The 138358-nt window shown below is 51.9% G+C and overlaps 8 protein-coding genes across 14 annotated transcripts; 2 read left to right on the top strand and 6 right to left on the bottom strand.

Annotated features, from left to right (window-relative positions):
- Positions 1 to 33654: 33654 nt before the first annotated feature.
- CNGA2 (cyclic nucleotide gated channel subunit alpha 2) lies at positions 33655 to 47667 on the bottom strand. 2 transcript variants are annotated; one of them, XM_061598414.1, is made up of 7 exons: positions 47606 to 47667; positions 43013 to 43160; positions 42232 to 42330; positions 40791 to 40958; positions 39510 to 39617; positions 36246 to 36352; positions 33655 to 35224 (listed from the first exon to the last, which is right to left on the bottom strand). In XM_061598414.1, exons 2-7 carry the CDS (start codon positions 43126 to 43128, stop codon positions 33813 to 33815), a joined length of 2010 nt encoding a protein of 669 aa, XP_061454398.1. In that variant the 5' UTR covers positions 43129 to 43160; positions 47606 to 47667; the 3' UTR covers positions 33655 to 33812. The 2 variants fall into 2 exon arrangements, with proteins under 2 accessions (XP_061454398.1, XP_061454399.1); XM_061598415.1 differs by lacking the exon at positions 47606 to 47667 and adding an exon at positions 43932 to 43945.
- Positions 47668 to 57550: 9883 nt separating this feature from the next.
- Positions 57551 to 68959, bottom strand: LOC133371390 (fetal and adult testis-expressed transcript protein-like). Of its 2 annotated transcripts, XM_061598772.1 has the most exons (7): positions 68881 to 68959; positions 65177 to 65435; positions 63912 to 64084; positions 61906 to 61991; positions 59702 to 59860; positions 58516 to 58594; positions 57551 to 58252 (listed from the first exon to the last, which is right to left on the bottom strand). In XM_061598772.1, the coding sequence occupies exons 2-7, from the start codon at positions 65373 to 65375 to the stop codon at positions 58121 to 58123; spliced, it is 828 nt and encodes a 275-aa protein (XP_061454756.1). In that variant the 5' UTR covers positions 65376 to 65435; positions 68881 to 68959; the 3' UTR covers positions 57551 to 58120. The 2 variants fall into 2 exon arrangements, with proteins under 2 accessions (XP_061454756.1, XP_061454757.1); XM_061598773.1 differs by lacking the exon at positions 59702 to 59860.
- Positions 68960 to 72234: 3275 nt separating this feature from the next.
- On the bottom strand, positions 72235 to 78541 carry PRRG3 (proline rich and Gla domain 3). The gene is given in 4 exon segments (XM_061598774.1): positions 72235 to 74330; positions 76055 to 76195; positions 76705 to 76749; positions 78269 to 78541. Coding segments are annotated over 2 exon segments (666 nt in total). The 5' UTR covers positions 76178 to 76195; positions 76705 to 76749; positions 78269 to 78541; the 3' UTR covers positions 72235 to 73787.
- A 1108-nt stretch (positions 78542 to 79649) lies between these two features.
- RIPPLY1 (ripply transcriptional repressor 1) lies at positions 79650 to 93797 on the bottom strand. Of its 2 annotated transcripts, XM_061598771.1 has the most exons (5): positions 93595 to 93797; positions 83624 to 83790; positions 83115 to 83190; positions 81735 to 81781; positions 79650 to 81238 (listed from the first exon to the last, which is right to left on the bottom strand). In XM_061598771.1, the coding sequence occupies exons 2-5, from the start codon at positions 83707 to 83709 to the stop codon at positions 81001 to 81003; spliced, it is 447 nt and encodes a 148-aa protein (XP_061454755.1). In that variant the 5' UTR covers positions 83710 to 83790; positions 93595 to 93797; the 3' UTR covers positions 79650 to 81000. The 2 variants fall into 2 exon arrangements, with proteins under 2 accessions (XP_061454755.1, XP_061454754.1); XM_061598770.1 differs by lacking the exon at positions 93595 to 93797 and having other exon boundaries at positions 83624 to 84016.
- On the top strand, positions 87579 to 89443 carry CLDN2 (claudin 2). The gene has a single exon (XM_061598410.1). It carries the CDS (start codon positions 87703 to 87705, stop codon positions 88393 to 88395), a length of 693 nt encoding a protein of 230 aa, XP_061454394.1. The 5' UTR covers positions 87579 to 87702; the 3' UTR covers positions 88396 to 89443.
- A 381-nt stretch (positions 93798 to 94178) lies between the features above and the next one.
- On the bottom strand, positions 94179 to 102895 carry RBM41 (RNA binding motif protein 41). The gene is made up of 7 exons (XM_061598765.1): positions 102690 to 102895; positions 101690 to 101806; positions 100410 to 100602; positions 99802 to 100006; positions 99001 to 99302; positions 98335 to 98482; positions 94179 to 98124 (listed from the first exon to the last, which is right to left on the bottom strand). Exons 1-7 carry the CDS (start codon positions 102878 to 102880, stop codon positions 97970 to 97972), a joined length of 1311 nt encoding a protein of 436 aa, XP_061454749.1. The 5' UTR covers positions 102881 to 102895; the 3' UTR covers positions 94179 to 97969.
- Positions 102896 to 103695: 800 nt separating this feature from the next.
- On the bottom strand, positions 103696 to 115245 carry NUP62CL (nucleoporin 62 C-terminal like). The gene is made up of 13 exons (XM_061598764.1): positions 115009 to 115245; positions 114071 to 114368; positions 111853 to 112241; positions 111233 to 111331; positions 110299 to 110421; positions 109876 to 109983; positions 108758 to 108860; positions 108457 to 108601; positions 108025 to 108074; positions 106339 to 106473; positions 105678 to 105789; positions 104572 to 104638; positions 103696 to 103922 (listed from the first exon to the last, which is right to left on the bottom strand). Exons 2-13 carry the CDS (start codon positions 114352 to 114354, stop codon positions 103831 to 103833), a joined length of 1707 nt encoding a protein of 568 aa, XP_061454748.1. The 5' UTR covers positions 114355 to 114368; positions 115009 to 115245; the 3' UTR covers positions 103696 to 103830.
- On the top strand, positions 114928 to 123234 carry DNAAF6 (dynein axonemal assembly factor 6). 4 transcript variants are annotated; one of them, XM_061598767.1, is made up of 6 exons: positions 114929 to 115515; positions 115813 to 115867; positions 118776 to 118881; positions 120202 to 120298; positions 120911 to 120996; positions 121644 to 123234. In XM_061598767.1, exons 1-6 carry the CDS (start codon positions 115129 to 115131, stop codon positions 121762 to 121764), a joined length of 852 nt encoding a protein of 283 aa, XP_061454751.1. In that variant the 5' UTR covers positions 114929 to 115128; the 3' UTR covers positions 121765 to 123234. The 4 variants fall into 4 exon arrangements, with proteins under 4 accessions (XP_061454752.1, XP_061454751.1, XP_061454753.1 ...); XM_061598769.1 differs by having other exon boundaries at positions 114933 to 115338; positions 121673 to 123234; XM_061598766.1 differs by having other exon boundaries at positions 114939 to 115515; positions 121673 to 123234.
- Positions 123235 to 138358: the final 15124 nt, after the last annotated feature.

The raw sequence follows: 138358 nt of genomic DNA, 5'->3' as shown, positions 1-138358 counted from the left end.
GCCAAGCCAAGGGAGAGGAGCAGTGATCCGTCATGGGGCCCATCGGAGACACCCACTGCCTCCTGGCATCTGGGAGAGGCTGCTGCAACTGCTGGCCACCCCTCTGCACAGCAGAGGCCAGTGGAGGTACATTTGGGCATGGAAAGTAGCAAACAAATGGAAGGCAAATGAGCACAGCCGGATAGCAGGACTGTGCCAGAATTATTCTGGAATTAGGGTGCTCTTCCTAATTAAAACCAGTTATGCTGAGCGGAGATGAGAGAGGACAGCTCAATAGGTTCAGAGCACTTTCAATGTACTGAGGAGGACTTGGGAGCTGCGGCTTTCCCCTGCCCATCTTTGACCAAGGCTTTTGTTGCAGAAAGGCCATGCATGGAGCACATGGCTGAGGTGTGGCTTGAACCCAGGAGCTTGCCTTTTCCAGGTCTAGCTGTAACACTCACCGGAATGTAAGAAGCTGCCGCTGCCTTCTGCCCAGCCAGACTGTTGGTTCGTTCAGCACAGGACTGGGTCTGCTCTGATTGGCAGCAACTCTTCAGGGTTTCAAGGGGGGGAGAATCCCAACCTTTTCTTGGAGAGACCCTTCCAGAGCTGATGATGCCAGCCAGAGATTGAACCTGGGACTGCCTACCGGTGCTCTGAGCACCAGCCTTTCTCCATAAGATAGAATAAAAGTTGCCTTATCCTGAACCAGACCATTTGTCCACTTGGCCCAATATTGCCCACTCTGATTGGCAGTGACTCTCCAGCGATGCAGGCAGAGACAGGCAACTGGCAGCTTTGCTTCTGGAGTTCCTTTCAGCTGGAGTCACTGCCAGGGAATGAACCTGCTGGGGCTGCCTGCATAGATTCTGTATCACTGGGTTGCAGACTGGATTCAGAGAAGAGTCTATCCTGGGAAGTAATGACAGCCAAACACTGCAACCAGGCAGCCATCCTTGTTTGGTTTTGGTGGAAGGAAAGTGTCCAAGCCGAGTGAAAGATATAACTGAGCTTCTTCACCAAGTGACACAATGCCTTGCGTGTGTGTTGTGTTGGGAGGGGAGAGTAATGAGCCTCTGGTTGTTCCCTGCCTGGTCTGGATGCCTCCCCAGCCCACAGGCATTACTGCTGCAGCAGCATCGCTCACACTCAGGCTGCAGCTGATCGATGCCTCTGTTAACCACATTGTTTCATTTAACTCCATCCACTTCCAGATATTTGCAGCAGGCCCTCGAGAGATCTGAGGCAATTTTGAAATGGGGATCTGCCAGCAGACTGCAAAGCAGCACGTCTGTGTCCCATCCAGTCCATTAAGGAATGCCCATCAACTCTGAGCAGCCTGCCCCTCCCCCTCTCCTGCTGCCCACCCACCTGCCAGCCGCCTCTGTCCCTGTGAAGGGCTGCAGAGAAACCCCTTCAGGCTCTCTGCTACTACCTGGGGAGGCGGGGCTCCGTTCTCTCTCCTGGATGTTTCCACAGACATCAGGTGACACATGCCTCCTCTCAGCCAGAGAAAGCAACTGCAGTCAGACCTTAATTCCTTTTGGCATCACTAGAGCTCAGCATTAGAACGAAGAAAGCCTGGGAGAGCATATTTTGCATTTAACGGGGAGGCTTTCGGGGGCCCCAATTAGCGTAGTGACGGGTTATGGGAGGTATGGCACTAGGAGGAGAACGTGCCAGGTAAGGGGAACTCACCCCAGACAAGTTGTGTCTGTGCCTTGTTCCGGTTCTCCTCAAGGCCACAGAACTGCTGGTTGTTCTATCAGCCAGCCCTTAGATCTCCAGGTGCTGCTTTTGAATGCCAGGTCGGTATATAATAAAACCTCCCTTGTCCACGACTTAATTGTGGATGAGGGTGCCGACCTGGCATGTCTAACCGAGACCTGGGTGGGTGAGCAGGGAGGAGTTGCTCTCTCTCAGCTTTGTCCACCTGGGTATACGGTGCAGCACTATGGTAGACCTGAGGGTCGGGGAGGCGGGGTCGCTGTGGTCTATAGGAGTACTTTCTCTCTCACGAGGCATCCTGTCCAGATGACGACTGGTCTAGAGTGCCTCCACCTTGTGCTGGGTCAAGGAGACAGACTGGGAATCCTGTTGGTGTACCGCCCACCTTGCTGCCCAACAGCTTCCCTAGCTGAGCTGACAGAGATAGTCTCGGAGGTATTGCTGAGGTCCCCCAAACTTGTGGTGTTGGGGGACATCAACATTCATGCCGAGACTGTTTTATCTGGGGCGGCTCAGGACTTCATGGCCTCCATGACAACCATGGGGCTGTCTCAATTTGTTACTGGCCCAACGCATGTATCGGGTCACACTCTTGATTTGATCTTCGCCACTGGTCATGGAAATGGTGATCTGGAGGTGGGGTGTTTTTCATCTACTCCATTGTCATGGACAGATCAACGCCTGCTGAGTTTTAGACTTACAACGACTCTTTCCCTCTGCAAGGGTGGGGGACCTATTAAGTTGGTCCGCTCTCGGAGGCTTATGGATCCTATTGGTTTTCAGACGGCTCTGGGAGTTTTTCCAGCTGATAGTACTGGTGCTCCTGTCGAGGCCTTGGTCAAACTGTGGAATACGGAGATGGCCCGGGCTATTGACACAATTGCTCCCGCGCGCCCTCTTCGATGCAGAGCTCATACAGCTCCGTGGTATACCCCGGAGCTGAGAGTGATGAAGCAAGAGAGAAGGAGGCTGGAGTGCAGATGGAGACGAACTCCAGACGGATGCAGTTATGCTTTGGTAAGTGCCTCTACTAAGTCATATATAAAAGCGGTAAGGGCGGCGAAGAAGTTTCACTTCGCTGCCTCTATCAGGACATCTCTCTGCTGCCCTGCAGAGCTTTTTAGGGTTGTACGAGGACTCTTACATTCTGGTCCTCGAGATACTATTGAAACATCTGAAGCTCGCTGTAACGACATCGCAGGGCACTTCCAAAATAAAATCGCATGCATCCGTAGGGACCTAGACTCCGATGTTATGACAGACGAATCCATTGAAGTGTCCAGAACACGGCCTTGTCTTTCATTATTGGATGAGTTTCAGTTGGTGCAGCTTGAGGAAGTGGACAAGGTACTTGGATTGGTGCGGGCGACCACGTCTGCTCTAGATCCTTGTCCATCTTGGCTAGTGAAGGCTAGCAGAACTGCTACCACCGGCTGGGCCAAGGAAGTGATAAATGCCTCCTTGAGTGAGGGAGTAGTCCCTAGTAGCCTCAAGGAGGCAGTAGTAAGACCTCTCTTAAATAAACCTTCCTTAGACCCAGATGACCTGAACAACTATAGACCGGTGGCGAATGTTCCCTTTTTGGGCAAGGTTCTGGAGCGGGTGGTTGCCGGTCAGCTCCAGGTGCTCTTGGATGAGACCGATTATCTGGATCCATTTCAATCCGGTTTTAGGCCTGGTTTTGCACTGAAACAGCCTTGGTCGCCCTGTATGATGACCTTTGTCGGGAGAGGGACAGAGGGAGTGTGACTCTGTTGATTCTCCTTGATCTCTCAGCGGCGTTTGATACCATCGACCATGGTATCCTTCTGGGGAGACTCGCAGAGTTGGGAGTTGGAGGCACTGCTTGGCAGTGGTTCCGCTCCTACTTGGCGGATTGTCACCAGAAGGTAGTACTTGGGGAACATTGCTCAACTCCTTGGACTCTCCATTGTGGAGTCCCTCAGGGGTCGGTTTTGTCCCCCATGCTTTTTAACATCTACATGCAGCCTCTGGGTGCCGTCATCAGGAGTTTTGGAGTGCATTGCCACCAGTATGCTGATGACACGCAGCTCTATTTCTCCTTTTCATCTTCTACAGGTGAGTCTGTGGATGTGCTGAATCACTGCCTGACCGCGATAATGGACTGGATGAGAGCTAATAAACTGAGACTCAATCCAGACAAGACTGAGACACTGTTGGTGAATGCCTTCCCTGCCCAGATGGTGGATGCTTACCCTGTTCTAGATGGGGTTACACTCCCCTTGAAGGAACAGGTTCGTAGTCTTGGGGTTCTTTTCGATCCTTCCTTGTCTCTGGAGGCGCAAGTGGCCACGGTGGCAAGGAATGCATTCTACCACCTTTGGTTGGTAGCCCAGCTACGCCCCTATCTGGACAGGGATGACCTCGCCTCAGTTGTTCATGCTCTGGTAACTTCTAGGTTGGATTACTGTAATGCGCTCTATGTAGGGCTGCCCTTGAAGACAGTTCGGAAGCTTCAGCTAGTGCAAAACGTAGCAGCCAGACTGCTGACGAGGACCAGCCGGTCAGCGCATATAACACCTGTTCTGGCCCGTTTGCACTGGCTACCTATTTGCTTCTGAGCCAGATTCAAGGTGCTGGTTTTGACCTATAAAGCCTTACATGGCGTGGGACCGCAGTATCTTGTGGAACGCCTCTCCCGCTATGAACCGACCCGGTCACTTCGCTCAGCGTCTAAGGCCCTCCTCCGGGTACCAACCCATCGGGAAGCCCGGAGGACAGTTACTCGATCCAGGGCCTTTTCTGTAGTGGCCCCCGAATTGTGGAATAGCCTCCCCGAAGAAATACGCCTGGCGCCGACGCTTCTATCTTTTCGGCACCAGGTTAAGACCTGGCTATGCTCCCAGGCATTTTAAAGCGTTTAATGTTACAATTTTAAATCTCTTTCTTTCAGTTTATTTATTGTGATATTTTGTATTTCTGTACTTTTAATCTTTTGTACACCGCCCAGAGAGCTATTCGCTATGGGCGGTTTAAAAATGAAATGAAATAAATAAAATAAATAAATAAATACCTCTGCTGGTCCTTTTTAAACAAAAACAAAAAGCTCCCTCATTTCAAAAGATGAAGAATGTTGCCATCAGCTTCCCCCAGTCCTCAGACCAGAGCTAGGCATGCACAGGAGGAAAGGAGAGCTCAGTCTTCTCACCACAGGAGAAACCATTTCCTAATTGCTCCTTTGCATATGCAGAGTGAGTGGGAGCCACCACCAGCTAGCCAGCAGGCCTCGTGTAAGCTCTTTCCAGTTTTCCCTGAGTTCCTCATTCTCATAGGACTAAATCCTGATCTTCTATGTGGCCTTTTGCCAAAGTCCTACTTGCAGTGCATGAGTCCTTTGCCTTAGGGCAGCCTTCCTCAATCTCATGCCTTCCAAATACCTTGGACTGCAGCTTGGACCCAGCTGTCAGGGATGATAAGAGCTGTAGTCCAGCAACATCTGGAGGGCACCAGGTTGGGGAGGCTGCCTTAGGGGCTTATGGATTTGCCTCCAACCAAGTGTGTTCAGGTGTAAGGAAAGAACCCCCATTTCCTATCAGGCTTCTCATTGGCTCTCCAGGACCCCAAGCAGAGCACACTCACCACATTGCTTTCGTCCCAAGCACTGACATGGCTAAAGTCATGGAGAATTGCCTGGAAAATGTTGGAGGTGGAGCCAAGATGCAGTTTTTGAATTTCCCTTTTTGGCAGCCTTAAGAGCTTCTAAGAAGTGTGTTCAAGGCAAGACTCGCCTTACTTGGTATTAAAGAGTCCTGGACGAAGCAGGAAGATGGAGGAGTGTCCCACAACTAGGGATGGAGAAGAATATTCACTAAATCGGATTCATTACCAGATTTTGACAGAATCTGACAATCCACATTGTTTTCGGACTGTCATTGATTTCTCGCAGTGGGTCACAGCTGTCATTGACATGGGTTTTTATTTTTTTTAAAATCTGCTCCAAATTTTACGTTATGGTCTTTGTAATCAGCTTTCCTCTCAGCTGATGCATTCTTAACTGTACTCAGTGGAACAAGGGCCTACAGCACAAGCATTGTCATTAGCAGATTTGTTAGCAATTACGTTTTTTTTGTCACTGGAACACACACACACCCCGAAAATTGGCAATTGCACAACAATAGGGAACAAAAAAAACGGCAGATCAGTACTGAAAGCCAGACTGCTGGAATTCAAATGGAGAGGACCCAGCTACCCAAACCCAGATGTCCCTGCACTGCTGCTGCCTTTCCTGGTGATGCTTTGAGTGCCCCCATCTTGTCAGACACCCTTACGACTTCTGCCGCTTTTCCTTTCTCAAAATGATAGAAAGAAAGAAAGATCCTGAAAAACTGGACATATTCAGATGGTGCTGTCTGGTGCTGAGACTTCAGACCCTGGAACTGATCCTGCAGAACCCCATATGTAGCAGGATAGAGCCCTGCCTCTCCATCCTCTGATCTTCTAGAATGATTAGCAGAAATTCCACTCAGGAGAACCAGATGTTGACCTAATCTACTGCAAAGACATGACAAGTTAGAAGGGCCTTCTCCAAAGACCTGGAACGGCCCTTGGTAAAGCTGGAGGTACAGAGATCTGGAGCTGGGCTTTGCAGCTTCACTGTTTGTCTCAGGATTTATTTGGGGAGATTAATGTTTAGAAATCATGTCATTGGCCTCAGACTGACAATATTCTCACCAACTACAAAGTCTAAAAATGCATCAGCTAACACAAGTTCCACAGCTGGGCTGCTGCCACAGGCACATGTGGCCTCGTCAAAGTATCAGCGGCCACAGATCTACACTGGTGATGCCGGCCTCTTTATTGCCAAGGCTTGCTAATGTTGTCTATGCATCTCCCACCAGTGTTTGGATGGCCTCCCCAGGAGCAGGGCTTGGGATACTGCGGTGCCCCATGGCATTTGCCTCTTTCTGCTTTCACCACCTGTGGGTTTCGTTGGGGATCACATTCAGCAACTGCTATTGGAGTCAGAATTGTCTCCACTTTGCTCAACAATGTTCATCCCAGTTACATTAAATAATTCAGACTGTCACAAATCCCGTGGCATGAAGAAGGCGATTAGGAATTAATCGGCACAAGCTAGAGCAGCAGAGCCTGCTCTTTTTAAAATAAATGAGTTTAGACAGAGCACATGAGAAGGGTACATTTAAAATTCAGCATAACTTATTGATGTCTATGCTGGATTCTCCCACACCATCCTTCCTCCTCCCCATCAAATACATCCACAAAAGACATGCACATTGGCTTCTCAGTTGCATCCATCCTTGGTCTATCTGGCCTGATACTGAGGGTGGGCAGGCGGGCAGTGGAGGTAGGGGGAATTTTATAAGAGAAACCTGAGCCCTACTGAGACTAGTGAAAGGTCCAGGAATACAAATTAATAACCATAACGGGCTGTTGCTAGGGCGAGTGGGATGCACTCCATCCAACTGCCTGTTGTGCCAAAATTCATAAGAATCCACACATCAGCAGCTCATGAATTGTTGAAAAGGGTGAACATCTCCACATTTGGATTCAGGACTGGCTGTTAAAGGAATCTCTTCTGGAAAAGATTTTGCCTTTTCTTAGGAAGACAAAGCTCTTGTGCCTGCCTCTCTTTATCCTTTAATCGTTCTCATAGCAGAGAGAACAGGAACTGTGCTTCAATGTCTCAAGGATGGTGGACTCTACATGTTCCACAAACAAAGAAATGCCTCAAGGAGCAGAGCCAGAGCTGGGCAGTATCTTTATTGTTTTAATGTGTTCTTTTTCAGTCTGGGCTCATAATGTTTTGCAGGTCATATGACTAAAAGCTGGGTTATTGCTATTGCTAGTCGGGCGGTATATAAGTTTAATTAATTAATAAATAATAAATAAATAAACCTTTTTGGGGGAGTATTTGGGAAAATACAAATCAGGATTCCAGATACCTTGCTGTGCAACTGTGATTCAAACTACACAGAATTCTGAGGCCAAAGAAGTGACATGTTGCCAGAGAGTCCTTGAGCCATGATTGGAGGATAAACCTTAGACAGCCAATGACAGTGGCTATTGGGCAGTCATTAGAAGGACAGCCCTGCTGCCAAATCAGGCCAATGGCCCACCTAGTTCAGCATCATGTTTTTGCTGGGGTGGGAGAGAAATGCAATTCTGTTCGCATTTAAAGGTGAATCTATCAGATTTGCACTTTCTGAAACAATAAGAGAACTGAAACACAGCCATCCTTTGAAATTTGCACTTAACCAATTTTTTGTAATGCAGGTCTCCAAACAGTGTTTACAAAAATGCATATATTAGGGGGCAGTATGCATAAAAATCAATATATTAGTGAAACTAACATACAAGAATGTATTGTGTTAGGGAAAACACAAAATTGTGTATATTAGGAGAAATTTACTCTAAAATGCTGAAGAATTTTCATGAGGATTTCTTTAAAAAAAACAACGCAAATTGCTGCAGAAATGTGGAGAACTGAATTTAAGGTTGGAGAAATGAGGACATTAGAGAGGCAAAACTGACAAATCCTTCCATCCCTAGTTCCCTCAGTGGCCAACCAGATGCCCCAAAGGGAAACCCACAAGCAGGACTTAGGCCAACAGCCCTGCTCTCCCCAGCAACTAGTACTGGGAGGCAGAAAGCAGCCATTGCAGCTAGCAGCCAGTCAGGATGGAAAATCAGAAAAGAAGAGGCCAAGATATCAGAGGGAGAAGAAGGAGAAGCCAGGAAGCGTGCCCCACAGGTGAGGTGAGATTTGGCTACAGAGTCACAGAGCTAGAGGAAAATTTGAAAATCTTCAGGTATCCCACCCAGCTCTTCTCCCATCACTCCATCTCCACTGAGGGACATGCTTGGATCTGCACCAGAAGAGACCAACATCTTCAGTCCTCCCCCACCCCGAGAGTTGGGTCCACACCTGATCCAATTCAGCCTAGCCCATCATCATTCAATCAGGCCGGTAGCCAGCCTAAAAGCTGGGGAACACCAAAAAGGGGGGAGATTTTTTTCTGTAATAAATTTAATTATTTTTTTTGTAAAAAAAAAAAATAGAGGCGGAAACATTTTAGGGGGGTCCAGCCCCCCTAGCCCCCTCTGGCTATGGGCCTGCACTCCCAGGTAAGAGCAGACCCCCCCTTCCAGGACCCTTGCAAATGGCCCCTGAGACCATCCCCACCCCTGTGAGGAAATGTGTTCTTCTCCCTCATATTGCTGTGACAGCAAATTAAACCCTTCCTGCCTTTGCTTGCATGCTTACTTGTTCATTCATTTATCCCCCCCCCTTCACTTCCTGACTGGCCCTACACAGTGAGTTAAGCATCCTTGATGCATTTCCCTTCCAGATCACCTTTCTGCCGGAGCAAATCTGTGAGCAACTGCCAATCTCTCTCTCTAATGCTCCAGAGGGATTTATTATGAGAGGTTTGAAATAACAATAATAATATATTGTGTCCCCACCCCCTCCGCCAAAGCAGGCATCAGAGGGATGGCACCAGAACACCTTCTTAGATACCAAACTGGAGCCTCAATCTAGGCTTTATGGTTCTGTGATTGCATTCGGGGCCTATCAAAGCCAGCCCCACACATCAGGGAATTTTCATTGACAAGCATCCCCTGATGCAAATAATGTGGCCTGGTTTCTGAACAAAATCGAAGCCACCCACCTGAGCAGTGCTTCCTGCTCCCTCCCTTGCCCGCCTCCCCCAACAACATTCTGCTCCCTTCCTGCCTCAGTGCCCACCACAGGGAAACCCCTTTCGCCTTTCCGCTGAGCCCCTTCTGGTGGACTCGGAGAGAAGCCTGCACTGGAAGCCCCCTTGCCCCCAGCTAGGCCAGGGGTCCATTTGGCTCAGGGCTGCCTCCCCTGACTGGCAGTCCTCTCCTCTTGGGTCTCCAGCAAGGGACCTTCCGACCCCAGGCTCTCCAGGGTGACTTGCCTCCCGTCCTATCTGGGTGCAGAATTCCTGGGTTGTCCCCAGACCCCCAGACACCAGAGGGCATGTGCCCCCACCCCAGAGTAATGGGGAAAGGTGGGAGGGGAGGGGTGACTAGATTGATTAAGACATCCACCCCGTGTCTGGCAGCTGTGAAAAATGTGAGTTCCATGTTGAAGATCATTAGGACAGGGACTGAAAATAAAACTGCCTGTATTTCAATGCCTTTATACTACTCTATGGTGTGGCTGCATTTGGAATACTGTGTACAGTTTTGGCCGCCTCACCTCAAAAAGGATATTGTGGACCTGGAAAAGGTGCAGCCAAAATGATCAAGGGGCTGGAGCAACTCCCTCATGAGGAAAGGTTCCATCAGGTGGCCCATTTCAGCTTAGGTAAAAAAGGTGAGGGAGATGATGGAGGAGTATAAGGAGTACCCCCTTCCATTAAAAAAAAACAAAAAACAATCTAGAGGAGATTGGTAGTGGGGAGGGAGGATGGCACATATGTCATTCCTGCGCAGGGTGAGAGCCTGTGCGGTCAACTGAACGATAGGAGAAAGTCGCCAGATGCCTTCAGAGTGAAGTCTGCGGCTGGCAGAAGGTTGGCCCTCCCTGGGTGTGAGACAGTCTGTTTTTAAGATGTTTTAAAGTGTTTTTAGTGCTTTTGTTTGCCGCCCTGGGCTTCTGCTGGGAGGAAGGGCAGGATATATATCAATCAATCAATCAATCAATCAATTGTGAACTACTTTGGGATTTATAAATTAGAAGTTAAAAGTGGTACATACTTTTTAAAATAAATAACTGCTACTTTAAAGTGAAGCAGATTATAAGGCCATATGGTTCTGTGAGCTATAAAACCAAGGAATACTCAGCAAAGTATTCATTTGTCATGAGCCCCGTGGAGCATTCCTGGAGTGATCGGGAAGAAGAGGAAGATACAGGATGGGATCCAGGAGAGGGTCCCAGCAGCTTGCAACAGGGAGGTGCTGAAGCAGATGGCTTCAGCACTTTTGACAGGGACAGCTCCTCCCCCTGGGCTCCAGCCCCTTCTCCTCCCCTCCACCTCCTCTCTTTGCCTAAGCTGCCACGGCCACCACACACACATCATCTAGAAGAGGAGGATCTCAACGAGGTGCCGTTGCCCTGGATGCTCAGAGAGCTGTGCTGGCAAGCACAGTTGGCCCCCACTTTTCCTACTAGAAGGAGTGCTTGCTTGCTCATGCATTCCCATTCTGTGACACCTTCCATATACCTGTAGAAAGAGCCCACCTCAAATGCACTTAAAGGTTTTTTGGGGGGCCTAATTGCTGCAACAATATCTTAGTTTTCAGTAGTCATGCCTAGTTACGCAGTGTAGAGATGCAGAATCCTGTGTAGCCTGTAAGCTGATACCATGAAACTCTCCAGACTGAAGTTTCACATTAAACTTAATGGATAAAAATACATCAGTGAGTTGGAAGTCAATGGAGTTGACCAGGAGAAAGTGGGATAAGAATGTGCCAGGGGTCCATGGACCTTTCATCACAATACATTCATTGGACCCATTGGTTTGTGACAACTACCTCCCGGTTGCAAATACCTCCTTTTTAGGGAAGGTGATTGGGAGAGTTGTGATGCAGCAATTGCAAGTACTCTTGGATGAAACAGATTATCTTGACCCATTCCAGTCTGGGTTCAGCCCTGGTTATGGGACTGAATCGGCCTCGGTCGCAAGTCCTGTACCACTGCCTGGACTTGGTGGTGGGCTAGATGAGGGCCAATAAACTGACTCTGAATCCTGTTGTGGGTTGGTGGTTCCCAAGTTCAGATAATTGGTCAGCTGCCTGCTTTGGATGGGGTCATACTCCCTCTGAAAGAGCAGGTCCATAGTTTAGGGGTGCTTCTGGATCCATCTTTGTCACTAGAGGCCCAGGTGACCTAAGTGTCCAGGAGTGCCTTTTACCAGCTTCGGCTAGTAAGACAGCTGCGGCCGTTTCTGGACCAGGATAGCCTGGCCACTGTTATCCATGCACTGGTAACCTCCAGGCTTGATTACTGTAATACGCTTTGTGTGGCACTGCCTTTGAGGTGCAGAAGCTGCAGCTGGTGCAAAATGTAGTAGTGCAACTGCTCACTGGGTGAGGGTACCACCAACATGTCACCCCGCTGCTGAAAGAATTGCACTGGCTGCCCATTAGCTACCGGGCTAAGTTCAAGGTTCTGGTTTTGGTGTACAAAGCCCTATACAGCTTGGGACCAGGATACCTGTACTACGGTGGTTCCATTCCTTTCTTTCCGACAGGCATCAACAGGTAGCATTGGGGGAGGAGGTTTCAGACCCTTGGCCTCTCAATTGTGGTATGCCACAGGGCTCTATCCTCTCTCCCATGCTATTTAATATCTATATGAAGCCGCTGGGGACAATCATCAGGAGATTTGGGCTGCAGTGTCACCAATATGCGGATGACACTCAGCTCTATCTCTCGTTTAAATCTTCACCAGAGTCTGCTGTGGAGACCATGTCCAAGTGCCTGGAATCCATGAGTGGATGGATGGGAAGGAACAGGCTGAAGTTGAATCCTGATAAGACTGAGGTGCTACTCGTGGGAGACAAGGGAAGGTTGGGAGATGTTGACCTGGTGGTCGACGGGGTGAAATTGCCCCTGAAGGACCAGGTCCGCAGCCTTGGGGTTGTTCTTGATTCCAAGCTGTCCATGGAGGCTCAGATTTCGGCAGTGAGCCGGGCAGCTTGGTATCAATTGCACCTCATTCGTAGACTGCAGCCCTACCTTCCTGCTCATCAGCTCCCACTGGTGGTACATGCCCTGGTCACCTCTCGGTTGGATTACTGTAATGCGCTCTACGTGGGGTTACCCTTGAAAATGATCCGGAAATTACAACTTATACAGAATGCTGCGGCTTCACTGCTTACAAACTGTCGCCGCCAGGAACACATCACCCCAGTGTTGTTCGACCTACGCTGGCTTCCAGTTATTTTCCGGGCCCAATTCAAGGTGTTGGTATTAACCTTTAAATCCCTATACGGTCTCGGCCCAGTTTATCTGATGGAGCGCCTCCAGCGCCACCAACCATGCCGCCCAACAAGATCAGCCACACAGGACCTTCTCTCAATCCCGCCAACTAAAACAGCTAGGTTGGCGGGGACAAGAGAGAGGGCATTTTCAGTGGCGGCCCCCACTCTCTGGAACTCCCTCCCGTATGACCTTCGACATGCCCCTTCCCTGAATGTATTCCGCCAAGCTTTGAAGACCTGGCTCTTCAGACAGGCCTTTGGGACTTACGGGGAGGGTTAAATTTTTACGACCAATAGCCTACTACTCTGTACTGGAACTGTTTTATTGTTTTATTGTTATATTGTATTTTATGATGTATTTTATTATGATGTAATGTATTGTTGTTAAATTGTACGTCGCCTAGAGTGGCCATTGGCCAGATGGGCGACCCACAAATTAAATTCTTATTATTATTATTATTATTACCTGAAAGATCGTCTTATTTATTTATTTATTTATTTTATTTATTTGTTTCATTTTTAAACCGCCCATAGCGAGTGGCTCTCTGGGCGGTGTACAAAAGATTAAAATACAGAATATCACAATAAAATCAACCTACCAACAGTAAACATAAACAGCAAACAAAAAAAGATTTAAAATTATAACATTAAACGCTTAAAATGCCTGGGAGCATAGCCAGGTCTTAACCTGGCACCGAAAAGATAGAAGCGTTGGCGCCAGGCGTACTTCTTCGGGGAGGCTGTTCCACAGTTTGGGGGCCACTACAGAAAAGGCCCTAGATCGAGTAACTGTCCTCCGGGCTTCCTGATGGGTTGGTACCCGGAGGAGGGCCTTAGATGCTGAGCGAAGTGACCGGGTCGGTCTTACCCCTTATATACCCAGATGATCACTGAGCTCTGCAGGTGAGGGCCTCCTGCAGATACCATCTTATCAGGAGGTCCATTCTGCACAACATAGGAAGAGGACCTTTAATGTAGTGGCACCTACACTTTGGAATTCCCTCCCCTTAAATATTAGACAGGCACCATCTCTGTTATCTTTTTGGAACTTATTGAAGAGTTTCCTTTTTCAAGAAGCCTTTTAAGTTGAGACCTTATCCCAATCTGCATCTGTGTTGGAATTGCTTTTTAAGGTGTTTTAAAAAAATGGGAAAATATGTTTTTAATGTTTTTTTAAAAAAAGATGTTTAGTTTTAATATGCTTTTAAGAATGTTTTGTTGTAACATATTTTAAAGTCTGTTTTTATTATTTTTTAGAGTGCTTTTAGTGTTTTTGTTTGCCACCCTGGACTCCTCCCGGAAGGAAAGGAGGAATATAAATAAATAAAAAACAAGACTCTATTGTTCTGTAGGGTTTGTGGTGACACACCCCAGGGACAAGCTCCCTCGAACAGAAAGACAGAGACAACGCTGATACTAAGCGGCATTTTAAGGGTACCCGGGTGGACAGAGAGACAGGCATTCTGCCTCTGGACAAAGGAGCAGATCCAGAACCCACAACTTGCCAGCGGGAATTTCTAAGAGCAGCATCAAATGCTTTTTGCAAAGACCATCACAGTACACTTCCAGACTTTCACTTATTTTAACTGAAAGCTTTTGAGAAGTGGGAGAGAAAGTGATTTTGTGAAGAATGCTCAGTTTTATGCCTGTCACAGGAAGGTTGGGATTTGTAAGTACAATTCCCCAGCAGGCCTGGCTTAGCAGAACAGGCTATGAGAATGAATGCAGGCATGAGGCCCACAGGGAGGGTGAGGAGAACTGGCAGAGGCTGGCTCTTCAATGCAAAAGGTGGGGGGGAGGAGCACACACAAGAGAGCACGTGTTTCTGTCTGTAGAATGTGCATCCCTCATTAGGATGGATTTGTCATTTAACAAGTTCTGTGACTCTGCATTCATTTGTCCCTTAACTCTTCCCCAGGGCAAGGACAAATCCAAGTTTGTCAGGGAGTTACAAGAGTGTTGTTTGCCTCCTAGTGCACAGAAGCCTCACATGGAGAAACTGCATTTGCTAATGTTGCCTGTTGTGTTTTAGGGGAAAGAGCTGCTGGCTCCCCTCGTGGGTAGTACATGGTTGTGCTTCAGAGCTGATGAGCAATTGGCAGTGCAGAACAGAGAGAAGGGCCTGATGAGGCATAGTTTGACATGGTGACCCCCCACTGGGAGTGACAAAGGCTGCCTCAGAATTGCACTGCCAACCAAAAATCCAAGGTCTGTGAGGAAAGGTCTGGGCAAACCCCTCTGGTCCTCCTTTCAGTGATCTGAACATCTCATCTATCAATTTCTCCTCCTCTTCAAATGTTGTTGCATTCATTTCAGATCAAGCTGCACACACACACACACACACAGAGAGAGAGAGAGCTTTTCCTGTTCCTGTGGCTAATCTGACTCTATGGCAGACCATCGTGCGTGAAAAAGCAGGAGTTTCTTCACAGCCAAAAAGAATTTACTTCTAAGATTACTCACAGAACTCTTCTCTGAAAATGTTGATTGACTGCAAATATTCTCTGAACATATGGTTGCTCTGTGAATACTCACTAATTGACATCAGTACAACATGCACTGGCATTCAATCTTTGTCTAACCCAAGTCTACCCACTTTATTTATTTATTTGTTTGTTTGTTTGTTTATTTATATCCCCCCTTTCCTCTGTGGAGCTCAAGGTAGTGTACATGTTTCTTCCCCTCTCCGTTTTATCCTCACAACAACCCTCCAAGGTAGGTTAGGCTGAGAGAGAGACTGGCCCAAGGTCACCCAGCGAGCTTCATGGCCAAGTGGAGATTTAAACCCTGCTGTTCCAGGTCCCAGCCCAACACTCTAACCACTTTGCCACACTGCCTGTCTGAATCTCAGACTTTATAAATACTTTGGCCACTCTGCCCTGCTTGGTTATGTTATCCCATTTTCAGTTCTGCTTAAGTATATTTGGAAGGAAGGAGCAGAAACATGTGAACTATTGCAGCAAAAGTCCTGCTGAGGAGTCTGTCCCTGGGCCTGTCGACAGACTTTGCGGGAACAATTTCCATCTTCAGTGAAGAATAAGAGATGGAGGAGATGGGAGAGAACATTAATCATTCACTTGGATTAACTTTTGAGTTGTTCATTGAATGCAAAGGGTACCACTTTTGCTGCTATCTGTTCGCAAAATCTGCCTCTATTGTTTTGCCTCTACTCAGCTCAGTCTGCAAATTGCCAATGAACCACACACACACACACACCACACACACACACACACAAATGATGGATAAAAATTCCGACTCTTTTCGGTATGAAGTGCTGCTAAATTGCTTACTTCAGCCAGCCACTCTAGTTAATGTTTTCACTTTCTGGAAATGCACCCTTTCGAGAACCTCTGCTGCAGTTCTAATTCCAATTTACTGAAGACAAGCTGGAGGAAAGTGAACGACTGGCATTTCCCAGGGCAGGGTGAGTCTGGGGCTATTTCACCAGCATTGTTTATTAGCAGCTCAGAGGAAGGAGGGAGCAACGCATTGATGAAAACTGCTTGCGGCACCCATCTCTACTTGCCACTGAAGGAGGTGACTTCCTTCGCTGAGTATTCCTTGGTTTTTTAGCTCACAGAACCTTATAGCCTTATAATCTGCTTCACTTTAAAGTAGCAGTCATTTATTTTAAAAACTTATACCCCACTTTTGACTTCTAATTTATAAATCCCAAAGTAGTTCACAATGTATTTATTTATTTATTATTTTTATTTATATCCCACCCTCCCAGCAGGAGCCCAGGGCAGCAAACAAAAGCACTAAAAACACTTTAAAACATCATAAAAACAGACTTTAAAATACATTAAAACATCTTTAAAAACATTTTTTTAAAAGCTCTGAAGATATATTAAAAAACATATTGTTTTTTAAAAAAAGGTTTAAAAAAACATATTGAAAAGCAATTCCAACACAGACGCAGACTGGGATAAGGTCTCAATTTAAAAGGCTTGTTGAAAGAGGAAGGTCTTCAATAGGCACCAAAAAGATAACAGAGATGGCGCCTGTCTAATATTTAAGGGGAGGGAATTCCACAGGGTAGGTGCCACCACACTAAAGGTCCATTTCCTATGTTGTGCAGAGAATGTGTGTGTGTGTGTGTGTGTGTGTGAGAGAGAGAGAGAGAGAGAGAGAGAGAGAGAGAGAGAGAGAGAGAGACATGTCCCTGGGCAACCACATCAGGTCTGTTTGTATTCCTTTCCTTGGGGGAAATCAGTAATTATCACTGATGCTGCTTTATTACTTGAGCCACAGAAAACAACCAACTTACTGACTTCCACATGCTGGCAGCATAACAATCGGGCACTGAGAGGGTTGCAGAGCAATTGAGATGCATCTGGCATCCTCCTTTCATCCAGCGGCTGCTGCTGCTGTTGTGCATTTTGAGTTTCACGCAGCAAGGAAAGCTGGGCGCAAGCAGAGATGGTTTGCGTGGGCTCCATTTCAATGCAAGAGCAGCTGCTCCTCCTGTGCCAGGGTTCTGCTGCAGTGGCTCTGGGTGGCTTCTCCCTCCAGTCTGAGGGGTTCCCAGCTCCCATGAATTCTTGTCATCATGTGTCCAAGGGAGCCCTCAAGTTAATGATTGTCCAGGGGAGATTCAGTACACCCCCAGCCCATAAACCAAAACCACTGGTTCAAAAACACAATTTGAACCAAAACACCAAAATGCATGTCTCTGCTAGCAACACCAAAGAAAAGAGTCATTGTCAGGGGCAGCACAGCTTCTTGCCAGGGAAAAGTCCTCAATGGCACCTCCAGGTAGAACTAGGAGAGAAATTCTGGACAGCAGCTGCCAGTCAGTGCTGACAATACTGAGCTAGAGGGGCCAGTGCTCTGGCTGAGCTTCCTTTGTTCCCACCAGCCTGGTCTGTGCAGGGCATTGCCACTGCTCCCTCCCCCAGTCCTCAGCCAAGAGCCTTCCGTGCCACATCCACCTGCTGCAGAGTGGGAAATGCTCCCCAAAGGCCTGCTGCCTGCCGCCGGGAACATTTTGCAGTTAAAAGTGTGTGCATCTGCTCTGCCTTAAAGGATAGCAATCCATAGGTAAAAAATTAAAATGGCTTCTGTGGGGCACCCACAAACCGAGTGACCTTCTAGCCCAAGGCAGATCAGCATTTCAGGTCTAGGGAGAACCAGAGTCCAGGTCCTGCAGGGACTCTTTCCCCAGGACCTTCGTGAAAGGCAGGGGCCATAACTAGCAGCAGAGCACCTGATCTGCATGCAGAATGCACCAGGTTCAATCCCCAGCGTCTCCCTTCTCTGCCTGAGAGCTGTGGAGGCAGTACAGTGTGGACGATCCCGGGCCTGACAGTATGCCCCGCATCCTGTTTTTCCATGTACACTACTGGAAAACATTCTTAGAAAATCACCTCTGCCAAATGCCTCCTGGATGGATACAGAAGGTGGGGGGAAGGGGGGGGAAGCAGCTTCCAGCAGGGCAAGACCCCGATACCCTGAAGACTGGCAGGGGCCCTGCACATGGGGCCCGATCTTGCTTGTGGTTTTTCTTGGTCTTGTTTTGTATTTTAAATTGCACTGCAAACTGCCCTAGAATAATTATGTTCTAAAGGTTGGCATATAAATGCCTTAAATAAAAAAGAAATGAGGTGTGTGTGGGGGGGGGAGTTCTGGCTGGCCTTGTGTCCGATTGCTTACTTGTGTGTGTGTGTTTTCATGCATGCATGCACATTAATGGAGTTGTGCCTTTCAAGAACAGACACAATAAATCCAAGCACTGCCCACTTGACTGTCCAGAGATGCATAGAGTGGGTCCCCAATGGTCAGTTCCATCCCTTCTGCCAATTCAAGGACTGTTCCTTCCTTCTCTCTCTCTCTCTCTGTCTTCTTCAGGAGGGGCCACACTCCAAGGGGCTGAGAAGCTGTCATTTCTCTCAAGTGGGATCTTGGGGGTTTTCTACCACAGAGACCTCCTCCTCTTCCCCCCTCCCCCCTCCCCACTTCCCCCCAACACACACACTCTTCTCCACATGGAAGACTAGCATGATGCAGCATGACCCATCTGATGCCTGAAACATTTTGTGCCCCATGGCCTCATCCTTCTTGCCCACCCACCCCCAGTCCTAGCCTCATTTACACCCAGGGTCTAATCACTGTCAGGCTGTGCTCTGGATATGCCGGCTGCCTATCCAAGAGGATGCAGACCAATGCACACAGTGAAGGCTGACAAGCCCTGGCAAGGTCAAAGTTCTGTTTTGACATTCTGCTTAGAATTATGAAATGTACAAATTAACTGTGAGCTAATGAGAATTGTTATGGGAGTTACAGGCTTCCTAGGCACTCCTAATGAGGGCACACTTACATGCTGTGGCTACAAGAGCCTTCTCCCCTGCTGTCAGTGTACTCAGGAACGCATTTAGCAGGCAGCTCAGCTTTCAGCTCAGCCTGGTTTTATGTGGAGAGGGGTTTATGGCTTGATGGAGTCTCATGGAAGGCCATTGGGTAGCTCAGCGGCAGAGCCTCTGTTTCACATGCAGAAGGCCCCACGTTCAATCCTGGCAGCCTCTTCACGTAGGGCTGTGTTTACTCTTCAAAGAGCTACCATTCCCAGCACCCTTAGCAAAGTACAGTTCCCAGGATCCTTTGGGGGAAGCCATGACTGTTAAAGCCATATAAGAGTGCATTAAATGTCTAGTATGGATGTGACCAAAGGCTTAACTGGAACATGGAGGCCTCTCATGGTCTTTCTGCCCTGAAGGATCTAGTGACTAGCCTGGATGGGTGAGGCCAGTCCAGGGTCTGAGGAGATGCTGTACACAAGCCCCAAAGGCTCCCACTTGGAGTCCTGACACCTCCTGACATGTGCCTGCATTTACACAGACATCAGAGATTTAACTTCTAGAGAATCTCCCAGGAGGGAACTGAACTCCCAAGCCTGGCAAAGCTAACAACTCTCACGCAGACAGTGTCATCTCATGGCGCCACATTAGTGGGCCAGTGGAATCTACTGTGGGTTATAGTCTGAACTTTCAAGGATCTCTCCAAGGTACTTAGACCTATTCCCCAAATAGGTTCAGCATCCTTGAAAGTTTGGACTGAAACCTAGAGCGGATTCCACTGCCCCATTGGCATGGAGCCATCAGCCCCCACTGCCCCACAATGTCTCCAACAGGCAGAAACAGGGACTAATAGTTGGCCTTTGCTTTCATTGTGTTTGTAATGCTTTTAGTCTATGCCTGTGGTTGTCACTGTTGTTTAACTTCTTGTAAACCACTTTGATGTTTTTAATGAAACAGCGGTATGCAAATATATTTATGAATAAATAAATAAAATAAGGATGACGATTTGTAGGAAGTGGTAACAGAAAATGGGGAATATTGCAGAAAACAAATGTTGGCCACCCAGAAGTGGCAGAACAAGGGACAGGCTCTTGGATTCCTCGCCGTCCATGGGACAAAGTTGTTCCCTTGAGAGTTTGCTTGGGTGGGTTTTGCTAAGGCTCCACCTGTTGGCAGCAATTGGAAGTGGGCCAGATTCCCCCTTCCCTGAATCCCTGCCTTTACACTCTGGCGCCCAAAGGAGCCACGTGAGCAGGAAGAGGAGGAGGGACACAGTCTCCTCCAGGCCCAGGTCCAGGTCCTGAGGCAGCTTCTGTACTGTGAAGAACTGCAGACAAGAAAGAGTCCCCACAGGGGTGTGTGGCTTCTGCTATACATGCAACTCTGGAAGGCAAACGCCTCTCTAGAGAGGAGGCTGGTGCTTATTCTCAGGTTACGCAGGGGACTGTGACATCCTTCCCTGGTTCTTCCTGTCAGGTTCCCACCTGCTTGTGGCTACTGCCTTTCACTAGGCACCACCAGGGATACCACCAGTCCGGACCGTCCTTTATATGGTTTCTCACTCCACTCTAGCACAGATCTCACTAGATCCCCCTGCTAGGCAACACCACCAGTCACGTCCCATAACCAATACTCCCAGAGACTTTGCCTGAGTCTCTCTCTAGCTGGTTACTTTTGTGACTGCATGCTTATGCTGTTCCCAACCCCCTTGTATCTTTATAGATAACGCATACAACTCTGGGTTGCTCTGGATACTTGAATTGTTATTATTCCTCCCTTCACCGCTGCCACCATTAGATACTGTTTCTGTTCAGCCTTGGTAATTACCTTGCCCTCCCTTCTGGTATGTATATCCCCCAGCCAAGGATCAGGCCTGTGGTAAACCAAATAAGTATTTATTAAATATCAGAAATAACAAGATTAGTTTTAGAATGTTTCACAAGCGTATGGTTTCATCTATTCCTGTTTTGTACTTGACTTATTATTAATCAGAACTCCAACTCCCTCTTTCTTCACACTCCTGACATCCCCCCTCAAACACCTCTTTCTTCACACTCCCAACATCCACCTAGATTCAACTGTCATTCTTCCATTTATACTCCCAGCCATTCAAACGCTCAGCCAATCATCCAGCATTCTACTGCTCATGTACTCCCCCCTCCTCTTTCACTCCACTTATCATATGTCTTCTATATAAACAGCACTTACCATATTTACCCTACAAGCAAGAACATCACAGGGACCTCTTCAGCATGTCCTCTGTTAGGAATGCAGCCACAGAGGGAAATCCAGTGTAAGAGGTGGAGAGGCCTGGGCCCTCCTCCTCCTCCTCCCTTCCCCCATCCACCCCCATCCTTGTGTAGGGACATTGGAAGCCACTGTCCCTTGTAAGTCTCAATGGAAGGAATAACTTGTTTGATTTAAAATTAATCTGTGTTGGCTCTGGGCACTGCAAGGCCAAAAAGTGGTGGTTTGAATTAAAAAGAAGAAAAGAAGAATCCATGATGATTAATGGGCAGGGAGTAGTGGTAAACAGAGCAATTAACAAGTCTGAATTATGCATAGCCTGAATTGATTGGCCCTGATGGTCTCGCACATCTAAAGTGCAAAGTGCCTTCCCAGCTTTTCTGTTGTTCATCTTGCCAACAGCCCTTTCATTAGAGTTCCCTTTGTACTGATGAGATATTAGCTGGAGGAAAGGAAGAGGGCAGGAGTGCTGAAGGGAACATAACAAATTCTTGGGAGTGGTTTCATTTGATGCAGCCTGATCATGTGGACAAGGTGCTTGCGACAATGCAGCCAGCAACATGTCGACCCTTGACCTTCTTGGCTTCTTAAAGCTTATCGAGAAGGTATGACCGAGTGGATCCATCGTGTGGTCAACATCTGAATCAGGAGAGGCCATGTAAGCTCTGGACTGCTGCCTGGACTCAGTGGTGGGCTGGATGAGGGCCAATAAACTGAGTCTAAATCCTAGCAAGATGGAGGCACTGTTGGTTGGGTGTTCCCAAGTTCAGATAATTGCTCAGTTGCCTGCTTTGGATGGGGTTGTACCCCTCTGAAAGAGCAGGTCCATAGTCTGTCGGCCAGGAAGAGAGAGAGTTTATAGTTCATTTGCTGCAACTCCAAAGGGGGGGCAGGGGACTCCCTTTTCTCAGGAGCATCAGAGCTAGAAAACTCAATATGGTGGACCTGCCAAGACAGTCCTTCTGTGGAGTGGCTCAGCGGAGGACTTTGCTTCCTGCTCTTGGTGCAATTAGGGTCTGTATGTGAGGTCCAAAAGGAATTGTCCGATTCAGTGCTGAGTTTATATATATTATTTTTTGTCTTCCAGCAAGTGCTTTATTGCTCACCTGCGTGAGCTGAACAGTATTATTAAAGTATCCCTTTAAGTCTGGAAGATCCCCTGGCACATTGGACTGTGGGGCTTGTTCCATTCAGTTGGTGTGCTGCTAACCAAACGTAAGGGGGGAAGGAATGGGGACAGGCCTGGCACCAGCAGTCAGAGAGGTTGGGCACTGGCCAAGGGCCCAAGGGGCTTGAAAGGGCCACTCAACAATGCAACCCAGCTGCTCTGCTATGCATTGCCCTTCCTGCTGGGCCCCTGGGTGCTGTCCAGCAGTGGACAGCAGCACCAGTTCTGAATGGGACCCAAGCTTTCCTCCCATCGCCATGGCTGCCTGTAATTTTAAGTTACCCAAAATGTAATGCCCTGGCCTATAGATCTATGCAATGTATTGGTTTCAAATATCTATAGTCTAGGCTGGAATATACTCACTCTGGCTGGCAGGTGTTGGGGGGCATTGTCAGTACTGTGTTAAGCCCACCCCTTGAAATCTGGGGGTACTTGTGCAGTCCGAAATGATCCCTTCCTGCAAGCCTTGTTCCTGCTCAGCAGCCCCTCTCTCATGCCTTTTGCTGCATGGTCCTCTCTGCCTGCCCCCTGCCCATAGAGGCACCAATGTCCCCACATCCTGAGACAGTGTGTGGTGCAGCGTGGTTGTCACGCTTGACTTGGAGTGTGGGGATCCAGATCCAGAGCTCTCTGCCATGGAGTTCCCTGGGTGGACTTGGACCAGTCACACACGTCTCAGTCTGACCTACTTCACAAGGTTGTTGTCAGGATTTAAAGAAGGAAGCATGTTGCATGGCATCCTGGTCTCTTCGGAGGAATACAAATGTGAAAGATGAATGCGTAAACAACATTCATATGCAGAGTTATGTATGTATGAATGGAGAAAGAGAGGGAGCAACTACAGCTGCCACCCTTGACAAAACATCGTGCTGCATTTAGATCACAGAATCACTGAAATGGAGAAATGAGGGTTAGCAAAAGAAGGCCTGGCGGGGGTGGGGTCCCACTTGCAATCCATTTTCCACAGCAAAGGGATTTGACCCTGGGGGCACCCCTCTCCCCGCCCCCTTCCCCCCCTCATCCCTGCTTTGAACAGGCCCTGCAGTTTGCTGCAAGATGATATGGCCGGAAGGTTCTTCCACCAAACCTAGGCCAGTCTTCATTCCAGGCTACTGAAAGTGAGCTGAGAGGTGAGCTTGAAACAACAAAGGCATCAAGGAGATACTTCACCAGGAGCAGAATGGAGGCCTCATCTGCAGCTGCCCCACATCTTCACAACTGGAGAGTCATCCCAGGGCAAGTTAATTCATGCTTGGCCACCCATCAGTGACCATAATGTCAGGTACTGAGACTTCGAGTGAAGGCTTGCACGTCTGAAAGTGCCAAATGCTGGCTTAGAACATCAGAAGAGCCTGGCTGCTGGATCAGGCAGAAGGGGGACCCATCTATAGCATTCTGTTCCCCGCAGTGGCCAGCCAGACACCCCCATGGGAAGCCCACGGACAGGGCTTGAGCACAATTGCCCTCTCCAGCAACTGGCATTCAGGAGACACCCCCTCAGATCCTGGAGGTGGTGTACATCATGACTAGCTGCCACCTCCATGACTTTGTCTGGTCCCCCTTAAGGCCATCCAAGCTGGTGGCCATCACTGCATCTTGTGGGAATGAATCCCAGAGCCAGCCCCTGTGAGCTGCAGGTCAAGAAGTAACTCGTGCATCTCCTGTTGCCCAGTTCATTTGACAGACCCCACATTCTAGAGTTCTGAGAGAGGAAGAAAAACTCTTCTCTGCCTGTTTCCTTTACAGTCTGCAGTCTCTCCACCATGCACTGCGCACCACACAGTCCCAGTATTTCCTAAGGGAGGCAGTTTATGACACATTAAGTATTGCATGGCCCATTGCCACAGGGGTAAGCCTTGCGCTAGTCACTTGCAGCAAAGACATCAAAGAGCCTTGTGGCACACTAAAGACCAATAAATTTATAATGGCACAAGTTCTTTGCATTTATTTATTAAAAGATTTATATTGCATCCTTACTTGCAAGCTACCAAGGCAGTAAACAATAAATATACAATAATAAAATTGTATCAATACAATTAATAAAACATGGACTATAGTCCCCTCTATCAGATGTGTGAAGTGCAGAGCTTGGAAAAGCTACTTTTTTGAACTACAACTCCCATCAGCCCAATCCAGTGGCCATGCTGGCTGAGGCTGATGGGAGTTGTAGTTCAAAAAAGTAACTTTTCCAAGCTGTGGTGAAATGTTACCTTGAGTTGCAGGTGTACGTGTGCATTAATATTTGAATGCATTTTATCATACTTCATGTGTTAATTGGTTTGCCAACGAGAGGATGACTCTGTTACCAGCCACTGCTTCTTGTGAGTAGCTGTGGTGTTCCTGTATTAATGTATATATGGTAAGTGCTGTTTGTATAGAAGATATGTGGTAAGTGGAATGAAAGAGGAGGGGGGAGTAAATGAGCAGTAGAATGCTGGATGATTGGCTGAGTGTTTGGATGGCTGAGAGTATAAATGGAAGGATGACAGTTGAATCTGGGTGGATGTGAGTAGGTTGTTTTGGTGGAGTTTGGAGGTGGGTGTGAGTTGGTGTATGTCAGGAGAGTGTGGAGAAAGAGGGAGGTGGAGTTTGGATTAGTAATAAGTCAAATATCACAGTAATAGATGAAACTATAAGCTTGTAGATCATTATCAAAGTTATCTTGTTATTAATGTTATTTAATAAATACTATTTTGGTTTACCGAAGGCCTGATCCTTGGCTGGGGTTTCACAGACCAGAAGAGAGGGTAAGGTAATAACCAAGGCTGAAGGGAAACAGTAACAAATGGTGGCAGTGGTGAAGAGGAGAAGATAACATAAGTATCCAGAGCAACCCCGAGTTATGAGTTATAACACAGAAATAACAAATAAAGATTACTTGTGAGAGTGACTGGCAAAGAGTGTGTGGAAAAGAGTGAGTGAACTCCAACACCATGGCTGAATATATAAAAATGAAAAGAGAGGAGCTGGTGGAGAAGTGCATAACATTCAATTTACCTCACGAGGGTAAAGGGGTAGATGAACTGAGGGTAGCACTAATAGCTTTTACAACTGTCCTGCAAAAACAACCTGTCAGGGAAGAGACCCCAGAAGGGTGTTCAAGCAATCCCGCTTATATAGAGTACTTGAGAGAGAAGTTAAGATGGGAACGTGAGTTGGAAACTGAGAGATTGAGGAGGGAGGCTGAGGAAAAAGACAAGCAGAGGGTCTTTGAAACGGAAGAGAAGGAAAAACAGCGGGAGTTGGAAATTGAGAGAATGAGAATGGGGTTTGAGGAGAGGGAGAAGCAACGAGCATTGGATGCTGAATTACAGGCGCTAGTCACTTGCAGCAAAGACATCAAAGAGCCTTGTGACACACTAAAGACCAATAAATTTATAATGGCACAAGTTCTTTGCATTTATTTATTAAAAGATTTATATTGCATCCTTACTTGCAAGCTACCAAGGCATTAAACAATAAATATACGATAATAAAATTGTATCAATACAATTAATAAAACATGGACTATAGTCCCCTCTATCAGATGTGTGAAGTGTTACCTTGAGTTGCAGGTGTACGTGTGCATTAATATTTGAATGCATTTTATCATACTTCATGTGTTAATTGGTTTGCCAATGAGAGGATGACTCTGTTACCAGCCACTGCTTCTTGTGAGTAGCCACTATTAATACTGTAATTATCACTGTTTGTACTTTATTTCATTTCCTTATAACCTCACTGTTTGCAATTCCTCCTCCACCACAACCTCAAAACCATATACCTGTAGATCAGGATAACCTTTCATACATCTGCTGAAGTAGACGGCAGTAGTCCTTGAATGCTTTTGCCCAAATCACTTTGTTAGTCTTTAAGGTGCCACAAGACTCTTTGTTTTATGGGCAATGCACATCAATGTATGAATTAAACAGGTCAGGTATATCCATGTCTAGAAGCCATGATTGCTAAATAAGAGCCTCCAGGTTCTGGGGCAGAATACCTAAATACCATCATCATCATCCTTTATTACGATCACAGGATCAGCCAAAGAGAAAAATATTTAAAACTAGCAGAATACAATATAAAAATATAAACGTGTATACATGTATCACTTGTCAGAGGTAGTTATTAACAAAATTAAAATGATAAAATGAGTTATCTTATAAAAGGTAATTTCTTCAAATATACTTATTATTCTTAATACAGCGAGCACATTTAAATAACTATTGGTGTCTTTATCATAAAATTGTAATTCATATGAAATCTCAGAGAGCCTTAATTCTGCGCAAAATTATTTTAAATAACTTTTCTCCGGTTTATTACAACTAGGGAGTACTTAGCCACCATTAATGTCCGTTCTGGTGAATGGTCGTCTAATAGATAATTTAACCCAAGGGCTTCTGATCTGGGCGACTTGGAGTCTATAAGAGGAAAAATTAAATGCAATCTTTGAGCATTATAAAATGGGCAGTGCAACAAAACGTGAGCGTTCGTCTCAATCTCTCCAGATCCACATGGACAGAGTTGCTCCTGATAAGGTATATTATTATATCTTCCATCTAGCAAGGCTGAGGGTAGAACATTAAATCGCATTCTGGTAAACGCATTTCGATATTTCGGAATTGTAAGGTCTGATATATATGGCATCGGTTTTAAAAAGCTTAGATTACATCTTTGTTTTTTAATTAGCATTAACTGTTGTTGAACGTCAATATCACTTAGGCGCTGTTTGATATTGGATCAAGCAGCTACTAGGCCTAATTCGCTAATTGCTTGAAATGAAAAGCCAAGCCTTTGGACTCTATTTAGAATGTCGTTTGCCCAGATCGATTTATAATTGTCATTTAGAATAAGGAGAGCTAAGCCTGTCAGTTCAAACATTAGTTTTAGCCACATGTTGATCCTGGCCCACCATACCCTAGATGCAATGGTTTGCACACCCAATTCAAGTCTTAAAACACAGTTGGGGATACATTTTGGAACCGCCATAATTGTTCTTAGAAAATTATTTTGTACTGTTTCTAGATGTAATAGATTATCCTTGGAATCCACTTGGGATCCAAAAATAAGCTGCGGAATTATTTTTGCATTGAAAATTTTCAGTGCTGGTAAGTTGGATTGTCCTCCCTTAGTATAGAAGAAGGTTGTTAGTGCTTTCGTAGTTTTCTTTGCGTTGATCATTGCAAGTTTATTATGAATTTGGAAGCTTCCTGATGTTTGGAAGGTAATTCCTAGATATTTAAAGGAGTTAACTTGTTTGATGACGTTACCATTAATTACCCGGCGGTGCATAGATCTTTTTTTGGTAAAGGCCATTATTTTTGTCTTTTGGTAGTTTATAGTCAGCAATTCCGAAGAACAGTATGAGGATAATTGCGACAATAGCCGTTTTAAGCCTATTGGGGTCTTTGAAATCAAAACCATGTCATCTGCATATAAAAGGATGTTTCTCGAGGTCCCTGCTACAATAGGTGAGTGTGAGGATGGAGCCAGGAGGCAACCCTGCTTAAGACCTTTAAATGTTGGGATTGGGTTTGTCAGATAGCCCTTGTTATTAGTTCTTACTTGGAGCGAGGTGTTAAGATGAAGTTCTTGAAGCAGAATGAGCAGTCTCTTATCTATCTTTAGATTGTTTAATTTTGTCCACAGTCTTGCTCTGTCTACTGAATCAAAAGCATTCTTTAAATCAATGAATGCAGTGTATATTGCTCCATCAGGTCTGTTTGCATATTTTTGTATTAGATGGTGTAAGATCAAAGCTTGATCAAATACCGAACGATTGGGATGGAAACCTGCCTGTTCTGGAGCTAATATATCGTTTTGATCCATCCAAGTTGTCAGCTTAGAATAGAGATGGGCTGTATATAATTTACTAATAGTATTAAGCAGGCTTATTGGCCTGTAGTTAGCCGGATTAGATTGTGGACCTTTCTTATAAATTGGTATAACTATTGCAGCACCCCAGTCCGAAGGTATCTTCATTGAAGTATCAATGTAAGTGAAGAGAGCCGCCAAGATGGGTGCCCACCATTTTGGGTTTGATTTAAAGACCTCCGAAGGGATATTATCAGGTCCGGGGGCTTTATTTGATTTTAGGCACGCTATAAGCTGTAAAATTTCATCTTTGGTTACAGGGGACCAGGAGGGAACCTCATATATGGAGTATTGGTTTTCAGGTGGCATATCAGTGTTGGCTTGATAAAAGCTTAGAAAATAGCTCTCCCAATCTGTGTGAGGAATTACACAGTTTATTTTAGGGCTAGATTTTGGCCAGTGGTGGGCAATTAACCCCCAGAAGACATTAGGGTTTTTCAGTTTGGCAGCCTTTAATATTTGTTGCCATGTGTCAGAAATTTCTGTTTCTTTTTTCTTCCTTATCAGGGTTTTGTATTTCTTTTTAGCTTCACAATATATTTGCAAAGATATCAGAGATCTACTTTTTTCATACCTATGATATAAGTTCACTAGATCTTTGCGCAAATCTCTACATTCCTTGTCGAACCATGATTTGGATTTATTTGCAGCCCCATTAATTTTAACATGAGAATTTTGTTGGATTGTTGTTTGTAAAATTCCCATCAATTTTTGGAAATCTTGAACTGGTTCAGACAAGGGGGTATGAGTTAAGAAGAGTGCCCTTATGTCCTGTAGTTCGGTGGAATTTAGTCTATCTGTTACGGCTTTTTCTATCTTTGGCAGCCATCTGATCTTCCCAGTACGGACATCTACTTTTTCTTACCTAAATACCAGGTAATGGACCAACCAAAAGAGGGAGGCTCTCACCACCCTCACTTGTGGTGTGCTTCACAAACACCTCTGGGTCTCTGCTGCTGGAGGGAGGATGCTGGTCTAACTGGACTGATCTGAGATGGCAATCCTTTACATTCCGAATCTGCCCTTCCAAGCCAGCCAGGAACCAGATCCACCGGAGAAGCAGCAAAGTCATGTGCAGAACTGGCCACCCTGCCCTCTTGTTGCTGGTGAGCCATAAAGCAGATCCACTGTTACCACATCAGGCTGGTCAGAACAGATTTTAGTCATCAAGGTGCTTTCAGGCAACTCAAAATTATCCAGGGCAGCTTAATGAGCAGGCAGATAATGAACATTCTATGCACTAATTGCATCACTTTTCATTAAAACTGAAGGCACCCAGGGAGAACATGCAACACATATACACACAAATTAGGCACCTCTGCAGCTTTGTATAAGGATTCCACTTGCACCAATATTCCTTTTCAGATTACTGACTGGTTTTGTTTTTAAAATATATTAATACCTTTCAGGCTAAAGAATTGCTCCTCCACAAAGCGGAGGCTCTCCTAACAGACTATTTAACTCTAATAATTATTTGGATGGCTACAAGAGACCACTTTCATCTGAGGATTTCAGAATGTTGTGCACATATTAGCTAATTAAACCTTGCAAGCCCCCTTGAAGGCAAGTGAGCAAAATTCACAGCAAGCAGAGAATGAATGAATGAATGAGCTGCAGGGCAGGAACAGGCAGCTGTTTGACCACGTGAAACTGAGCACTTTCACAGCACACCTGTTGGCAAGACCAATAGATCCACTTCCTAAAAAAACATGAAGGGGCTCAGCTAAACCTAATATTGGCCACGCTGGTCAGAGGAGACTAGCTAGGCACCCCCTCCCTTAGTCCTAAGGGTCATGGGTCATTCTACCCCCCACCTGCAGCCGCCAAGCCCTCCTGCATACATTTCTTTGGAATTAGCTAAAAGGGGAGGTCTGGAATGCAAAGGCCTCAGTGCTTGCAAGAGTTATGAAGCCTCCACCCGCCCAACTGGTCCCTCTAGGCTGGCAAAGGAGACACTGCTCCGGAGAGGGAAAGCAGCGGAGGGCCTTCATCCATGGCACCGAGCACGGCGTATCCGCCACAGCATGCAGCTTTCACTGGAACACCTCCCCCTTCTGGCCAGCGCTACAAATCGATCTTATGACCTAGCTTCCAGAACACCCACTGGAAGATGTGGAACTGTGGGCAAGGGTTATAGTTCAGTGGTTAGATCATGCCAAGGGTCCCAGGTTCAACCCCCATGATTGACAGATAGGGCTGGGAAAGGACAGCTGTGTGAAAGCCCGGAGCCCTATGCCCTCGCTCACTCACTCGCTTGCTGTCGCGTACACACACACTCCCTTCAGGCAAGTGTGTTGATCCATAGCTGGGTGTTCTTCTCACAGCTGAGTGCTGTGTTATTTGTTTCTGGCAAGGTTACTATTTCCTCCTCCTTTCCCTGCAGAGAGGAAGTGGTCTGCATCCACCACGATGTGGTCTGGTTGCAGAGTTTGAAATATGGATTAATTAGACCAACCACGAATGGCTTTAGTCAACCCCCACCCTGAAGAGCACTGAGAGTTCAGAAGCAGGAAAGGCAAATTGGCAGCAGCAAAGAGTTCGTGTGGGAAGTATTTACAACCTTCGGTCTGATTCCCTCTGGCTTTGGTGGGTCAGCATCAGAGCCATGTGCCTTGGGAGTAGTGTGGATGCGGGGGGGGGATGCAGGGCTTGGGGCCAAAGTGTCCAGCAACAATGGGGAATCTGGACAATAATCTAGTTGCTGGCTTGCTTTCCTCTGCCAGAAATCAGCGAGTATGTCCTTGTGGCTCGATTTCAGTGCACACACTTCACTTTTGCAAGACAGACTGATGAGGCAAGCCAGTTACTTGCCTACAGGAATTAAAGGGCCCAGATATGTGCAGTGACCTCTCACTGCGTTGTTTGAGTCAGGGGCAGCGGGTGGTCGCTTGGGGCTGTTGTGCCCTTTCAGAACGACCCTGGTCCAAAGATGATCATCTCAAGTGTTTTAGGGTTATATATAGGCAGCATTCTGTTAAAACCAGGAGCAAATCCCGCCAGAGAAAGTGTGGCCAGCGTGGACACGCTGTTCCCGGAAGCACAACGGTTTCCTTTCAGGGAGCTCTCTGAAGGCACCGCAAGGGTTGCTCTGGGGGCTGCAGGGCTGAGGCTAAAGCAGCGCCTGGAGTACTGCTCCCATGGCTGGCTTTGCAGTTTCTCTCATCTCTCCCTCGGAGGCTGACACACACCCCCGAGCCCCTAGAGATGCTTCTGGGTTCTCTGTCCCACCCCCAGCAATGTTGTGCCTCCTTCGCGGGTTCCTCCGGGTTATCACTAACTTGCATTAGCCACGGAAATGCCAGCGCTCATTTCATTAGGTGTTTGTCGGTCTCTGAATTCCAGGCTCGGTAATTCTGAATTGCTCTGGATTCTCTGCAGTAATTGGCTGGTTTAAATGTTGATAATTGCCCCAAAGAGGCTATGGGGCGGGGAGCCGGAATGCGAACGCTTCTGTCTCCGTCGGCGACTGCCCTTTCCAGCGTGGTGCTCCAGGGCACGTTTCCCTAGGACGGCGCGCCTTCACAGATGCGCCCTGCGGTCGCTGGCCATAGTCCTGAAGCGGCTCTCGCTCTTGGGGGTTTCTTTCGGTTAAAAAAAAGGCACCTTCGAAGCCAGCCACCCTCCGTGCACATTACCAATCCCCTTGAGCAGAAGCCAGACTCTTGCATTCTAGCCCACACAAACCCCCTCATTGTGGGCTCAGCGCCGAAGTTTCTCCACGCAGCGAATGAGTCAGATGCCCGGTTTGCCCCCAGGCGGTGAGCAGCCACGATGGGGGCCGGGGGTGGGGGCAGTAGCAACAAAACAGCTGCCATCAGCAAGGGGTGTCATGGGAATCTCCACTGCAGCCACCAGAGTGTGTCAGGGTCCTCTTGTGACCCGTCACCCCAAAGCCTTTTACTCCCCCCCATGTCCCAGGCGCAAAGGGCCTCCGAAACTGCCCCCACCCTCCTTGCCACCGACCCTCCTCGTTTCTATTCAGGGTAGATTCCTCCCTAATGGGACCGACCCTCTGATGGTTGCAGTGGAGATTCCCATGGATCATGTGACCTGGGGGCGCCGCAAGAGGGTCCACAGGAAGTTCGGGGACAGGAGGTCCATTCATTGTTCCTACAGGCTATTGGCAATCCCTCCACCCACTATCACATTGAGAAAGCCAAGCGGAGCCGCCTCCTAGGGACACCCTTGGGGGGGAGAAGAGAAAAGGGTTTGCAGCAGGATAGGAACAGGGGGAAGGCCACCGTGACGCCATCCCTGCCTCGCGGCAAGGGAAGGAACAAAATGACACCAAATGGGTTTCAGCAGGCACATTTATAACTAGCGAGCGACAATGGCACGGGCATTCTGTATAAAAAGTATCAAGGGGGGAGCCCTCCCTCCTGTCAACCGGTCCAGGCACAGCTGGCGCGCAGCTCAATCGGCGCTTCAGACCTTTGACGGTCAGTGGAAAGTCTGCCGCCCGCAATCCCGAGCCCTTCGCTGCGCGTGGATTGGGCCAGCAGAGCAGCTCTTAACAACTTCCACCACAACGGCTTCGTTTTGCAGAGAGAAGAGTCGTTTCTGGCTGGGGGCGCGAAACTGGGCCCGCCAGCTTTGGGCCTCCGCTTGAGAGTTGCACTCGATCCGGCCTGCGCGTCGCGGTTTCACGGAGAGTGAGCCAGGCGGACCTGCAAGCCATTCCATGGCACACAGCGCCCCCTTGTGGCTCACCGTTTGCAGGGGGCGCCAGCGGTCCATGGGGGGGGGAGAGGAAACGTTCGCCGCTGCTCCTCCCCCCCCCCCCGCGTTGCCCCGCTGCCGCTACCGATGTGGGACATTGCCAGGGACACGCACTGCGAGGAACGCTGCAGGGCAATTCTCCTGCTAAGAACTGCATCTCTTGAGCTCTACAGTTCTCACGGAATGAGCCAGTCTTCAAAAACTGAGGGGAAACTCAGCTGGGAGAGACCTTCACACCTTAGCAACGGGTACAAGGTTCACTCACGGCAGAAACTTCATAAACACAGGCTGCAGAACCAGGGCTAAGGAACTGGTGTGGCATTGCAGGAGGGCAGAGATGCAGGCACTCCCCAAGCTACAAAACTGCTAGTCCTCACTAAATAAGGTGCACTCATGCCCCAACACCCACCAACCACACATCCACCCAAGCACACAGATCCCCTTCCTGCCCTGTGGCTTTTCCAATTGGTTTTAGCAACACAGTAAGGGATTGTGCTTTGAAAGGAAGGAGCTATGCTACCAAAGTGGTTGTCCAAATAAGGCCATGAAGAGGCAGACATGCCCATCTTGACAGGGAACTTGCCATTTGATAGGTACGTTCCAGGCAAGCACCTGGGTGAGGCAGCTGGACTTTGGGCTATTTGGGGGTGAGGGTTAGAGGAGGAACACACAACTGAAGGAAAGAAATTGGGCTTTGAGCTTCTCAAAGCAGTTCAAGGGAGGGAAAAGAGGAACAAAGCCAAGTGAGAGAAGCCGGGAGAGGGGAAAAGAGCCAGACGTGGAGCAGCCGCAGTCTGGAGAGACAGAGCGATTGCAAGGCAGTCTTGGTGAGTATCAGACGTAAAGAAATGCTGCCTCAAATCAAGACGGCAGCAACAGGTCTCAAGGTTTGGCTTTCTCGTCGCCCCCCGGTGGGCTGATGGAGCCCACAGAAAAAAAGTCATCCTGGTGGTCTTGCTTCACTTTGGTCTCCAAGGAGGTGATGCGCTGCTTGAGCTTCATCTGTGCAGCATCGTATTCAGCCAAGAGGCGGGAGAACCGGCTGTTCAGCGTCTCCAAGCTGGTCTCCAGCCTGTCCAACTTCTGTCCCACGTCCATCCCTTCTATGCCTTCTGCTGTGGCTGCTTCATCCAACAGACCTTCCTTGGTGAGGATCTCTCGGCCGCGTTCCTCCAGGACTCTCTTGGCCTCTGGATACTCAGTCACTGCTTCCATGAGGTCCTCCTTAGAGAGGCAGAAGAGGTCCGCATAGCCAATGCTCCGTATGTTTGCTGTCCGCCTATTCCCCATTTTGCTTCCTTTAATGTTGAGAATGCTGATCTCCCCAAAGCAGCATCCTGCAGTTAGTAGCGCATACTGGGTCACGCCATCATCTGCCACCACAGCCAGCTTCCCTTCCTTGATAATATACATCTCCTTGCCAATGTCCCCTTTCCGGCAGATATAGTCACCTGGGCTGAAAACCTGGAGGCGGAGCTTGAGCACCAGTTCCACCAAGAGCCCAGCCTCACAGTCCTGGAAGATCCTCACTTTCTTCAGAGTGTCAAGGTGGACGTTGATGGCTATCTCTGCCCGCAGCTTGTCGGGAAGGTTCTTGAGCACCTCCCACTCCTCCACAGTCTTCTTGTTGGTCCAGAGGTAATCAAACCACTTGATGACCTTGGCCTCCATATCCTTGCTCACTTTGCGGAACTGCATATAGTGCTTGACTGCATCGATCTTGGCCTGGAACTCTGCCCTGGTGGCATTCATGTTGGAGATCATGGATCCCACATTTCCCACAATGGTAGCAAAGATGAGGACACCAATCAGGAAGTCAAAGATGACAAAGAGATACTCTTCATCACGCACAGGGGGAGGAGTCTCCCCGATGGTGGTCAAGGTCAGCGTGGACCAGTAGAGGCAATAGATGTACTCCCTTGTCAAATATCCATACTCTGGATCAGATATGTTGGGATAAACCCAGGTGTCCTCTCCAAAGCCAATGGCCTTTGAGATGGCATAGTAAATGCAGGCGTTCCAATGGATGATGACCAAGATATACATCACCAGGTTGCAGATCCTAAATATGTTTGGGTAGCTGGTCCTTGTCTCAGTCCGATCAAAGAACTCAAACATGCGGGAGAAATGCAGCAGCCGGTTGAAGCGCACCTCGGGGCGATGTAAGCCAACGGCAAAATAGGCAAAGTCTGTGGGCAAAATGGAGAGGACGTCCAGCTTGAACTGCATGGTGGCAATGTACTTATCACGCAGCTTCTTGAAGTCTTTGACAAGTAATCCCTGCTCAAGAAAACCTGTCAGGGAAACACAGTGTGAGGCATTAACCCAGTGGTTCTCAACCTTTTTTGCTCCATTCCCCCCTTTCACCATCGTTCAGAATATAATTCCCCCCTTCCCAAGATAGTCTCTCATAGCGTGTTGACGTTTCGCGAGTGACGGTGGTGTTTCTCGTGAGAGAAAAATTTCTTAGTTTATATTATAACAGAATTTCTTGGAGCACTTTCTGGTCTTTAAATAATAATTTAATTTTGCAAATGAAAATAATGCTGCATGTTCAAGAATCGATTTTAATCTGTGACATTCAATAAACTTTATTGAATGTCGCAGATTAAATTAAAAACAAACTACAATTTTACAGATTGTACATAATCTACAGGACATCACACTTTGCTGAATAGTGGTCCCAATTCCCCCCCGGAACCCTAAAATTCCCCCCCGGGGGGGAATTCCCCCCTTGTTGAGAACCCATGCATTAAACCCTCTGCCTTCTGCTGCCATTGCAAACATGGTTGTGTGTTCATTTCCATCCAATCTGCTTGTTCCACACGGCTTGGATTTTACCCACGTCCAGCCTCTTTGTCTGACTACAGCCATGCCGTAGCAGGGGAGGGGGGGAGAGACTCATGGCCCAAAGATACAAAGCAAAACAGACTTGCCATCTTTAGAGGCGGGAGCTAGCAGGGAGGGTAGGGATTGCTGAAAAGGTGCCCCAGCACCAGGTAGCTGGAGGACATAAAATTTGGCATTTTCCCCATTTAGATCATTCATTAGCTCAACATGATATCAAAGCAGAGGCTTTTGCCATGCCTGAATACTAATGCCCAGCTGGGTGATTTCAAGAAAATTATTCAACAGTGAAGGCTGATAAATCTTTCATTGGGGAACTCTTATTCTTCAGAACTGCTGTTAGTAAGATTCACTTTCTCAGGTCCATTTCCTGCCTCAAGAGGGCTAAGCAGGACAAGCGGGGGTCTCTCACCCCCACAGTAATGGGAAGGCTGAGCCAGGCTTCCCCCTGCACGGCTCCCCCCTCACCTGTGTGCAGTCGGATGACAATGTCTGCAATGTAGATGCTGTCTGCGGTGTAGTCTAGAATCAGCCACCAGTGCCAGTACTTTCTTTGGAGGTCGCTGAAGCAGGCTCTGCGGGGAGGGGGGGACAAGAGAGGTCAGAAGGCAGCAGAGGGGAAGGAGGCAGTGATGGGCCCAGCACAGTGAGGAGCCCCCAGACTGCTTCGATCTGACTAAGAGGAAGCAGGGTGGCTATGAGCCATGAGGGGTGCAAACATTATACACACACACACAGCACACCCTTCTGGCTATTTTGCACACCCCTTTGTAAAAGGGTGTAAAACTGTTTGCAAGTGGGCAGGTGTTGTAGAAGGAGGAAGGAGATGTCTTTGTTGCCAAGGCAACTGGGCTGATATTTCCTGCCCTGACCCAGGGCTTGTCATGCTCTGTAGTGAAGCAAGGCAGAACTCAGGTTGGGTACCAGGGAGGCTGAGGGAAGACTGGGTACAGGAAGACTCTGAATGCAGCAGCTCAGATTGTGATTTGCAGCCACAAAACTCCTCTATTGCTTCAGCAGGAAACAAGCTGAGCCTCAGTCTTATAGAAACATTACAGCTGCATCCAGATTGTGAGCCCTGTCCATCCTGGAAGACAGTGCTTTGCATAAAGAGGGCCAGCCCTCTTGCTGCGATGGAGCGGAGGAGTCGCCAGTTGCATTGGGTCCTCCCTGGAGTCTTCCAGGTCTGAGGATGCCAGTGCCATGTCCTCTGGCTGGGAGCATACTGGCCTTGCAGGCTCTTCAGGCAACAATGCTTATGGGGGATGCCCTGTGCACCCTTCCCTTCTGTTCCAGGCTCTGCTGCTTCATCAACCCTGGTCCCTGAAGGGCAGCATTGGGCATACAGAAGCTCAGCTGGGTGCAAAAATCCCATGGGATGCAATGCAGATGCTGGACATCTCCATTTAGGTACTCATCCAGATGTGCCTCTGAGTGCAAATGCCGCCCAGTGGCACTACACACCTTCCTGTGGGATGCATGTCTGAATGTGCAGGTAGTCTCTTCCTATGAGGAAAGACTGAAAGAACTGGGCATGTTTAGCCTGGAGAAGAGAAGACTGAAGGGAGATAGGATAGCACTCTTCAAGTACTTGAAAGGTTGCCACACAGAGGAGGGCCGGGATCTCTTCTCAATCAGCCCAGAGTGCAGGACACAGAATAATGGGCTCAAGTTGCAGGAAGCCAGATTTTGACTGAACATCAGGAAAAGCATCCTAGCTTTCAGAGCGACACAACAATGGAACCAATGGTCTAGGGAGGTGGTGGGCTCTCCAGCACTGGAGGCATTCAAGAGGCAGCTGGATAGGCACCTCTCGGGGATGCTTTAATTTGGATTCCTGCATTGAGCAGGGGGTTGGACTGGATGGCCTTATAGGCCCAACTCTAAGATTCTATGATTCTATGCATACCAAGAGAAGTCTTGCTGGACAGCAAAGGCAGACAACAAAGGAATTGTTATGGAAATATACAGAGAACCTCAGCATCTGAGCTCTGTGTGTGCCAGTGTGTGCATTTACCTAAGTAGAAGGCTTTTACCCTGCATTTTGTTGGAATATGTGGTTCAACTCGAACTGGTGGGTTGGGGCTACATGGGATTTAAAAAGGGTAGACAGAGAGAAGACCTCCTGATTGCTAGGCTATACCTATCCTTTGATCTCCTGCTGACTCTCCCTTCCTGTTAGACTGATATTCTCAGGATGGCTTCTTCTTTGTTCTCTTGAGAGGAAGAGCAAACATCTTCTCTTTGTCTCTCCCTCTCCTCCCAGCGTGAGGGCAAACTCTAGGCTTGGTGTTTGCATCTCCAACTTAGCTAGTTAGCTAGATGTAGAACTCTTTCCTATCAAGTATGTATTTCCAGAATAAAGTAGTTATTTCTTATTTTGAAGCTTAAAGTCTCAGTCTGACTAATTCCAGGGAAGGTGTAATCTTTAGCAAGTATTCAAACACACAAAGCTCACTCAGATGCTCTCTAATTTTGCTACTGTGCAACACATTTGGATCACTGAGACTTAAGACTTAGTAAAACAAGAAAAGCTACTTTATTTATAGAAATAGATAGCAAATGGGAAAGGCATACCTAGTACTAAGTTGGAGGTGCAATGCCCAGGCATGGGTCTCACCCTCATGGCTCAGGAGAGAGAGAGCAGAGACAAAGACGTTTCCTCTCTCCTTGAAGAAGAGAAGAAACAAAGGGCAGAAGGAGGAGGGGCAGATAAGCTTCCCTGAGCATATCAGTTTACAAGGGAAGGAAGTCAGGCAGAGAAGAGCACCGGTAAAGGTAGGCAAGCCTTGCCAGCTGGAGGATCCTCACTCCATCTTCCTTCTGGGATACACACAAAAGAACCCAAACAGGAGTTGCTCTTGCCCCACTTCCAACAGGGATCAGGCTCTGAGCATTACTCCACACTTACTTTGGCCACAGCAATGTTTTCCCTCTCTCCCACCCCAGTTGCAGCAAGTTGAACAAGCATGAAAAAATGTGAAAAAGCATATGGTAGGGATTTCTCATGAACATTTCTCCTACACTCTCAACATCAACTTTTGCAAAAGAAATTAAAAATCCTGCAAATGCTGCCTTTTTGTGAAACTTGTTCACAATCCTGCTTGTGTTCTTCCCACATTTTAGATGAAAATCCTGCACACAACTAATACTGACAGTGCAGGGTATAGGCAGGCAGAAGTCTGCTACACCCTGCTGGATCTGTGCTGGAAGTGAGATGTTCCCCTTTTTATACTTCTGCACCTTGAGAAAGAGCAGGTGGAGGCTTCCCACCTGGGAGGAAGGCAGCAGAAGACCCAGCCATCTTCCTCACCAGAGATCACTGGAAGCAGCTGGCGGACAAACAGATGGCCCCACCCTTTGCCAGTCTTGCAGCCAACACAGAGAGAGACAGAGAGAGAGAGTAAAGAGATAAGCTTTAGATTAAATGTGCTGCATGTGCTATATACTAGCTCCTGCAGTAAGTCAACCCCACAATCCCTGGAACGCCAGCAAATTACTGTAACCCCCAGCTACCTTAAAGGAGAGGGGATCTGGGGAGTACCTGGCCAGAGAACAGGTTGTGGGGGAGGGGGAGGAAGAGAGAGGGCGCAAGGACTCATGTCATGCTCTGTGGATCATTCCTCTGGACGGAACCTGCACACACATCCCCTCTTCGGTCAGGCTCCGCCACATGCCCAAGAAGGTCCGTTTCCCAAGATGGCATTCTCAGCAACAAGGCCTCTAACTCACCGGGCTACCAACATGCACCAGTTATACAGAACAGGCACTGCAATGACCAGAAGCCAGCGATAGTACCAGTCCCCTGCAGGATTCACCACAAAGACTTTCCATTTCTTCCTGTGAACAGAAGCCTTCAGTCATTTGGCGTAAAGGGGAGACAAGGGGAGGTGGTAGAGAAGGATATGGCCTGTGATTCTAAAATTCCCAGTTGAAATCTCAGCTCAGACATGAATTAACAGGATGGGGGGGGGAGCTGATCTGGAGTATGTGAGGTGAAAGGGTTAAGTATTGATGTACACACACTACCACTTCTCTACAGAAATGCCCTCCCTAAAATGTTTTGCTTTTATAAAACAGGGCAGAGGCTTCGAGGCATTGGCACACAACAGCCCTCAGACCCCTCAGGGCTGGCAGGAGGCAAAAGCACACTGGCCAGGTGGTCTGCTCCAGGGGCTGGGAGACAAGCCCCCGCAGACTCATCCCCTGGGGTTACTGCCATGGGGCCTCTTCCTTCCAAGAGTATGATCAGGATCAGCCCTCCTGGTGCTGAAGAATTTCAGGCCTTCCAGGCTGCCCAGAGAGAGCTCTGCTCTGCTCTGCTCTCCACCCCAGGAGTCCCAGCCCCTGAATCCCATCCAGAAGGGCCTGATCCGGAGTATCTTGGGCCTTCTGGGCAGAGCACAGGAGGGGCATGGAGTGGGCAGGTGGCTGGACTCACAAGGCATTGGATGGGAGGCTTTCCACCATAATGAGAAGGCAGAAGGCGGTGGTGGAGGCGGGTGGTGGATTCTGCCCCATTGCAGAGGTGCCAGATGAAGGCAGAAAGCCTTCCTGGCATTCCTCAAATGCTTTCAGAACATGGGCATTACTCTTTTTACCATGTGGGATGCGGGAGGGGAGAGGGGGAAAAATGCCCCTGCCTGCTTATCCCTGTCCTCGGCTGTGGGGAGCAAGCAATCTCAGCACACACCCAGCCTGAATGCTCTTGCCTGCTCCTGTGGAAAATGCCTCGCCAGCCCAGAACCATCTCTGGTGATCAGCAAGGTCCTCTGAACTTCCAAATGCCAAAGACGCAGGCCCTGAGCCCCGCTCTCTCTCCGCAGAGGCCAACCTTTCTCCTTGCTCAAATCACCAGGCTAATGGCGGGGCCCAGCCCTTCCCAGGAAGCCTGCCCCTGTTTCCATCCAAGCAGAGCAGGCAAGCGCACAATGTGCCAAGGAGGCCCGGCAGTGCACTGGGCCTCTCCACAGCCACTCCAGCCGGCTGGTAGGAAGGAGGAGCAAGGCTCACCTTTTCCTTTTCTCCTGATCTTCAAGGCCGTCTCCCCCAGCTGTGGCTGCTGCCAGGGTCTTCACGTCTGGCCCTCGGAAGCGCTCCAGGAATGAGTCTGGCCGCTCTTCCTCTTCTTTCAGGCCTTTATTTGCCCAGCCCCGGAGGACCATCACTAGCCGCGCTATCCTGGCAAGGAAGAAGCAGGGAGGAATGGCTTAGGCTTATATAGCACAGTGGGGAGGACAGCCTGGCTGGAAGTCCAGAGACTGCGAGTTCAAATCCCCGCTCATGTCTCCTGGGTGTCAAGGGCCAGCTAAAGATCACCCCCACAGGGAGTGGCTCAGAGGTTATGTGCCCTGCCACCTGTGCAGCCGTGGGCAAGCTGCATAGTCCCAAGGAGCCCAGTTGCCCCTCAGCTGGCAGTTGTGGACAAGGAAAGGGCTGGCTTGTGCAGCTGTGGCATGCTGAGCAGGTCCTAGCCAGCTGGGGAGAACTAGCCTCAGAGGGAGGCAATGGTAAACCCCCTCTGAATACCGCTTACCATGAAAACCCTATTCATAGGGTAGCCATAACTCGGGATCGACTTGAAGGCAGTCCATTTCCATTTAGCAAATGTGGGGGGAGGGGAAAGAGCACCATCCATTTGCAGGGGGGGCGGCTTTCTCACATTTGCCCTGGACTGGACAAGTGTATCTTGGTTTTCCCCCTTACCTCTGCCCGCTCTCATGAAAAGGAAGCCCGTGCATGCCAAGACCTCCCTGTTTGTGAGGTGTATTCAGCTTCCGCCCACTCAGCTTGTCCCTCTAGGCTGGCACATCCACAACGCCTTCAGAGAGTTAAACAGCAGAGGCCTCTTCACCCTCTGAGCCCCACCCACCCCGGCAGTCACAGCACGCAGCCAACTTCTGGGCCAGGACGAGCAGCACTGGGTGGCGTGGACTTGGAGGAAGGGCTGTAGATCACTGGGTAGTGCCCCTGTGTTGCGCACAGAAGGTCCCAGGTCCAGTCCCTACTGACATCTCCATGTACAGCTGGGAAAGGATATCCGTCTGAACCACTGGAGAGCCCCTGTGAGCTAGACATGCCGATGCTCTGACTCAGTAGCGGGCAGCCTCCTCAGCGCTTAAGTATTAAGACTTTAGCTCAGGTAAGGAGAGCCAGTCAAAACAATGTCACCATCCCCAACGGAACTGCGGGCAGAGGGAAGAACTGCAGCTCTTTCCAGTGACCAGCCCCAGCTGACCCCATCGCCCCCCCTCCCAGGGAAAGAAGCTGCAGCAGTTCCAAGGCTCCAGCCTGGGGGAAGGCTGCTGTTTCTCAGGCCACAGGATGGGATCCTGCCACACTCTCCAGCTCCAGGCAGAGAGGGCTCTCCCGCATAAGGCCTGAGGTGATGCTGCTTCACCTTGGCAGTGCTCCTCGGCCCCTCAAGAAGTGATGGCTAAAGCCACACAAATACCTGGAGAGGCCCCCTTTCTTGTGGGATTTCTCATCCACATCGTCCAAAGCAGCCACACGTTGCAGCTCTGAGGAAGTGTCATCACCACGCGAAGGAACTCTGCAGAGGAAACCACAGAGGAGGTGACCCTTGGCTGCCACCACTGAGCACCCTCTCCTAGGAGGGGTCTGCCCCTCTCACTGCCTCCGCCTCCTCTGTCCCCTCCTCGTCAAAACAAGACATCAGCCTCAGTCCCAATCCGGAGGTGTTGTGACCCCATATCGCTCAGAGGACCTGCTGGCCCCCAGGGAGATGAAGCAAGGATTCTCTCTTCTCACCTCTCCCAGACAAGTCCATCTCTTGGTTGGGAAATTGGGGAGAACCCCTTTGAGGGGAGGGAGAGGGTCCAAAAGGACCGCTCTTGCTTCTGCTTCAAAGGGCCCAGCTGAAGTGGGTGCTGAACAGAACGGTGATCAGACTCAGCATCGGACCCTCAAAAGTGGGGCCAAGGTGTGCTTCCTACTAAAACACAGAAGCTCCCTCTGGGGTTCCAGGGCCTCCAGTCTCATCATAAACGACTGTTTTCTCTACACCCTGAACTCCCCCCCACAGGGCTCAGCAGGGATCCCCTGCCCTCGCACATATGCTGCTCCATATTCAGTTAATTGTATGCTAGGCAATAGCTAATTGTTGAAGACTGGTGGGAGCAAAGAGTGTTTCTGAGCATGTTTAAAGAACCTTTCCCTCATCCTCTGGCAAGCCAGGCAGCCCTTCCAGCAAACCACAAAGCCCTGTGAGTCACCTGCTGTGGCTGCTGAGCTCAGTGTGTTCTGGGTCACTATCGGTGGCAGTTTTCACAGGTGCCTGGGACTGGTGGTTGGCAGGGGAAGCCTTCATGCCATTGCTCTTCTCCATCATCCTCCATGCACAGCCGCGGCAGCAAGAGGAACCTGCTCCAGAAGACACAGAAAAGATGAAATGCCCAGGAAAGAATCCTGAGAGCCTCAGGACCTCCTCCTCCTCCTCCTCATGTGCCTGTCTGCCTGGTGGGTGCTCTCCTCTTCAGACCTAAGCCATTCCCCGCCCCCTATTCCCAAATAAACTTTTCTGGCCCCTAAAGCCCCACTGAATTTGATGGCAACAGCAGCAAAAAGGAAAAATGAAGCAGACAGCTGAGCTGAGTGGTTGAGAGGTCACTTGAGGAGCAGGGTGAGCCGAATCCCCTCCTCAGCGACTCTGCTCAGGGAAGGGTCAGGCTCAGTGGTTGAGCATCCACTCTGCATGCAGAAGGTCCCATGTTCAGCCCCAAATGGCTGCTCCAAGGGGGCTGGGAATGTCCCCCGCATGAACACCGAGGGAGCTCCTGCCAGTCGCCATAGACAGTACGGAGCTACAAGCACCCCAGTATAAGGCGGCATCCATTGCTTCTGTCGGCTTCTCCCAATAACCAGTTCAAAAGGTGGCAAGGCAACTTTTGAACTGATCACAGGGGCTCAGCCTACAGGCAACCAGCAGCTCCCTCGACCTGCACACCTGTGGCCCAGCTAGCACACCCTCGAAGCCAGAGAAATACTCAGTCCATATGCAGATAGGCCAGTGCGGACTGGGCACTTTGTGGGATAGCCAGAAAAACAACAAGCAGATCCTCCCACGCCCAGTCTCACAGCAAGAGCACAAACACTTACATATCTAAGCAAAGTTGAGGAAGAATAGCTTCCTACCAGTAAAAGGCCAAGGCTGGATGGGTCAGTACTGGCCTCAGCCTGTGTGCTTCCACCTTTTATACTCTCATTATCATGCCAGACATTATTATTCATTAATACTAAACATGCTAACTTGATTGGCTGAGCAATTTCTCTTCCCCTCATAAATCCACCCTATTACTGACAATGACATTAGTTGCTTATCACATACTTTCTGACCAAAAACCCCTTTGCATCAGTCTGTAAGTTCCCCCTTTTGACCACAATGTCACAATGTCTCTGTCACCTCCGTAACTCTCATTCTAGTAATGTTTCCTGCTTAGGCTTATTCTTGCTCCAGAAGATTGAACAAACAACTTGAAATGTAGGTTGAACCATATTGGGAGGCCTCTATAGTTCTCCAGCATATTTTCCTATGCTTACGCAAGCTCATTATCCTATATTACTGCTGGGCATACATTCTATGTGGATATAGGTGTGCTGATAGATGCCACATCTGCTGCATGTTTCCTACTCCCCCCCCAAAAAAAAATTAAGTTTAAAACCCTAGCAGTTTGCTAATGCTAGATGCCTCTGAGCCAAGATAGGCTGGAGTTGTTGATTTCCAAAGAAAGCAAAGCTCAATAGAGGACATAATGGAAGCCTGGAGGGAGAATATACCAGTGGGATAAACCAGTGGGATATAAACTATATTGGAGGGACGAGGAAGGGAGTACTGGAGGTGGAGTCATTCTATATATCAGAGAGGACATAAGAGTCCAACAAGCTAGAAATCCTGAAAGGGTCAGGCTCCTCCACAGAAGCATGATGGGTGGTGATACTGGACCCCAAAAGTAATTTCAAAAGTAAAGAATTCAAGGAGCACATCACTAAGACCCAGCAAAAACAAAAATGTAAATATGTTAGAAGCAGTAAATAGGGTAGGGAGGTGGTTGGACCTTTAGACAATAAGGGAACCAAAGGTATAATGTACTAAAGGAGATTGCAGAGAAGCTGGATGAATTCTTTGCATCGTCTTCACTGGGGAAAATGTGAAGCAGATCCCTCAGAAAGGGAGTATGAGGAACTGAGCATGTAGTGATGACAAGAGATAAAGTTCTAAGCCTCGTCAACAAATTAAACATGGACAAATCACCAGGTCCAGATGGCACCCTCCTTAGAGCTTTTAAAGAACTCAAATATGAAATTTCTGATCATCTAACAAAAATATGCAACTTGGGGCTTTTTAGTTTAGAAAAAAGTAAGTGGGACCAATACAGAGATGTGAAAATTATGCATGGTGTGGGGAAAGTGACTAGAGAGAGGTTTTTTCTCCCTCTCTCATAATTCTAGAACCCCAAGGGATCATCAAATGAAGCTGGATGTTGGAAGATTCAGGGCACACAGTGCATAGCTAAAGTATGGAATTTGCTGCCAGAAGATGTCGTAACAGCCATCAGCTTGGATGATTTTAACTAATTCATGGAGGATGAGGTTATCAATGGCTAGTAGGCCACAATGACTGTGTCGTACCTCCAGTGCTGGGGGCAGAGACTGGGAGTCACAACTGGGCTGAACACAGAGCAGGTCCTGCTTGTGGCTTCCCATTGGGCTATCTGGTTGGCCACTGTGAGAACAGGACACTGGACTAGATGGGCCCCTTTTGGCCTGATCCAGCAGCCAGGTTCTTCTCATGTTCTTATCAGTTCTTATCGGAGGACAGTCTGTGCCTGTGCATACATGCAAAGGTGTCAGGTGGCTGCATCCACTATTGGTGTGCATCCCCCAAAAGGCTGGCTGGGGGAGAATGCAGCCCTCAGGCCACAAGAGTTTAGCCATCCCTCACTTCAGCAGTGAGACTCCTCGGTCTTGAGGTGCATTGCTGAAAGGTGATCGGCAGCTTCATGGCCTTCCTTCCACCCTAGAATTCAAGGTGGCCTCCACAGAGTTTGTGGTTAGTCTGACCAAACCTGGTCCTGCTTAGCTTCAGGGAGGTTAGTGCATCCTGTGCCTTCAGACTATGCCCAGTGGGCAGTGAGGGGTGGCTTGGGAGTAACAGATCAAAAATCCCCAGGTAGCTGAGAATCACGAAAGGCAGCCCCCACTCAGCCCTTTCCACCTTGCAACCTGGCCTCCAACCTCCAGGGCACCTTCCACCCCCTGGGGACACGCCATTGCCCACATCTGCACCACCAGGCACTTCCACTGCACCTCCAGCACACAAAGGCAGGAGCCCTCCTGCCATGATTTGCTTTCTGGCTCTGCCCAGGAGCTGCAGGAAACCCATGGAAAGATCCTTTGTCATGGTGTAGAGAGTCCTCACAGCCTTGCCACAGGTAAACTTGACAAATCAGCCACAGTTAGTGACTTGCGCCCCCTTAACATATTCCTTCCAGTAATTAAGGAGATGTCAGCTATGAGGCTTCAAGAAGTAATTTGGAGCTAAGGCTGTGTAGTCCCAAATCGGCCACCTGCTTCTGGTGGCCAAATCTCTGCTTTCCATTTTCAGCTTCCCAGCAATATTATGGAGATGTGATTCATCTACCTTCCAGGGCTGTATAATGAAGAGAAATGATAACTTCATCTTAAAATGTCAGTTTGTCACTGTTTCTAAATGGTACAAATCTGAATTCACTGGATAAATGTGCAAAAGCTAATTAAAATTTGAATTATACACTGTACAGGAGAACGGGTCTCTTTCTCCACTCTTTGAATCCCTTTCCACGCCCCTTTTCTCTCTGTCCCCTCTCCCTTGTGGGCCCTCCGTGTTATGATTCAAGGCTTCTCCCAGAGGCTTTCATCTTTGTCACTGTTGTCAAGGCAACAGCATCAGCATCAAGCCCTTCCCTAACAACAGGTGTGAGAGGCCTTCCCCGCCGCCACCACCACCACCACCCCCCCCCCGGTCGGTCCACAGCAGTAACCAGAGCCCTGGCAGTAGGGAGGGGGGCACTGGGGAACAAGCGCTGTTCCTTCCAGAGCAAGAAGGAGAGAGGCAGAGATGGCAAGTGTCGGGTAGCCAAGAGAGCCAGGATCCCCAACCCTAGGGCCTGAAGTGGGGCTTCTGATGGATTGCTTCAGGGCAGCCACGAAGAGGTGGCCACAATGATGAACGGGTAAATTTCTTGCAAGTGTTTAAGCCCCGCTCACTGACTCCGTTGGTTTAGTGTTGAACTGATTTCAAAAAATGTAATAATCAAATCCCAGGGCAGTGCGCTTGTCAGTCGTGTGTGTTGCACAACTTGTGTCTCGCTTTGCATCACAAACGCAAATCGCTGTCTGAACACTGGCCCTGGGGGCGGCGGTTGCCGACCCCAGTGGCAGGTACACAACATGTGAGCAGGCCATCCCAGCGGCTCGAGAGAAGCAACTGCGCCGCTGCCGCCCGCCCTCGCGGGAGGTGCTGGGCCTCGTTCACCCCAGGGCCCTCCCTATCGCAGCCCCCCGGATCCTGAGACCACCAAGCCCCTCTAACCCCTTTCGCAGCATTTTGCCTCGCGCAAACCCTGGAAGCCAGACTGACAGGGTGGGCGCATTAAGTAGTCCGCGTCAATCCCAGATTTGGGCTCCTGCGGGAGGCAAAAGGCACTTCCGCCTCCTCACTTGCTCCAGTCCCTTCCAAAGGCAACGGGGGGGAGAGGTCGGGTTGGGGGGAGAGGCGGACGGCAGGCCGGAACCAGAGAGGAATGCAGAACCTAGTGAACACCCCTCACCTTCCGAAGGCCAGATCTCTGAGGGCCCCCGGCGCACTTCACCCGCGGCCACCCAGGCGGCGCCTCCTACGAGCTTCCCCCAAACGCTGGGGGAGGGGCGGCGCTGGTTGAGCCCCGCTGAACGATTCCTGCCCTTGTGGGAGGCTTAAGTGGCCCCTCTGGCAATCAGCAGGGCCGGAGGCGGAGAGTCAAGAAGAACTCCCCCCCACCTCCGCTGCACACACGCACAAGGTCAGCTCTGGCCATGTGTCATGGGGGGGGGCGCAGCCAGACCCAGGTGGCCCTGTGGGGGGAGACCCCGAGGAGGGGGCCTCAGCAGGGGGCAAAGGCGTAGGCCCAGCACTAGCCAGGTGGCGGGGGGGGGCAAGGCAGCTACTCGGGGGGTGTCAATCAGGAGCTTCCTGTGACGGGCAAGAACATTCCGGGGCAGTTGGAGATTCCGTTGGGGGGGAGGGGAGAGTCAGTTGGAAGCGCCAGAGAAAGAAAAGGGGGCAGGGGGCGCGAGAGGGCGAGCGAGCGGCCGGGGCTGCTGACTGGAGGAGGCTGAGGAAGGCTCTGTCGGCTGTTTGGCTCCTATTCCAAATTCCTCGAGAGCGCCTCTGCGCCTCTTCGGGCGGACAAAGTCAAAATGTTCCCCGACTCGTGCGCCAGACAGAAGCCCGAAGCCTGCCCCCCGCCCCCGGCCGTGCATCACTTTGCGCAGAAACTGCCCGCCAGCCAGCCAGCTCGGAGTGAGATGAATCTGAGCTGGCCCTCAATGGGATCAGGAGACACCTCTGAGGCCAGCCGGCAGGAAGCCAGGAGTGGGAGGCCGGCCTGAAGCAGCCGCGGAGGTGGCCCCTGCACAGCCCCCCAGGGCAGGGAGGGCGCAAACCCCGCCGCGCAGCCGCCCACCCATGGAGGCCAGGGAGAGTTGGGCCTCCCCCCGCCCCTCTTACTCACTAGTCAAGCATCCTGCCCGGTGGGGCTGTCGTGTCTGAGGGCCGGAGCCAGGGCGAGCAGAGGGCAACGGGCAGGAAAATCAGCTGGTTGCAGTTGGTTTGGGGCCGCTGCACAGCACCCCACTCCTGGGCCTCAGTTTCCCTTCGTGGCCCTTGCGCGGGGCAAGTTGTGAGCGCCGACCGGCGCTGTGGCTTCAGAAGACTGCTGGGACAACTAAGAGGTCTCCAGGATTCATCCCAAGGAACTTGGAGGGTCTTCAGCAGGCTGGGATGGCGGGGGGGGGCGGAGCCGATGCTCACCCGCTCTGTGGCATGGACGACACACACACAGAGAGAGAGAGCGCGCCCTGGAGCCAGCTGGCGGCCCTGGGACCAGACCGGCTCCAGAGGGCTATCTGGCCGAGCAAACTTCCAGCGGCAAGGGGGCCGAGGAGCGCCTTGCCCAAGCGGGAGGAGCTGGCCTGCGCTCTGCTGCCCCGCGCCCGCCGCCTCCCGCGCCCAGCCAGGTGCGCTCCAGGAGCCGCCGCCGCACCGCGCCTGCCTTTGCCTTTGCGCCTGAGGAGAGAAGAGGAGCCGCGCTCAGGCTCTCCCTCGCCTTGTGCCTCAGCCGCCGCTTAACCCTTCCTCCGGCGCAGTCCCGCAAGGGCGCCAGGCCCACAGGAGGGCAGGTGCCCCCACCCCTCTGCTGCTGTGCCTCGCTGCTGAAGGCAGGAGCTGCGTCCCGAAAGATGTCCCCCTCTCTTTAGCTGGCAAAAGAGCAGCGCCTCTCCCTTCGGGATGGGACCTGCGACATGCACAAAGTCTGCCAGCCGCCGCTGCGACACCTTCGGGAGGTCTCCCAAAAAGTTTCCTACAGATTTTGCACACCAAAATCCAGAAAACACACTTTGGGGAGGGGAAGAAACTAACTCTTTTGGCAGCTCACATCACCAAGTTACATTTAGGGCTGCCACTCGATTAAGAAATCTTAGCTGATTCCCTCGTATGAGTTTTATTTGGCGAATTGATCAGTCAATTATCATCAGAGTAGAACAATCAACCAGAAGCAAAACCATCCACGTTTTGTTTCTGGATGATGTGTGTATGTGACAGGAGGCCTCACTTTGGGTGAGGAGTCCTCACTTGCCTGTACAAGCCAGAAGTGGACATGCCTCTTTCATGATAAAGCCAGACATTTGTAGTGGTTGTGAGGGTGTGTGTGTGTATTATAGTTATATCCCGTTTTTCCTCCAAGGAGGTCAAGATGGTGTACATCGTTCTTGTTGGAAGTGGGGCAAGAGCAACTCCTGTTTTGTTCTTTTGTTTGTGCTCCAGAAGGGAGATAGAGTGAGGGTCCTCCAGATGGATAGGCTTCTTTACCTTTACCTGTGATGCTCTGACTGACTTCCTTCTGTCACTACACCGTTAAGTCTTTAGGGAAGCTTACCTGCCCCTCCTCCTTCCACCCTTTCCACTCCTTTGTTCTCTGGCTGTCCAGGAGAGAGGAGACATCCCTTTGTCTCTGCTCTCTCCAAGCATGGGGCTAACTCCCACACCTGGGCATTATGCCTCCAACTTAGCTAGTTAGTTAGAACTAGGTATGCCTTTTCTATCTACTATGTATTTCTATAAACAGAGTAGCTTTTCTTATTTTACTAAGTCTCAAGTCTCAGTGATGCTGATGCAAGGTAAAAGCCTGCTTTCTTAGGTAACCACCACACGCTGGCACACTTGCATTTCAACATCTGCTGTTACTCTGCTGCTGTGGTGTTGCTTTAAACGAAATTAAGCACACAAACACATGCAGCACAACAGTTCTCTCATTCCCCATTTTATCTTCACAAGAACCCTGTAAGGTGGGTTGGGGTAAGAGACAGTGACTGCCCCAGGGTCACCCACTGACCTTCATGGCTGAGTGGGGATTCAAACCCTCCTCTCCCAGGTCCTAGTCCAACACACTAGCTCAAATTCATCATCATTATTATTCAAAACCCACTTTTCTGATCGGGGTGCTTGTGACTACAATCTCCATTGCAAGGCTGGGCTGGACAGAGAGGTTTAAACTCCCCACACAACCCCCTTTGTCTGTGTTAAAAAGCTTTTTGTTCTTTTTGACAAAATCAGCAGCCTCTTGTGAAACCACAATAAATTGCTTGCCCTGGGAGGAGCTGGGGGGGGGGAGGAGACACATCAGTCCCACAGGCCAAGGATTTTCTACCCTTGATCAAAGTGGCTTCCTAAAACGAACACAAACAGTGAAGTAAACATCTCATCCCTGGTTACATCAGAAGCAGCTCACTCACACACACACATAAGAACATAAGAACATAAGAAGAGCCTGCTGGATCAGGCCAGTGGCCCATCTAGTCCAGCATCCTGTTCTCACAGTGGCCTACCAGGTGCCTGGGGGAAGCCCGCAAGCAGGACCCGAGTGCAAGAACACTCTCCCCTCCTGAGGCTTCCGGCAACTGGTTTTCAGAAGCATGCTGCCTCTGACTAGGGTGGCAGAGCACAGCCATCATGGCTAGTAGCCATTGATAGCCCTGTCCTCCATGAATTTGTCTAATCTTCTTTTAAAGCCGTCCAAGCTGGTGGCCATTACTGCATCTTGTGGGAGCAAATTCCATAGTTTAACTATGCGCTGAGTAAAGAAGTACTTCCTTTTGTCTGTCCTGAATCTTCCAACATTCAGCTTCTTTGAATGTCCACGAGTTCTAGTATTATGAGAGAGGGAGAAGAACTTTTCTCTATCCACTTTCTCAAGGCCATGCATAATTTTATACACTTCTATCATGTCTCCTCTGACCCGCCTTTTCTCTAAACTAAAAAGCCCCAAATGCTGCAACCTTTCCTCGTAAGGGAGTCGCTCCATCCCCTTGATCATTCTGGTTGCCCTCTTCTGAACCTTTTCCAACTCTAGAATATCCTTTTTGAGATGAGGCGACCAGAACTGTACACAGTATTCCAAATGCGGCCGCACCATAGATTTATACAATGGCATTATGATATCGGCTATTTTATTTTCAATACCTTTCCTAATTATCGCTAGCATGGAATTTGCCTTTTTCACAGCTGCCGCACACTGGGTTGACATTTTCATCGTGCTGTCCACTACAACCCCGAGGTCTCTCTCCTGGTCGGTCACCGCCAGTTCAGACCCCATGAGCGTATATGTGAAATTCAGATTTTTTGCTCCAATATTCATAATTTTACACTTGTTTATATTGAATTGCATTTGCCATTTTTCTGCCCATTCACTCAGTTTGGAGAGGTCTTTTTGGAGCTCTTCGCAATCCCTTTTTGTTTTAACAACTCTGAACAATTTAGTGTCATCAGCAAACTTGGCCACTTCACTGCTCACTCCTAATTCTAGGTCATTAATGAACAAGTTGAAAAGTACAGGTCCCAATACCGATCCTTGAGGGACTCCACTTTCTACAGCCCTCCATTGGGAGAACTGTCCGTTTATTCCTACTCTCTGCTTTCTGCTTCTTAACCAATTTCTTATCCACAAGAGGACCTCTCCTCTTATTCCATGACTGCTAAGCTTCCTCAGAAGCCTTTGGTGAGGTACCTTGTCAAACGCTTTTTGAAAGTCTAAGTACACTATGTCCACTGGATCACCTCTATCTATATGCTTGTTGACACTCTCAAAGAATTCTAATAGGTTACTGAGACAGGACTTTCCCTTGCAGAAGCCATGCTGGCTCTGCTTCAGCAAGGCTTGTTCTTCTATGTGCTTAGTTAATCTAGCTTTAATAATACTTTCTACCAGTTTTCCAGCGACAGAAGTTAAGCTAACTGGCCTGTAATTTCCGGGATCCCCTCTGGATCCCTTTTTGAAGATTGGCGTTACATTGGCCACTTTCCAGTCCTCAGGCACGGAGGAGGACCCAAGGGACAAGTTACATATTTTAGTTAGCAGATCAGCAATTTCACATTTGAGTTCTTTAAGAACTCTTGGGTGGATGCCATCCGGGCCCGGTGATTTGTCAGTTTTTATATTGTCCATTAAGCTTAGAACTTCCTCTCTCGTTACCACTATTTGTCTCAGTTCCTCAGAATCCCTTCCTGCAAATGTTAGTTCAGGTTCAGGGATCTGCCCTATATCTTCCACTGTGAAGACAGATGCAAAGAATTCATTTAGCTTTTCTGCAATCTCCTTATCGTTCTTTAGTACACCTTTGACTCCCTTATCATCCAAGGGTCCAATTGTCTCCCTAGATGGTCTCCTGCTTTGAATGTATTTATAGAATTTTTTGTTGTTGGTTTTTATGTTCTTAGCAATGTACTCCTCAAATTCTTTTTTAGCATCCCTTATTGTCTTCTTGCATTTCTTTTGCCAGAGTTTGTGTTCTTTTTTATTTTCTTCATTTGGACAAGACTTCCATTTTCTGAAGGAAGACTTTTTGCCTCTAAGAGCTTCCTTGACTTTGCTCGTTAACCATGCTGGCATCTTCTTGGCCCTGGCGGTACCTTTTCTGATCTGCGGTATGCACTCCAGTTGAGCTTGTAATATAGTGTTTTTAAACAACTTCCAAGCATTTTCGAGTGATGTGACCCTCTGGACTTTGTTTCTCAGCTTTCTTTTTACCAATCCCCGCATTTTTGTGAAGTTTCCTCTTTTGAAGTCAAATGTGACCGTGTTGGATTTTCTTGGCAATTGGCCAGTTACATGTATGTTTAATTTAATAGCACTGTGGTCACTGCTCCCAATCGGTTCAACAACACTTACATCTTGCACCAGGTCCCGGTCCCCACTGAGGATTAAGTCCAGGGTTGCCGTCCCTCTGGTCGGTTCCATGACCAACTGGTCTAGGGAATAGTCATTTAGAATATCTAGAAACTTTGCTTCTTTGTCATGACTGGAACACATATGCAGCCAGTCTATGTCTGGGTAGTTGAAGTCACCCATTACTACCACATTTCCTAGTTTGGATGCTTCCTCAATTTCATATCTCATCTCAAGGTCTCCCTGAGCATTTTGATCAGGGGGACGATAGATCGTTCCCATTATTGAGTCCCTCCTGGGGCATGGTATCACCACCCACAACGATTCTGTGGAGGAGTCTGCCTCTTTTGGGGTTTCGAGCTTGCTGGATTCAATGCCTTCTTTCACGTATAGAGCGACTCCGCCACCAATATGTCCTTCCCTGTCCTTCCGATATAGTTTATATCCAGGGATAACCATATCCCACTGGTTTTCTCCATTCCACCAGGTCTCCATTATGCTCACTATATCAATGCTCTCCTCTAAGACCAAGCACTCCAGTTCTCCCATCTTGGTTCGCAGGCTCCTAGCATTAGCGTACAGGCACTTGTAAGCAGTGTCTCTCTTCAAGTGTCTTTGGCACTTGTGGTTAGGCCTGTGGTAATTTTGCTCTTCTGAATTTATATCCTGTGCCCCTGCTCTCACAATGCCTACTTCTAGGCCTACCCCTTTTAAAATTTCATCATTTCTTTGGTTTTTATCCCAGGGGGGAGGTTTATTCCGAACCGGACATAATGTCCAGCTCTTTGTGCATGCATATATGTACATACGTGTGCACACACACACCACACGTGTCTGCAGCAAGCGTCTTCGCAGACAGAGGAGGGTCCATTCAAAAGGGTGGTTGTTAATGTAACGCTTCAAAGCAATAGGTCAGTGGGTGAGGGAGGGAGGGATGCGGAGGGCCCTTTCCTGGGAGATACAAAAGCAGGGGAGGCTGGGGAAAGATGAGCATGCTTTGCCCCCCTCCATTTCTACAAAGGCAGGTATCTGTTGGAAGTGTGGAAGACTGCAACACAAATTTGGGGGCTGAAGTCTGGGAGATAGAGGATCCTCCAAGGTGGCTAGGCTGTCCATCTTTACCTGGGCTCCTCTACCTGTTTCCCTTCCTTCATCAACTGATACTCTTGGGGAGGCTGACCACTCCTTCCACACTGTCCTTCCTCCTCCTCCTCCTCCTCCTCCTCCTCTTCTGACCGGCATGTTATGGAAATATATATATATATATATATGCTGAGATCCTCAGCGGTCTGAGCTGCATGGGTGCCAGTGTGTGTATTTACTTAAGTAGCAGGCTTTTACCCTGCATTGAGATCACTGAGACTTAAGACTTAGTAAAATAAGAAACGCTACTTTATTTATAGAAATACATAGCAGATAGGAAAGGCATACCTAGTTCTGACTAAGTTGGAGGTGCAATGCCCAGGCATGGGTCTCACCCTCATGGCTCAGGAGAGAGAGAGCAGAGACAAAGACGTTTCCTCTCTCCTCAGACAGTCAAAGAAGACATCAAAGGAAGGGGGAGCAGGTCAGCTTCCCTGAGCATATCAGTTTACAAGGGAAGTTAGGCAGAGAAGAGCACACGTAAAGGTAGGCAAGCCTAGCCAGATGGAGGACCCTCACTCCATCTTCCTTCTGGGATACAAACAAAAGAACAAGAACAGGAGTCGCTCTTGCCCCACTCCCAACACAGCGGAGGGAGAGGCGGCATCTTGCTCTTCTCTCTCCCGTAGCACGGGGACAACAGCCAATCCTGGCCATCGTGCCTCCAGCTTGGTGAGTTAGCTAGAAGTAGTTATGTCTTTCCTGTCAACTATGGATTTCCATAAATCTTATACCAAGCCTGAAGTCTCAGTAATTTTAAAAGCGGGGAAAAGGCTGCTCCTTTACAGGTAAACCACAGGCACACACGATACTGTACCACAGCTGATCTCTGCCAGTACACAAGAACATCAACAAGCTGGGAATCCCAGATGTTGTCAATGGTGACTTGGTGAAGAGGAAAAGGGACACCATCAAAAGCTGCCTTATACCAGCGTCAAGCTATTTGTTCATCTCTTCTGACCCAAAAAGGGGGTTCTTTGACTTGCTTGCAGTGGCTGGGCTGTCCAGACAGAAAAGGATCTTTCCTTTCACCTGGAACCTGATTCAGGTGAGGGTTGAACCTGAGGCCTTTGCCTGCAAAGTATGTGCTGCATCAGCGAGGTATGTGATGGCTTCTCCAGTGGCTGGCATGCCAATGAGAGTTTCAGTAGATTAGCAGCGTTGAGCTCAGCATTGCTTGCCAAGCGCTCTGTGCTGCAGGGGTGTGATTCTACCGGAGAGAAAGCCAGCTTTTTCCTTGCTTTAAATCACTCGGACTTAGACTTGGTTTCCAAATAAGAAAAGACCACTTTATTAATAGAAATGCCCACTGGAGGAAAGGTGCCACTTCTGCCTGGCTAGCCAAGTGGGAGGCTGCAGTGGCCATGCCTGGGCATTGCCCTCATGCTGGAGGAGAGGAGGCAGAGAGAGAGGGGCTCCTTCTCCTCCGGTGGCCAGCAGAGAAGAGAGGAATAGGAAGGGGAGTCGGAGGTGTGAAAAGCTCCCGGAGACACATCAGTTTACGTGGAAGGAAGACGGACAGAAGAGATGAGCGCAGGTCAGCGGCAGCCCAGCCAGTCAGGAGGACACACTCCCTCTCTCTCTCTCTCTCTCTCTCTCTCTCTCTCTCTCTCTCTTTCTGTCTGTCTGTCTGTCTGTCTTACCATGCAGAGGACCAAATTGGAGTTGCTCTTGTCACACTTCTAACAGTATGAATCCTCCCTAAAGGCAGTCAGCCCATGTGCAGAGATACTCCTCTCTCTTTGGACAGAGTGAAAATACAGGAAGTAAATCCATTGCAGTTGCGCTGCCATGTGGCAAACTCCAGCTCCCAAAACTATCGGGAAGGCCTTAGCAACAAGGGAGCTGAACTGGAGGAAAGTCACAGGGTGGGCAGGCAGGCGGGCTACTTGCTGTCCATTCAAGCTCTCAACATGACCTGGAGGAAGATCCTTATGTTTTAATGGGGGGGGGGGGAGAGAGAGGCTGCGGTGCCTCTGGCTGTTCAGCCTGAGACAGAGAGCCGAGGGGGCTTTTGAAGCAGCTGCCACAGCTGCCCTCCGAGCGGCACTCCTTCAGCGGAGAAAGCCATTTGGGCTGCCTGGTGCTTCTCTGTTGCAAAACACACAGTGACTGAACACACAACAATCTTCCTCTCCTGGGAGGAAAGGGCGGGGGGGAGTGAGCAGCATCAGAGGCAACATGTTAGCTCAAGGCAGGGCAATGTGCAACTGTTAAGCCTGCCCGCCCTCTCCAGCTGTTGACAAACATTGGCTAATGAAGCCTTTGTGATGGAGGATTACGGAAGGGAAGCCACATTGGCCTGCTTGCTCAGGGGCACCAAGCGGGCTGTTGGCAGGTGGGGACGAGCAGCTGCCAGTCCTCCCTGCCCACATCCCACTCTGGTCAGAAGGTGCAGATGCTGCCGTCCTCCCTGCAAGGATGCAGGCCTCTCTTCTGCTGCTGTGTTTCCAGGCTTGATTTTGCTGTGGACACCCACAGAAAATGGCTTAAAATGGCTTCCCTTTGGCTGGATTGTTCCCAGCAGAATCATACGAAGATGGCCAGAGGAAGGGCGACATTTACCCCCATCCCCCCCTGAACTGGTGCCCCCCCATGTCTGAGGTAAGGAACAGTTGAGCAGAGCTCCCCCCCCCAGCCACCACCTTGTGCTGTCACCATTTCTCTGAAATGCACACCCTTGGCCACACCCACAAACAGCCCCAAAGCAGCCTTGTGGGAGTGAGGCACAAAGGGGGTGGCAGCAGAGGAGGTGGAGGGAAAGGGCGTTCCGCTCTTCAGCCTCCAAGGGTGGAGGAAAGCAGAGAGCCAGAACCAATGAACAGACAGTTCCTCACCAGAGAGGGATGCAAGAAGTGGTTCATCCACTTCACTCTCTAGGCCACTTCCTTATTCACTGCTTTGAGAAGAAACTCTGCACCAGGCGCTGGGCTTGCAGACTGCCAGGCTGTGTCTCTGCCAAGCTTCGTTGCCACGCTTGCCCTGCTGGTCTCTCTCTTTGACCCCAACACGGAGAGGGTGCATGGGGGGGGGTGCCACTCAGCAGCAACCCAGAGAACAACCCAGACCTTCCATCCTACCCCTCCCTTTCTTCTCTCTCTCTCTCTCTCTCTCTCTCTCTCACACACACACACACACACACATGGGCTGTTCAGTTTACCAGACCTTTTATTAGGATTTCAGGACACTCAAATGCTCATCTTAACAAGCCATCATCTCAGGGCAGCTCAGTGTCCGTGCCCATCATCCCAGCAAGAGCTGACTGAGCCCAAAGTGTCTTAGGATCTTTCCAAAAGCAAGCGGGTCACATTAAGCCAGACTGCACCCCAGATGGGCGACACATATGGAGTTGGCTTCTGGCAACTGACTCAAGGCAAAGGTGAGCCCTATCTACGAAGCAGCAGCCCCAATCCCCCCTGGGCTAACATCTCTGGAGGGCCACCCCACTCCACCCCCTGGCTCTGCCCAACTTCAGCCAGACTTCAGCCACAACCCAAGCCTGCCTCCTTCCACTCCAGGTAACGACCGTCCCCACTTCCTCTTCACATGGCAGGAGCACCCCATCCAGCCCATCTCCCTTGCTCTTGTAAACAGAAGCGGTGGAGTCCCAGGGCTCCTAGGCAATGGCTCAGGGAAAGGTAAGAAGTGCAAACTGGAGGGAGCAGCTGCTGTGGGCCTCCTCCCCTTCTTGGCCTCACGGCTTGGAGCAGTCTGGCTCCCTCATCTCCTTAGCCAAAGCCAGACGTTGAGGAGACCGGCAGAGACCAACGCGGAATAGACCAGCCACTCCTTCTGGCGCCAGCCCACGCACTGCCGCTCCAGGTGCAGGAGCCGGCCTGAGATCTTCATCAGCTGCAGTTCAGGGAAGGAAAGAGGAATGGCAAGGAGGGGGAGATGGGGGTCTGCCTCAGGTCGCTGTGCAAAGCCAAGGCCAAGGAGGGAGGCTGCAGGGGGAACAGCCTTGCCAGAGGGCAGCTCTGGGTGATCCCCACGGACAGTAACCCTCAGGGATGTCCCCCCCCTGGAATGGAAGGCAAGCAGTGTCCCTGGTGGGGAGGCCACAGGACAAAGCCGCCAGCCACGCATTGGGCTTCTCTCCCCCCCCCCTCCAGTACCTGCTTTCTCAGTGTCAGAATCTCAGTGGTGCCAAAGTCCTCCAGGGAGCTCTCCAAGACCAAACTCACCTCCTGGGAACTGAAAAGAGAGGAGGAGGAGGAGGAGGAGGAGGCAGAAGAGGAGCAACTGCATGAGGGGTGGAGCCCCCAAGCAAGGCCGGCTCAAGACAGATTGCAAAGAACAAGATGCCCCCATCCCCACCAAAAGGTGAGTGTCGTCACAAGCTGGCCAAGCTGAATCGGACTTTAGTGCTGGCAATTCAAGAGCAGCAGGCCAGCCTAGAAAGGTAGCCACTCCGCGCTCTCGACCACTTGCTCAATGCTCCACCAGGTGCCTCTTCTCTGACCACACACCACCAGAGGCACCACTGCGTGCCATGAGAGCAGACCAGGGCAGGTGCCCGAGCAATGTCTGATGGGGAGTGTGGCCTAAGCTGGCCACCTCTCCCTGCTTGCTCTTTCAGGGCCTTCCCCGACTTTCAAACTGTACCCTTGCAGAGACCAGAAATGCACAGGTATCACTGGCAACTTCTGGGCTGCTACAGCTGCCCCCTAGAATCCCCCTCCCCCGAGGCAGCTGCGTCACTCTGCCAAAAGAGAGGGCTGGCCCAGGCTCCAAGTATATAAATGCCAGAAGTCAAAGGCAAGGTGATTGCTCTGTAATTTCCTCTGAGGCTTCCCTAAGGAGATATATCCAAGCCTGGAGGAGACAGTGCTTCAGTGGGGCTATATGTCCCCCCCCCCGGCCCTCCACACATGAGGAAGGAATGCAACATAGCAAGCCAGAAAAATGTGCAAAAGCTTGCTGAAGCTGCAGCATCTGGGTGAGTCGCGACACCCTCTCTCCTTTGGGCAGAGTTTGGGTAGCCAACTTCAGCACTGAAGACAAAGCTTTGCCCGCAGGACCCCCAGGGAAAAGGCCCCTCTTCCCTCCACACACACCCGGCTGCCACCGGAGCTGTCCCAGAAGATGCAGAATGAAGAAGAGCAGAGAGAGCAGGCAGAGGTGCAAGTGTGGACCCACAACTCTAGGGCATGGAACATGCAGGCTAGGCAGGAAAGAGAGGCCCAGCCTGTCGGAAGCTGCCATTGCCCCCTAGCAATGTAGCTACTTGGGCACTAAGCTGGCACATCAGACAATCCTCCTGCCCCCGCAGGTTAAAAAGCACATGCTGGAGAGAATCACCTGCGTTCGGCTCGGCCAGGCTTCCAAAACAACTGGAACAGCTGGTGCCCCAGGAAACGTAGCGCCCGAAGGACATTCTGCAAGGAGTAGATCCTGCCCTCCAAAGGGAACGGAGGAAACTGGGAGGTGGAGAAGGGAGGGGGCATGCTTGGCTCCAGCCTGCAGGGGCACATGCACACAACCAGACCAGTCACCTCCTCTGGCACCTGGAGCAGGCTGGCTTGCCTCCAGCACTCTCACAGCCTACACATTAGTCAGAAAAGGCAGTGTGACACAAACTGGTTCACTAGGATGTACCAAAGCAGTACTCTTGGAAGAAACAGATTATATTGACTCCTTCCAGTCTGGGTTCAGGCCTGGTTATGGGACTGAATTGGCCTTGGTCACTGTCATCCTGATGGATGACCTTTATCGAGAGAAGGACAGGGGGAGTGCAACCCCATTATTCTTACTTGTCTCTTGGCAGCTTTTGATACCATTGACCATGGTATCTTTCTGGACCAACTTGGTGAGATGGGTATCAGACACACTGTTTTACACTGGTTCCAATCCTATCTCCAGGGTCGTTTTCACAGAATAGCATTGGGTGACTGTCTTTTGGCCCCCTGGCAGTTGTGCTGTGGGGTGCCACAGGGTACCATCTTGTCCCCAGCGATGTTTTAACATCTATATGAAGCCCGTAGGAGCAGTCATCAGGAGCTTTGGGGAGAGTCAGCAGTATGATGATTCCCAGCTCTGTTTCTCCGTAACATCTGAATCAGGAGAGGCCATGAAAGCCCTGGACCCGTGCCTGGACTCAGTGATGGGCCAATAAACTGACTCTGAATCCTAGCAAGATGGAGGAGCTGTGGGTTGGTGGTTCCTGAATTTGGATAATTAGTCAGTTGCCTGCTTTGGATGGGGTCGTACTCCCTCTGATAGAGCAGGTCTGGGGGTGCTCCTGGATCCATCTTTGTCACTAGAGGCCCAGGTGACCTCAGTGGCCAGGAGTGCCTTTTACCAGCTTTGGCTGGTGAGATAGCTGTGGCTGTTACTGGACCAGGATAGCCTGACCACTGTTGTCCACGCACTGGTAACCTCTAGGCTGGATTACTGTAATGTGCTCTATGTGGGGCTGCCCATGAGGTTGGTCCAGAAGCTGTAGCTGGTGCAAAATACGGTGGCACAACCGCTCACTGGGGCAGGGTATCGCCAACATGACACTCCGCTGCTGAAAGTATTGCACTGGGTGCCCATTAGCTACTGGGCTACGTTCACAGTTCTGGTTGGTGTACAAAGCCCTGCGCAGCTTGGGAACAGGACTGTCTTACCACATATATACACAGCTGATCACTAAGGTCTGCAGGTGAGGGCCTTCTGCAGATACCATCTTATCAGGAGGTCCGTTCTGCACAACATAGGAAGCGGACTTTTAGTGTTGTGTCATCTACCCTTTGGAATTCCCTTCCCTTAAATATCAGACAGGTGCCATCTCTGTTATCTTTTCGGCACCTACTGAAGATCTTCCTCTTTCAACAAGCCTTTTAAGTAGAGACCTTATCCCAGTCTGCATCTGTGTTGGAATTGCTTGTTTAGATGTTTTTAATGCTTTTTTTAAAGTTGTTTTTAATGATGCTTTGTTTTATGTTTTAAAGTCTGTTTTTAAGATGTTTTAGAGTGCTTTTAATGTTTTGTTTGCTGCCCTGGGCTCCTTCTGAGAGGAAGGACAGGATATAAATTTAATAAATAATAATAATAGAGAAAAATCTGCCAAAACCTAGTCCTTTTAACACCAAAATCCAGTTAAAGCCCTGGTGTGCTCTGAGACAGCTGATCTGCAGCACCAACAACCTTTTTACAAGGAGCGGCATTCCATGGTGTAGGACACACTTTCCTATCACATGGCTGGCGGGATGGACATTCCTGTCCTCTGGGCAAGAAACGGCTTTGTGGGTATTATGTCCTCCTCTGCTGGCACCTGCTTGGCAATGGCACAGTTAACCCCGAAGATGCCAGCAATCATACATCGGGGGAGGGGCAGGCTCCCTGGCAGGGAAGAGAAGCAAAGGCCAGCTGAGTGAGCCAGGAGGAGGGAGGCTGCAGGGGCCCAAGGAACCCAAAGTCTCTTGCTGTCCCCCACTTTGCTGCCTCCTCATGTGCAAAGGCAGGAGACTGAAAAAAGAGCACGTGAAACCCTCCCCCCCACACACACTGCTTTCGCTTACCAGTCATGTCTCTGACTGGCAGCCCCCAGGGCCACCGGAGGAGGCTCCACCAGCGCTCTCTCCTTTCGGGCGCTGCTTTGATGCATCTGCAGGAAGCAAGAGGGGAAGGCAGTGAGGCACCCCTGAGGCTCCAGCAGCAATAAGGGCAAATGGGGCACAGCCCCACTGAGCTCAGCCTGCCCCGAGCCAGCCCCCACCAGCCTACTGTGGCTTTCTCACAACCAGTCCAGCCGCATCCACTGCCACCTCCTAGTCCCAGTGGTGCCTTTGCAGAACTCAGCAGGGAGGAGGGCAAAAGCAGAATTCCTCAGCTCTGACTCCACCCCAGCTTCTGCCCCACCAGCCCCAATGAGCACCAACCTCCTTTGCCCATCATCCTCCGCTGGGAATGTAGGCAGGAGCCTGTCCTCCGGGAAGGTTCCAAGGGGGCTGCCTGGCAGCAACGCAAACCAGAGGCAGCATTTCCAGATGCACCTGGGGCCCACTGGACATGACAGCCTTACAGTCTACACAGCTGCCTGGTGCTGCTGCAAAGGTCAACCCCAAGGTCACCATCCCTAAGGAGTGCCGGGTCTCCCTGGGCCCCACTCGGCCTGCCTCGATGCAGACCAAGCGCAGCAGTCACCAAATCACACCGGTCTGCACTACCAGAAGGTCTGTGCACTGAGAGCACAGGCCAAGCACACAGGCAGGGTATACGTGTCTGTGTGTGCGTGCGCACAAGCATGTACACACACATACACACACACACCATTATATTCAGAAAAAAAAAGTCCCTACTACAGCTGAAAGAATTGGTATGTCCTCCTTTGAGGAGAGTTTCTTCCCGTCTCAGACAGCACAACGCAGCTCTGAGCTCTGCTGGAAGTGTGGAAGACTGCAATTCAGATTTGGGGGCTGAAGTCTGCATGCCGGAGGGGAGAGAGACAGACAGAGGGTCCTCCAGGGTGGCTAGACTGTCCACCTTTGCCTGGGTTCCTCTACCTGCCCCCCTCCTTCATCAACTGATACCCTTGGGGAAGCTGAACACGCCTCCACATTCTCCTCCCTCCTCCTCCTCCAACCAGCCAGGGAGAAGCGGCATCTTGGTCTCTGCTCCTGGCCATTGCGCCTGCAACTTAGCTAGCTAGAACTAGTTATGCCTTTCCTGCCAACTGTGTATTTCTGTAAATGAAGGAGCTTTCCTTATTTTATACCAAGCCTGAAGTCTCAGTGATTTAAAGCAGGGAAAAAGCCTGCTCCTTTAAAAGTAAAACTCTTTCTCTCAGTTCCACTCCAGATTCTGCACCACAGCTAAGCTCTGCCAATATGCAATGCCTTGATTGTGGGCTCGCTCACTCTCTTTCTGCCCAGAGTCGTCATCCTCTCTGGTGCCAGTGAGGTTGGCAGCAATCCTGCCCTTGGGCAGTTTTTGCCAGTCTTGGCTCAGCTGCCAGAAGCACCAGCTGCTGCCACTGCCACAGCCACCCTTTCAGAGAAAGATGACCTTCCAGCCTGCGTGGCTGATGGCTGTGAAGAGCATTTTGGAAATGCAAGAGGCTTGGAGGCAAAAGGCATGAGCTGCCCTGCTGCCTGCAGTGGGGACAAACTTTTGCAACTGTGCTTTAAAACATTGCCGGGGGCAGAGGGGTTTGAGGCTGGAAGCTTTTGCTCTGTGCATGTTGTGTTGGGGAGTTCACCTCTCTTCCTCCCTTTTTCTGTTTTTAAAGAGCAAACTGGGTGGGGCCATAATTCCACCCCCCACCCCAGCAAGGCCACCCCTGTCCTCTCCCATGCTGCGCACGAGGGGGACTGATGCTTCAGTAGGACTGATGTCAGGTGCAGGGAAATTACCACTTTCATGGAGGGAGGAGGGTTCACCCTTGGAATCCCATGTGAGCCTGCTGTTCTGCACCTTCACCCCTCGGCTTCTCTGCCTGGGAAGCACCAACAGCCAGTCGCCTTCCCGCCCTCCTGCCAACCTCCTCCTCAGCCACCTTCCCTCAAATATGTCCTGAGCACAGTACCAGCCACTTGCGCTTCTGGGATCCAGGTTGAGAGGCGAAACTGAGGAAGGGGTGCTCCCCATAATGTGTGGGCTGGATAGATGGCCCCAGAAGAGGCTCATTGATAGGGAGGGGCCGCTGCTGCTGGGGCTGGTTACCAAAAGGGGGGCTGAAAGCAGCTTCCGTCATCATTTCTACAAAGAAGGAAAGACGAGAGATGGAGAAGGATCTCCACCGGCTCCACCAGGCAGCCAACAAGAGATTCCCGCCGCCCCGCCCCGCAGCCACAGGAATAGAATCTCCCCCAACAGAATCTCTCAGCTGGCGCCTGAAGGGGCTTTATCTAGCATCTGGTGCTGGTCTCCACCACCTCTGCCAGCAGCACCACAACCCCTGTGATTCTGTGGGCTGACTGGAGTCCTTGAGCCAGAAGACAAGAGCAGCTTTGCCCTCTGTGGACCAAAGCCAGGTCAGGCCAGGATCCCCTCTCCCTGCCACTCGCCCTTCACAAGAGAAAGGCTGCTGCTTTTGTTACTTGCAGGGGCAGGACGAGGAAGTGCAACAGAGCTGGCCAGCACTGCAGACCCTTCACCCACAAGGCACAGCAGGCACCGCTCTCTCAGCAGCCCCCTAGCCAAGCCCCTGGGCTGAACCCGTCCCTGCAACTCCCGATCAAGGCACGGCCACTTCATGAGTAGGCCCTACCTATGAAACAGGCCGCCCACGGAACCAACCTGTGCCCGCACGCTGAGGGCAAGGCATGCACATTCCGGGCCAGGCAGTCCTGGGGTGCCTCTGCTCCCCACAGAAATGGGGCTTCCAGCCAAGGCGTGTGCAGGTGTCTGTGCTGGCGCTTAATATCAAAGGGGTCATTCAGATACCACAAACAAGACGTTGGCAAGACGTTTTTTAACTTATCAGGTTTTTCATGGAAAGCGTAAATCTGGATTAAACTGCAGGACAGTGTGGCGGGAGACAGGCTGGCATCTGGATGCTGCTGACATGGTGTGGATATTGCAACAGTGGGTGGGGCCAGGCAAACACTGCTCCCCAGCCTCCCTTGCCTCACAGTCCAGCCAGGGGAAATGACCAAGGAGGGGGCAGGGCAGGCCCACGGCAAGATGTGGCCTGGAGAGAGTCAAGGGACAGACGGGGGGGGGGGAGACTGCCTCCACCCCCCAGGCCTGGCGTTCTGCACACCTGCAACCTACAATGTCCCAGCCCACCTTGCACAGATGCCTCACCCCCAGCCCACTCCCCAGTCCCCAGAAAGAGCACTGCCCTACCTGCGAGCAGCAGCCTCTGAGGAACGTGCATCCGGAAGGACGGAGGGCAGGCCTCAGGCAGCCCCCATGGCGGGTCTCCTGCGCTGGGGCCGTCGGCCACCTTCAGCCGGCTGGGGACCTGTATGCTTCCATGGGTGGCTTCGGTGAAGCCCACATCACAGGGCGCCTGATCCAGCTGCTTACTCCACACCAGCCACATTCCTCCTCTCTTCCTCTGACCCAGGCGGGAGTCGCTTTCACGACACACAACTTCTCCTTCCTGCTCAAACATTAGAAGGGGAAACCAAGATTTATCCCTTCAGAAGTATTGGGTGTTCCTCTGCATGAGGCGGGGAAACCCCTCCCCCCCACCTGGTAGAGAAAACGGGTGCTTGATGTCACACATTCAGCTACTCTCTTAGAGACTCCCTCTGGGCTTTCACCGCAGCACACGCCTGGAGGGGTGCGCTGCTCCTCTCCCCAAACGGGATCCTCAGAGTGAACTCCAGCCCTGGATGCGGAGGCCCAGATCCACAGATGGCCTGGGATGCCAATGGCTCTTGCAGGGATGACAGGCTGGGGGGGCATCAGCAGCACACGCACACACACGTCACCTTGGAGGTGCAGCATTTCATCTAACAAGCACCAGGCTGGTCCCTTTCTTTCTAGGATTTATGGGTGGCCCTTCCCCTTGAGGTTGGGGCAGGCTGCAAAGTTTTTTGGGGGGAGGGCTCCATGGCTGGCATTCCTCCTTCTCTCCCCCCCCCATCTTGGTCTCTCTGATCCTTTATTCAGGCTGCTTTGGATGATCAGGCCAGAGCTTCTAAGCGTTTCTTCAAACAGTTTACTGGAAGTGTTGTTATGTATTGCTTTTGAATTGCAATCTGCCCCAAGGCGTGACATGATAAACAGAATAAGCCTCTCTCCCTTTGACCCAGGAGCAGGTTCCAGGATGGAGGCTGGCAGCAAAACTCCTTTAAAAAAATTGCTTCCACAACTTCCTACTTTTTATAGTTGCATTGAGAAAGAGCATCCAAGGCATTTTCCAGGGGGAATGAAAGGGAAGATGAAAATCCAAGCCAGAATCCCCCCCCCCAGTCTCCTAAAAGCCACCATCTCCCCTGGAACTCCTGAAGTTCCTCCACAGCACCAGTAAGCCCCACCAGCCCACTCACCCATACCATGCCTCAACTTGCCCTTCAGATAAGCTGAATGCAACCCAATGTTTTCAGACAGTTGTAGAAGGAATCGTGCAAGTGCAAAAGGACTCTCCTTGGCGCCCTCTGGTGGGTTTCTGGGGCATTGTCACAGGCAGGCAACAGAGGGTTATCTTGGAGGGGGGGCTGGAGGTTGAAAGACGGGGCTAGAGTTAGGGGTCCCAAGAAAGACTTTTGGACTTAGCTGTCTCCTCACTGGCAGTGAACAGAGATTTGGATGGCAGGATAAATTACTGTGGAGCAAAAAAGAAAGCCAGGAAGGCTTTAAATAAAAATGGAGGGAGGAAGAGAGGGAGGGAGGGAGGGAGGTGTCCAGTGCCAAATGGCTGGAGGAAAGTTCCTCTGCAAATAAAGGGAAGGGGGAGAGGGGGTGGGGTGGCCATTTTTGTTAAAGATGGCTTGAGGCATGCTGAGTGAGGGGCCTCTTTTGACTATCTTGCTGTGGATATTCCTTCAGTTGGGTCTGATGCTCCTTTAAGGGTGTTTAATGTGTATAATCCTGTCTTCCTTTAGATGTAGATGCAGGTGAATGAAATTATCTTTTGAAGGAGGCAGTGGGTCCTTGTATATTGTGTCACAGTCACAGATTTCTCTGGGGAAGTGAGAAACTGATAAAATGGGGAGTGTTTGGAGAAACTATGTGAGGATTATGATCTTGTTCGCAATGACGGTACACCCACTAGGCTTGACTCGTTCACTGGCCTGTTGTCCTGCCTGAGTTTAGTGTCAATGTATCTTTCCACCCATTGTGGATGGGAGATTACGGAGGAGACCGACATGGGTGGTGAAATCTCGTAGCGAGGTGTGTGTGTTGTGTGGCATTTTAAAAAGGCTAACTGGGCAATGTTCAACTATAAATGCTTCAGGGTTGCTGAGGCTTCTGTCGAACGTGATGAGGTTGAGGGATTTTGTGGCAAGCTGATGCCAGGTATACCGGAGGCAGCTACTTGGGCTATTCCTAAATGGAAAAAAGGGAGGAGGAATCAGAATATGACCCCTTGGTGGGTGGATGAGCGTAGGAAGGGGATTAAGGAGCACAATGCAGCCGTTCCTAAGGCCAGGCATAGGCTTGCAGGGGAAGACTTCCTGGGATATAAACAGGGAAACGCAGCTGAGGAGGTTAAAAGGCTGCCTAGGAGGGCTAAAAAGAGAACCTGGCGACAGTTTTGTGAGGCCTTTTGCCATGGATGCTCTGGTTTCCTTTGTGCATGGGCAGATGAGGGAGTGTGCAATGCTGGCAGGTTGCATGCGGAGGGCATGTGGAGAAAGCGGAGGTGTTGCCGAAGTTCTTCCGAGAGTGAGCAGTGAGGGTCTGAGGTATTTCAGCAACTACGTGCTTCCTTGATTAGGAACCACAGAGAAATATTCAATGCCTGGGAGGACGATCCTTTGGATTTGGATCTTTTTGTGGGGGACTTGGGAAGGGTTTTGCGAAGGTGTTGAAATAACTTGCCTGGGTAGGGATGGAATAGGTTATGGGATGTTGAGACCCCTCCCGTAGGAGTGCTTGGGGTCGTCACTTTGTCTGTATAATGGGGCTTGGAGGATGGGTAAATTGCCGAAGGAATGGTAATGTGCTAATGGTGTCCCAGTAGGGAGGCCCGTCTAACCCTTCCTCCCAGAGGCCAACAGCTTTGACTTCCATCCCTGTGGGATCAGCTCTTCGAGATAAGAATCCTTGGGGCTCGGGGCTGGAGGTTCTTTGCCAGTTTGTTAAGCTCTATCAAACGCTGCGAGTGAAATGTGCTATGATTTTTGCCAGTAGGTGACGATAACAGGGGCTTTCCTTGGCCTTGATTCGCCATTAAACTCGAGGAGGAGGAGGAGGAGAAGCGAGCAAGGGGAGGGATGAGGGGGTACTGCAGGATTCCCATCCAAACAAGCCGCAGCTAAAGGGAACCTCCATGGACGGAGGCAGTCTACCTTCCTCACAGTGCCAGCTACTAAATGGCAAACGGAAGGGGAAGGCTGCCCGGCTTGGGAACATAAACCGGCTACCGTTGAAGGCAGGGCACTGGGCGAGCAACGAGACCTTCCTCAGTTCTGCTCGGGGTCGCGGCCGGCACTCGGCCACTTGACAGGAGGGACTGGCAGGGAGAAAAGAGCCCCACCCCTCCGCTAAGCGAAAGGCTCCTGGCGAACCGTGGAGCAGAAGGCGCGGCGCCTCTGCGGGAGCGGCGGCTCTCAGCACATGCTCAGAGGCGCGCCTGTCCACATGGGCCGCACGCAGCGCGCCTGTCTGCAGGCACGCCAATCACTTTCGTGGCCGATCGCATTAGGACTGCGCCTGCGAAGGAAGGCAGATGCCGGGCTTGGCCTTCCTCAAGCCCCGACGTCTGGAAAGGGCAGAGCCGCCGCTGCCAGGGAGCAGCCACCTCTTGGCGGAAACGGCGTCGGCAGCTCCGGAGTGACTCCAAAAGCTTTCCGCGCCGGTCCTGTGCCTTCCCTGAAACCTCGGCCAACAGGCTCCTGCCTTCCTTTTATGTTAACGGGACTTTTTCCACGCACCTTCTGGGGCTGCCGCCGCCGCCATCAGCTGTTCGCCGCCTGTGACGTCAGCCCACGCCGCGATTGGTTCCAAGCTGCCCCGCCCCCTGGCGGGAACCCCGCTAGGCTCGCCTCGGCCGGTGGGCGGTGCTGCAGGGCCGAAAAGCGCCCCTCGGGGCAGCGCTTCAGCACCGCAAGGGCGAGGCTTACCTCCCCGCTGCATTCCCCTGCTGGGAGAGGTGCTTTACCTGTTGATTTCTGCCTGCGGAGCCCTCACCCTGTTGGTCTGCAAGCACTACCAACAGCCCCCTTCGTCCACGTAACGTAGCCCACCGCCCACCGCGGCCCTTGGCGTGGTATTCAGCACTAGTCCTACTACTCAAAGTAGGCCTGTTGAAGTTAATGGACAGGACTCGCGTAGGTTCTTTCATTTCAATGGGTCTCCTCTGAGCTGAATGCAGCCCTTGAAGCCTGACGGGAGACTCGGAGCAGCCGGACTGCTGCGGTGCACACCTCTGGCGAGGCTTGGCCTCCGTCCCAGGATCCGGGACGGGCCCGAGGCGCGGGGGGCGAGCAGGCCATGGAGGGGCGGCCCTCGGGCTGACCCCGCCTGGAGGGGCGCGCTCGCCCAGGCGTGGGAAGGATTGCCCTGGGGCAAGCGGCAGCTGCCCTCGTTGGCCTTTCTCGGGGAGAGCGTGACCCGCCAGACCACTCGGGAATAGGGAAGACCGTTCACCACCATGGGCTGCGGTGGCCCTATTACCCCAGCATTTAAGAGAAAAATCTTCACACTCTCCTGCTTCATGTCCAGGGCCATTGTAAAGTCCCACTTTCCTGGGAGTAAGATGTGCACAGGAGTGGGCTGCAAAACCCTCAGTGGCCTGGGACAAATGCCAGGCCTCCAGCTGGGTCAGGCCAGTGGCCCGTCTAGGCCTGCTCCAAAGGACAACAAGAACCCAAAGGGGCCTGCCCAGCAACTTGGATATCCGCAGAGGCCCTTCTGCAGTCAGGTGGGTGTCTCTGCCGGGAGAGGACCTTGACTGCGGTGATGCCAAATTCATGAAGCTTGCCGTAGACTATTTACCAGGCTGCTGCGGAGAAGATACCAGGCAAAGTTCCGACTGTTTGCTTCTGCTTTTCATGGGATTTACGATCATGCCATCTGCTGTTTCTATGGATTCTTACTGATGTTTTGTTTTGGAACTGCATAGTGTGTTTTCATTATAAAACACAGGAAAAACAAAACATCCATTTAAAAAACAGCTCATAGGAGGATTCTGATGGGATTTTGTAAGCTGCATTGAAGGATTTTTTAGGCCACTTTAAGGGCTTTTTCAAAGTAAAAAATGGGGTTTAAGTACCTTTAATTGAATAAAAGACATGGCAAAAAAGAGGTAGACTGCAGTTCTTCTTTAAAAACAAAGCTACACTGGGCAAGATTGACAGTGTGTGTGCATATTTTAATATATACGTATTTCTTTCTCCACAGAAACAGACCAGAATTTACAGAATATGAACATCAGGGGCCTGGAGGTTGAGAAGAGATTCTTGCCAGCCTTCCACCTCTTGCCGCCCCACAGTCCATGCCACAAAGGGAAGACGGGCAGGGAGGGAACCAACCAAACCCAAAATGCCACAAACCAGCAGTCCACTCTCAAGAGGGGGGGGGCTGGCTCTGATAGGAAAGAGGGTCGGGGGGGCAACTCAATAAAGCTTAAGGAGTTAAAACAGTGAACTTCTGTACATTAATGTGTGCTGGAAGGGGGAGGCTCTACTTTGATCTTCTTATGCTGTCTTTGGGCCCAAATGCTGGAGTCTTGTTGCCTCTGGGCTCCACTGATCTTGGGAGGGCTGTCTTGTGCTCCTCCTACCTAGCCCCCCCCCCAGCCCCTGCTGGTCCAGCAAAAGCACAGGTCCTCATGGTAAGGAATGCCGGGGGGGGGCAGCGAGAAGACCACTATTCAAAAATCCCTTTTTCATCATGGAAAACACACACATAAGACCAGGCACTTGCGGGATTCTCCTCCTTGCCATCCCCAGCCAAGTATTGCTCTGACATCTTTGAGGGAAAGGTCCTCTTGGGGTTAAGCCTCAACAGTACAGCACAACGTCAACCGCCCCGTGTTCTGTTGTACATCAGCACCTGCCGATTCGATTCACACAACCAAGTTTTTGCAGCCAGCCCCTGGGGAGATCCAGCTGTGCAAGAGGATCCTCTGGGTACCTCTATGGCTGCCATCAGTTCAAGATGCTCTCTTGGGAAGAGGAGTAGCAATGTCTGGGCTAAAAAGCCCAAGGCAGATCCCACCACATGGCAATTGTTACAGAGACCACTATGTGATCCAAGGTGCATTCAGGTGATCTTAAGTTTTTACTGAGAGAGAATGGAAGGTAGTGGCCAAGATCATGTGTGCCAGGTGAAAATCTCAGCTCTGCCTCCGTTCTACGTCCCCCATCAGTATTAAGGGACTAATATACTGCCCTAACCTGTCAAGGTTGCTTCATGTAGCTGAAGGCTTCTCAGCCATTTTGAAAGAGCCTTACAAAAAACTAAACAGCACTACAATTGTGTTTTTGTAAGCGGATGGGGTGGGGGGACTGGTATGGGTCAAGAGATGGATCACAAGTCTGAATACAGAATAAACTGACAGAAGCCCACCTATAAAGGAAAACCAGCACAACCTCAGCTCCTGCAAAGATGCAGTACATCGAGCCACTTATGGGTTAGTCATGTATCCAAACTGGCTTGACTATTTTAGAAACTACTTCAGCTTTGGAGAAATCATTTTAGACCTTCCTTATTTTTTAAGAAAATGGCTAACAGCTTTCTTTGGTTTGTGTTTAAAGTGCTGCCCATTTCACCCTGAAAGGGAATAGGCAAAAAGAACCCACAGAGTTGCCAAAGGACCCCAGCACAGACCAGAGGAAAAAGGTTCTCCCTGCCCTCCCCCCGCCCTCCCCCTCCTCCAAAAAACAACATTATCTGATGCAAACTGCAGGAAGAGAACAAGTAGAATCCAGCCTCTCTCAGCAGCCCCTGTGCAGACCTTGGGTGGCCATTACCTGTCCCCCCCACCCACCCAGGAAAGCAAAGGGGCCGCCCCATTGACTACTCCATTCTGCAACATATCAAGGAGGAGCAACAAGAGCACCCAGCGGTGCATTCACAGTGGCTGCTCTCCGTTCCCACACATACACATTGCTTTTCTGCCAGAGGTCTGGCAAGATCCTCACTGCCGGGTGGGGAAGAGAAGTGGCTGAGTGTTCCCTGGCAGGAGGGGCACCACCAGGTTTACATTTACTGTTGATTGGTGCACTTTAAGTTTGTGACACTCTCTTGGCACGAGATACACATACAAAAATCTACTTCCCAGGTTAAATGACATTTCTTTTTCTTTAAACAAGATGTATAAATACAATAAAGCAATGCACATAAATACACAATGAGTAATTCCTGGCTATGCCTTAGCACCATTGAGAAGAAAGGGGGTGTGAGGGGGTGTGCGAGAGAGAAGGGGGGTGGAGAGGCAGGCAGAAAGAGACAATCCTAGTTTGCTTGCAGAATCAAAGGACTCCCTCGCCTGCCTCCCCCCCAGTCTCAGAGTGACACAGACCCAACTCCAGAGGACTCCAAAGAGCAGCCGCCAAGATGGCAGGGGCCATAAAAGCAAGCAAGGCAAGGAAGGAAGGGGGGTGGCCCAAAGATTCAGCAAGGATGGCGCTGTGGAAACATCAAAAGAAGGGACAGGGAGACGCAAGTGCATCCTGCCGGGAGACAGGCCAGGAGGCAGAAGACCCCGGCAGCCGTGCCCTTTCCCTCTGTGCAGGTGAACTGGAGACTTGGAGCGGTCCCCTGAACCAAGGAAGATCCGTCCAGTCCAGCCCGGGAGTGGAATGGTGAAGCCACCAAGAAGAGCAGTATGGAACTGCTGGGGGCCCTCCTTCAGATGCCCTCCTAGGAGGTGAGGGGGAAGCAGGGAAGCCCTGAGGCATCCAGTGATGCTTTGCCATTCTAGAGAGGGGGAAGGAGAGGGAGGAGGAGGGAGATGCAAGTGGGGCAGGCAGAGGAGGAGCAGCTTCTGCTCCCCCCAACACAAAAAGAGGCACTGGCCCCTCTCCGGGTTGAAAGATACACAGAAAGTCCACTGGCATCTCTCTCGCACGCGCACACATGCAGCCCCCTTTTCAGTGCAGGGCTGCTCAACCGACAGCAGCAGTCATGAAGGATTTGGGGGCACAATCGAGGGAGGTTCACTTTGGGCTCATTTCAAGAGGGTGAAGTTTTTCTTTGGAGCGCCGAGGGGAGGAGGGGCAGACTGGAGCAAATGCACATTGTTGGTCACAGGTGTAGAGCGGGGGGCTCTTCTTCCCCTCCTTTTGTGCAGGGAGGGAAGGCGAGGAGAATGAGCTAAGCAGGCAGAGCAGGGAGGATGAGGAGCCGGCAGCGTCCCCTGTCACCCCTGGCACACCCAGAGGGCCAAGCCAGGGGGATTCCAGGAGGGCCCCAAGCGGCTGCCGAGAACTCCCGCTCGTTCTGCACGGCGCCACCAGCCTCGGGCGACAGGCCTGGGTGAGCTCTTGCCACCAGAAGCAGGTTCAAACGTTGGATGTCAAATGCACCGGTGGACCCATGAAGACCGCAGTCTCCTTTTGCAGCATGGGAGGAGGACAGGAGGGCGCCTGCTCCCCTCCTGGTGAGCAAGAGGAGGAAGCCCCCCCATGCTGGGGGTGGACTGAGCACCCAACTTGACTCTCCCCAAGAGAGCAGCGGGAGCCCCGTGATGCTTGAACTTTGTCCATGTCTGCAGCGCCTCCAGCTGCAGAAAAGAAAGGTGTCTGCAGAAGCCGCTGCCACTGGCATTTGGGGCGAGCGTGGAGGACAAGGCTTCTCCACAAGGACGTGGTCTGGTTGAGGGGAAGCTATCCTGCTATTTCCCAGGGACAGCCACAATCTCCTCGTACTTGGGTGGGGGATCGCTGTACGCCAGGCTGGCCTCCTCTCCACTGCTGCTGCTGCTGCTGTCGGGGTGTCCAGTCACCTCCTCATAGGAAGGGGGCGGGGTAGCACTGGACAGTCTGGACAGTGCAGAGGCCGAGTGGCCAGAGGGGGGGTGGAGGGTGCCATCCGGCAGGCTGACAGAGCCCAGGCCCCATCGACCATTGCCAGCCGTCCTGCCGCTCGGCTCGCGCTGGCTGTGGCCTTCGCTCTGGCTGTGCCCTGAGGCTTCGCGGTAGACCATCACTCTGGGCAGGCTGCGCCCCACCCGGCTGGCCAAGTAGCGGTTCTGGGCATAGGACGGGCGGTGGCGCGTGGCCTTCTGCAGCTGGCAGCGCCAGATGATGAAGAGGGCAATGATGATGAGCAGAGCTATGCCCAGCAAGGGCACCACCACATACATGGCATCCGGGCGGCCTGAGCCATCCATGGGATCCTCGACAGAGTAGGCAGAGCAACCTTTTCAGAACTCCACCTGCAGAGGGGAGGAAATAAGCCCAGGTTAGCCAAGCCCTCCTCCCCCATCACACACACACACCTGGGCAGGTGGGTCCGCTCTCCCAGAGGTCACTGCTTCTGGGGGACAGAACAAAGCCAGGATTAAGAGAGCAGGCACAAAGGATTCTGGGACAGCAGCAACTAGCCAAATGCCAAAGGTCACAGCAAAAATTCTGAGGCAATTATTCCCCACACCCCTCATCCCCGCTGCTTCGGGTCACAAAAAAGAAATGAGTCCTTCATGCCTTCATTCCAACACCACCACCTCACTTTTTCACTCTAGCCTTTTCCAGACTTCCTTGGCTTCTAGTGTTGGACAGCCCATCACCTCCCCAGGTCATTGGTTCCATTGTTGCACCACTCTAACAGTTAGGAAGCTTTCCTGATGTTCAGTTGAAATCTGGCTTCCTGCAACTTGAGCCCATTATTCCGTGTCCTGCACTCTGTGACAATTGAGAAGAGGTCCCGGCCCTCCTCTGTGTGGCAACCTTCCAAGTACTTGGAAGAGTGCTATCATATCTGTCCTCAGTCTTCTCTTCCCCAGGCTAAACATGCCCAGTTCTTTCAGTCTCTACTCATAGGGCTTTGTTTCCAGTCCCCTGACCATCCTCACTGCCCTCCTCTGAACCTGTTCCAGTTTGTCTGCATCCTTCTTAAAGTGCCGTGTCCAGAGCTGGACACAGTACTCAAGATGAAGAGAAGAACACTAATACTTCACACAATTTGGAAACGATTTGGAAACTATACTTCTGTTAATGCAGCCACATCGCATTGTTGGCTCATATTAAGCTTGTGATCGACATCAATTGCAGGGTCCTTCTCACATTGCTGAGGCGGCTGTAGAATTGCTGAGCCAAGAATCCCCCATCTTATAACTGTGCACTTGGTTTCTTTTTCCTAGGTGCAAAACTTTGCACTTACCCCTTTTAAATTTCATTCTGCTGTTTTCAGCCCCATGATCCAGCCTATCAAGATCTCTTTGTATTTTGTTTCTTACTTCCAGAGTATTAGCTATCCCTTCCAATTTTGTATCATCTGCACATTTGATAAGCATTCCTTGCACCTCATCATTCAAGTCATTAATAAAAAGGTTAAAGAGCACTTGGCCCAGGACTGAGCCCTGCAGTACCCCACTCATTACCTGCTCTCAGTTTGAGAAGGAACCATTGATAAGCACTCTTAAGAGTATGGTTCTGCAGCCAACTGTGGATCCACCTGATAGTTGTTCCATCCAGCCCACATTTAGCTAGCTTGCTAATCAGAATATCATGGGGCACATTGTCAAATGCATTCCTGAAGTTAAGATATATTATACCCACAGAATTCCCACCGTCTACCAGGGAGGTTACCCAGTCAAAAATGAGATAAGATTAGTATGGCAGGATTTGTTTTTGTTCCTTACTCGTTACAAATTATGGTAATGATGAAGTGAATAACACTATCACACATGCATACAAAATGTGGCCAAAGCCACACAAGCATGCCCCACACCAACCTTGGAGTTCCCCCCACATCAGGCTGCTGCATGACCAATTTGCCCACCCAGTTAGGGAGTCTTAGCACAGGGGGAGCTCAGCCATGTTCAGCCTCTTGTGGGGGGGGGAGGAGAAGGAGGCGAGTTGGGCCATCAAAGAGGAAGACTAATCTCAGCAAAGGAAAGGGGGCACCCACAGAGGCAGCACCTCCGGGCCCGCCTCTTACCGTCTTTTCCTTGTTAGCAAAGACCTCCTTGGCCTCCTCATCCCTGAAGTTCTCCCCCACATGCTCCCACTCAGAGGTGCCCCAGCAGAGCTCTTCCAGAAAGCTGGGAGTCAGGGTGGGCATTCTGGGCTGCCAGGAAGGCTGGAACGGAGAAGCAAGAAGCGATGAAAGCCAACAGCAGCGGCAGCACACACCCCTCCCCCCTCCCAAGCCAGAGTCCGTCTGGCAATCTGGGCTGCTGCAGAGCTCCCTGGCTGAGCCACTTAGCCAGCAAGCCCTGCTCTTTGCAAGCCTCCTCTCCTCTCCCCACCCCACCCTTACCCTGGTGTGCAGTTTCAACGCGGGCTGCAGCCCTGGCTCAGATAAGCCATTTTCATTAAGGGAGGGGGAGCAACTTCTTATTGTGCCCAGTAGAGAGAGTATGAAAGGCCTGTTAACCTCAAATATTCTGCAGACTTTCTCTAAGGCATTTGCCTTTGACTGGCCAATGGGGGGAGGGGCTTACAGGGTCTCTCTTCCAATCTGCAAACTCTCCTGTTCTGATACAGCTGTAGATTAAAGTGGCCTCTTGCTAGAGACTCTTCTTCTTCTCCATTTCCCAACAAAACCAATATCCTAGTTTGGAGCGGGGGGCGGGGAGAGTCACTTACCAGCCATGTTATGTCTTCTCCAAGTCACTTGAGGGTCTCGCACATCTGTTGAGAAGACAACAAGTCAGTCGCAGGCACCTGGGTCATCAGAACATGGGGTTATATTCAACGACGTCCTACTCATAACAGACTGATTAAGATTAATGAACCGAAGTTATGCATTATCCATTAACTTCAATGGATCTACTCTGAGTAAGAGTAGCAGAGTTCCTCCTCCAGAGAGGATTTTAAGAGCACCAGCCCCCCACCCACCCCCAGCATCCACCTGCCAGCTGTTCCTTTGGCCCGAAGTGCACCACCCTGGCAAGCTCCTGACTCATCCACATTTGCCAAGTTCCAGCACCAGGAACCACCAGCTTCAAGTGAGAATTCAGAAGAGTCTTGTGAAACCCGGAGATTTGTTCTCAAGATGGCAAACGAGGTTCTCCCTTCCTCTAGAATGTGCAACATATCATTTTCACGCCTTTCACATTCTGTATCGTGTGATGCAAAAGAATCTAGATCTCTTGCAATGTTTCACAAGACAGAATCCCAGTGCTAAATGTGAATGCCATCTTACTCTTCCACAGATGCTCCTGTGCAAATGCATTCACAAACACCACAAAGAAAGCCTGGCATGTTCCCCTGTGGTTCTCAGTCAGATTGCCCCACATTGCCATTGGTCGTGCATGGAGCAATCCTGCCCTCCAGGATCTCGTAAGCAAGCATCCAAGGCCATTTCCAAAACGCAGGAGTGCTCTGGCTTGCTCAGGCTGACAAGTCTGAATGCAGAGGAGTCCTCATTTTGCATGATCATAAATATGAATAATATTTCTTGCTGTGAATGAAAAGGGCAGCAGCTAAGAGCCAAGAAGCGCTAACAAGACCAGGTTTAGGGAGGGGGGCGAGAGGCACCCTCAGCCCAGCAAAACGGCTGTCTGTAGAAGGGAGTGAATGATGTCACTGGCGCGACCATCTCGCAGGCCCAGGGGCTTCCACGCACGCACCGCCTGCCTCTGCATTCAGAGGAAGGGGAGTCCCAGCAGCCCCCGGGCGAATGGAGAGCCCGCAAGGGGTTCATTCTCGAGGGCAAACAAGCCCAAGGCCCCGCCTCCCACTTTATAAATACACCGGAGGAGGTTGCCATGGCAACAGCGAGGAGGCGTGAGGGATGCAGCGGGGAGATGCTGCTGACGTCACGCGCTCCACATGCGAAGATGGGGCACCCCCGGCCCCGGCAGGTCAGGCAGGCGCCCCTTCCCGGCGGCTCGCTGCCGGCCCTCCAACCCCGCGCGGCTCGTGGGATTCCTCGCCAGCGGCCAGACTGCTACCGACCGGGATTCCCACCGGGCATCCTATCGCTGCACACGAGGGTTCCGACAAGGAGCCGCAGGCAAGCAGGGAAGGCACAGCATCGACGGCGGGGACACCCACCAGCCTCGACGGGCGGCCGCTGCTGGCGCGGCGCGGAGCCGAGCGACCCGACCTGCGGGAAGACCCCGCTCCGCTCCGTCCCGCCCCGCTGAAAGCAGCAGCAGCGGTTGGAGGCGCCGGGCAGCGCGTCCTCGTCCCTGGTGCCCCTCACCCTGGCCTTGGGTCTCTCGGCCGGGCCCCTGCTGGGCGGGGCTGGTCACGGGGACCCGTCCTCAAGGACCCCGGCCGGGAAGGGGCAGGGTGGCAGCAGCTCCGACGACGCCCAGCGCAGCTTGCAGCAGCCGCCGAGCCGCGCGCCCTGCCCAATCACATCCTCCGAGTGGGGGTCCGCCCAATCAGCACCCGCCGCAAGACAGAGGGGCGCCTCTCGTCCCCGGCCCAATCGCAGAGCCCACTGAGGAGAAAAGGCGGGCCTTGCGGCCAAACTGTCCAGTCTGGAAAATGGCAAGGGGTGGCTGGGGGGGGGTTAAAATGGGCGTCGTTCTGCCGCAAGATCTTCTGGGGGTTGTAGTCCAGGGGTAATGTTCCGCTCTTGGCTGCGTCCGTTCTCGGGGCTTCCGTCAAAGCAAACACCTGGAGGATGCGTAACAGCTGGCTGGGGGTAGCCGAGCGCTTGCTTTACATGCAGAAGGTCCCCCCTCCGACCCAGTCCTGGCACGACCTCGATCCCCAAACGGGCCTCTCTCCAGTAGGAACTGGCCGGCGGGGAACAGCTCCGGGGAGTTGCTGCTGCCACCCAGAGCAGAAGCCGCTAAGGTGTAGGCAGGCTACCGCCTGCCGGCCAGAGTGAGCCACTCCTTCCTGTGTGCACCGGGCTGGCCCGGCCTCCCGTCCCCGGGAAAGGGCAAGAGCTGCTTTCTGGCCGCTCAGCAGCAACTTGCACCCCTTCCTGGCCGGAATAATCGCACGCAGAGCTCCCCAGACACGCCACTGGCTGCGGCCCCTGGAGCTCCCCAAGGACCGGCGCGGCCCAGCTCCGGATCGAGCTTTCACCGCGGAGGGGTCAGCGCGCCTTGGCTACCTCGGCACTGGCCTTGCGGGGGGGGGGAATCGGCTCCACCATATATTGGGATGTGGGGACAGGGACCTGCGCTGCTGCCAATGAGGGGCGACGTGGCCAGTGTGAGGGTTTTTTTTGGGGGGAGGACTTTTTTTAAAAAATGCCTTTCTGCTGTATCGCAGCCAGTCAGACCCCCCCCCCGGGCTGAGCGTGAGGGTACCCTGGGTAAAGCGGCCATTCCGTTAGCATAGCTTGGGGGTCGCATACGGCGAGCATAGGATCGCCGCTGTCTGTCCACGGACCGGTGGTGAATTTGCTCACCCAAGGGCCGTCCAAACAAGCTCGCCCGCCACTGCTTAACCGATGGCAGTTTGAAGTCTTCCCTTTATCAGAAACGAGCGGCTCGGCGACCTTTTGGCAGAAGGCATCGAGCCCCCCTCCCCGCGCTGAAAGTTATCTTCTGCGCGGGGAGCGGGGAAGCGCCCCCATTTTGCTCCCGGGAAACCCAACAGAATCATGCCGACACACATCATGCAAATACGCTGGCTTTATTCCTGGCTATCGGGCCGCTTTTGAACAGTTCCGGAAAACACCCCTCCCCCCCAGAGATACACCCGCAAGGGGCTCCTGGTGCCGCAGCTCGACTGCCGTCGGGGCGGGGGCGGGGGCGTGGATTCGCAGCAGATCTGCCCTGAGTGGCGAGGAGGCGCGCCCACCCTCTGCGCCCAGAGCGGCTCTTCCTCCAGGAGGCCCGGCCAGGGTTCCCTCCCGGCCTCTTCTGCTGCAAGGGCTCTTGGGTGGCTGGACAGGCTTCCCGCTGCCCGAGGCCGGGAAGCGCCGCTGGCGAGGCTGGTCCGCTGCTCCAGATAACCCCAGAACATAGCCTGTCGAGGGAGTGCTGTGGACTGTGAGGAACGGCTGCTGGGAGGCCAGAGCGGCCGTAGGGCGCTGGTTTCCCGCCCCGGATTCCAGGTCGCACGCTTTGCCCGGCTGAACATGGCTAGGGGACGGGGCGCTCCGAGCAGGAGGCGCACGTCAGGCACAGACCCCCAAAGCCCGTCTGCCCCGTCCCCTTGCGCCTCGTGCGTAAGCTAAAGGCGAAAAGGGGGTTGGAGATGTGGCTTGCCAAGGGCCCCTTAGTTGATTTCCACGCGGACGGAGCTGGCTGTTATAGGCCCGGGCAACTGGGGGAGGGGAGGTTTCTATGCCAGGCAAGAGATGAAGGGGCCGCGCCAGCCCACCCGTAACAGGGTTTTTAGTGAAGAGGCGACATGCTGACTTCAGCCACCCGAGGGCGCCATTGTAGCATTTTTGACACGAGAACGCCAAGGTATTCTGACCCTGCGGAAAATAGGGGCGGGCGGGCAGTCACCCCTTCACTAGCAGAGGGCTCTCTCGTGTGCTTAGAAAAGTTCACTCTCAGGGCTAGGGCCTGGATGGGGGTTGCTGTTGACTGGTGTCCACCCAAATGCACACACCAAAACAATAAGCCTGCAGAACCCTTCGCTGTCAGCCCGGGGAAACTGCGTCCTTATCCCAGCCCCGTCCTCATGATGCAGAATGGCGGAGACAGGCCTTGACAGGCTGGACCCCTTAGGGATCGGGGTGAGTCGTCCTCGCCCAGCCCTGGCGGCAAACGGCCCCAGCAGGCAGGCTGGCTGCAGTCTCTGGAGGGGTTCTCTTGGCCAAGAGTCTTGCTCTCTTGCTCTGGGGTCCCAACACCAGGACACCCCCGCGCCCACATCACACCCAGCCAGAGTGCCGCCCTGGCGCAGGGCCTTTGTGCCAGGCCTAACACCCTCCCCCAGCATGCCAGCTCCTCCTCGGGGCATCAGGTGCCAGCCTAGGGCAGGTGAAGGGAGATGCTCTGAGCACAGCTCAGGTCAGTGGGTGGGGGGGAGGAGGCCCCTAGGCAGAGTCTGTGAGGGGAGCTGGCCTCTCCAGGGAAGGCCAGCGCCTGCCTCAGGCAAAGGAGCCGCTCCCTCCTCCTCCTCCTCCTCCTCCTCGTCTTCCTCAGAGTCCTCGTAGAGGTTGATGGTTGCTTGCACTGGAAAGTTCTCCAGCAGCTTCTCTCCCTCTGCGTAGAGGTAGTCAAAGGACCTGGATTTGGGCCAGCAGAGTCTGCGGCAAGGAGAGAAGAAGAAGAAGAAGAGAAGTGAGTTGAGCTGAGCAGGGATGCCACTGGGCACTAAAAGGGCTCTGGCAGGCAATGCAGGTGTGTGTGAAATGTGCGTCAAAGGCTAAGAATGCACCTCAGGGAACTAGAGAGGGCAGGTGGCTGGGGTCTCCCCCACATTGCACTTTGCAGTGCACCTGCTGCCCAGAAAGAAGGAAAAGGTTTGGGGAAAGTGGGCAGGAGACAGTGGGTCCTGCTGCAAAAGACCCCAGCCTCAGGCCACCTGGGCCAGCCCACAGCAAGACCCCCAGAGCTGAGACAGCAACCACTTCCGTGTCCTGTTGGGAGGAGACAGAGAACACCCAACTGGGGGGGGTAGATTTGGTTGGGTGCTGGAGGCAGTAACAGTGAATGACAGGAAGTCAGGGGAATCCGAGCCCCCCCCCACACACACACACGGGTCATCACAAAGAGAGTCTCCATGGTTAGCGGCACACCCACCTGACCGGGTGCCGGAAGTCCTGGAGCTCCTTGCTGGTCCCACAGCCCTGAGGAGGAGGAGGAAGAGGAAGCATCTGAGTGGAGCCAGCATTTCCATCCCTGATGAAGAGACGAAGCGTGCCGGCCCCACTGTGAGCCTAGTCACAGGCTGAGACGGGCTGTTCCCCACCAGCTGAGAAGGCTGCATGGAGCACGGCTTGGCTTACTTGGGCCCACAGGCAGCCAACCAGGAATGCCCCAGCCACACAGCCAAGCCAAGTCACGGGAGCTGCAGTGAATCAGCTGTGCACAACATCAGTTGCATTCTAACAATACAGTAACTGTACGCCTCTTCGAGAGTTTCAGGATTAAGCGGTGTATAAATCTTTCTAAACAAACAACTTTGGGAAGGGTTGATGGCCCAGCATCCTCCTCCCTAAAAAGAGACCTTGGGGGTTGGGGGGGGGGAGCAGCAGCTCTTTGCAAAAATTCCAGCTCCAGAATTTGAGAAAACAGGCTGTTGGCTAAAGCCTGCGGGAGAAGTAGGGAGCAGAACCCCCTACAAATCCCTATTACGTCAATAAGAAAATGACCCATGGCGGTGAGCCTGTTTCTTAATACAGTAGTGGGAAATGCCTGCTGGTTCCCATCGAGGGCTGCTGTCTGGGCATGCTCTCCAGCCTGAAGGCCACTCTTGTTCTCCCCCCACCCCTGGGCTCAGGTCAGATTCCCACTCCCAGCTCTGCTGGTGTTCAGTCACCTTCATCGGGTCTTCAATTAAGGCAAACTGTCCCAGAGAGAGACTGGACTTGTGAAACTGGGACCTCAGCTGCTCCACCCCCACCCCCCAAAAGACTCCATCTTCCACTCTGTCACTGGGGGTGCCAATGGCACTAAACAGAAGGCATCACTCCTTCCAGGCTACCTGCCTGGGCCGCCCCCTCGGTCCGGAGGACTGAGAGACCGCTGGGGAAGCTCCTGCTCCCAGAGGGGGCTCCACTTGGCAGATCGGCGCCTGGGCTCTAGCTAGCCCCCAGCCCTTGGCACAAAATCCCACCAACCCCTTGAGGAATGCCGGCAGCTTCATCAGGGAACAGCCACAGCCACAACCGGCCTTTGAGGTTCCACAGAGGGAGAAAAGCTGCCCACCTGCTGCCAACTCCTGAAGGGGAGGGCAGCAATCAAGGGCCCTGCCAGTTTCACCCCACAGCTGGGCCAGGCCTGCTTGCAGAAACCACCCTGGGGCCAGTCTGGATATGCGGTGGTTGGCTCTGGCGCAGTTGCCCCGCTTGGCCCTTTTGTGGCAAGGGGCCTCCTCCAGCTGCGGGTGGGAGCCCCTGGTGGCCCCCCACTAGCGCTCCCCTGTCTTTGGCTCCTGCCACGCGGGGGGAAAGGACTTACAGGGCTGGCGAGTCGCTTGACCTCCCTGGTGGCCTCCTGCAGGGTGGGCAGCCATGGCCTCCACAGCGCCAGGAGTCTGCAACAAAGGAGGAGCCATGAGGATTGGGATTGGGCCCCTGCAAGAAGCTCCACTTATTGCCCCATCCAGGCCCCAGCCGGAATCCTGGGCATCTGCACCCCCCAGCATAGCTGAGCCTCCTCCTGTCCGGCCGCTCAGGAAGGCCCAACAACAGGGGGCAGCAGCCAGGGGAGCCCCATGCCACCCCCCAGCCCAGCACCAACAGAAAGGAGGGAAGAAGACCACCCTGGTGCTTTGGACAGGTCTGCACACTGCTGAGGATGATCCGGAGGAATCGTGCCTTCCTCAGTGCCAGAAGGAAAACTCTTTCACACACACACCCCTTGGCTGGGCCAGCCCAGAGCTCCCCGTACCTTCCCCCCCCACCGTACCCCATTGCTGAAGGGAGCAAAATGTTTGAGGCTTGGTCTTTCTCCCTCCTCCTCCTCACCTTATTCCCCCTCCAGGCCTGGAGCCTTGGATGTGATTCTCCATCTCCACAGGCTGCTCTGGGCACCTCTGGGTAGCAGCTTCCATGGCTGTGCACCTTTCTTTGAGGGATCCTCTCTGACCCCTTTTGCCTCCTGGATGGCCTTTATAGTCCTCGCAGGAGCCTGCCTGGGGGGGAAGGGGGCAGCCTGAGCTGTGAAATGGGTCCCAGTTGAATCAACAGTGGGTCCATGGGGGGCTGAAGGACATTTGTCAGCTCCAGTGACAAAGGCAAACACAGGAGGGAAAGGTTAGGCACCATTTGTGAGAAAAACCCCAGGAGGCCGGGATGGGGAGAGAGCAGGAGGGGGAGGGAATGACGAGGGGCTCTTTCTAGCCAAAGCTGGGGGGAAGGAGGCAGTGGGCAAAGGAGCCATGCTAAATATTAGTGGGACAGTTTAGCTCCCCTTAGCAGGAGAAAGACACATGCATGGACAGCTCTTGCCAGCCAAGGCCAGAGGGCAGGTGGAGGGAACCTTTGGCCTTACAGATATTGCTGAACTACAACTCCCATCAGCCCAAGCAAACTTGGCCAATGGCCAGGAATGATGGGAGTTGTAATTCAGCAAAGTTTGGAGGGCCAAAGGTGCCCCTCACCTGGCACAGGTGAAGAGCCTGGCTGCAGGGTCATGCCAAAGGCCAGCATGAAGTCCAGCTTCATGTTCCGGCAGCAGCGCCAGGTAGCATCTCTCCCCAAGAGCAGGAGGGGAGTGCTGTTTTGTTATTATCAACAAAAATGTCACAACATAGCAAGCAAGCTCCAGAGGCCACCAGAATGTTGCACCTGTGCTGGGATGTGGGAGCAGAGGTGGGGCTGTGAGGTTTGCAGTAAAGAGACCCTGCACTTCAGAATTCACCCCCACGCCACTGGCAAGGGGAGGCACACATAGCCCTCACTGCCAACCCCGTTGCGTTCCACGGGCATCTTCGCTTGGCCACAAGGCAGACCCTTGTAACAATGACAAGCCCTTCAGTTTAGGGGCACCTTTTGTTAATCAGTGGGCCAATGGTGAACCTGGGGGGGCTCCAAGGGACCATTCCTTGCCGTGCTGCTCATTGGCTTGTGTGTTTTGCTTCAAACCTCTCTCTCACTTCATCATTGCTTCTACCTTCTAGGTGTTGTTGCACAAGCCATGGGTCACAGCGGCGGGGGGGTCAGATGTTGGGATCAAAATATATGAACCGATTAATAAATAAAGACAAGTCAAGCGGGAACACAATTAATTCAGGCTCCTCCACCATGGGGGAACAAATCCCCTTGCAGCCCAGTCAGCTGGGGAGGGCCGGAGGCAGAGCAGAAGAACCGAGACCGCAGTCAGCGAGCATCCACTGAAGGTACATCTCCCATGCGAATGGAGGTGCTCCCCAGTGCGCCTTTGCCACCCTTGCCCCACAAGGGCTTTTGTATAAGTGAAGAAAAGAGCCTCTCCTCCCCCTGAAGGTCCCAAATGCTGGCAGGGCCCAATTTGCCCCCCTCCCTTTGCAGGCTGTGCCTTCCCCCAGTTGCTTCTCATTTGGGACAGAAGTCTTGGAATAACAAACATCACAGAGGCCTGCAAAGAAGCTCTCAGACCTCATTGACCCAAAGCGCCCACAGAGAGCAGCAGTCTGGAAAGCCGTTCAGCCAGATCTTGTGCATGGAACCCGGATCTTGTGCATAGAGAGCAGATACCGTGCCACTGACCTTCCCCCACGGCCTTTCAAATTAGAGACCGCCTTCAATCATAACATTTTTTTAAAAACCTACAGCCACCCAAGTCTGAGAGACCCTGCCTGCCTAAGTTGCCACTTGGTAGCTGCATTCTGCACATGCTTAGAGGAACCCCCTTGCTTAGCAACACTTATAAATAAGTATAAATACAGAGCTGGAGCCATGGCGGAGGCTTCTCTGCCAACACTTCTTCCCCAGCTGTGGGAATGTCCGAGGAGCCTGAGCTGGGACCATCCCACATGCTGGCTGCCATCATCCAAGTTTGCAGTCTGTGCACAAATAAGTTTGGCAAAATGGGGAAACACAATGAGAGCAGGTAGGGCCACAGCCCCAAGGCGTCTCCTGCTGACCCCTTCTTTGCCGTGGTGGTTCAACAAATTCACAGGAGACAAGGCAGTCAGTGGCTACTACTAGCAATGACTGCTATATGCTGTCTTCATGATCAGAAGCACCACAGATACCAGTTGCTGGGGAACAACTGGGGAGTAGCTACAGGAGGAGGAGGAGGGCTGCTGTCCTCATGTCCTGCTTGTGGCCTTGCTATGGGGCATCTGGTTGGCCCTGTGGAAAACAGGACAGTGGCCTTCTAGACAAGCCTTCGGCTTTGCAGGGTTCTTCTTACCTACCACCATGCAAGTTCATTTTACTGTTGCTTGGCTGCCCTAAAAAAACAGTATAATTGCTCCAGAGTCCCACACAAATGCCGTCTCTCCAGTGGTACAATTCTTAGGGCTGCTGAATGAAAGGGCCAAACTAGACATAACAATAACTGGGCAAGTGCAGTTCCCTACGGTGCACATTTTCTGTTTTGTAACTCGTAGCTAAGGGGAAGCCTGAGCAGCCATGCAGTCAGAGCTGTTTTGCATGCAGGTGGTCCCAGGTTCAATCCCAAGCATCTCCAGTTTGGGCTGGGAAAGGCAGGGTCCTGCCTGTTGCTGGATAGCCAACCTGGTGCCCCCCAGATGTTTCAGACTAAAATTCCCATCATCCCTGACCAGTGAGCCATGCTGGCTGGAGCTGATGGAAGCTGTAGTCCAAAACATCTGGAAGACATCATCTTGGCCAGCCCCAAAATACCTCTCTCTCATTCTCTCCCTATGACAGTCTGGACAAAAATCTCCTCTCCAAAGTGGATACAGTAGGGCCCCACTTTACGGCATCCTGCTTTAAGGCGTTCCGCTGATGCAGCACCTTTCATTTTCAATTTTAAAGGGTTTTTTTCCCTTTTGCGATGTTTTGCGACGTTTTTGCATCATTTTTGCGCAACGCGGCCCATTAAAGTCAATGGGGTTCTGCTTCATGGCGTTTTCCGCTTTACAGTGGGGGTCCGGAATGGAACCCACCATATAAGCGGGGCCCTACTGTGTTTGCATTTTTAGAAAGTCTCCATTGGTGCCAAGTGGGAGATGCCACTGAAATGCAAACAGCACCTTTGGGGGGGGTGAAGCTGGCAGCAAAGGCCCCACTCATTCCCGGCAGTCAAGAAGCCACTCGGGCTTTCCCTTGGCCATCTTTGTATAAGGGGAAATGTGTGCAATGGATGCCATGTGTAGTTTGGCCTGAAGTGGGAAAGGTCCGAATCCAAGCAGGAAATGTTGTGTCCTGTTAGTGAAATGGAGAGGTATGCTACTGGAAGCAATGTCAAAAAGGGCAACTTAGGTCAGATCCACACCAAACATTTAATGCACATGGCTTCCCCCAAAGAATCCTGGGAAATGTAGGTCTATGAAGGATGACCTACAGTTCCCAGGATTCTTTGGGGAAGTCAGGTATTTTAAATGTATGGTGCTGATGTGGCCTTAATGAGGGCAGCAATTCCTGGCAGGCTGGTTAGGACTTGCCCCTCTCCCCCCATCTCCAGCTGTTGTCAGAGGCTGACCCAGGGGTCTGGGGCCAAGTGGAGTGGGGGAGGGCAGAAGGGTGGTTCTGGGGTCCTCCACATCACCCAGCCCCCCCCCTTGTCTCATCCTTTGCATCACTGACTGTTCAAAGAATTGGGACCTCCCTCTTTGCCCCATTTATAATTGATAATTATTTATTATTATTGGTGTTTTTTCTTACTTTTCAAAACGTAATTTCTACAGATAAGAGAGCTCAAAAGGGCAGCTGGCATTTCTCAGAAGCCCCAGTCAATCATTAACCCAGTAGGGTTCCCCCCCTCCCTCCCTCCCTCCCTGTCTCCTAGATATCCTTTTCTCCCACTCACTCCAACCCACACAAGCACCAGCAGGCAAGGACCTGGGCAGGACACCAGCCCCAGCAGGGAGACGAAAGAGGAAGCACCCGATGCGAGTCGCTCCTCTGAGGGCCAGGCAGGCAAGGAAGAGAAGATGGTCTCTGTTGGCCTCCAGCTGGTGGGCTATGTCCTTGGGCTCCTTGGCTTGCTGTGTGCCTCCATAGCCACCCTCCTGCCCAGCTGGAGGACCAGCTCCTACATTGGCTCCAGCATCATCACAGCCGCCGGCTTCTCCAAGGGGCTCTGGATGGAGTGTGCCACCCAGAGCACGGGCATCACCCAGTGCGACATCTACAACTCCCTGCTCAGCCTCCCCAGCAACCTGCAAGCGGCCCAGGCGATGATGGCCTCCTCCATGGCTGTGTCCTTGCTGGCCGCCATCGTCTGCGTGGTGGGGATGAGGTGCACCGTCTTCTTGCAGGGCTCCCCAGCCAAGGACAAGGTGGCCGTGGTGGGCGGGGTGGCCTTCGTCTTGGGGGGGCTGCTCTGCTTCATCCCTGTGGCATGGAACATCCACACAGTGCTCCGTGACTTTTACAACCCCCTTATCCCTGAGAGCCTGAAGTTTGAGATCGGGGAAGCCATGTACTTGGGGGTCCTCTCCTCCCTGGTCTCACTCATTGGGGGCTTCATCCTCTGTGCCTCCTGCCCACCCCGAGACCCTCACGCCACTTACTACAGTCCTTACCATTCTCGAAAGGTGGCAGGCAGGAGTCCAGCAGCACCAGCCTCCTCTCCAAAGACAAAGAGCGAATTCAATTCTTACAACCTGACTGGCTACGTGTAAGAGGGCCACTGTGTTGCACACCTCCCCATGGGCACCTGGACAATGACCTGCTGCCCTCTGCTCACGGAGGGACTGGACAGGCAAGCAGGCATATGCCTCTGCTTATCCTCCCCACGCTTGCTCTTTTGCCCTCAGCACCGCTGGCTACTCAAATCCCCAGTTCTCCCAAACGCACCAGGGGCACCTCTCATGTGGGCATAGCTGCAGCCTCTTCCAGGGCCTCAGAACGGAATCTTCTCTGGAGAAAGCCTCTCTGTGTCCAGAAGGACCAAGCAAGGTGCCTGCAGGTGGCGTCTCCAAGGCATCTTCCAGTGCTCAGCATGAAGCAATCAGGGGCAGGGAGATGACACTGCCCCAAAACTCAGTAGCCATTGTCCTAACAAGCGTGGCCCTGCTGTGGTGGCCCTGCACATCCCTGACAGAAACCGCTGAGCGGAGGACACTGAATGTGAGGAAAGCCTGGCAGGTCGGTGGGAGGGCTGTGAACCAGGGCTGATGCTGGGCAGGCCGCCTGTGGCGCCACTTGCTGGAACTTGGGGGTGGGGGAGGAAAACGATGTGTCTCCTGGACCTGCATGGCTGCTGGCTTCAGCCGAGGCCCATGAACAAGGGGTGCTTCACCCACCAGGACGGATGGCGTAACAGAAAACCAAACACCAGCTCACGTGGTGCGGGTGGCCGAGGCTGCGACTCCTCTAATGGAGCTTTGCAGCACTCGGCAGATGTTGCCAGGCTGTGGTCAGAGCAGACTGTCCAGGGGTGTGTGGAGGGGGCTTCCTCATTGGCATGTGTCTGTAATTTTATTGTATTTTATGTTAACCGCCCAGAGAGCTATTACTAGTTGGGCGGTATATAAGTTTAATAAATAAATAAATAAATAAAATAAAGCCGTGCACAGGGTGCTCAGAGCAAGCACTTTGCTGGATCTTCCTGTACCCATTTTAGGCCCCTGCCTATGAAGAGCTGTGCCTCTTGGCCGTGAATGGGGGGGGGGGACACACTGGCCTTGGCAGACGGAACAGTTCCATAATAAAGGACCTGACAGAAGACAGACTGACTGGGTGCTTCTGATTTGCTGCAGTAAAGGTACCAGTCCTCATGGCTGGGCCAACATCCTTGTCTGTGGGCTTCAAAGGGGGCTTGATGGCAGCACCAGCAGCATGCTGAACTGTCCAGGGCAGAGCTGGGAGGAGGGGGCAAGCGCCAGAACACAAAGGAGGCCCAGGGGCAGAGTACAGAACTGAACCCACCAACACAATCAGAGCCCAATTCTATTGGAATTCCTGACGAATGGCTAAGGATGCAAGGGTGGCAGGCAGCTCAGAACTCATGGCATTCCTCATTTGGTACAGGGAGGAGTGAAGGGGGAGTTCCAGTTTTTCACTGCTGTTCACAGAATCATAGAATAAGAGTTTGAAGGGTCCCATAAGGTCATTGAGTCCAACCCCCTGCCCAGTGCAGGAATCCAACTTAAAGCCTACCCAACAGGTGCCTGTCTAGCTCCATCCTGAAGGCCTCCACTGTTGGAGAGCCCACCACCTCCCTAGGTCATTGGTTCCATAGTCATTCTGCCTAACCGTTAGGAAATTTATCCTGATGTTGTGCCAAAATCTGGCTTCCTGGAACTTGACTTGAAGAGTGCAATCACCTCTTCTCTCGGGGCTAAACATGCCCAGTTCTTTCACTCTCTTCTCTGTTGGTGATCCATTTATCCCAAGCAGGAAAAAATTGCAAGAAAACAGGATGGAAGGCACAGAAGCTTTGGAGGGGGCGGAGGGTAGCGATTATGGGGCAGGGAGTGTGCTGTGGTGGTTGCAAAGAGAGTCAGCTGGAGCGATCTAGCTCGTCTAAGGAACACCCTGCTAACAGGAGCAGGGACAGCAGCACCGTCCCTGCTGGGGAAAGGTCAGTCCCCATAATCTGGAACACCTTGTGCTTATGAAGAAGGTGGGACACCCTGACACTCTTGTGAATATGGGCTGGGTGTGAGGGAGGACATACAACTCAAGTTGGGAACATCCCACACTGCTGCCCAGGAAACGAAACTGCCCAAACATTCCCAGAGGAGACAGAACTGGACCCCGGTGCAGGGACCCTGAAGAGATGCCTGTTCCAGGGAGTGTGCACTATCCTGGAGGAGGGGGGGAACAGGGAGTCAAGGGGGCAGAGGAGAGCTAGGCCTACAGTGTGCCGACTGTGAAGGGGCAGCACAGAAGGGGGTCGCTGGGGCTTCTGCTGGGGCTGCAGCATTGCGGCTGAAGTAGCCCACCTGGGCAACAAGGGCCAAGAATCCAGAGGAGGATGGATGCTGAACCCCACACACAATCAGGAAGGGGAGGACCACAGCTGTATTCCAGCTGAAGCTCCTTGGAAGAAAGGTGGGATATAAATGTGTTGATAAACAAACTGAGCCTACCAGGCAGAGCTGTGGGTAGATACTGGAGGGTCCCTGGGCAATAAGTGGCCAGAGAGAGCTCTGCCTTCCATTTGCTCCTGAGCACCCTGGCAAGACCTCCCGGCAACACATGGATCCCCAGGAGGAGGAGAAGGAGGCGCAAGGCACATTGCAGCCGTTGTAGATCCAGCAGAACTTAAGAACGGCCTCACTGGGCCAGGCCGAGAGGGGTCCCTCCTAGAGCTGAGCTGGAACTTCTCAGAATATGCTTGTCCGAGAACCTTTTTCATTTTCTCACTTTTTCCTCTAGAAAAGGATGGTCACACTTTGCAGAGATTTCTTTCTTCTTTTTGTGGTGGTGGTAGCAGCCCCCACCCTCACCTCCACCCCCACCCCGATGCCCTGGAATGATGCCAGGCTTGGGGCAGCCAGACTTCAAGGACTGCAGCTGTGCAGCCTCCCCCCCCCCCGCCAAGAAATTGCTGGAGAATTTCTCCTTCCCCTTGGAGAAATTCAGCTAAATTGTTTCCCCACCTGCAAAATTTCTCTGCTCCCAGACAGGGTGGAGAATTTCCAGGTTTCCATTTGCACACCGTTCTAAGTCTAGCCAGGCAGATGCTACTGGGGACCTCGCAAGCAGGGTGTTGATGCCATCCCTCCAGCTGTAAATACTGACAGGTACACAGCCCTGGAACAGAGAAGCTCCATTTTGCTCTTGTGGCCCTCAACAACAACCTCCTATAACAGAGCACATGCCTCAGTATCCCTGGAGCCTCTAGTCAGTGGCAGTGGCTCACAGCACCACCAGAAGTGGCTCAGCCCTCCTGTTGCACATGACCGGGCAGCATCTGCCAACTGGAAGTACAGCCAGAGGAGAGCGTTTGGGGTGAGCTGGCGAGGCCATCCATCACAGAGGCATGACACTGGGTGGGAAGGGAACCAACTGCAGGGGGAATGGGGGTTGCAACAGCTGCCCTGCACTGGCTGCAAACGGCAGGCATCCTCCCTGCTAGGCTCCAGCACAGGCTGGCAGTGCGGAGCCTCCAGCAGCTCAGGCTGCCCACCCAGCTGCCCGTTTGCAATGCCACTCCTCTCCCACAGCTTCCTAACAGCCGGCAGAAGCCACTGGCAGGGCTTAGAGAGCAGTTTTGAAAGATTCCCAGCCATAAACTCATTTAGATTAACGCAAGAGAAGGGAGCATCAAGTGCACTGCTGTGACTCCAGGGTTCACCTTGCCAGCCCTGTTTACCTGTCCACCCACCCGCACATGCCCCAGATAACAGGATGACTCATGCATCCTCCTCCATCTCCTCCTCCGCTCTAGGGGGAATGGAGGCCAAGGCACTCGAGCCCCACAGGGGAGAGGGGCATGTGCCTCCAAGGGGAGAGCCTTCACCCCCCCCATCGACCGGTGCAGGACTGCGGGACACACTCGTGGTTTGGGAAAGGGAGAAAGGGGAGAGGCAGCTGGAGAGGTAGCTCTCCAGGGAAGGACTGGCGGCTGACCTACTGCCCTTGCCTTTATGTCTTGTGTTTCAACCCCAACTTTCATCTGTGGAGGTGAGGATCCTTCCCCCATGAGGGAGGGGAGGCAGAAAAGGAATGGGGCTCCCATAACCACCCCATCAGCTCCACGGTAAAGCGGGGACTTGAACTCACTTCTCCTGACAGTCCCACTCTCTCGCCACTTGCACCACAGGGCTTCATGGCCCAAGCTGCCTCCCAGCTGACTGGGGCAGAAAAGGCAGCCCCTGAGATGCTCTTCCAAAGCAAGAAGCGGGCAGGAGGGCATTCCCCTCTCTCACACTTGCAGAGGGCTGGCCCTGCCATCAGGCAGAATGAGGCAGCTGCCTCAGGCAGCAGCAGGTACTGAGCGCTGAGGAGCAGGCACAGCAGTGGGCACCACTCCTACCTGCCCTGCGTCCTCTAAGCTGGCCTGGAGCCTTCACGGGCCCCTCCTGTTGCCTAGGCAGAAGCAAGACTCAGCAGCCAGAGCAATGGCCCATCTAGCTCAGTGCTGTCCACTCTGACTGGGAGCGGCTCTGCAGGATCTCAGGCAGGGGACCTTGCAAGCCCTGCGGGGACTGACCCTCGGGACCTTCCGTCAGGCCAAGCAGGCGCTCTGCCACCAAGCAACAGCCTGGCGTGATTTTCTGCTTGGAACAACCAATGTGGCTTGCAGAGCAAAAGGAATAGCAATCCAATATAAAACCTGTCAAGGCTAAAGGAACAGAACTCCAAAAGGCAGGGCCTGTGGTACAGAGGCCCCTTCCGCTCTGAGCTGGGCTCTGTTCCAGCCAGGAAGATGACCCCACAAAGCAACAGCATCACTTCTGCTTGGCAATGGTAGGTGCATGCACTAGCATGGCAGGGTCCTGGGTCACAGTCAGGATTGGTCCCAGCCCCAGGCATACAAAGGGCAAGCACCGGGAAAGGCTGGGCTGTTTGGCCCTCCCTCGGACACAGAGGCCCCCTCTGGCCTGCTGCAGCTGCCTTGGGGCCAGGCTGGCATGGTGCACAAGGAGGCCGCACCCGCCAAGGATGCACCTCCTCAGAGCCGCTTGCAGGCGGGGAAAGGGACGTTGCCACTGTGCCCCCACCCCTCCACTTTGGGCAAGGGCCAGCGTCGGCCTCCAGAGATTTTCTGCTGGCAAAGCGCCGCAGGAGCCAAATATTAGTCATGCCCAAAGGGAACAGGATGGTGCCGCCGAGCAAGGCTGTGATCAGCGAGGTGGAAGGGCAGAGAACATTGTGTGGGAGGTGGGGGACAGGCTGTGGCAGGTGACCTGGCCAAATGAACCCACCTGTGCTGCTGCTCAACTGAGATCATCCGTTTTGATCTCCTCTCTCTGCCATCCTCCGGCTCGTTCCCCACCAAGGCCCTTCAGACTAGGCCAGCTGGGAAGGTCTGGAACACTGCCTCTCCAGGGTCTCTCCCCACCCCGAGCAAGTTCTGCAGAGGGGCAGGCTCCCATAGCTGATCCATCCCTCCTGCTGCTGTGGCAGCCTGACCACTAGAGGCCTCAAGGAGCCAAGAGAACCCCCCCCCCCCGCACACACTTGTTCTTGTCACTTCCCCAGTGTCAGGAAGGGCAAAATCTGCCTCTCTGGGTAAGCACAGCTCCACTTTGATCCCTGTGCCCGTTATCACAGAAGACCGTTTGTGCCAAGGAAATCAGACGTCACTAAACAGTCAATGATGACTCAGATCAAAATGCAGCAGCACATCCTTATCTTAGCAGAAACAATCTCCCTTCCCCCCTCGGGTGCTAAATGCTCATGGGCTGGGTTATGTTTGTCCCTCCCCCAGTTGTGGGGAGCAGCCGCTGTGTCTCCCCAGAAGTCAGGGGCCTTACAGTGCACCGCAGCGACCCTTGGCAGGAGGAAATGCAAAGGCTGCCGGGGGGTGGGGTGGGGTGGGGGTGAACAGGGAATCTGCTGCTGCTTGCAGAGTCCCGGCAGGTGGAAAGGGAGGCAGCGCCCACCTCTCATGCCGTCCTTCCCTGCAGAAACAGAGGCTGCCCACACAGTCCCTGGTGCTCGGCCATCCCCAGCGCGTCGCACCAGGTCCTGCTTTTTTTCTTTTTCTTAAACACACAGTGGTCCTCCAGATGTTGTACTACAACTCCCATCATCACCATCTCTGACCACTGGCCATGCTGGCTGCCGGGAGTTGCGTGTCCAACAACATCTGGAGGCCACAGCTGCTCCCCAGGCCTGCTGTGCCAAACAGCAATGGCACCTGCAGACTGTTCCTCCAAGGAAAGGCCGGTGTTGTGAGAGCTGACTAGTGGAGAATCTCTTGTAAAGCACAGGGAACTTTCACCTGATGGGCAAAGAGTGCCACCCTGTGGAGAGATTCATGTACTGCAGGTTTGCAACGGCCAGGAGGGGAGATTGCATTTCTATGGATGGGCTCCTAGCAAAAAGCTTTTTCAAATTAGCCACCCTTCCAGCTGCTGGAGGCCACCCATAAAGCATCTTCCACACTTAGAATAGACCAGAGAAGTGCCTCCTAATGCACATTTCCTTATTTCTCTGGCTGGGTTGGGGGGGCAGAAAGACAATTCTTGCCATAAAGCTGGATGTTTCCACCTGTGCGTGCCGGATGCGTTTGGCATTACGCACCTGCCAGCATAAGGGGGTAAAGAGGCAGGGTCTGTGAGGTGACTTGGATTAGGGGAAGAGCAACAGCAGGGACAAATGTGGTCAGAACCCAGTCAAGGTGGACAACGGCACCTCCCGCACAGGCTCACTCCTGGGCCCCGGGAGGGAGGCAGGGAGGGAGGAGGAAATCGCACGCGCTTTGATCCTAAGGGGCCTCTCATCAGAACTTTGGGACACAGCACAATAGAGCAGCAGGAGGGCACATCTGTTGCAAGGTTTGTTGAGTGGGCAAGCCTTGCTCTCTTGCTCTCTCCCTTCAGAGTTTCACAGGCACTTCCAAGTTCTACCCTGGAGACTGTCATTTTCTGCAGACCTTGGCACAAATCCTGACCCTACTGTCTCCTCGGGCCTCTTTGCTCTGCTCACCTGAACAACAGGGAATGGGGCTTTAAGCCCCCGAGAGGGGAGGCTTGGCAGTTGTGCTCGAGACACGTTTCCCAGCATTTTTAGGCAAAGCACCAAGCAGATTCCAGCCTGGAGATGTGAGGGTAGGAAAGTAATGGCCAAATATCAGGCCTCAGAGCCCGGCCCCTTTCTTCCAGGCTGCCCTGGGCCCTTGTCGAGGGTCAGCAGAGGACACCAGAGTCACAGGTGGCAGCTGCAATCCAAGCAGACAATCCTGCAATCCCTCAATCAGGATGCTGGCCACTCCCTTTCTGAGGCCAAGACAAAAGTGTAATGGTTGAAGTTAAGAAAGGAAAGTGGAGGAAGTGGCTGCAAACTAATCAGATTTGCAGCTCAGCAATTCTCACTTCCTTCCCCCCTGAAACATTTGTCCAAGGCAGGGGTCGAGGCTGGTGGTGAGTGGGGGAGGATGGCCTCCTGAGACCAACTGTGGCCACTAGACGCCTGAACTCCTCCCCCTCGAGGGGGAAGGGGAGATGCTGGGCCCGCAGTCCCAAGAGGGCAGCCTTCGGCAGGAGCAGCTGCTCCCGGGACTCCTGGGAAAGTCCAGCTCTCTGGCTCAGCAGCCTGGCAAGGAAAGTGACGGTCACAATGGTGCTGTCGCTGCAGTCTGGAGAAAAGGCCGGGGAGAAGCCTTTGCTGAAGGGCATGGCTGTGGCAGTGAGCCCAGGGCAGGCTCCTGCACCAACAGTGGGCACAGCAGGGACTGGCAGCCAGCCCCTCCTGACTCCACTGAGCCCAGACGGCAAAGGGAGGTCCTGACAGACACAGAGACGGGCACCCTCCACTCTGCTAACCACAGGCGGAAGGCGTAGGAGGCCTGAACCACTGGGAGCAAAGGCAACTCTCTTTAAGAACATCAGGCTCGGCGTTCACACTCGCCAGTTAAAAACACAGCACTGCCTTCCAGCCAGCCCCAGCCCTTCTATCAACCTCCCCAAAGCTGCAGAGATGGGATTGTCCCACCAGTCTCCTGTCCCCCCTCAGCTCCAAGGCCAGAGTGACGTGCAAGAGGAACTGGCGCCTTTGCTGCTGGGCCAGTTCGGCTTCAGAGCGATCAAACCAGCAAGCTGCCAACCCCCTCCTCTCAAGGGGATCATCCAAGTGCACCTGGGCAAGAGCTTTGCATGTGGAAAGTGCCAGGTCTACCCCCCCCAAGGCATCTCCAGGGTGGGCTGGGAATGTCCCTGGGTCTGACTGAAGAGCCAATGGCCAAGAGCAGGAGAAGGACCAGCGGACAGATATGTGGTGTGGAAAGCTCCCAATGTTCCTCGTTCTCGCAACAGCAAACCACTTCGCAGGGAACACCTCCCGTTACAAATATGGCAGTTCAAAAGAGGCGACAGAAAAAAGCTTTGATTCAAAGCTCTTCCCCCTGAATCCCAGCCATCGTCAAGGGCTCAGCCAACAACAGCCCTGCCCATCATCGCCTCCTGAACTGTTTTGATGGCCTGGATGGCAGCACATTAACTAATCAAAGCTGCTGAGCCTTAATTAGCCACAAAGATAATTTCATTTTTGTGAATGTTACTTTTGACGATCAGGAAGGAGTGGGACAGACCTGCGTCCACTTTTGATTTTCCCCCTCCCTTGCGCACTGAGATCACGTCTTGGGATCGGGGCAGTCAGGCTTATTTTTACAATTCTGATGTGTTCCTCTTAAAACAGGAACCCTTCACTGGAAGCACACGCTCAGTGAGACGCCACAACTTTGTGTATAGGTCAAGAAAACTTTTAGCAAAGGTCATCTGAAAGGCAGCATGAAAACAGCATTTCAAAATGAAAAAGAAACTTGACAAGAACAAGGTTGTGGGTGACATAAAAATGTCCTTAATCAGACAGCTCTGTAACATGCATATGGGGCGAATCAAGATCCTCCTTCTGGCTGTGGGGCTGGACACTTCTGCTGTACAAAGTATGCTGGGCAATTTAGGCTGCGATCCTAACCTCTCACATGGGAGTAAGCCTCACTTACCTCTCAGCTGGTTAGGACTGCAGCCATAGCAGGAGAGTGGCTGCAGTCATTTTGTAAAGGGGGGGGCACATTGCACATTTGCAGGGAGAAGAGTAGGGTGCTGTTTCTTAAGAAATATGATGCTCACAACACTGACCCCCCCCTCCCCAGCAGCCAGCAAAACAGTGTCAAGAGAGGTGGTGCACCAGGTGTCATCAGGGGGAAAGGCTGGCGCTCAGGCCTGGAGCAACTCGGTGCAAGGGACTGTCCAAGTCTCTGCTCTGAAGCCCAAAGAAAAGCAGGCAGTGAGACCCCACCAGGACTTCTTGTGATGCTGCAGCTTGACCCAGAGTTGCCCCCTTGCTCACCAGCACAGACTGGCGAACGGGTGGTTTCTCCCTCTTCTTCCTCACCCCCACTAGGGCGTCTGTCTCCCTCCTTTCCTTCCTCCCAGGCCTTCCTTCAGGGTGATCTTCCTGAGAAGACCACTCCCCCTCCCTGGACCCAACGGCCTTCCCCATTCTGCCCCCAGCTCATTGTCCCCGGCAGCGACTGGCTCTTACGGGAGGAGTCTTTCTCTCTGTCTTGTCCTGCTGAACCGTCCTGCACATCCACCCAGAGTCCCGCAGGCTGCTTGCTGGCTCCTTTGCTTGCTAGAGTACGGCAGCTGCCCTGCAGGGGCTTGGCGCAGGCTCCGAGTCTGGCACAGCAGCCTGCATCAGCTTCCTCCCATATTCAGCCACCAGCGGCTTTCCCAGCAGGTTGAACCCATTCACCAGCTTCAGGGCTGCTTGCGCCATCGACATATCTGGAAGCAAAAAGCAACATGGACTTGGTACCGGAGACCCAGCTCACGGGGAGGTGTTTGGCATCCAGAGCGAGAGAGGACTCAGAGGGAGGCTTGGGCCTTTGTGCTCCAATCCCCCCCACACACACACACACATACAAGCCGATGGAGAAGGTGACATGCCAGGAAGGCCCAGGTGGCTCTGGGGGACTTTGCAGGTGGGATACTCACTGGGGAAGGTGAGGAAGGCCTGGCCTCTCATGCGCCCGCTCAGCAGGCGGAAGTGGATCTGGGGGCCTCCCTTCTCCTGGAACCTTGCAAACAAGGACAAGAGGTCCCTTGCTGTCACGCGGCGGCTGAGGTTCTTCAAGTAGAGCACCTAATCCACACCCAGAAACACATGCGGGTCACCCGAGGCCTTTGACAACACCTAGCCATGCTCACAAGGCGCAGCCAGCCTGCCCCACAACCCACCCCCAACAGCTAGCTTGCAAGGACCCTAGATACATGCTGTATGTGCACATGTGAGAGACAACTGAGGTAAGAGACACAACGTGATCCCAAGAGATGCACTGGGGAGGAAGGCCGGGCTCTGCCTTTGCCCTTGAATCCCATCCCTGTAGGCCTGCCTGGCCATCAGAGAAACCACACTGCGCTCTCTCACACACAGACACATGCATGTGCCCCCAAAACACCGGCTGATCAGTGTGCCACTCTGCCAGCTCTCCAGTCTGTAGCCCAGCACCACCACCCCGCTGCTGCCAGATTCTCTCCCACAAGGGCAGGCCAGGCGGAAACACACCCACCCACTCACCCCGTGGTGGTGTTGGGCAGAGGGGGAGTGCACTTGAGCATCAGAGGCACCTGAGCCCCGGACAGAGGCAGGGAGGGAGTTACCTCGCTTGGCTTTCCAGGGCTATAGGACGAAAACCTGGGGATCTTGCGGATCTCTTCCTCTGAGAGGCGGTTCTTTTGAATCTCCTCTTCTGGGACAAACTCCACTGGCTCTGTCACCATCACAGGTCCTGAAGCTGGCTGTGGGGCTGGGCCCTGAGGTTTTGGGGGGCTGCCAGGAGGCACACAACAAGATGAGCCAAGGCCACTCGGGGGGGATGGCAGCACCCCTGCTGGTGCGTGGCCAAGAAGGTCTTGATAAACCGCCTCCAGCTGAGCCAGGGGGGGGCTCTGCTTCGCCTCATCTGCGCCATACACAAACACAAAGGAATCCATGACGGACATTCCCAGAAGGGGCAGCAATGAACTACCACTGTCCCCAGTTGCCTTCCACCCACCCTGTCCACAAGGGTTCAACAGGTAAGGGGTGTAGTCATCTGGAGTCATAGGCTCCTTACTCTTTCGAGAGGAGGGTCCCAGCCAGGTCCCTATGTACAAGCCAATCAGGAGGAAAGCGAGCCTGTTAGCCACTGAGAAGAGCCCTTGTCCTTTCATGCTGATTGGCCAACTGGAGTGAAAGGAGGTGAGCCAGCCACTGAGAAGACTCTTCTCAACAGCTAACACAGAGCAGCCCCTTTCATACTGACTGGCCTGTAGTGGGGAGTGTGGACTTGGGAGTCAACAGGGGGTGGAAGAGAGATGAGGGGGAAGTAGAAAAGGGGATGTGGCTGTGAGGGAGAGGGGGTGACTGTTGTGAAGGGACCCTGCACTCCTGAATTTGCCACTGCACTACTGCCCCCAGACCTTGGTGGTAAAGCACTCTCAGGAAGGAGTGGCGGTCCGTCCCCTGGAAGAGAGCGCTCTCGATCTCCATCTCGCGCCTGCTCAGCTGTTTGCTGCCCGCAAAGCGCTGGGGCAGAGAGAGGATGTGCTGGCGCTCAGCAATCTTCTCCTGGATGGCCCAGATCCTGTCCTGCATGGCTTCAGGGGCTGCCCCAAGTCCAGAACTCTGAAAGAATGCAGTGGCACAGATCAGGCACCGGACCCTCATAGTGCCACCCCCCTCCACATGCTTCTGGAACACCTGGAAACAGCACCTCCCAGCCCCACCCAATGCCCAAAAGTCTCCTGAGGCACCAGATGAAGATGCAACTGGTCTGTTCCGTGCAATGGAGGAAAACAGCCTAGGGCGGAATACAGCCAAGTCTTACTCAGAGTAGACCTAGCACTGGATATCGCCCTTGTTGCCCAACACAACTGATTCTCCTCTTTCCAGAACCAGAAAACGTGCCCAGCTGCTGCAGGCTGGCCCGCCGCGCTGTGTGAAGAAGCCTGTCTGTCTGTCCTGAGTCTCCCAGCAGCCAGCCCCACGGGACAGCCCAGGGCTCTCACGCCATCTGCCCACTGCCTACCTTGTCTGCCGATGCGCGGTTCTTCCAGAGCTGGATCTCAGAGTCGGAGAGGCCCAGCTCCCGGAGAGAGGCAGCCTCTTTGCTGCTTTCCTGCAGAGCCTGGAACTGAGGCAAGGAGAGCGTCCCGGCAGCTTCCTCTCCAAAGGGCTTGTACAGAGCTGCAGGCGCAAAGCGGCGGCGCTTGGACACACACCTGCAATGCAACAGGATGCCAAGCAGCATCAGAAGGCGCATTCTGGGAGGCTGGAGGCAGCCACAGCCTGGGCGATGGAATGCCAGGAAGGGCCGCAGCTGAATGCAGAGCTACAAGCAGAAAGTCCCAGGTTCAATCTCTGGCAGTGCCTCCAGACCCCTGCACGAAATCCTGGAGGCGGTTTCAACTCCCATCACCATAACGACATTTCAGATTTTAAGCCTCAGGGGAAGAGACTCTCTTAACATGGAGCCCTTTTTCTCCAGCTGAAGAGTCAGAGGGAAATATTCCAAATAAATAAATAGATCTCAGAGCCTAAGAGTGCATATTCTTCTCAGTTGTATTTGGAGAAAACTGATTTGCCCAATTTATCTCACAATCTCCCCATTCCCCATCCCAAGTAAGGTGCATTGCTGGTCAAGTGAAAGCTGCCTTCTACTCAAAGACAGTTTGGCGTAGTGGTTAGTGTTGGACTACGACCTGGGAGACCAGGGTTCAAATCCCCACTCAGCCATGAAACTCACTGGGTGACCTTGGGCTATCACTGCCTCTCAGCCTAACCTACTTCACAAGGTTGTTGTGAGGATAAAATGGGAAGGGAAAGACCATGTATACTATCTTGAGCTTCTTGGAGGAAAAGGTGGGATATAAATGTCATAAATAAGGCTCTGCACTCCTTGCCGAAGGGAGTGCTCTTCCTGTTACCTGCCATGCTCTCAAGCCACCAAGCAGGTGTCCTGAGAGTTGTAGGAATGAAAAGGGCCCAGTGGCAGAGGGCCTACTGGGCATCCCTTGGCATGGCCTGTCCCGCCCCCACCGCCTGTTCGATTCTGCAGGCAAGACTAGGAACAGCACCTGCCACTGGTACCCAGAGAGGCAGCGCAAGCTAGTGGCGGAAGCAACACTGAGCTGGGTGGGTGGCCAAGGTTCCTAGGATAATTGACGCAGATCATCTCCTGCCCTCCGGGACCTGCTGGCACCAGGCAGCCAAAGACGCTGCATCAGTGCAACACAACATTTCCAGTGTTCAAAGCTCTCCGCCGATTTTGCCCCTCAGCACCTCTCTGCAGGGAGACCCAGCACTCACTGCTCGATGGAGACAGACGTGTCCAGCTGATGCTGGAGAAGACTCTTGAGCTGCCGCTCCCCTTCCGTCTCCAGGTCCTCCAGGAGGAAGTCATCCCCGCTCAGGCTGCTGTTGACCCTGCAACGGAGAAAGCAAACCACAGAGAGCAGAGCTTGGAGGTGGCAGGGCCCCACCCAAGGGGGCCAGACCACCCACTCTGGTCGGCAGAGGCAGCAGGGTGGGCCTCTGGCCTCATCCATGGGCACCAGGTCCACCTGCCACCGCTCAGGAACTAAACCTGCACTTTTCTGCTCTAAGTCCCAAGGTAATTAAAACACAGAGAGAGATTCCACTGGGAGGAGGAGGCGCAGGTAGCCTATTACTTGGCTGACCCCAAATGGGGTTCAAGAGACCCTCCACACGTTGCCTCACTGGGATGCTGCCATTTGCAGACCCCACCCTTCTTTTTTAATCCTGGGGCAGCAGAATTCGGAAATGGGGAGGGGGTCGAGGGCGCCTTGGCGGCTCCTGGGCGGAGGGCTTCCTCCTCCTGTCTGGCACGTGGCAATCCCTATACGTGTTTACTCAGAAGTAAACCCCACTACGGCAGCATCAGACTGTCCCCTGCCGCCCCGCCCCCGCCGACATAGGGCCAGCTGTGGAGTTTTTAGAGGGCTGAAAAACCGCCTCTAGACGCCGCCGAGAGTCTTCGGGGGTCGCTTCCTCCCGAGGGCGGCTACGTAATTCCCCCCTCCCCCTCTGGGTGTCGGGTAGCGACAGGAGGGGAGGGGAACAAAGCCCCCCCCCAAAGTGGAGCGCCAAGAAAGGGAACAAAGTCACGCCAAACAGCCCGGAGGAAAAGGGGGAGGGGGAGGGGTGCGCGGTAGCCTTGTGCAACGGGGGGAGTCCAGCTCACACTTCCACCCCCTCCAAGGACCCTGCGAGGTCATAGCAACGCCCCCGCCGCCCAGCAAAGACAGAAGGACCCCTGGGGGGGAAGGGGAGTCGCGCCCCTCCTCACCTCCTCATGGCAGCAGCAGCCGCAGCCGCCTCCAGTCCTTCCCGCCCCCCGACACTTGGGACTGCAACTCCCAGCAAGCACTGCGCGGCAGAGGCACGATGGCTGCCGGGAAATGTAGTGCGGAACGAGGAGGGGCCGTCCTCCCCCCCTCCCAGCAAAGGCCGGGTGGCAGCAGGGAGAAGGCCGCGCATCCCTCCCCCCCGCCCGGGAAGGGGCTCCTCCTAGCCTCGACCCTCCCTCGGCAGAAGAGCCCCTCCTCGGCTCAGGCTGCGCGGCAGCAACGAGGCGGGGGGGAAGGTCTCGTCCCCCACCCCGCACGCATTTTCCTGCCTGTGGGCGAGCCGCCAGTCACTGGGAGCGGGGCGAGGTCCCTGGCGGTGCCCCAGACGCAGGCGAGCGGACAGGATCCGGGCCCTCCGGACTGGGGTGGCCAACTGCACCTGCCGCAAACACACGCCCCCCCTATTGTCCTTAGGTTGGCATTTTTTTACTTGCGGGGGGGGGGAAGGTGCTAGTTTGCTTTGTCTGCCTTTAGTCTTGCAGGGTTCTGCACAGCCCGTTTCTGTTCTCTGAAATCGGTATTTTGAAGTTTGATTCCCAACTGTGATCCAAGGGGGTAGCCAGGTTGGGCCCCCACTTAGCCCGTGCACCTGCAGACCTCTTCAAAAGCCACAGAGCAGAGGGCCAGGACACGGAGGCTGCCTGCAAGATACCGTACGCAGACACAGCAGAGGCTGCCAGGGCAGCTGTGGGCAGAGGTGGCCTCCTGAGGTGCAGCAAATGCAGTCTAGGACGGGGGCAGTTAAGCTGGGGCCTCCAGAGGTTACTGGACTCCTCTTCCCTGCCCCCTGGCTTGTTAGGTTCCAAGGCTTCTGGGAGTTATATAGGGCAACAGCTGAAGGGCAGCAGGTTAGCCGCCACCACCCCAGAAGCAGCAGCCCTAACCCTTAATACTGTAGAGACAAATCCATGCTCCGTTCCACTGCCCAATACACGTGACAAAAAGAGGCGCATGCCCTCTGCGAACACAGCTCTGGCTAGAAAAGACCTTTATTATACCACACGAAAGGAAGCATCACAATTCATCTGCTAGCAAACACCTGCACCTTTCAGTGCATTTTTTCCAGAGACGGAGTCTGCTTCAGTCAAATGTAATGCGGAAGCTGCGCTCTTGTTCTTTGCGACGGCTTTCACAAACCTTTGTCACTTCCTCCACTTTCCTCTGCAGCAGTGCTGAAGGCAAAACACACATCCACACAAGGAGCGGGTCAAAGATACAAGGCTAAACAATGCGGGGGGGGAAGGCCTTGTGGAGGAGACGTCGTGTACTGCAGCACCACAAGTGCATGCTCCCCCCGCCCCCAGCAGCAATGTACAGCGCTCTCTTGCTCTCTGAAGATGGTGAAACAGCACAGCAAAAACTGCTCCCTGGAGTTCCACCACCACCAGGTGCAGGCTGGGCTAGAAAGCACAAGCCGCACACGTGCCCCCTGTAGTAGCCAAGTGGCCAGTGACCTTCAGTTCTAGGACTGAACTGGCTGGAAGGGGCTGCACTGAATTCCCTTGTTGGGCCATAGCCCAGCAGCAGAGCATCTGCAGAAGGGTCCAGAGTCAATCCCCAGATGGGGCTGGGAGAGGAGGCCTCACCCAAAGCCCTGGAGAGCCGTTGCCCGTCAGTGTAGACAATATTGAGCTAGATGGCCTGTAGGGCTTCCTATAAAGTCTAGGATGCCGCCACTTGTGCTGATCCTTCTTCCCTGCCTACCTCCCACACCTGGACAGAAGCCTTCAGAGGCGCACTCTCTCTCTAGCCAACCTGCCTCAATGCTGTTCAGCTTCAAAATGAAGGAACTAGGAATGAAAACAAAAAAGTGCTGAATACCTGAGTTCTGATCAATCCACTGGAGAGAGTCCATGTGCGCATTCAGAATTTTGCAGATCTGCTGAAGCTAGAAGAGATCAGAAATTTTAGTGACTAACTTTCACACCTGGCCAGGCACTTCCAACTTCCTGCAACGACCAGAACAACAGCCAACCTCTTAGCAGTCCTGCTCCAAGACTGGGATGCTGATCTTCTGCAGAAAGAGCTGAGCTATACAAAGTATTACGCTACACGGAAGCCACACAGAGCTACCAGGTTCTAGGAATGAAGCCTTTGCCCAACGCAGGCAGGAAGCCACGAACTCTGCCCCTGAGATGCCCAAGTGCAGAGCTAGCTTGGCTGGCTGGCAGCAGCTCCTTGCCTCCCTCATAGGGGCCAGGCACCTGACGGAGACCACTGCATCCTGCCTGGGCTGATGAGAAAGCAACAGAAGCCCCGTGAGGCACAAAACTGGGTAGTCAGTGACTTCAGACGGAAGATGTCTTGGCAACTGATAGAAGTACTGTAATCACCGCCACCTCTTCGAGGCACATTAGGACATCACTGCATGATCAGCCAAGTGCAGACAGGCCTCCTTCCTCAAAACCATGACATCCAAACAAAAAATGGCAGCTTTGTAAGACCTGAGATAACTGAAGTGCTATGCAGCTGCAGGTGTGCCTGGCTTTAGTCAGAAGACTGAGTGGAGCTCTTGTTCCTTTGCCAGAAGAGACATGCAGAAGCTGCAGTGAGGGAGGAAGACTCCCACCTCACACAAGGAACCAGGCGGCAGAGAGAACAGCATGCTGGGGAATTGAGAGACACCCTCCCCCCCCCCGTTTTTTGCAGAGTGGCACTACTTGCTCATGTTTGCCCCCTCATCCCCCCCGATACTGCTCACTCTTTCCACACCTGCCTCCGTTCAAGTGAGAGCCAGACAGACATCCCAGTTCTAAGCCTGCCTGTTGCAATGAAAATTGTTGAACAAGGATGTGGCAGGAGAAGGGATTGGGATGCTTCAAAGGAGGCAGCTGGAGGAGATAGGAGTCTCCAGAAACAAAGATGGAGCACCTGGAAGAGGCCCCCAGTGTCCCCCACACAGCACATCCAACACAGCTTGCACTCACAGGGTCACTTGTATCAGCAGGGCCTCCAGAGGTGTTCAGGTGCTCAATGATATCCTTCAGATCTTGTGCCATGCGCTTCAGCTGAGCATCAATGTTCTCAGCCAGCTTGTACCTACAGCACAGGAGACATGGGGCCACAAGTGTTAATCTCTCTCTCTCCCCCCACCCACTCCAAGGTCCAAAAAGAAAGCGGGGGGGAACCCTACAGGCCCTGTTGAAGTGGTGATCATTCCGGGAAGGGACTCACTGGATTTCCAAGTGGACCTTAATCTAGTCCACACAGGTACTACTTTACATTACAGGTATGGGACTGTTATCTCCAACATGAGAAATTAAGCCCAAATGCCCTGACTTAACTTGGAATGCCAAGGCAACTCCTAAGACAGGAGGGCCCACAAAGCCTGCAGAAGTATGGGGGCAGTTTCCACCCCCCACATTCCAAACTGTACTCCCATCTGTGACGGACATATCCTGAATTATCCAGGGTTCTAGCAAGCAAAGCTTTCCCTTCAGAGGCTGAAGCATGTTTCTAGGTCTCAATATTCGGTTGCAAAACTTTTTTTAAAAAACCTCCTTGTCTTTTGGGGGGCCACAACCAGCCCAAACAATGAGGGCTCCATCAGTGCTACTCTTGGCCCATTCAAGCCCAGCATCAGCTTACGTCTTCTCCCGCTCCTCATCTGCATGCTGCAAGTAGATGGTCCCACTCTGCTCCTTCACAGATTCTTCCAGGGGAATCAGCAAGTCTTCCAGCTCCTTTTGCTGGGACAAAATAAAATCCAGTTCTTGGTCCAACCTGCAGAGGAAGGAAGCAGGCAACATGCAACAGCAAGAGGAGCAAACCTCCGGCCCACATACCAAATTAGGCATGGCACAAGTTCCAATTTGGCCCATGAGGCCGTTTCCTCCAAACCCCACCCACCTGTCATTATACGTGATCAGTGGTGACAGCAAGGCCCAGCAGAATCACCTACACAGCACGGCTCCTGATTGGGAACTTGTAGCACAGTTGATCCCTGCCCAAGGCATGGCTTGCTGTTAAGCAGTGAGCAGCTGATCAGCACTTACAACCCCAAAGCAGAGCTCGCTGTCAGTGCAAATATACCTGAGCATCAGCTTCAATTCAACCTGGGGATGCCAAGGATCTTCCTCTGCAGGCATGGCTCAAGCCACACTCAAAGGAAAATTTTAACTTTGGGTCACATGACAGAATTATATCAGGTGATTGACAGGTGAGTAACCCCACCCAGGTATCAAAATGGCCCATGGGGGAGGTCGGGATCTACTCCGCGTGCCCCCCCTACAGAGAGCTGAGAAGACACCAACATACCAACATCTCTCTCTGCTAGATGGAGCTGAAAGAAGGGGAGGGAAAGGGCTCCCCAGGAGACCTTCACAGTCTGCACCAGACAAGTATTTAGTACCCTAGCTCATCCCACAGGACTGAGAGACGAATGGCGGCTGGGTAACCACTTCAAGGAAGGCACAATTCCCAATTTAAAAAATAATTGATGTGTGTGTCAGCACACACCTCACTCCCCAGCAAGGCAGCCTTGGATCAGATCTGGAACAAACACCAGCTCGGATTCTTGATACACCTGAAAGGCACTCCAGAGCCGGGGGGGGGGAGAAGATGCCACTCTTTATGCCCCCTGCTGTTCCTTTTGATTCCAAGATCAAACAGGATGCTTGGTTGACTGCAGAACCTGCAGCCAACTCTCTCCCCATACTGGAAGCACATCACACACATGCTGCCAAGTACTCTAAAGATCAAAGGCAGCATTTCTGAATGGTGCCCAAAAGGTCACAGGGAAACAGTACACCGAGGGCCCCTCGCATCAGATTTCACCCCAAGCAGCCAGCTTTGATAGAGCAGCAAGAGACTGCCCGACTCCAGTTGCAGTGTCTTATCACAGTTTAGCACCCCAGTGGAGGGGCCTTCTGAATCCAGCCAGCTCCACAGGAAGGCCACGCTGGCCCAGCCCTCCCGCCAAGCCAGTGGGGATCTGTGCATGCTGAAGGCATCAATAGGAGAGAAACCCAACTGCGTCTACACCTCGGACAGCAACTTTGTCCTGGTCTGAGTGCCGTCTTCCAGAGCAGCCTTCCGCCATTCCCACCATCCCCAGCGCTCAGCAAGGCCAATGGTCAGAGATGGCAGTGGAGTTATTTGTCCAGGGCGCCTGGAGGCCACCCAGTTTATGAAGGGGGCTTTAGAGAAACTGAGAGGTCTGAGTCGGCGGAGGCTGCCGACAAGATTGCCTGCCCATCACAAGCATCTCAAGCCTTACTTGCAGTACCCAGACCACCCCCCATCCCACCGACAGGCATCCAGCCCCCTACCTACCTCTTCTGATCCAGCTTCACTTTCTCCACTTCCCTGTGCAGAGACGTGATCTGTAAGACAGAGGCAGGCTTAAAAGGCGGCTCAAAATTCGGACCATCTTTTCACAGCACAAAGTGGGAAAGGGGGAGGGTTGCTCAGGTAGTGATTTCCAGCAGCAGCAGCAACGACACTGAGGTAGAACTGGCAGAAGGGGAGAATGAGCAAAAGGGGGTTGATGCTGACGCTGCAGAGAAACCTCCGGCAGTGTCCACTTGTGTTTGCTTTACTGTCCTGACGGACAACTTGCACAATTACTACACAAAGTTCTGTGTGATAACTGGGGAACTAACTTCTTTCCCAACAGGGAATGGCCACCCTCACTCCCACCAGAGGCCATCCCTTGGCCCTTCCTGGCTTAGGCAGCCACAGGCCCTGTGGAGAATGCCCTCGTACCTTCTCCCCATTCTCAATCAGCGTCCTGTCCCAGGCGTTGACTTGGGTGGCCTGCTGAAGGAAGTGCTTCTCTTGGTCCTCCAGCTCCAGGCTCCACTTATTAATCAGGCTCTCCAGCTGGGTATAGGTCATCACTGGGGGGGCCCTGCAGAGAAGACGGAGGAAGGGAAAGAGCGGATAGACACACACACACACGTATCTAGGGTGCTATTGCTCAGCGCCTCCAGCTGGGATTCCCTGCGCTGCATCCTAAAATCTATGCCTTATCTGCCATCTGGCAAGCAAGCACACAAAGACTTACGTGACTGCTGTGGTGGTCACAGTTGACGTGGAAGCCACAGTACCAGTCGTGGCCAGTGGTTTCAGGTTTAACATGAATCCTGTACTGGGGGCAGAAGTGATACCTGGAAAGAAAATGTATGTCTATCAACCCATGGCAGAAAATGAACTGGAAGCCCTTGGGGGCTGGTCCTAGGATGGGAGACTCCCAAATTCAGCCTCCGCTGTGACTGAAGAGCGAGGGGCAGGAAAAGATGGCTCTACAGGCTGCCCAGCACAGAAGCTTCATCTCCCCTACAGCCAAACATCAACAGCACCCACCTGTGCTGCCAGGCATTACTATCCCCCAAAGGGAAGAAGCCTCCATGCTTTGGAGCAAGAGGAAGAGCAATGTGACCCCCCCCTGCTCACGTGTGGCATGGGCTGTGCCACCTAAACACTGCAAGCACCCCACAATCATCAGTGGCCTGGGCAGGAAGTTCCCCTGCCAGCCACACTGCTCATCCCCAAGTAGCATAACCTAGTGCAAAACATAGCAGCCAGACTGACTCTTAGCAGATTCTATCACACACACACCAGTTCTGTTTCATTTGCAGACTCTTTGTTTCCAGGAGCAATTCTCAAAGTGTTGGTTTTGACCTGCAATGTCCTAAATCATTTGGAAGCAGGATATCTAAAAGACTGACTCCTCCTCTCTGATCCCTCCCTCCCTCCCACCGCTTTCAGCTTGTTATGCATCCCACCACTTTCAGAAGCACAACAGACCGAGATTTGAAGCCAGGCCCTGCCTACTGCGGCACTCCCTGCCGAGACACCTTCAGTGGCTCCCTCTTTGACGCTTCAGGCAAGCTGCTCAGGCCTTTCTTTTGCACTGAGTTTTTGGTGTGGGCTTTTTGTTTCAGTCCAAAGTTGTTTTATTGTACCTAACTGATCTTAGTAACTTGGACCATTTTATGCATTGTATGATTTCTGTGAGCTGCTTTATTCTTTTAGGAAGGAAAGCTTTTGAAATAAAGTAATGAGGGCAAGTGGGACGTCCACCCCACTCAGAACATTCTGCCCGAGGGGCTGAGGAGCAAAAGAGTCGCTGGCAGTTGTGTGCACTGCCTCCCTCCCTCCCATTTGTCTGCTAAGCCTTACTGGTTGTGGCGGGGGCTCCTGCCGCCACCGCTGCCGCCACCATTCCAGGTGCTTTTGGGCCAAACCCCAAAGTCCCAGCCGGGGCTGTCCCTGTTGAAGTGGCACCAACTGCAGAAGAAAGGAAGGAAAAAGACCGCCTGAGTGTGGCTTGGCATGGCTGCTTCCTGCTCAGTAGAGACCTTTAAAAAGCAGCCTCAGCAGTTAAGTGGTTTGGTCCAGTAAGCATTGAGACAAGACCAGGTGACGTACACAAGACCCTGGACTGAGGGGAGGGCAGTGGCCAAAGGAGCGCCTTCAGCACTAGCAGGCAGAGAAGTCAGCTGGCTGTTTGAGGAGTCAGGCCTGCCCAAGCCCCTCGTCCCACATTCCTGCTCTGCCCATCCAAATACCCGAGAGCAAGCCCCCCCCCCAGTCCCAACATACGCAAAAGGGTGGTCGCTGAAGAGGAAGCTGGCACAGAAGAGCTCCCTATGGAAGGAAACAGCGCCGGTGCAGACAGGCCCAGGAGGGAAGTCACAGTCGTGGTGGCAGGGGCTGCAGAGGTGCCTATTTCAGAGAGGAGATGCAGTATGGGGTTCAGATTGCTCCCAGGAGAATGAGCTGAACCCCCTTCTGGGCCCACACACAGTCCACATGCACTTCCTCTCAGACAAGTCTGTTGGCACCTCCAGCCCTTCAGGCTCCCATTCGGGCACGTACCAAAGCCTCAGTTTATTGAAATCTGACAGAGCAGTTCTGCCAAAAAGCCAGAGGCAGCTAGAAGTGCCCACCGCATCCCCTCTTCTGGTAGAGCCAGGGAAGCAGCAGCTATGCCAATTCCCATGAGCTACCTTCTGCGCGAAGGGGAGAAGTATCCATTCTAAGATACACAAGGCAAAGGAGAAGGAAAAGCTAAATGGCAGCGGGGGGGGGAGGGAAGAAACAGGCCATGATTATTCAGGGGTTTGCGGAGGAGGAGGAGAGATGAGAGCAGCACTCAGAAGGCGTAGGGAGACAAGGAGTGGAAGCAGAACAGGGCGGAGGGGGAGGACGCAAAAAGAGGCCACTGCAGGCAAGCTGGGGGGGGGGGAATGAGCCTGAAAGGGGCCAAACAGCCTCAAGCATGAGGATCAGGAGCCTGAAACACGGAGCGAGTGGGAAAATGGTCAACGGTGCAAGGCATCTGGAAGCTTCTTTAGGGGGCGGCTGCCGGTGGGGGAAGGCCAGTGAGACAGGAAGTGACCCCAGCACAAGGGACCTGCCCTCTCACTGCTTAGAGAGAAACCCAGTTTTTATTTATTTGTTCATTAATTATTTGATTTATATGCCGCCCTTCCTCCCAGCAGGAGCCCAGGGCTCACCAGGCACCCTAACCCACCTCCAGGTTTAGCGCCAAAGGACAAGGCTTGTGCCTGGCTCAGTGTTCCTGCGGAGGCAGAGGTGGTGGCTGCTGAAGGCAATAGCCCAAAGCCTGGACCTGGAAGTGGAGCAAAGGACAGGTAAGATAAACGACCCCTCACCTGCCGCTGGTCCAGCATGTTCTACTCCTTGTGATTAGGATCACGTCCTCCGTGCAACAAGAGGCCGTTGCTCCACGCTGGGGCAAAGGGACTCTGCATGGCTCAGCCTTTCCCCTACACATGCGCGTCTGATTCCAGACACTTCAGAGACTGCCCAGTCCCACTGCATCCACCTGCGATGGGCTTCCCCTAAGGGAAGGGCTGTCATTCAGTGGCAGTGGTAGGGCTGAGAGACCCCTGCCTGAAGCCCTGGGCAGCCACTGCCAGTCGGCGTAGACACTACTGAGCTAGATGGGCCAAAGGTATAACCAATGTTTAAGGCACCTTCCGAGATTCCTGCATGAAACAACTATTACAGCACTTGGGGCTTCTCTCCCCGCAAGGCTCACAAAGCAATTTGTCTACCAAGAAATCCTGACCCGGCATTGCCCTTGTACACCCTGCCACAAGTGCTTTCGCGCAAGGAGCGGCTTCCCACCTGTGGACTGCATTCCAAGCCCAAAAGCTGTTGCTGGCTGCGATGTGGCTGCTGTCGTTGTAGCGGTGTTGGCTGTGGCTGGAGGGACACCAAACGTCAACCCCGTCGTGGACGCTGCTGGCTGTGTTGTGTTCCCCACTGAGCCAAGGCTGAAGTTAGGAGCTCCCGCCTGCGTTGTCCCCACACTTCCAAAACTGAAACCTCCAGTTGTGGCAGGCTGGGAGGCAGCAGTGGAGCCAAACACAAAGCCTGAAGGAGCCACAGCCTGGCTGACTGGCATGCTGCTTGGTACCGAGCTGCCCAGTCCACTGCCAAGTCCAAGGCTCGCAGTAATGCCAGGCGCTTGCGTTGTGCTGGTGCTACTCAAGTTCAGCTTGGGGGCATTTCCCCTAAACAAACAAGAAAAAGAGCAAGAGGGTTCAGAGTGGATTTTTCTCCTCTCAGCAGAGATTCAAAGCATCCCAAGTTCTCTGGTGCCATTTCTGCTGCCTCTTCTGCACCGTTCTATTTATTTTGCTCCTTGTTGACCACCCTTCATTCCAAGGTCCCAGGGTAAGTTACAAACAAATAAAAATATGAAAGCATAGTCTCTAAAGCCGCAGCAAATGTCGCATTATTAGTTTTGATTGATTGATACACCACTTACATGCTGTAATGGCTTCTAGAATAATTAAGCAGCAAAAAATCAGTACAATACAGCGGAGGGAGGTGGAACCAGCTAAAGATATCACCTCACCCCTCTAAACAATGAGCTGTGGCTTTGACCTGCTGACAAAAGCTGTGCAAGGTGAGTGCAAAACCTGTCTCAGAGAAGAGAGAAGTAATAACTACCATAACTCAATTTATATCCTGCCCTTCCTCCCAAAGGAGTCCAAGGCAGCAGCTCTCGCTTATCTTACACTCACCTTCTCTCTCTCTCTCTCTCTCTCCTGAAGCTGGTTTCATATTCTTAAGCTCCTCTCAAGGCACCTGGTGACTCAACAGACACCCCAAAAGGGATGACAGTGTATAAATTATACTGACGGTAGAGGAAGCTGTTTCCCTTCAGATGTTGCTGGACTCCAGTTCCTATGAACCTTGGCTAGCACAGCCAATGGTCAGGGATGATGTAGTTCAGCAACACCTGGAGGGCCATGGACTCCCTGGCTCTGCATGACACCAAAAGCTACATTACAATAATAGGATAGTAGAGTTGGAAGGGGCCTAAAAGGCCATTGAGTCCAACCCCCTGCTCAATGCAGGAATCCAAATCAAAGCATACTCCACAGGTGGCTGTCCAGCTGCCTCTTGAAGTCCTCCAGTGTTAGAGAGCCCACCACCTCCTTAAGTCACTGGTTCCACTGTTGTACCACTTAAATTTGTCCTCATTTTCAGTCAAAATCTGGCTTCCTATCATTTGAGCCAATTATTCCATGTCCTGCCCTCTGGAATGATCGAGAAGAGATCCTGACCCTCCTCTATGTGGCCACTTTTTGAGTACTTGAAGAGTGCTATCATATCTCCCCTCAGTCTTCTCAAGGCTAAACACACCCAGTACTTTCAGTCTCTCCTCAGAGGGATTTGTTTCCAGTCTCTTGATCATCCTCACTGCCCTCCTCTGAACCTGTTCCAGTTTGTCTGCATCCTTCTTAAAGTGTGGTGTCCAGAACTAGATACAGTAAAGATGAGGCCTAACCAGTGCCAAATAGAGGGGAACCAATACTTCACATGATTTGGAAACAGTACTTCTGTTAATGCAGCCTAAAATAGCATTTGCCTTTTTTGCAGCCACATCACACTGTTGGCTCATACTCAGCTTGTGATCAACAACAATCCCAATTTCTTTTTCACATGTAGTATTGCTGAGCCAATTACAAGCTATCCCCCTTCAGCTCAAGATGTGAATGAATACAGTAATATCCAATTCCCTCCATAGTCATGAGGATTCCAACGCGAGAAGAGGTGAGCCAAGACCAGGAAGCCACAATGGAAGTTACCACTTTTTTGCTTATTTAGCTTTGGATGTGTAACATTCCAGCTGAACTCAAAGAGAGTGGCAACTATCTTGCACTCCAGCTTGCCCATCTAGAGATATCAAGTGTGCAATATCAATTTTAGTACCCTGGCTACCCTGACACAGAACCTCAGGTTAAACAAAACTGAAGTAAAATGAATGTAATATTTAGATAAAAGGTTTTCGGTTCAGTATTCTATCCAAAAGGGATTCTGCCACTCTTACCCCAGTGTGAACACATTTCCAGCAGGAGCTGGTGCTGATGTGGCAGGTGTGCCAAAGCTGAATCCAGAGGTCTGTGCTGGTGTTGTTGGGGTAGCAAAGGAGAACAGGCCTGTAGGCTGGGTGCTTGCAGGGTTCTGACCTGGTGTCCCAAAACTGAAGCCTCCCCCTGAAGTGGTTGAAGAGAAGGAAAACCCTGTAGGTGCCGTGCTGGCTACAGTTTTTGGAGTGCCAAAGCTGAAGCCTGTTCCAGCAGGTCCGGATGCACCAAAACTGAATTGACTCATGATGATCTCTGGTCCTGTAAGGCAATAGAAGAAAAGAAACTGGCTTCAATGCTTTTGCTCCTATGTAGCAGCTGAAAAAATCAACTAATGATGCAGTAAGCCACTGTGCACACTGTGGGGGGCTTCACCCTGAACAGAGGGCCACAGATCTGTAGGAGAGCATACCTTTTGTGCACAGAAGGTCCCAGAAAGCAGAGTGTGCCCCCCCCCCGCCACAGCCTGAAATCCTGGAGAGCTGCTGCCTCTCGGTGTTGACAACACTGCCAAAAGCTTGACTCTGCATATGGCTACTCTCTATACTGGGACCTCGCCTGACAGTGCTGTGGCATCATCAGTCAGATGAGGGCAAACAACAGAGGTGCAAAATACATCTGGCAGCCTAGAACAGAAGACACAGGACAGAAACCGAGGAGGAAGAAGCGGGGAGAGGCTCTGCGGGTGGGTCAGATCCTCCCCAGAAGGCAGGTGGCTGCAGGCACTTGCAAAACACGCGGGCAAAGGCCCCGCCTCTTCTGGGGCTCCCCCGCACCTCCACTCTCGGGTACGCGCGCACAGCTCGGGCAGGCGGGTGAAAGGTCTTCCTGCCCACCCGGCCCACGGCGCCCCCGAGTGACCAGGAAAGAAGGAGCGGGCTCCCTACGGAGAGAGGCTGACCTTGCCTGCCTCCGCTCCCCGCTCTCCTCTCCCGGGCGGCGCTTCCTTTCCCGCGCAGAAACGGCTTCTCTTCTCCTTCTCTTTCTGGGGGTTATATGACGGAGAAAGGTCTTCGCAGCAATGGCCTCAGCGACAACCACTCCTCTGCCGACCCCTGGCGCGCAGTTACAATGCAAACACGCTTGCGTCCACACCGCGAAGAAACTGCGGCAGGCACCGACGCCTCCTGATGACGACATAAGGATCAGGAGCAGCCGTCTCTCTCCGCCAATCGGCAAGGTGCTCAGTCCTCGTGCCGTCGTTGTGGCAACGCAGGGAACGCGGACGAAGGCAGGTCGCTACCTCTACCGCCGACGCGAGTCTTGCTGGAGCGGGGGCCGAGGCTGCTCTTCCCCTGCGCCCGCGATGGATCCTTGCCCGGCGGCCTCCTTGCTGGCGCTCGCCCAGATGCTCTCCCCGCCGGCGGGCGACGAGGACGAAGAAGGCGGCGGCGGGAGCATCGACGGGGTGAGGAGGAAGCGGGCCGGCGATATCTGGGTGGCTGGGAGGCTCCCCCTCGTCGGGCAGCAGGCGGTGCCTCTCTTGCAGAACTCAGGGACAGCCTGCTTCTCCCATGCTGGGTCAGGCTTGCAAACTGGGCAGCAAACGAGCACAAGGCCGCCTCCCCGGTCTCCCAGCGAGGGCAGCTCTTCACGCTGCGCTTTGCTGTCTAGAATAAGCCCGCTGTGGTCCTCACATAGCCTTTGGGCAGGATAACGTACAAGGCAAGCCATTGTGGGCTGAGTCAGTGTGATCTTTTTGCAGGTGAGCAGCGCAGGCCCAGGGAGTATTGGGCCCCCGAAGGCATCGGCAACTCCAGGTAAGCCGGGTGCTCGTACAGCACAATGCTTCATTTGGGGGAGAAGGACAAAGCCGTGAGAGGCCTCTTTAAAAGGAGGTGAAACAAGGAAGGGGGAGCAGGACTCACCAAGTCACAGAGCAGTCTTGTACTCCAGTTACCCAGGGGAAGAGTATGTAGAGATGCCACTGTATACCATCGAACAGCCACAACACCCTACAGCTGCTCCAGAGTAGAAATGTGCCAAAACAGCACAGAAAACAGCCGACACACCCTTCACATCCATGGAATCACTACCAGACCCCACCAATGTGACTGTGTCAGCAATGATGCCCATGCGTTTGCCCACACAAGGAAATCAATGACTGAAATGACGACACAGCCACAAGACATCTCCCTGGATCACAAAAGACACAACAGTAGCCCTGCTTCATGAGCCCTGCTGGTAGAGTAGCAGCATCTTGCTCCTGCTAGTCCCCAGGTCATCCCTTCAGGCAGGCCTTCGAATTGCATCGATCTCACCACCGCCACTGTGTTGGGGCACAACACACAAAGGGGAGTGAGGAGGAGGAGGAGACACAAGTCAGCAACCATACAGGTCCCGTAGCCGGAGGCCTGCAGGGAGCACACACAGCCAGGGACAGCTCCAGGTTTCTGTGGGCAGCGGAATGTCAATGGGGCCCCCTTTGCGTTCCCCGACTTAAAGTCTTATAAAATAGGAATTGACTTGATATGCTATATGTGTACTGGGCAGGTCCTTTTGTACCAAAGCACTAGAATGCTTGCTAGTGCAGCTGCTGAGACAAAAAGAACACCCAAGTGTAAACTTATACTGCAGAAATAAAGGGACAGATTCATAAGAACGTAAGAAGAGTGCTGGATTAGGTCAAATGCCCATCTTGTTCAACACAAATTCATTACACTTAGAAAGAGGAGGAGTTCCTCCCTTTTGCAGCTTTTTGTTTGATGGCCTGGTGCACAGTCACTGCTACTTTAAAATCTTGGATTTTGCCTGTGGCCTGGTTTGCACGTCACATTAAAACAGAGTTTAAAACTAACTATGGTTTTATGACGGAGCAGTGTGGTGGTGCAGGGCACTGAAATGTTCCTAGGGGCATCTCACCTTCTCCTGCTGTGCAACAGATTAAACAAACCAGAGTCTGGCTTATCACATCCATATCTACTTATGGTCTGTTTCCTCCAAACAAACCACAAGTGGTAGGCCAAGTAGAAAGCCTGTTTACCACCTGTGGTTTGTTTGGAGGAAACAGACCACAAGCCCAGGTTCAGACAACACGACAAGCCAGACTCTGCCAGGCAGGTCCAGAAAGGTCAGGGTCTGTCAGTGGACCCTCTTGAGAGCATCGGCTGCCAGCAGTTGCCTGGCAGTGTTGACCCCTTACTCTGGTCCTGTGTGCAACTTTCCTTGCGATGAGGGTTCAGGACCCACCCTAGAAGAGGAAGGCCCTTTTGCCAAGAAACCACAAGGAGGTGTTGTGACATACAACAAGGGTGCAGAAGAAACCTGCAGGTGCCTCACGGCATACGGCCTGTGGTTGAGAAGGACCAGGTAGGAGTTCATCCCACCATCGGGAAGGGGAAAGGCCCCATTCTCCTTTGGCATGCCTGGTTAAAAATACAGTCATGTCAGGGGCCAAAGAGAGGTTGCTCCATCAACATGAATCCATGCTGCGTACACCTCAGAGCAGTTCCTTAGTGACTCAGCCACAGCAGACAGCAACCAGACACTTCACGAGGCTTAATAGCTTCCTCCAGCTTCAAGAACCAGTCACAGATGCCAGGAGCACGTGGGCATCCATCTAGCTGGGTGGAACAGCTCACATTTTACATTCAGAATTTAATCCAGGGTACAGCCCAACACGAAAAGCTGGGGAAGGGCTCCTGCATTCGAGCTCAGCTGAGTTGATCATGAGGAGTGCAGTGTGGACTGATAACCTCCCTTCTGCATGTGCCACCTAGCCCCTTGTGTTCACCCCCTTTCCCTGATATCCTATGTGACCTGTCCCCCACTCTTCACCTGCCATGCTAGCCTTTCCCAGCCTCTCAATGTTTTGGACTACAGATCCCATCAGTCCCAGCATCACATGACTGTCATGTCCAGGGCTGATGGGAGTTGTCCAAAAACATCAGCAGAGCCCCAGGTAGGGGAAGGCTGTGCTATGCTTGCCCTGCCAGGTAGGCATCCCAGCATGCCTTCCCCTCATCATCCCTCCCTGTCCTTCCTGATAACTAGATCCAGAACATTTGTTCAAGGAGCTTGCTGGGGACGAGGGAAAGGAGATAGTGACAGAAAGGGGAGTAAGTGAGGGAGGAGTTACGCCAAGGAGCAGTTTAAAAAGAGTGCTGGAGAATGACCCTGCTTGAAAGCTGAGGGGAAACTCCAGTCTAAATCCTGCCTCGCTGATGGGCTTCTTAGATGGCATGTCTGTGATGCAGTCTTGGCTCCAACTTCAGGGAGCGCTGTTTGGAGAGTGCATTGTCTGATACAGAAAGGGAATTAATCATACTTTTAGCTCATCCCATTGTCCTATTTTTTTCCATTTAGCCAGTTGCTGACATATCTTACCTTGCTTAGATAAGCCCTTCCCTTCTAACAGAACTAGCAATTTCCTCAATGGCATCATAATGGGTACTAAATCATTACTTTTTAATGATCTACAAATGTCTGTGATTAATGGGAAGTCAGCCGGGAAGTCAATATTAACAATTTGAAAACCAAGTTACTTGTTGATTTATGGGCTCTGCTGTTACATCGCTCCCTAACGCCACAACTGTGCTGTGAGCTGATCTTTGACAGTTGCTCTGCCAGAACCTGCAGTGAGCTGCCCAGTGCCAGTCAAAGGTCAGGCAGGTGCGTGCCTTACAAGGACAGGGAAGCCAGATGATGCTCTCTTCTGCCTCCTTCCAGCCACCACACAAGTCAAATCTGGGGACAGCAAAGAGATCTGGAACCCGGATGAAGTGCCAGAGGGGTCCGAGTATGACGACGCCTGGGACTCCAGGGAACAGCCTGAGTAAGCGCAACCCAGCAGCGCACACACCTCAGTTTGGGGTTCGCACAGCCCCACCAGGAGCGCTCCCCGTGCGGCTGGCCCAGCGCATGTCCCTCTCTTCCAAACAGCTTCACCAAACCTGTGCTTTGGTTTGCCTTCCGATGACTGGTCCCTGTGATCAGCTTTATGTGTGTTGGTTGTCAAGTGATAACTGCAATCACCACAGGAGTAACTTTTTATTTTAACTCTGCCTGAGTTGAGCCAAGAACCATCGCTGATAAAGTAATATCCCCAAGAGCTGCTTCATGAGCTCTTATTAATGGATTTTCCACAGGCATGCCTGTTCTGCCACTGCCTGGTGCCCCAGAAACATCTCATATTTGAAGTTTCTGAGCTATTGCCTGTCAGATACCCAAGCCGTTCTTGATATGTTGTGTACACAGAATGCAAAATCAACCTGTTCTCCCTCAACCAGTCAAGGTTTTCTGGGAAAGGCAACTCTTCTTAGTACATAAAATCACCCAAGACTCGTTGCTTAAACTAACTGCAATCCTAACCATGTCTGCTCAGAGGTAAGTCCTATTGAATTCATTGAGGCTTACTCTCATGTAAGTGGGGTTAGGATTGCAGCACTAGGCTCCGTGGAAATCGCTCCAACAGAAAGCAGATAGCATGAGAAGTAGATTTGGGGCAGCTAAATGACAGGGACAGTCACTGATCCGGCAGAGGGAGGATGTTGTTTCAATCTTGCGCTACCAAATCTGTAGGCAAAGTTCTGTTTTCTGTGCAGCCCTTCCAGTGATTTGGGGAAATAACTCAATTTGTTTTGCTCAATTATATTAGGCACATTACACACTCAAAATTCAATCTTCAGTCATGTTTTCTCATTTGTAACAATCAGCACAAAGGGAACGTGCAGTTCCTGAGTTTGCTGCATACTGAATTAAACAAATTGGCTTGGAGAGGGAGAAAAATCAATGGTTGCCAAATGGAAAATAATTAAAACGGGTGAGGAAAGCTGTGTGTTGCCCAGGCCCCTAGAAGGTATTATGTAAGGGAGAGAAGGGCACAGCTAGGAATGGCTTGCCACGTAATTGCCTGGCAGCCTGCTTGTGAGAAGCCTTCCCTGCAGGAGGGCAGCCCCAGCTCCACCTTCCTCCAGTTACTTTCTGGTGCTGCGTTGGCTCAGCAGGACTGCACCTGTTGGGAGCATGGGGGATGCCAAACTCCAGAACAAGCGCTGGGAGCTTCGGAAAGGAGGTGCCCTTTGACGCTCCCCCAGAATTGCAGCAGGGCCCCCAAGTGTCATTCAGACGTGCTGACAAACATTGTCTTTTGCAGATACGAAATTTTGTTCAAGCAGCACGTGGTGGCTGAAGACATGTTCCTGGGGATGAGCAGGAAGGACCCCTCCTCAGCCTGCTGTGAGGACATGCTGGTAAGAAGCAGGCTCTCTCGTCACTGGGCTCCTCCTGGCTTCCAGGGGCTTGACCTCTTTGGGCCATTCCTCAGCAGTAGCCGCAGCATCACAGCATTGCCTTGGAGCCAGCTCTCCTCCTCCTCCTCCCCTGCACCTGGCCCATAAGGCTTTGGTTTCCACAAATCTGCCACGGGCACCTGCTCCTTGTCCCCTTCTCAAGTATGTCTTCTAGGCTGAGATTTCCGTGTGAGATGAGCTTCCCTCCTGTACACCCTTGTATATGTTTGTTGGCCCCGTGCAGGGAGAGGATGAAAAGCAGCCAATGCTCTTCCTGCAGACTCTTGAGAGTCAGGCATATGGCTTTTTTTCTCATAAAAGGTGCCCCTGGCCTTACTCAGAGGCTGTGTTGTGTGTGAACATCTCCGCTTGGGATGTTGCTGCAGCAGAGGGTGGCCCACAGATCATCTTTGATCATATGCAATGATGACAGTACTCTTTGGCAAGACTATTCAACCCAGGTTGCCTCATTTCCTAACATCAAAAGTGCCTGTCAGGAATTCTTGGATGGTGGGGCAACCAGACTCATCTTGGCAGCTTTTCCCAGTGACCCTCTTCTGTTGTTCATTTCAGATTAAAATCAAACTGCCAGACACAAAAGCTTCAGACATTACCCTTGATATCCGGGAAACGGTTCTGGATCTCCGGAGCCCCCAGAAGTAAGCTGGGGGAAGGGGCATGGCATTCTCCCTCAAATAATTTGCCCCAATTCAGCAGATCCATGTTTATGCAGGAACTCTTCCTGCACACATGGGTTTCCTGCTGACTTGAATGAACCTTGTGTGCCTGTCTGGCAACCTGCGGATTCCTGGGTAGAAATGCAGACTTTACCTCTTCCTGTGACCTCTAGTATGGCATTTCAGGGTTGGTGGGGGCTGACTGCTCTCAGGCTCTGGTAATTCTCCTGTCTAAATCTTGGTATGCTCTTGAGAGTCTTGGCCATTGCTATTTGCATGGCCATTGTCATTGCTCTTGGCCATTGCATTTCCAGCCCTCATGTGCAGGAAAAGGCCTTGAAACTGGGAAGCCATGGTTGCCAAAGAGCCAGAAACACAACTGTTGTTGGGGGGGGGGGAGTTTCTGAACTTTGAGTGTGGCTCTTTGTACTCCCCCAAGTCCTTTTAGTCTGCTCCCAACACCCCTCTCGCTGTGCATTGCCTTATCACCTTTACTTTTATCATCCCACAAAAACAAAAATTAACAAACCAACCAGGATAGGAGGAGAGAGGGGTTTTGGGGGTGCAGAGCCCTTCCTATCCTTGACCACCAAAATGTGCCCCCCTTTCTCTGTGCGTGGTGGCTTCAGGTTCCAGCTTCAGATTTCCCATTTTCCAGGAAGCTCTTCTTGCACTTGCCTCACCCTGTGGACACCAAGAACGGAAAGGCCTGCTTCCTGTCTGAAAAGGGCACTCTGGAAGTCACCTTGAGGATGAAACGAGAGTTTGATTTCATCAACTTTGCTTAAAGGGGAAGAGAAACAGTCCCATGAAAGGATATGTAGCGAAGGACCAGAAAAAAGCCAACAGACTTCTCCATTTGGCAGACTGAGCAGGAAGGATGGGCTCTTTCCCCCCATGGCTTCCAAATATGCTGCTGCAGTGCCTCCTGCCCTAGACGCTAGCTCCCCTTCCCTGGATTCTGGGATGAAAATCTTGCTGGGGAAGCCCTTCCAGCCTCTTGTGAACTTTCCTTCAGCTCAGCTGCTGTTCCCAGTGGAGCTTTGTACTTGCATCTACCGCAAGAGGTGAGGCTTTTACCGTCAAACAGAGCTGGGTCTCCTGAAGTCCAGCCCAGGATGGTCAGATGTCTACCTGGAAGTGTTGACCGCTCTTGTTCTGACAGTTTGGTGCCTGTTTTATGGGTAATTAACCCTATTTTTTCCATCCTGTAGCGTGTATGTGTATCAATATCCTTTTGAGAAGATCCGCACATAGAAGCAGACAAGGGTTTGGGGTGCATTTTCAAGGCTGCCATGCAGAACACATTTCCCAGATATCAGTTTATCCCAGCCATTTGCTTGGCCCTGGCTAGGTGGACCAATTTCAGGAATTTCCCTGTTGTGAGCACAGACACTGACAAGGTGCCAGAATATAACTGAAAGTTCAGCTTAACAGCAGGAAATTGCCACTGTGCAGGGATAACCAGGGCAGGAAATGCAGCAGTTGCTGCCAAGCCTGATCCTGGGAGCTAAATGGCAGAAGAGCCTTTGCAAAGTGGGGTCAATCACACCTGACACACTGGGGAGGAATCCTGACACTGCCACATAACACAGCACCCCAGGAAGAGAAACATGTTCCCAAACAGATAAAAAGAGGAAACCAGGCAACGGGAAGAGGACTTGCCAGGATTTGGCTGGGTTCCTTGGCAGATGTAAGCAGGGCCAAGACATGACAGCCAGGAAAAATATTACCAGGGAAGGGTGTGTGTGGAACTGCTACAGATGTTCACAGGCATCCTCTGGTTCTTCTCCAGAGAGGAAAGGGGGGGCTAGGGTTGTATTAGCAATGGAAATGTTGGCGTGTGCCTCTTCCACCATTCCTAGGGTGCTCTCAGTAAAGGGGACTTGCTGCTACAGACTCCAAATTACCACCAGGGCAAAGGAACAGAATCATATCAACTGCCAAGGGTGGTAGCAACTGAGCTGCAGCTATAAGAGTTTACACCACATACGGTGCCAGAGTTGTGGCTGCAGGGGTGGTGCTTTTTAATGTTGATTTAACACCATCTGTATACCGGGTGTCCATTGGTATTCATTACCACAGTTTGCATTTGTGTTCAGAACACACTCCCTGCACCCCTTGTCCTTTTTTGCAGCCACATCTGTAACTTCTGTGTGCCACCTGCCATCACTGCGGAAGAGGCCATGCATAATAATTATAATAAAATTTTATTTTTAAGTCGCCTATCTGGCCGAATTAACGGACACTCTAGGCGACGTACAATAACAGGGTAAAATACAATATAAAACCATAACAACAACGTTCAATAATTAAGCTACCCACTCTTACATGTAATCAGCAGCACTAAAAACTAACCCACCCCAAAAACCCCATAGGCCTGCCTGAACAGCCAGGTCTTCAAGGATCAGCGGAAAGCCATCAAGGAGGGGGCATGGCGAAGGTCTAAAGGAAGGGAGTTCCAGAGGGTGGGGGCCACAATCGAAAATGACCTCTCTCTGGTCCGCACCAGCCTAGCTGTTTTAACTGGTGGGACCAAGAGAAGGTCTTGTGTGGCTGATCTTGTCAGGCGGCATAATTGGTGATGCTGGAAGCGCTCCTTCAGATAAACTGGGCCGAAATCGTATAGGGCTTTAAAGGTTAATACTAGCACTTTGAATTGGGCCCGGTAAACAACTGGTAACCAATGAAGATCTATTAATACTGGAGTGATGTGATCACGGCGACGGCTGTTCTTTATCAAACGTGCCGCCTCATTCTGTACCAGCTGTAGTTTCCGGACCGTTTTCAAGGGCAGCCCTATGTAGAGCACATTACAGTAGTCTAAGCGAGAAGAGACCAGGGCATGTATCACTCGTGGGAGAAGATGGACAGGAAGGTAGGGTTGCAGCCTCCATATCAGATGGAGTTGATACCAAGCTGCCCAGCTCACTGCTGATATTTGAGCCTCCATAGACAACTGTGAGTCAAGAATGACCCCGAGGCTGCGGACCTGGTCCTTCAGGGGCAATCTTACCCCATTAAACACCAGGTTTATATCTCCAGCCTTCTCTTATCTCCCACGAGTAACACCTCGGTCTTATCAGGGTTCAGCTTCAGCCTGTTCCGTCCCATCCATCCACTTACGGCCTCCAGGCACTTGGACACGGTATCTACAGCCAACTCTGGTGAAGATTTAAACAAGAGGTAGAGCTGAGTATCATCCGCATATTGGTGACACTGCAGCCCAAACCTCCTGATGATAGCCCCCAGCAGCTTTACATACATGTTGAATAGCATGGGGGAGAGGATAGAGCCCTGTGGCACTCCAGAATTGAGAGGCCAAGGGTCTGAAACCTCATCCCCCAATGCCACCTGTTGGTGCCTTGGTCTGGTCTGGCGCCGTATCCCACAGGCAAGGCAGGTCAGGAGTTGCAGGACCATGCATAGCTCTGAAGCACAGACTCAGCCTTTTCAAACCTCTCCCCCACCCCAGCCACTTGAAGGAGGATACTCCTCCATCCCATAGCCTCCTGCCTGGTGTGCACCCTCCACTAGTGGTTAGCTACTGTGGGAGGCTCTGGAGGGTGCCAATGAGGGTCCTGGCTGTGGCCCTGTGGATCCTGGCAGTACAGGAGGTTCTTCTGAGGGCTGCTCTCTGTCAGCCTCAAGCTGAGAAATCTCCAGTAGCAGGCTCAGAGCTCTGAACCTGGTGTGGCTCCTTAGCTAGAGGCTCTGCAGCCTCTGGCTCTGAGTCTTGATTGCAGCTGGCAAAAGGATGGAGGTACAATACCCTCCCGCCATCACCAGGATCCAGAGAGAGGGTTGCCTGACCCACATGTGCTTGAAAAAATCCGCATCTGCACATCCTGCTGTCCCCTGTTTAGCCCTTCAGTGCTTCCCTGCAGCAAGGACAGCAGGTGATGCCAGCAGCTAAGGAGTAAGAGGCCTGAGGGTGATAATAGGGCAGGCAGTGTTGGGAGGGCTCTACTAGCTATAGCAACTGCAGTGACTTGGCATCGCTTTGAGAAATCTCCAGGGACAGAATGTGCAGAGCTGGTGAAATGAGCTCCTTTAATGGTCGGACAACTTGCTTAGCACTGTTGCACACTGTCACGCCCTCCAGGACCTTCATTAGGGCTTCACAAACAATACATTACCTGTCCAGGCTGATTGCCTGTTCTCCTGCAAGAAGAGAGGCCATTAATTGAATCACAGGTTGTTCTGCTTTGCCCAGAGAAGTGGTAGGGGACTCCCATTTCGTTAAGCCCTTTAGAGACAATATAGCCAAATTACCCGTGGAAAACTCCGCTAGTGAAAGGCTCCTAGCTTCTCTTCTGTTCATTTGGGGGTTTGTACTGGCAGGCACTGCTCCCAGTCAGAGGTGATAGCAACTTGCTCACTGTTGAGGCTTGAGGGCCAGGAAGGTCGGGAGAGGAAGCACCACTCAGGAGCTAATTGGTTGGATCTTTTGAAATTTTTAAAATCCTGATTAAATCAAAATGCAATCCTAGGTGCATTGGAGAGAAGGGGACAGACTGGGGAGGGGCCTTTGTGCAGAACAAGTAGACAGAAAGGGGGATTGCAGGTGGCACAAAAGTCACTGCATGAGAGGCAAAGGACAGCCCTGGCTGAGGAGAACGTGGGCCAAGAGGGGGCCACCAAGTGCCTTCCCTGGGAAGAAGGGAGGACGGAGGGTCACTCCTGGCCTTCAAGGAGGAGCTGCGTCTGACCTGTACAAGGCTCAGCTGGCCAGACACCGGTGATGGTGGTGGTGAGAAAGGGCTTCACTGGAAATGGGGAGTGCTAGGAAGGGCCGTTTGCCTTCCGTCCCTAGCTAGGGCGGGGCAAGGCAAGGGCAGCCTTCCTCTGAATCCAGGAGGTTGGGGTTGGGGAAAGAAGGGGGGCAGATCGCAGAGGAGGGTGCTTGCCCTCCTGCCCTTGTTGTGAACTTTCTAAAGGCATCTGTCTGGCCTCTGATCAGTTCAGCCCTGCCCAAACTTCACACCCCAAGTCTCCTCAGATGAGGAGTGGATCCTCCAGAGATCTTCGTACCACCAAGGACCTGGAGGAGCCATCAGATCCAGACATTCCTGCCACCCAAGGACTGGAGACTCCTGCACCAGCTCCCTGGGTTTTTGGCTGGCTTTGAGACACACCACACACATACATACGCCTTGGTGCCGCACAAGCAGAGGAGTCAGCCAGACAGGAGCTTCAGAGCCGTCACTGAAGTGCCTGGCTATGTTCCTGTGGGTCTACGCACGAGGGGGTGGAAGCACATAGGAAGGTCTCCTTGGATCAGGGCCTGACTGAGAATCGGAAAGGGGTAAGGTCTCCAGCTCCTGTATAAGGAGCTCCCAGTCTAAGCTGCTCCCTTGCTGAAGTGTCCGCTCTGCCCAGGCACCAGCCTCCCTAACCGGGAGGAGAAAGAGGGTGACCTGGAGGGGCCTGGGTTCTAATCTAGCTTGGCTGTTGCATTTCTTACTTTCTGCCCTTCTGGCTGTAACTCTGAACTGGAATAAGGGCTGAACAAGGCAAGGAAGAGACCTGATATAGAGTGTTTTCTCACACTCACACACATAGAAAGCTCCCTTATATTGAGTCCATCTAGCTCAATAGGGCCTACCCAGACTGGCAGCAGCTCTCCAGGTTTTCAGCCAGACGCAATTCTGCAGCTGCTGTGAGCACTGGGTGCAAAGAGACAAATATGGCTGCCCCTGCCCCACAACGGGCTATCTGGGCTAGGCTGGCCTTCCTTGCACTTTGTGAATGGTCTCTTTCTGCTTCTCACGTTCTAGGTAGAACCAGCTCTTACTAAGGGTTGTTTATCCAATGGAGTGGCTGGAGGGATGCTCCTCATTCACCAGCCCCAGACTGAGCTTGCACCATTCATGAATACCATCAACCTCTGATTGACAGGTTAAAAGCTGCTCTCTCAATCCACATTGCTGGGCTAAAGCAAATATTGCCCCATTAAAATTTAATTTTCCAAAAGTAATTAAAATACTAATTGAGTTATTTCTGTTTCATTACTCCATTGGAAACACTTATGCTCTCTAGGGCTGCTCTGCAATGTAGTGTCAGGCAGGGAGCAGCCTCAAGAAGCCGCCTTCAGCCTCAAAAGAGAACTTTAATAAGGCTCACTGTGGCTGCCTGCTAGAACTCCCATCACGTGCACACACCCAAGGTCTTCCCATGGACCAGGAGAAGGGGACGTAATGCCAGCTTCCATCCAGGCATGGTGAGTGCGGGTGCAAGGATGGGCCAAAAACAGCCGTCAGTGACCTGGCAAGTGCAGCATTGTGCAAAGGGAGCAGCCACAGCATTTCACATCGAAGTGATGGGTGAGCAATGGGTCAAATTCAGTCCTTGAGGAGAGTCACCTACCACGGGTTTTCTGAATTGGACACAAAATGTTTTGTTGGAAAGCTGATAATGTGCAGTTTGGAAAACCGGGTTGAATGATCCCCCACCGGCTGGCATTTAGAAGCACAGACCACCTCCGCTACTGGCGTTAGCACACAGCCATCATGACCAGTAACCACTGGTAGCCTCCTTGCCTCCATGAATTTGCCCAGTTCCCTCTTACAGCCATCCCAGTTGGTGGCCATCACCACCTCTTCTGGCATCCATAGCTGTGTGAAGAAGTCCTCCCTTTTGCCTGTCCCTGACTCTGCACCATTGCACAGGCTACTCAATATATATATTCACCCAGGCTTCCTCTGGATCCCTATAAGGATTCTTTTAATCACCTAAAAAGATATACACGTAATTGTGCTTAACAAAAGAGAGGTTTTTATTGTACTACCAAAACATTTCGCCTTCTACCTTCATCAGCTCCTAACATACAATATAGATATAGATGGATGGTTTCTATAAATACCCTTTCCAGCCTCTGATTTAGGATCTGTAGGGGAAGAAACCTCCGCTGGTCAGTTACCTTTGTTAAGCTAGCCTGTGAGGTAATGGGTTTATCAAGTGGCCACTATTAGCATATAACACAGAGAGATCCTGTAACTATTGGAATTCTTTTTGTAGGGAGACACTCCCCCCCCCCCAATCCAGGAGCCAAAGGGAGGCCTGTGTCTCATCTTGGATTCAAACTGGAAAGATGCACAGGGAGGCCTGTTCTCTGCACCATGGCTTTGGGGTGCCTCCCTACAAGCCTGATGGAAAAGCAAAATCGGTTGGACTGTTAATGCTGAGAATCCATCCATCTTAAGCTCAGGTTGTGAATATGTGTAAATAAAAACCAAAGCTATAAGACACCATAGTTTCAGCAGACTTTCTTTGCATGGAAACCAAGCCTGGGTAAGTGCAGGAACCTCTAGAGCTATGGCAATTAATGACTTTCAAGCAATGGGGGGGGAAGGACATGGTGCTGCTCCAAGCATTCAGAGAAGGGAGGGCCTCGGTGTACACTCAGCCCTCTCCCACTCAGACTCAGCCTTCAGTGTCTCCTGTTAAAAGGAACTGGCTCCATAGCCATCTGGCTGGGGCCTTTGAGAGCTGTTCCAGGCCCTGGCCTGGAGACGCCACCACCAGTCTGGTTCTACTTATTCCCATGATGAGCTGCTGTGACTGCACCAGGAGCAGGCTGCTTCAGCAGAGGTGCAGGCTGGGTCCTCTCCCAACATCACAAAGGCCAACACCAAGGCCAGTTTCCAGGTTGCTCCCCCTGTGCCAGGCTCTTTGATACCTGCGGAGAACCATCCCAGAAGCTGCTGCATGCTGCATGTGTCTACATGGTCTCCAGCAGGTAACAGTGTCTGCTTGCAGGAAAGGTCTAGCAATACCTCAGCCAGCCAACCAGGCAGTGGAACAAAATAATTGATTGCCTCCTTGCTGCAAATTCAAAATGGCTTTGATGCTGGGCCATTCATTGTGGTAACTGGAGTAATAACACAATTCATTTCAGCTGCAGCCCCACACAAATAGATGGCTTTAATAATGGCTAATTTGGGATGATGAATGGGCCATTTGGGGTGGCATTAATGCTGAATCAGGAGAAGTGAGTGGGGGGGGGGACCTGGAAAGATGCTGCCCAGAACATCTGCAGTCCTTCCTTTCTTGCCAGTTTGTCACATTGCCTGTTTCATAGCACATAAAGCACTTTATGTACATACATTTTGCCACATGATCAGATCTTCATTTAGCTTTGTGCTTTAGGCAACTCACTAGTCCTCATGGTCATAGCCAAACATGTTGAGTGTTGAGGGGAGGAACAATGAAGTGGAGGAAACTCCATGGAAAAGGGTGACAGAAGCAGAAGAGCGAGAAGGCACTCTGCACCGGTGGAACTATGGAACCGCTTTCAGGCACTTGAGCATGGCACTTTAAGACAGCCTGCAGGGGAAGAATTACAGAAGACCCAGGGGACAGCAAGTGAGAGGCTGAAGCTCAGTCAAGCAGAGGCAATGAAACCATGCCCCATGGCAAGAAGAGAAGAGTAGTAATGGTGGGAGACTCCCTACTGTGTGGGATTGAAACCCAAGTATGCTGAGAAGATCCATGGACTCACCAGGTATGCTGCCTCCCTTGGAGGATGGGTTAGAGATGTGACAGAAGGGTTGCCAACACTCATTAAGCCCACTGACATGTATCCCTTGCTTCTCATTCATGTGGGAGTGAATGATACTGCCAAGCAGAACTACGAAGAAATCATGTCAGGCTTTGAAGCTCTGGGAAGGAAACCCAAAGACTTTGGGGCCCAGATAGTTTTCTTGTCCATCCTTCTGGTACTTAGAAGAGGAGCGGAAAGGGAAAGAAAAATACTCCAGGTGAATGACTGTCTATGAAGGTGGTGCTGACGCAAGAGATTTGAATTCTGGGACCGCAGGCTACACTTCCTGGAAGATGGACTGCTGGCAAGTGATGGGCTGCACCTCACAAGAACTAGGAAGAATGTGTTTGGCCACAGCATGGAGAAGTTCATCGGGAGAGTTTTAAACTGAATCCTAAGAGGGAGGGAGACGTAAACTTGGCGGTAATGACTAATAAATGTTTGTGCACAGTAAGGGGAACTGAAGGAACAGCTCTAATGGGACCCAGTAATAGTTTTCAGAAAATGTAGGAAGGAAGCCAGGCCACAGATCACATGGGCTTCAATGCCTGTATACTAATGCCCAGAGTATGGGAAACAAACTTGAATTCAATACAGGAGAGTAAATACAATTTGATAGGTATAACTGAAACTTGGTGGGATGACTCCCATGACTGGAATACAGTGACTGAAGGATATAACATGTTCAAAAAGAACAGAAGGCATAGAAAGGGAGGCAGAGTCACACTATATGTTAAAAATGTATATCCCTGCACAGAAATACAGGAGGATGACCTTGCTAGCTCTACCAAGAGTATCTGAATTAAAAGCAATGGGGCAAGGAATAAAAGGAACATGATGGTTGGAGTCTACTACTGACCACCCAATCAAGGAGAAGATGAAGATGAAACCTTTGCACACCAAATTGCCAATGTTTCAAGGAGGCATGATGAAATGTGGAATGTGGGTTTCTGCATTGAGCGGGGGCTGGACTCAATGGCCTTCTAAGGCCCCTTTGAACTATGCTCTTCTATGATTCTATATGTGATCACACAATGCCCACAAGACTCAGAAAGCGGAAGCACATTTCCAACACCATATGTGTAAAAAATCATGATGGAGAATAAAGTACTTACATTTTTTAGTATCACAAAGATAATATTTTTGTGTAATGATTTATTATTACACAGTATTATTCTGAAATGCATAGTATGATGTGCTGAGACCAGCCAGGACAACCTAAAATATGAGATACATATTGGGCACATATATTAGGCAGAGCGATCCTATATTCACTTTTTGCCAAGACTGGAGACAGGCCACCCCACTGCTATGCTGGCGCAACAACCACTGTACCCAGTCCCTTCAGCCAAGGAGGGGAGAGGAAATCCATAAGTGGAAATATGCTCTAACATGACCATGGAAACAGAGGAGCCAATGAACTCACAATGATGGGGACCTGCCACCAGCACTCACCCCTGCATCACAGTACGCACAACATGCACAATAGTGCCAAGCAGGCCCAGGCAGCTCAGCCAGCCATGGCCAGGCCCCCACAGGCGGGGGTTCGAACCCTCTTGCACTGCTCGCAACCACCATTTTGGACCACAACAAACACAGGGGCAGGAAGAGAAGGCAGACCACACACAGTGCCCAGAGAGAGAGAGAGAGAGAGAGAGAGAGCGCACACACGCCAGGAAGGGAGGGGAGGAGAGGAAAGATAGACCCTTCTGCCAAGCAGCTAAGTGGAAGGTGAGGCAGGATCCAGAAGCAGGGCAGCTGGGGGACACAAAGGTGGCAGCAGCAGCACCAGTGGCTCACAGCACAGGGTTGGGGGCAGTAGGGGGGAGCCCAGACATGCCATGCCATGCCACTCTGGTGCCTCTCTGCAGGTGGGTTAGCCCTGCCAGCGTGTGCGCATACCAGGTCCCAGCCATGGCACATCTTGCCTCCTGCCAGCATTGTAAGGCTGCCAAATCCTGTAGTCCCTGAGCCAGCAGATCTCTACTATAAGATTAAGATTGTGCCCCAAATTTAAAATCCATATTAAACATCCTCAGGGGAGTCTCCCATCTAGGACCTGATGGCCTGAGCAGTTCTCTGTGGGCAACTGGGTGCCAGACCCTTGTGGTGCCACAGAACCCACCACACCAGCGTATCACTGAGGGAGGATGAGAAAGTTCTGTCAAGGGCAAAGCTCTCTGCTGGCTGTCTCAGTCAAGCACATCCAACTGTTCACAAGTGGGGACTGAAGGACTCCCAAATGTCTTGGGCTGGGTTTGGGCACTGTCTGCGCCAGGGAGTGGGCCCTCAGGGGTGGCCTCTTCTGGCCTCCTCTGCAAGGGAGGAACTCTGGCAAATTGGAGAGGTCCCTTTCTGCAGCCTCTTGACTGGGTGGAGTAACTGATGGATGTCTCGTCGTTGCTTCTGTTAAAAAAAAGATTTTTGTTTAATTAGAGGTGCCCAAGGGGACAATCTCAGGCAAGCAAATTAAAGGCAAAGATTAATATAAAAGGGAAGGCAGAGAAAAGCAGTAAGAGATTAACCATGCTGAGGGAGATTGTTAATTAGAGGCAGGCAAGGAGCTAGAAATACGCTAGAGAGACTTTGCTAAGGCAGTGAAGGCAGCCTGTGCTGGGCATGCAGAGGGAGTTGGCAAGGCAATGGAGGACAGAGCTGTGAGCACCCTGTGGCCCTCTGCTGTGACTCCCAGGACGCTCTTGCTTGGCATTTCTATACAGACACTTGTTACCCAAGCCTGTTCCTTGCTCTGTTTACGATGAGTCTGGGGTGACTGAATTACCCATGACCTTTGCCTGTTTTCCCGGGGGGAAGCAAGGGGGGCAGGGTGCCTTCCTGTGCCATCATAACCCAGTTAACTCCTGGGAGTTCTGTGCATGGCAATTCTGAGCCAAACAGAAAGAAAGACCCGCAGTTGAGAGGCTGGACCTAGGACCCGGCACTGGCCTAGGTGAGGTTCAGTACCTCTCAACACAAGGGCAGAGTTGGGCAGCTGAATCTCCACACCCACAGAGTGGATTCAGACAGACATTCCTCTCTGGTGCATGTTGGCTTTTGCAGCCACCCTTCAAAGGGAATCCAGTGAATGAAATGGATACATCTGAAGTTGTCCAAGGTACGACCGACTCCACAGCCACACTTGACTTGTGCCATTGGTGATCTCTTTCCTCCTGTTTTTATTCTTCACATGTTTCTTGTTACATCCGAAATCCAGCTGCAGCAGATTGACACATTCTGACAAGGGGGGGCGGGGTCAGCTGCTTGCAAAAAGTTCCAGAATAAGATGAAATCCTGCCCCAGGTTTGCTGGGAGGCTCAACACCGACTCCCCACATTGCGAGAGGACAGCAGGAAGGGCTGCAATTCTGAGGCAAGATCCAGAGGCAGCCATGCTGCTGTTAACTAGTCTGGAGATGTAACTGCCCCCCAAGGTGCCCCCTCATTAGCTTTCCTGTCCATCAGCTAACAGTGCAAAGAACTCCTGCTGGAGCATCCGTCTTCATCAGAAGGGGGCCCTTCAGAGCTTCTGCACAGCCAAACAGGGCAAGGAAAACACTGGCGTGATGGGAGGGGGTGGAATCCATAAAGAAAAAGAAAAAGATGTAGATAGGATGCTCTCACCACGATTCACTGTCTTCTTCTGCAATTACAGAATTCTCAGTCTCCACAACTTGGACTTTTTGAAGAAGGAACTAATAGGATCTCTCTTCTTGATCACCCAGAATGCAGGACATGGAACAATGGGCTCAAGTTGCAGGAAGCCTGATTTCGACTGGACATCAGGAAAACCTTCCTAACTGTTAGAGCCATACGACAATGGAACCAATGACCTGAGCAGGGGATTGGACTCAATGGCCTTATAGGCCCCTTCCAACTCTTATCATTCTATTAATCTATTTATATGTTTTATACTCATTTAAACTTTCAGTATGCTTTAAAATGAACTGCTAATTGTTAAACTGTCAAATCTATTGTTATTGCTATTATTTAGATTTATTCGCCACTTGACACCCAAAGGTTCCCAAGCGACTTACACAATGTTAAAACAAAACAAATAAAACACACGCTATAAAAACATAACAATAAGCAACCACAAAACAACAGCAATAGCACCCCCACGCAGCGACAGGAAGGTATGGCAGCAGATTAAAACAAAACATCATCTTAATCTAGCAAATCCCTGGGAGAAAAGGCACGTCTTTACCTGGCACCGAAAAGATGTCAATGATGGCGCCTGTCGGACCTCACTGGAGAGTATATTCCATAGATGGGGAGCCACAATTGAAAAGGCCCTCTCCCTTGTCACCACTCTCTGAGCTCCCTCAAAGGGGGCACCTGGAGAAAGGCCTCAGAGGAAGATCTAAGGGTCCGGGTAGGTTCACATTGGGAGAGGTGTTCCAAAAGATATTGAGGTCCTGAGCCATAAATAGCTTTATAGGTCAAAAGTGTTGGAATAGGCAAATGTTGCATGTTCCCTTTGAGGGATATTTGGGGAATATCCCATGTACCTGTTTTACCATGATGTAACTTCCTAATGGGTGGGGTTACTCACCTGACTTCCTCCTCCTTTGTCCTGGGGGATTTTTGAATATTCTCCTTTGCTGATCTATCCACCATTGAGAGAGGCCGCATGGCACAGATGCTCTCTGAGAGCATCAATACTAAACCACTAAAATGAACTGAGACTCCTATTTTCTTTCTTCTAAGCTAGAGCCTATGTTCCTAACATACAAGGTCGTAAGTAAACATTCTTTTCTTTTACCTAAAAGATTGTGTCTGTTGTTTATATAGAGAAAGGTGGGGCTGGTTTACATTCTCACTCCGCTGCTTGTGTTTTTATATCTCTGCTAAGAAATAGGACCAACCAAATTAGTTCCTATTTCTCTCTGGTATTTTTATAATACCGAACAAAAACCAGCACTTGGAACTGGGCTCTGAAGCTTATAGGCAGCCAATGCAACTGGAACAGGATAGGTGTTATGCTCTGTTCGCCTTGAACCTGTCAACAATTGGGCAGCTGCATTCTGCACCAACTGAAGCTTCCAAACCATTTTCAAAGGCAGCTCCATGTAAAGTGAATTGCAATAATCCATCCTTGAGGCTACCAGAGCATCGATTACTGTAGCCAGGTTATCCCTGTTCAGATAGGACTGAGAGAGAGAGAAGGGAAAGGAAGGGCACTCACCTGCCATTGAAACACATCCTACTTCGACAGCTGTGCAAGTTGTGCAACTGCACACAAGCAATCTGGTGGAACCATTTAAGAAGTATGCTACTGCCAATTGCAACTGTAGGAGGAATTGACGACATTAATTAAAAACCAAAACCATTTTTCCAAAGTGCCCTTCCACTGTGGCTCTCAGGGTGCACAGCAGTCAGATCATGCAGGTAGGCAGAATGCAGTTACAGAGCTGGACATTCGCCAAAGCAGCAGGCCCTTCCTGGGAGAATCTCAGGAGCACTTGTGGCAGCTCCTCTCACTTTTCCAAAAGCCAATGGGAGGCTGAGGCAGGGAGATGGTGCAGAGCAAGGAGCCAATCCTCACACCATCACCAAAGGAAGCCCCAGGCAGGCAGAGTCAGCTGGGAGCAAGAGGAGGCGCAGATGGTGCGAGGCAGGCGGGTATCTGCTGGCATGCAAGCACACAGGGATGGCATAGACTGCCTTCCCCAAACTGGTGCCCTCTAGATGTTCTGGACTACAACTCCCATCATCCCCAGCATCATGTGGCCGGCTGGCTGGGGGTGATGGGAGTTGTAGTCCAAAACATCTGGAAGGCACCAGGTTGGGGAAATCTGCAGTCAACTATGAAAGGCAGAGAGCTGGCCAGCAGCTGGGAAGGGCAAGATTGTCCAAAGGAGAGTAAGCCATGGATGCCCCCCTGGAGATGTTGGCCCAGCAGCCGTCCTCCTCCACCAGACGCATGTGTGGTGTCCAGGGAACCGCTCCATATACAATGTGAGGGACATTGTGAGCAGAAAGAGGACCTGCCTTCTGCCGGTCCAGTCACTGGTCCATCTAGCCCAGAGAGGAGTCTCCCCAGCCCTCCCTGGAGATGCCATCGGGAATTGAGCTGGAGATCTACCACTGAGCTACCGCCTGCTCTCCCTTCCCCCTTTGGCCTTGTATGAGCGTCGCACCTCTGAACGCCATTTGCCAGGGTGCACAGCAGGCAGGGGCTGCCGTCTCGGGGCCCGGCTTGTGGGCTTTGCAGAAGCATCTAGAACACGGGAAGAGGCCTGACACGGAGCGAGGCCGTTGGCAGCAGCTCTCCAGGGCTTCCGGCAGGGAACTTTTTTGCCCAGCCCCACCTGGAGATGCCCTGGGGATTGAGCCTGGGGCCTCGTGTATGCAAAGTGGGTCCTCCAGCAGCCAGGGAAGGGGTCCCAAGATGGGGCTGTGTGTAGACTCCCCACCACCGGTTGCTCCTCTGCAGCAGTGCTGAGTTCCCAGCTGGCATCCTCAGGAGGGCTCTGTTTGGTCAGGCTGAGTGCAGAGTGCACGGTGTCCCTGCCTCCTTGCCCACCACGTGTATTCAAGTAACCTTGCTGAGAGGATGCCTCAGCCGCAGGGGAGTCCTTCACCCCTTGGCTCCGACAGGGAAGGGTCCTGGGCTCATAAAGTGGAGGGAGGGAGGGAGGGAGGGAGGGAGGAGCTGCTGCTGCAAATAAATCACCATCTGCCCAGGCTCTGATGATTGCTCTTGCCCTGGTACGTGCCAGCTTAATTTGGAAAACCAGACAAAGGGATTCATTGCTGCTGCCCCCCTGATCTTTCTTTTTCTTTTTTCTGATATTAAAATAGGTTTAATTCATTGCTGCAAAGAATAGAATGAGTGGCTGCAGAAGCTGCTTCCCTGTCTGCCATTTGGAGCCCTGACTGAGTTCACTGCTCTGCTATTGTGCAAGTGCCAAGACTTGCTTGGCAGTTGTGTCCTAACGTGGCATCTGTGGGCAGATGCCTGCTCTAAAAGCCCGCCTTCCCTTGGATAGTCACTCTGGAGCTTGCAGGTGCCCTCTCAGGCCCAGGCAGAAGCAAAAAGGCTGCTCTTGCAAGGGCAAAGGGAATGGTCTCCGAGGGGAAGCAGCAAAATCCTCTACTGGCACTCTAAGCATAGCAACAGCAGAGCTCCTCCATCTCCCGCCCTGGCCCAAGGGGCTGCATACAGCTCCACACACCTTTGTCCACTGAGGGTTCTTCCACACATGCTACTGGCCCACCACAGTCTCCAGCAAGTTCTCTTGGTGGCACTTCACACAGGAGGCTTAAACTGGCCTGCAAGGGACATGGAAATCCAACGAATGGTCCTTGTGTGGCTCTTTCGTTTGTTGCCAGGCAGTCTAGTCGTTGGCCTCCCTTGGAAGAAATGTCCCCAAGAGGCAGGCTGGAGGGTTGGCGGGGGGGGTGACTTCCTGGGAGGCCTTTCTCAGCAACATTTAGAGCAGTCATCCCCAACCTGGTGCCCTCCAGATGTTGCTGGGCTACAGCTTCCGCTGTTCCTGAGTACTGGCCATGCTGGCTGGAGCTGATGGGAATTGGAGTCCAACAGCATCTGGGGGTCCAAGGTTGAGGAACAGTGATCTAGAGGGGCCCAGGTGGGGAAGACTAATTTAGGTGATGCATTCTGGCTTATTTGTCCAACTGTGGCTTTTCTGCACAGGAACACAAGAAGAGCCTGTTGACCATTGAGCAGTACAGTCTGGAGTTTTTCCACAAGACTATGGCAGAGCTAAGCAGGGCAAGGGTTAAGCTGCTTACAGAGGCTTGCCAGGCACCCAAGGCCAACACCTGGTGTTGGCAAGGGCAACCATCTCAGAGCTTGGAAAAGTTACTTTTTTGAACTACAACTCCCATCAGCCCCAGCCAGCATGGCCACTGGATTGGGCTGATGGAAGTTGTAGTTCAAAAAAGTAACTTTTCCAAGCTCTGAGATTCCTGATAAAGGCTGGAAAGCGAAACCACCAGAGTGTGGGGGGAAAGTCTATGGAGAGGAACGTGGAGCTGGATTGTATGTGTCTGAGGCTTGTGTCTAACTCAAGTAAAGGACTCTTAAAACTTTCAGAAGTCTGCACTTGTCTCTGTTCTCTGGTTCACTCACCACCGGGTAACACCGGAACTGGGCACTCGCTTATTCACACAACGACAGGGGTTATGGGCCCAGATTGCCCAGTGAAAACCAGTGCAAACCAGTAGAACCAGTGCAGTTGTGAAGGCGGTAGCCCAGGCAAAGGGGCTGACAGACGCAAGCAAGCTGAAAGAAGCTGAGGAATGTGGCCGAGTGTTGGAGAGGTGAGCAGACGTGCTGAACATGGCTGCAATGTTGACAGCAGGCATGCCTCTTGAGCGGCTCATGGACAAGAATTATTCCAGCTGGAGACTTCGCATGCAGGCTCTCCTGATCAAAGAAGACCTCTGGGGGGTAACTGATAGAGCCCCCCCGGCAGCTCCGCAACTGGCTTGGACGCGGAGAGACGAGAAGGCAAGAGCGTTTATTATTCTTGCGTTATCTGACTCACAGTTGCTGAATGCAAAGGACCAGACTACAGCAAAGGACGTGTGGGAGACTTTGAACAGAGTTCATATACACCAGACAGCAGGCAGTAAAATATATCTGGCATGCCAATTATACCAGATGAGACTAGTTGAAGGAAGAACTATGTCTGAGCACCTCATGGAGTTTAAGAGACTGTTTGCGGAATTGGAGGAGAGAGAAATAATCCATACCCAACTACAAAAGATATATCTCATCCTGTCATCTCTAGACAAAACGTGGGATCCACTCATGACATCGATGGAGGCT

The sequence above is a fragment of the Rhineura floridana genome, chromosome 16, assembly GCF_030035675.1.
Source record: "Rhineura floridana isolate rRhiFlo1 chromosome 16, rRhiFlo1.hap2, whole genome shotgun sequence".
Lineage (NCBI taxonomy): Eukaryota > Metazoa > Chordata > Lepidosauria > Squamata > Rhineuridae > Rhineura > Rhineura floridana.
Note: the sequence above shows the minus strand (reverse complement) of the source record. Positions and strands in the feature narration are given on the sequence as shown.

Bases quoted from the DNA above. Each gene is read 5' to 3' on its own strand.
- CNGA2 (XM_061598414.1), bottom strand. From the start codon at position 43,128: ATGATGGAGAAGAGCAATGGCATGAAGGCTTCCCCTGCCAACCACCAG. The intron at 40,959-42,231 runs GTATTTGTGTGG...CTTCCTTGCCAG, and splicing joins AAGAAAGGGGGCCTCTCCAG to GATAGCGCGGCTAGTGATGG. The intron at 35,225-36,245 runs GTGAGGGGGGAG...TTTCCCTGACAG, and splicing joins TGTCATCCGACTGCACACAG to GTTTTCTTGAGCAGGGATTA.
- LOC133371390 (XM_061598772.1), bottom strand. From the start codon at position 65,375: ATGTGGCTGGTGTGGAGTAAGCAGCTGGATCAGGCGCCCTGTGATGTG. The intron at 59,861-61,905 runs GTAAGCGAAAGC...GTGCCCCTGCAG, and splicing joins GCCAGTCAGAGACATGACTG to GCTGGAGCCAAGCATGCCCC. The intron at 58,595-59,701 runs GTGATTCTCTCC...CTCTCTTTTCAG, and splicing joins CCTGGCCGAGCCGAACGCAG to TTCCCAGGAGGTGAGTTTGG.
- RIPPLY1 (XM_061598771.1), bottom strand. From the start codon at position 83,709: ATGGAAGCTGCTACCCAGAGGTGCCCAGAGCAGCCTGTGGAGATGGAG. The intron at 83,191-83,623 runs GTGAGGAGGAGG...CCTTTGTTGCAG, and splicing joins AGGCCTGGAGGGGGAATAAG to ACTCCTGGCGCTGTGGAGGC. The intron at 81,239-81,734 runs GTGGGTGTGCCG...TCCTTGCCGCAG, and splicing joins GACTTCCGGCACCCGGTCAG to ACTCTGCTGGCCCAAATCCA.
- CLDN2 (XM_061598410.1), top strand. From the start codon at position 87,703: ATGGTCTCTGTTGGCCTCCAGCTGGTGGGCTATGTCCTTGGGCTCCTT.
- RBM41 (XM_061598765.1), bottom strand. From the start codon at position 102,880: ATGCGCGGCCTTCTCCCTGCTGCCACCCGGCCTTTGCTGGGAGGGGGG. The intron at 99,303-99,801 runs GTCTGGGGGCAG...TGTATGGCGCAG, and splicing joins GAGAGTGCTTTACCACCAAG to ATGAGGCGAAGCAGAGCCCC. The intron at 98,125-98,334 runs GTGAGTATCCCA...TTTTGCTTCCAG, and splicing joins GGCCTTCCTCACCTTCCCCA to ATATGTCGATGGCGCAAGCA.
- NUP62CL (XM_061598764.1), bottom strand. From the start codon at position 114,354: ATGAGTCAATTCAGTTTTGGTGCATCCGGACCTGCTGGAACAGGCTTC. The intron at 111,332-111,852 runs GTGGGAAGCCGC...CTCCACTTCCAG, and splicing joins GCTTGGAATGCAGTCCACAG to GTCCAGGCTTTGGGCTATTG. The intron at 109,984-110,298 runs GTATGTTGGGAC...TTTCTTCTGCAG, and splicing joins TTCAGCGACCACCCTTTTGC to TTGGTGCCACTTCAACAGGG.
- DNAAF6 (XM_061598766.1), top strand. From the start codon at position 115,129: ATGGCCTCAGCGACAACCACTCCTCTGCCGACCCCTGGCGCGCAGTTA. The intron at 115,516-115,812 runs GTGAGGAGGAAG...ATCTTTTTGCAG, and splicing joins GCGGCGGGAGCATCGACGGG to GTGAGCAGCGCAGGCCCAGG. The intron at 118,882-120,201 runs GTAAGCGCAACC...TGTCTTTTGCAG, and splicing joins GACTCCAGGGAACAGCCTGA to ATACGAAATTTTGTTCAAGC.